Here is a 144,179-nt window from a genome sequence, read left to right on the forward strand (position 1 = left end):
TCTCTCTCTGTCTCTCCCCCCTTCCACTCTCTCTTAAAAAAAAAAATCAATGGAAAAAATATCCTCTACTAGTATGAGGGATAATAATAATAATAATAATAATAATAATAATATTGTATTGTAAACTTGAAAGTTGCTAAGAGAATAGATGTTAAATGTTCTCACCACAAAAGAAATGGTAATTATGTGATGTGATGCAGGTGTTAGCTAACACTATAATAGTAATAATTTTTCAATATATAAGTGTACTGAATCAACACATAATACACCTTAAACTTGCACAGTGTAAAATGTCAACTGTATCTCAACAAAGTTGAGGGGAAGAAAATGTTTCCTGTTCATTTACTCGTGCCCTTCTACTCCATTAGAATGTGATATTACTCTGCCACTTCATTTTTACAATAAAAAGCAGCTGTAAACAGCAGAGTTCTGCAGGTCTTCTCTCTCACATTACCTTTAGATCACAAGAAAAGTGTTGAAGAATGTTTTCCAATGTCTGTGGAAAAGACTGTGGCATATGAACATCCACCAGCATCTCATATCCATGCAGAGATCACAATCAATCAGGGTGTTGTTTCCCACTACGACCTACATGGGGTTTCATAATCCTCAACAGAGAGCTTCAGAAGTTACACTACTCAATCAGAGTTGATATGTGAAATGTAACCTATTCTCTGTACTTGACCTACAGAAATGTTCTATAAGAGACCAGAAATAAAGTTATAACAAGAATCTCAAGTGTTGATGGCACCACCCATGAGGACTAGTCTTAGAATGTTATTGCAATCAAAGAACTGTAGTCCATAAGCAAATAATAATTTTAAAATAACTCAATTTCTTTACTAGTATTCTCAAATACCATGAGGGGGAATATTGACCTCAGGAATAATTTATTTAAAATTTTCATTTTTCTCTCCCCTCCAATTCCTTCATAGACAACGTCTTCCACGGCTCACTTGTCAAACTCCTCAAAATATTTGTCACCCAGCCCTAAAAAAGGCCCATCTCACCTTTCTTGTCCCAATTTCCTCCAGTTTTACATTGCCACAATGATAAAAGCCAGTCTAGAATGATAACGAATGATTAAGTACTGAAAAGGTAAAATCAGTATAATCTTTAACAGCCAGGGGGAGAAAAAATTGTGAATTCTCACACTTTAGAAACTTTTGGATAGATCTAGCCCAGTGGTTCTCAACCTGTGGGTCGCGACCCCTTTGGCAGTGGAACGACCCTTTCACAGGGGTCACCTAAGACCATCCTGCATATCAGATACTTACATTACAATTCATAACAGTAACAACATTACGGTTATGAAGTAGCAACGAAAATAATTTTATGATTGGGGCACAACATGAGGAGCTGTATTTAAAGGGCCAGAAGGCTGAGAACCACTGATCTAGCCTATGATTTCAGGGCAGCACGTCACCCTTCCTCTATTTTGAGAATCAACATTTTTCACTATTAGTGCTAGAGTTCACAAAAAGGGTCCCAAAAGCCAAATCTAAAAGCAGCTTTGGCACAGGAATGGCATTTTTGGAACTAATGCTCAGAATTCCCCCACAGAACCTGTGTGGGGAAAAAAACCACTTCAGATGATGAGAGCTTATTTCTACCTTTTATAGCTACTTCTTTCTCTCATTTCTTCCCCATGTAATAAAAAACGTGGAAGGAGAGAAGGAGGGGAGCTGCTATGAAAGTCAGCCTTGATTTCATTCATTAAAGGCAACAAAAATTAGAGAGTAAAAATTACCGGTATAGCTTTCACTTCATCTCAAGACAGAAAGGCTCTGAGCAATAAAAGATCCAAGAAAAACAAGGAAAGGGGCTGGCAGAAAATAAACCCATAGCCATCATGTCCCTAACTTTAAAGGAATCTCCGTCTTTCCACAGATATACAGGGGTTTTCTTTAGCTTTGGGTCATAAAAAATTTTATACTGGCATCCAATTTTATTTGAATTCTAATACATACAGCACAGCTTTGAACCCCAGGAAAACATCTCCTTCACAGGGATCCTTTCTCTCATTCTGGACACCAACCAACCATATTCTGGCTCTGTGAGGGATGAGTGAGGCTGAAAAACTCATACAAGGTCAGAAGAAAATCCTTAGATGAGAGAGCAACATTTGAGACAGGAAGACAATATACAGAGATTCTAAAGTCTACCAAACCTACCAGAAAGAGACATGTATTTGAATTAGCAATATGCCCAACACATCTCTCCCCACCCATGGCTGTAGCTCTCATGGCCACACTCCAGCACTTAGTGAAAACTCCAGGCTCCCCATTATCTTCTATCCTGAATCAGCTTGCTGTTTTGGTATCTAAAGTTTTCATTCCATTATTTCATATATGTGTTAGGAGTTTGCACCATGAGATGAGGTCAGAATTTTACTCCATAACACTGAATATTTTAAAAAGTTAAATTTATAAATCTCTTTATCAGATGGCTATGTTGGTAATGGGAAACTCATTATCAGTCAAGCTGAAGGAAGCTCCTTCCCTTTCTCATGCTCAATGACTTGGGCAGTTCAGAATATTTGGTGAAGGGCTCTTCACATCCACTCTAGTTCCCAATGATATGCCCATTAGACATATCTGCAGTGTCCCTTGAGTGCAGATGGCACTGCAGCTTCCTGTGAAACTTGAGCACAGGATGTTTGCTGGCAGGTGGATCCTAGACTCACAGTGTCCAGACTCATAAATAATCTAAAAACTGCCTCCCCATCAGTTTCCCCCCAGGGTGATAGAAGACAGTGGGTTGCTGCTCTCCATAGTGGTAATTATCAAAGCACTCCAAAAGGTATAAAAAATACCTTCCAAGGTTCCCCTTCACCTGTCAAAATCTGGTCTCATTCCCCAACCTACATATTTCTCCAGGATGTGTGATAAAAAGAGGTAGAAGAGGTATGAGAAAAGATGCTGCCATTTTCCTTTTCCTTCTTTTCAGGAATAGTGGAAAAATGGAAATAGCACCAAGAAAGGAGATTAAGCTCCAAGATTGCCTTGTAAGTATTAATTGAGGAAAATGGCATTACTTCAGCATCAAATTTTATATTAGATGCTATGGGAGAAGGGGGGAAAGGGAAAGAAAAGATTGCTGGCTAATTTCAATATTGCTCCTGATAAGGAAGCATTAGACTATACTCAAAACAAAAGACCTTAAGAGTATTACATAAAGGTGTTCATCTAAACGTAGCCATTAGATCAAGATTCCAGACCTTCCTAAATGACAAAAACAGATATCAAAAAAAGGTAGAAGGAGATAAAGCAAACAAACTGAATAAGCTGATAGTGAAATACTATTTATGTACATACACATCCCATCACATCACATAAATACAATTGATACAACTGAGGTCAAACCTCTCAACACATCAATAAATGTAAATGGGTTGAACACACCAATAATACTTTCCGATTGGTTAACAAAGCAAAATTCAACCCATCCAAGACACACACCCAAATCAAAGAGATTAGGAAAGGTTAAAAGGAAACTGATGGACATATAATCAAAATTTCTATTAGAAGACACACAGAAAGAAAAAGCCCATTTGTAAGAGTAGTAATAATATTGTTATCGGAGTAGTAATACTGCATCAAAATCCACATGAGTAAAACTATAAAGTAACTGAAGGACACTAAAGTTGTCTTAAACAAATAAAAATATTTTCATATTCTTGGCTAGGAAGAATCAACATCATAAAGCTTTCAATCCTCCCAAAGTTAATTTTTATACTTAATGGGCTCAAGTTAAATGCCATCAGGTTTTTATTTTCCTAAAGATAAAGTTGATTATTAAGCTCACTTGGGAAAACTATGAAAAATAAGAGAAATAAGTTTGATGTAAAAACATTTTTAAACCCAAAAATTTTTTAAATGCTTTATTGGTGCAAGAATAAACAGAGAGATGGGGCAGGAGGCAGGGGCAGACTAGAAGAGGTTAATGGGGGGAAAAAGGAGACAGTTGTAATACTTTCAACAATAAAGATTAAATAAAGAATAGACAGAAAGATAAATGAAACAAATAAGCCAGAGATAAACCTAATCACATATGGAAATTTAGCATTTAATGATTTAATTTATATAATTGAAATTTTTCATTAATTCAGAGTCAGCATCTCAAATGAGCTGGGAAAGGATGGATGTCTTAATAAGTGATATTGGAATAACTGGTGAGTCATATGGAAAACATAAAATTAGATCCATTCCTCACTCCATACACCAAAATTAATTCGCAATGGGTCTGACATTTAAGTACAGGAATAATACTATACAAGAAATAAAAGAAAACATCAACGCATTTCTCTAAACTTGGACGTAAGAAACACTTTCCTATGACTCAAAATCCAGAATAAGTAAGGGGAAACTTCGATAAAGTGGACCCGGTAGACTGAGGTCCAGAGAGTCTTTCCAAATGAAGAGGACTGCTAAACTACTGAGGCTGTTCATGCCCTTGAGTGGGGGTTAAAGGCCTCTAGAGTGCAAATGAAATTGAATTCTCTCCTAGGGAAACTGGGGATGAGGATCAGAAAAGGTTATGTAAATCAGAGAAATAAGGAAATGTGACTTTTCTTGCACTTCAAATTTGCACATGAAAATTCATACCAACCTTAATAAATAATAACTATAAACCAAAAAAACAAAGATTACTCTTTCTTGGTGCCTTCTATGTGTATCTTCTAACCCTTACAATCATTCCACCAGGAAAGCGTCATTACTCCTCTTCTGCCACACTCCCAGTTTGCAGCTGGGAACATTGACACTCCAGTTAACTTTCCTAAGGTCTTAGCAAATAAACTATAAAGCCACTTAACTAGTAGCACTAAGCACAGTGCTAGACACCTTGCCGGTACTAGTATATTTATCTGTTTAATTAATTGGAATGTTGAAGAATCTCTGACTCAGAGAGTTCTGAACGAATTATTAGTTGGTCTGATTTACTATGGATCACTTAAGTGACTCACATAATTAGCATATATGATTTAGAAATCTACCATGTACAAGACACTATAATCTAAGGACTGTAAAATAAGACAGATACTGTCCTCACCAAGCAAAGGTCTATCAGGAGATAAAAACACACAAACAAGTATAAGGATGTAAAACAAACTAGAATTGCAAAGCACTTATTTGGAAATGTAAAGGAGGAAAAGATCACTTCTGCCCTGGGACATGAAAGAGAACCCCCTGTGACAGAGAGGTAGTTTTAGGCTCCCAATGCCAGTGAGAACCACCCAAATCTTACCCTTACTTTGATGAGGGTGCAAAAGCAATTATCTTGTGTATTTGAGTATCACTAACTGGCCTAATTCAAAACAACCCTACCTTCTTTTCTGTCAGCAGCAGATTTTTTGCCTGAATTATATGGATAACTGCACCAATTCTAGCCTTTATTAGATAGCCCATGTGAATCTCATTTGTTCCAAAAAGATAGAAGTACTGAACCTCCAATTTGCCCTCTATGGACAGGTAGCATGCTGCATTGATCCCCAAGAAAACCTAAAATTATGTTAGATTACTTATGTATAAATATGCAATTACCTACATGACTGCCTGTCCCTTTACTTCTCCTTTTTCTGCAAAATGCACCCCATAGGGCTAAGATAGGATCAGAGCCTGAAGTCAAGTCCCTATTACATGACTCCCCATCACAGCAGGTGATTGGACCCAGCCTTGAATATTTAGGCTTTTCTCAACCTTCTGGCCCTTTAAATACAGTTCCTCATGTTGTGACCCAACCATAAAATTATTTTCGTTGCTACTTCATAACTGTAATGTTGCTACTGTTATGAATTGTAATGTAAATATCTGATATGCAGGATGGTCTTAGGCGACCCCTGTGAAAGGGTCGTTCGACCACCAAAGGGGTTGCGACCCACAGGTTGAGAACCACTGTAAACAACAGAATTGGGGCACAGTTTGAGTTTCTTTTAACTCAAATTGGGAAGATGGACACTTGGGCACTATGAATGCCTTATTTTGGCGTGAACTTATGAGAACAGATAACTGATTGGGAAAGAGAAATAAACAGACATAAAGAAACAGCCAGAAACACAAATCTATGTAACCCAAGAGAGAGAGAATTATCAATTACCAACAGGGTAACTGCCTTGGCTCCTGGTGACTATTCTAGCCCCTGGGTCTAGTCCCTAAAATTCTTTTTTTTTAATTGTTGACACTATTACAGATGTCCTCATTATCCCCCCCCCCCACTTTTACCCACCTTCACCTAGCCCTCACCACTCCTCCCCTGACCTTCAATACCTGAGATTCTTATAATAAACTCTCCTCTATTTGATTATGTTAGTTGGAATGCTTCTTCAACCAAAAAAGCACTGATATTCACCTGGAGCCAGAAGAAAAAAAATGTTAACAATAGACTGAGTATGGGAGAAGTCACTTTGCTCCATTTGGCAAGGCAAAACACAGCAATCCCACAGAAAGGCAACCGTACATGCTATGTCATGTTCCAGCCCTGGACAACAAGCCCTGTGTGCTTTTGTGGGTGACTGTGGCAGCCTGTGTCCCAGCTGGGGCTGGGAAGGCACTGTGCCTTTCACACCCTCATGACCACAGCGATTTGACAGCAGAGGCTAATGAAGCCCACAGCTGGGGCGGGGATGCTTTTGCCTGCTTCAGCAATGGAGAAAGTCCGACGGGCTTATTCTCGCAGGTACTGGGGAAAGTACACAGGAGGAAGCTAGTTTTCCAGGTCAAAATCAGGGGTCACTTTCAAAAGCACAATGTGCACAGTAGGCAGGAGACGAGGAGCTGTGAGCAAAAGCCTCTAAACACCAGTCTCCCCGTGAGATTTTATCTCTACTGAGATCCAACTTTCCTCTCTTTCCTTTGCTTCTACTTCCATTACATGGCCCTCTAACTTTCTCTTTTCTGAATTTTTTTGGCTGTTGGTCATGGGTATTTGTCTTCTCTCTTCTAGCAGATGTTAAACACTCTGAAGGTAGGATCCAGGTGAAGTTCACTTCTAGGCTTGTCAAAGTGCATAGCACGGAAAGTGTGCCTGATGATGAATGTTTAAGAACATAGGTCTGCCACTTGCGGCCAGTGTGATCTTGAGAAATTTTAACTTCTCTAGGTCTCATTTTCCTTACTTATAAAAGAATGATAATATTCCCTTGCTCTCTGGATTATAGTTAAGTGAAGTTTAAGACATGTAAAGTGTATGAGGTAAGTATATTACAAATGGCAGCTATTAGTAGTAAGTGCTGACCTGAGGAATGATAGAACCTAACTCTGCCCCCTTTTCTCCTGCATATTCTGTTATCATTGTCATATACACTGAGTGGCCAGATTATTATGACCACTTGACATTTGTAGGCAAATTAGCTATAATTTCACACTGAACTTGCTAGAGGGCCAGATCATTATAAATAGGAAAGAGGGTTGTTTACCACAACGGAAGTGATTTTTTTCTGAAAATATGGGTCAACAACACGATTTAACAGCCTTTGAATGTGGGATATATATATACATTAGAGGCCCGTTGCATGAAGAGATTCGTGCAATAGGCCTTCCCTTCCCCTGGCTGCTGGCACCAGTTTTCCTCTGGCACCCGGGACCCAGGCCTTCGCTGCTCTGGCCGGAGCCTTCAGTCTTCACTGCTCTTGCCAGAGCCTTCAGTCTTTGCTCCGCCGCTTTGCACCTATGTATGCAAATTAACCGCCATCTTTGTTGAGTTAATTTGCATACTCTCCTGATTGGCTGGTGACCGTAGCAGAGGAACGGTCAATTTACATGTTTGTCTATCATTAGGCTATATATATATATATGTATATATACACACACACACACACACACACACATATATATGTATACATATACATATATAGACACACACACATACACACACTGAGTGGCCAGATTATTATGACCACCCCATCAGTACTTCATTGGACCACTTTTTGCCTTCAATACTGCGGCGATTCTTCTTGGCATTGACTCCATGAGATGTTGAAAGGTGATGCGAGGAATCTGACACCAGATTCCTGTTGAATAGCACTGTCCAGTTCTGTGAGATTTGATGGTTGTGGAACCAGCTGCCTGATGGCTCTTTTAACTTTGTCTCACAAATGCTCAATTGGATTGAGATCTGGTGATTGTGGGGGCCACCTAAGCAAGGTAAAGTCTCCCTCATGTTCTTAAAACCACTCCTGCACAATACAAGCACCGTGGCATGGAGCATTGTCTTGTTGGAAGAAGCCATCTCCATTGGGATACACCATCAACATGATAGGATGAACTTGATCAGCAACGATACTTAGGTATGTTGTGCTTTTCAGACGTTGTTCCACATGAATTAAAGGGTCCAAATCATGCCAAAAAACATGCCCCAAACCATAACACTGCCCCCAAGAGTTTGAAGGGTTGTACTCATGCATGTGGGGTGCATGCTTTCATGCTGTTTCTGCCAAATTCTCACTCTGCCATCTGCATGATGGAACTGGAAACGTGATTCATCGGACCACATGACTTTTTTCCAATGCTCGATTGTCCAATCCTTGTGTTCCTGTGCAAACTGGAGACGTTTTATCTTGGTAACCGCAGACAACAAAGGTGTTCGAACAGGCCTTCAGCTTCCATAGCCCATATGATGCAGTGTACGGCTAATTTACCTACAAATGTCAAGTGGTCATAATAATCTGGCCACTCACTGTGTAATTTCTATTTTAACTGCAGAAGGCCCCTAGTAGCAATGATGCACCCACTCCACCAGTAGAGGAAGCTAGACTAGATAGAAAGCAATTACACTAGCTAACCATAAATTCAAAGAAAATGATTGAATTATACCTAGTTTTAAAAGGTGCAAATATTATACCTGCTCATGCCAAATTAGAAACAGCTTCCAAGTGCCTGATGCTACCACATTCATCACCATGTCCCAGAAAGATGCTGACTGAAGGTTTTCAAAAGCATTAAGACGCTTGCAATAATTGCATATTCATTAGGCAAATTAGTTCTAGATTATTTTTAAAACCAAAACTTCAAAAAAAAAAAAAAAGACCAACAAAGAATTCAAAGAATTATGTAGGAGTGCTGTTTAGAATATAAAAATGTAGAATACTAGTCATTCTCTCTGAAAGCATTAAATGGTAAAATGGGAGAGAAGGAAAACTAAAAATAAAAAGCCACACAGAGAAAAATAATCTGTTTATATGAAATTTAGCCCTTGGGAAGTATATAGATTTTTTTGCCATCAGTTTGAGTTGGGGGGAAATCTACACAGTGTTTCCAACTCGGAAAATAACAACCACTTACACCATAATATTACATTGGCTGAAGGAGGTCATTAACACAGTGTGACCACTAAAACAAGTACCTGCTGGGATCTTGTTCACCAAAGAGCGCCAATCTGGTACAACAGACCAGGCTCCATTTTTTCAGACTCCATTATTCTCCACCTAAGCAGCTGCTACTTCCCCCAGACGTGTTAACAGGGTGGAGAGTCAGCAAAAGCAAAGTAAAGCCACCAGTGGAGTATGAAGTGGCTTACAGCTTCCTGCCTTAAAGTGCATTACAAAATGGAAAAACACATCCTAGAACACCAGCCCATGACAGCCATGGAGAGGAGTGCCAACGCTGTGTTTGCCACGTGGGAAGGTTAAGTGACGGGCTCCACTCCTAAGGCCACATGTGTACAATATTAACGTGTAAATTAAAGAGCCCAGCAGTAGTTCCTGTTACTTGTCAATACCCACCAAGGTTGATTCATTTCATCATATGCAAATAGATGGCTGCCTTTCACCAGGCAGAAAAATCCAGAGGCCTGTTCCAAAACCAACCCCATCTTCCATGATTATAAGCACAATGCTACATTATAGGACCAGTGAAGGAGGCAGAAATTGAAAAAATGATCCCAGAACTGAATTTGTAATTACAAACTGTAGAGGGTACTCCAAAGAAAAGAGACAGAGCCATGGGGGAAAATAAAGAGCATTATTTGCATTGTGAGAAGGGGACTAGGCAAAGACCAGTATTTATAGCATAGTGGTTAAGAACCCAGGCACTGGTGTTTCAAATATTTAGATTTGAGCCCACCCCTACCCTTTTCCATCTCTGTGACTTTGATTCTAGCTAAGTGATTTCTCTTCCCAAGGTTCAGGTCTCTCATTTGCAAAATGGAAGTAAGAATACCTAGATAGTATCTAAGATGTAATGATGTAATCTGTTACCTCTAGATTTTGGTAAGCACTTACTTACAATTATTGTTTTTATCAGACATGATAGTCGAAATATGTCACATTGGTGTATTGGTTTTCTAAGGTTGTCATATAAATACCACAAACTGGGTGGCTTAAACAACAGAAATTTATTTTCTCACAGCTTGAAGGACTAAAAGTCCAAGATCAAAGTGCTGACAGGGTTGTTTTTCCCTGAGGCCTCTCTCCTAACTTTCAGGCTAGGGCACGAACAGTTACCACGGAGTCTGAGGTTAATGCCAAGATTTAAGGTTATGGTATTAAGAACTGTGGTTGCAAAGAGGCTTCGAAGTCCAAGACCAAAGTTGGGATACAATCCAGGTATGAAGAAAGTTGAACTGTTCATCTTTGATTCCTTCTCTTCCCTCATTCTCTGCATCCAATTAATCATGACGTCTTACTGGTTCCACCTCCAAAATGGTTCCGTCATTCTTTTGCCTCTCTTCATCTTAATCACCACTCTCCTACTTCAGGTCCCCCAACTGATCTCTCTGCTTCCAGTTTGCCCCCCACTTATCCTTTTATCCTACTACAGCTAGTGGTCTTTCTGAAATATAACCCGATCCTACCACTTTTCAGCTTACATGTTTCAGTAGCTTCCCACAGCCATCAAGATGGAATTGGTAGCTCCAAAAAGAATTTCAAATTTTTCCATGGTTTAACTCTTTCCAACCTCATCTCTCCCTTCTGCCTTGTTTTCACTCTTCCATCACTACCTCGAATGTAATACACCAAGTTTTCTCTAGTCTCCAGGTCTTTGCAAATGTCCTGCCTGCTGTCTATAGCACCGGTTCTGTCCCAATGCCTTCAAGTCTTGGCTTGGACATCACTTCTTCTCAGAAGCCTTCTCTGAGATAGGTAATCCTCATCACATCAAAGATCCCCCCGCACCACATTTTTCTACCTTCAACACTGACTACAAAGGCAACTATCCCTTCATTAGTTCACATGTTTCAGGGAGTACTGTGAAATACTGCACTCTTCAAACTTATCAGCACCCCTGTCTAAACAGCTTTTGCCTCAAAATTCTGTAGAACCTCCTCTGGGCTCTTCTGAGGAAAAATCCAAAAGAGCTGCTTTACTTCTCTGGTCACTCTAGTCCCTGATATCCCTGCTCTTGGAAAAGTCCATTGTCATTAGTTTTCTAGGTCAAACAACAGTAAACAGCATGAAGATATATAATTCTGTAAACAAGACAAACACTTCTCTTCTGCCTTTGCTCTTTACCAGCGGATAAAAGTATGTTACAGAGCAAATTAACATCTGAACCCACCCACTTTACCTCCCTCCCATGCTTAGCCTATATAATTGCCTCACCCATACGCCACATACATAAGATCATAAATTCTCTGGAGAAAGGGACCATGACTGAGTTATTCATTTGTGAAATCCACTACCTACACAATGCCCAGTTTTAATGGTGTGTTCAATAAGTAATATTGAATGAATGTTTATAATAAACAAATCAATCATCTGTAAAACTTCACAATAAGACACAGAATATATGAAATATTTCCCCTCATTACCCACCTCCACCATGTGCTGCAGCAAGCAGAACTAGGTGGGCGAGGGGCTTCCCCCACTCCCACCTAGTGGCATCCTCCTAATTTTACTTGTAGAAAAGAACAAGAAATGCTCAACTGAAAGTGAGAAAGCTGTGAAAAGGCAGGATTCATTTAGGGCCAGTTTGGAGAATTATTTCTTAATAACATCTGGAAAGATTAAAAAAATGTACTTGAGGTCTAATTCATGAATTGGGAAATAGAACATCAGCTCAGAACACCAATTACTTGCCCCTTTGTTGCTCCCATTTCTTTGAGGAAATTTAGTGAGCTAACTCCTAGCATACCAATATAATAAAGTACCCAACATTTGGCTAAATTATAGATTAGCTGCAGCAATTACTCAGATTTTAAAAAGAATTTTCCAAATTAAAGAAAAAAGATTGTTTCTTACTTTTAGTGCATTTTGTTCAATGTCCTAGAGTTTTGAAAAATACATCATAATAGGACTGAAATGATCTTGTGGCAGTTTACCCACATTTGGTCTAATTTTCCTGCTTTTCCCAGGTGCTCTATTAAAGCAGGACAAATTGTAACCTTGAAAGGTAAAGACAAAAAGGGTAATAAAATTACTACAGATTTTTTTACAAATTGTCACTCTGACATGGAGATACTGAGAGTCAAGAAAATGGCTAGGTTTACCAGGAAGGAGGTGCTATATCTGATGATTACCATTTCAGTGCTGCTGTTACTTAACAACCTGGCTGTGTTAAAAGGACTGTTTATCTGGGGGTGGACCTACAGAGTCTTCTGACCTCCAAGTCCCCTGTTGGCTTTTAAGAGGAAAATGTAGACGACATGGGGTCAGGTTTGGCTCTGCCATTTGGTGGCTATATGGCCTTAAAAAGCACATTATCAGGTCCAGCCAGCATGGCTCAGTGGTTGAGCATCAACCTATGAACCAGGAGATCATGGTTCGATTCCCGGTCAGGGCACATGCCCGGGTTGCAGGCTCGATTCCCAGGGTGGGGCATGCAGGAGACAGCTGATCAGTGATTCTCTCTCATCACTGATGTTTCTATCACTCTCTCCCTCTCTCCCTTCCTCTCTGAAATCAATAAAAATATATTGAAATAAATAAAAAGCACATTGTCAGGCTTACTTCCCATCAAGACGGCAGTGCACGTAAACATGGTACTTGCCTCCTCCCACAACCACATCAAAAGCATAACTAAACTAAACTATAGAACAGCCATCATTCAGAACTGCCTGAAATCTAGCTAAATGGAAGTCATACAACTAGGGAATTAAAGAAGAAGCCATATTGAGACTGGTAGAAAGTACAAAACTAGAAGTAGGAGTGGAGATGCAGGAACAGGCTGGTCCCACACCCACATGTGGTGGATAAAAATTGAGAGGCATATCAGCTGCAGATATCCCTCTGAGGAGTGAGGGGTCCCATACCAGGCCCCCCAGCCCAGGGTTCCAGTGCCAGGAAGAGAAACCCCTATAACTTCTGGCTATAAAAACGAGCTGGGTTAGAGGCTGATGGAGATGGAGACTGCTGGCAGTTTCTCTCAAAGAGCCTGTTCATGGACAACTTAGATTCACTCCCTCTGAGTTCCAGTGTGAGGCAGTAGCTTGAAAAGCACCAGACACATTCAGAGAAGAACTGAACTGTCCAGCATCAGGGCAAGAGCTGGAGGGAAGCTTTCTCCTAGAGCAGTGTTTCTCAACCTTCCTAATGCCGGGACCCTTTAATACAGTTCCTCATGTTGTGGTGACCCCCAGCCATAAAATCATTTTCGTTGCTACTTCATAACTGTAATTTTGCTACTGTTATGAATCATAATGTAAATATCTGATATGCTGGATGTAATTTCATTGTTACAAATTGAACATAATTAAAGCATAGTGATTAATCACAAAAACAATATGTAATTATATATGTGCTTTCCGATGGTCTTAGGCGACTCCTGTGAAAGGGTCGTTCGACCCCCAAAGGGGTCGCGACCCATAGGTTGAGAACCGCTGTCCTAGATAGAAATGCCGGCGGAGGCCATTGTTCCTTTGATGAGCCCTTCCTCCACAGAGTCAGCGGGTAGGCACCATATCTGAGACTCAATCAACTGGCTCACTTTCTTTGCCCTGCCCCACCCAACTTTTGGCGCACCCAAGCTATTTGCAGTGGCTTTTCCATATGAATGGCCTGCCTTGACACATGCTTCAGATTTTCCTAAAATCTCTCAAACAGGCACCATCTAGCCTCAGGTGCCCCGTGCCTATCACTAAATGACCTCAGGCCCAGCACTACTGGTAGCTGGCATTGGCTTACAACTTGCCTCACCTGGGCACCTCCAAGCCCAGCACAAGTAGCAGCCATCTGCAGGTCACTTTGTAGCTAAAGCCAACAGCCTCAGACAGAACATAGGTGGCAGCTAATCTTGGCCTGTACCTCTTAGGAGGCCCCAGAGCCAGCACACTCAGTGGACAGCCTTTGACTATATTGAAACACCACAACCCAACCACCTCCACAAAGAACAAACTCAGTGGGCACCAGAGCCCTGCTGAAGTAAGTCCTGTTCTGTGGAATGGGCCCCTGCACAAAGGTCAGTGATCAGTGGTTGAAGCCAGTCCTTGCAATTGGTTGGCCTGTGCCGGGAGCCAGTCCATGCTTGCTGTTTCAAGGGACCTGGCATATATGGCATACTGTTCTTAATATGTTTGCTCACCTTCTTGGCACTATGTGTTTTAACCAAGGTCTCTGAGAAAGGTTGTTTCCCCAGGTAGGGATTTTCCCCTGAAGTTAGGGAGGGAATAAAACCCCTTAACTAAGTGCCAGGTGGGTAATTAATCACTTTAACTATGAACAATCATGCTTAAGCTACATAATCTTTACTCCCTGGAATGGAGATAAGAAACGCCCTAACCTTTGTAATAGAGATTGATAGGATTGAATCAACTGGTATAAATACAGTTGTAACAAGACAGAAAGAGACAGAACTCAGGAGACAGAATTCAGAAGACAGCGAGAGACAGAATTTAGAACACAGAACTCAGAAGACAAGACCAAGAGAGACAGAACTCAGAACTTAGAACAGAATCAAGAAGACAGAACCTACACGGAGCCTGGAGACAGAAGAACTTTGCTGGAGAGAACATGCCAGAGGATCCTGGAGAGGGACTGGCCTCGGAGCCTAGAGACAGAGCCTAGCGGGAGAACATGGCAAGGGATCCTGGACTGAACCTGACTACAGAGATTGGCAGGAGAACCTGACTGGAACCTGGACACTGAACCTGACTGGAGAGCCTGGACAGAACCTGGCTGGAGAACCTAGCGAGGAACATGGCTACAGAACCTCGCTGGAGATCCGAAGCAGAACCTCTCTGGAGATCCAGACCAGAACTTGGCTGGAGATCCTGGCTAGAGATCCTGGCTAGGCTGCTGATCAACTGAACGCTGCCTCTGTGTCCTTCCTTCTTCGCCGACTCCGTCTACACCTTTGGGGACCCCTGGACCTGCTGGGTTCGGACCCCAGCAGGCCTGGGGGTAAAATCCCTCCCATTGACATGCCAACAGCAATAAAGGCTCAACTGCAACAGGATGGTGTACACAGCCACACGGGGTGCGAACCTCAAGTACCCAGCTTAGGTGATTGGGGGGCTATTGCACTAGACCACGGGTGGGCAAACTTTTTGACTCGAGGGCCACAATGGGTTCTTAAACTGGACCAGAGGGCCGGAACAAAAGCATGGATGGAGTGTTTGTGTGAACTAATATAAATTCAAAGTAAACATCATTACATAAAAGGGTACGGTCTTTTTTTTTTTTTTTTTTTTAGTTTTATTCATTTCAAACGGGCCGGATCCGGCCCGCGGGCCATAGTTTGCCCACGGCTGCACTAGACCCTGCATGACACCTACTACATTAGGCCACTCTACCAATCCTGGGAGACGTAGCAGCTCTACTTAATACATAGAAATAAACACTGGGAAGCTGCCAAAATGAGGAGACAAAAAAGCATGTGCCAAATGAAAGAATAGAATAAAACTCCAGAAAAAGAACTAGCAAAATGGAAACAAGCCACCTACTAGACACAGAGTTAAAAATCACTGGGTATAAGGATGCTCAATGAACTCTGTGAGAACTTCAACAGCATAAAAAAGGACCAGTCAATGCCCTGGCCAGTGGATCAGTTTGTTGGACTGTTGTCCCATACACCATAAGGTTGTGGGATTGATTCCCGGTCAGGGCACATACCTAGGTTGCAGGTTCAATCCTATCAGGACGTTTACAGGAGGCAACCAATCAATGTTTTTCCCACATATCAACGTTTCTTTCTCTCTCTCCCTCAGTCTCTCTCTCTCAAAATCAATAAAAATATATCCTCGAATAAGGATTTTTTAAAAAGAACCAGTCAGAAATAAACTGAAATAAAGAATAATTTATAGGGAATCAACAGTAGAGTAGATGAATCCAAGAATTAAATTTGCAATTTGGGAGATCAACCAAAGGACTTGTATGCATGCATATAAGCATAACCAATGGACATAAGACACCGGGGGATATGGGAGGCTAGGGGACTGTCTAGGGCAGGGGGGAAAAATGGACACATATGTAATACCCTTTGTAATACTTTAAGCAATAAAAAATAAAAATTTGCAATTTGGAATATAAGGAAGCAAACAGACTCATAGATACAGAGAACATTTTGATGGTTCCCAGATGAAGGGTGGTTTAGGAGGTGGGTGAAAAAGGTGAAGGGATTAAGAAGTACTAATTGGTTGTTACCAAATAGTCATGGGCATATAAAGTACAGCACAGGGAATATAGTTAATAATATTCTAATAAATATGTATGGTGTCAGATGGGTATGAGATTTATTGGGATGATCCCTTAGAAAGTTATATAATATCAAATCACTGGGGTGTCCCCCTGAAACTAGCATAATAATGTATGTCAACTGTAACTGAACAATTAAAAAAATATTTTTTTAAATCAAAGTCAAATTGAGACACATTCTACAAAACTAGCCTCGACCCTTCAAAAATAATAACATCATAAAAGTCAAGATAAGGCCAGGGAACTACTCTAAATTAAAGAGAACTAAAGAGACATAACAACTAAATACAATGCATAATTCTGGACCAGATGCTGAATCATAAAAAATAATGCCATAAAGGATAAAATTCATTGACTGACAAAACTGTCTTTCTTTTGTTTATTGATGTGTTACCTTTTCAGATTTTCTCCTCCCAGTAGAAACTCTCCATCATGTCTTTTGAATGGATGGATGAATAGATGAATGAATGAGTGGGATCAGCCCTGCCAATCCAATTATTTTCCATAAACTACAAATATTTTCCCAACTTTGTGCTAGATACTTTAAATCAATTATCATTTAGTTCTCTTCAAATAAATAAATTCAGTGAAGTAGACACTATCGGTGTTGTTTTACAGATTAATAATCTAAGAATCTCACCAATGTGCCTAACTCCATTGGGAATTAGGGGGAAAAACCAAGATTTGAACCAGGGCAGTCTTTTTTCTTTCATTGCATGGTGCAGTCTTCAGGAAAGCAGGCACATTCACATTCTTCCCCTCTGATCGGAGGCCTCTTATTAGCATCCTGAAATCATACTGGTAAGGACTTGACAACGTTTCATTTTCTGCTATTGCTTATATTTGACACAATGCCTTCAACTGCTGTGGGTGATGGGCAGGCTTTTAACCCGGTGAATCAATACCTGATCCCTGTCCACCTCCATTACTGAAGTGACATGTGGCAGCCTCAGAGACATCTCAGATCTTTAAGGCATCTTGTTTGTTGTCCTTGAGGCCCATTTTTGCAATTTTTCCCAATACTAGCTTGTCCTTTTGATAGGAGATGAAACCCTCAGTAATCATTTAGGGCATGACTTGCGTCAGCAGTAATGGTGGCTGTATTTTTGTCCTTGCTCCAAAAAAGAAAAAAGCAAACGTTAAAATGTTCTAAGGAAGTTTTTGGCAAATATTTATTAAGCCACCTATTGGGTTCCAGGTACTGCTTTCAAGGAGCTTGCAGCCCAATAAGATAAATAAATAATTAAATTAATGCCATCAGAAGGAAGTATAGGAGACCATGGAAAAGTGGAGAAATCAATAAAGGCTTCCCAGAAGAAATGACACCTCTGCTAATACCTGAAGGATAGATGAGAGCTATCCAGATAAAAGGGTGGAAGGTATAAGTGCCCTTAGCAGAAGGAACTGTATATTCAATGGCCTGAAGGTGACAGAGCATGGCCCATGGAAGAATTTAAGGAACTTCCAAGTGCCTAGAGCATATGGTACAAGCTTGGGACAGCAAGGCATGCAGCTATAAAATCAAACAGGGCCCAAGGGTTTAGGGAAGCCAATATTAATTTTCCATCAGATGATCTCCAGGTTAGTTCGAATGATAGCGAGACAATGCAGGTAGACTAGGACTGGGACTGCTTCAGTCAGGGTCTCATCAGGAAACAGGAACTGCACCAATCATTTTAATAAAGATAATTTCATGTAAAGCATTATTAACCAATAGTCAATAATACTGCAGTAACTACGTATGGTGCCAGGTAGGTACCAAAATTATCAGGGTCATCACTTTGTAAATTATATAAATGTCTAGCCACTAGGCTGTGCACCTGAAACTAATATAAAATAATACTGAACGTCAACTGTAATTTAAAATAGATAAAATAAAATGAGAAATTTCAAAAAAGAATTATTAACCAGATGTTAGAAAACTGAAAAGACCACACTGAGGGATCACCAATGTAGTAGCTGCAGGAAGCAGCCATCACTTCAAGGGCTGGAGAAGCAATGACATAAAGTTGCTACCATTAAAATATATAAGCTTAGCAGAGGGGCACTGCAGAACTCCAGCCCAAATATCTGAGGAGAGTATGCTGCCTGGTTGGTGCTGATTTCTCAGGTCAGTGGGTCCAGCAGACTTCCAGGGAGAGGCTAGCTGGTTGGTTCCAGTTTATCTACCACTCTCAGAACCTGCCTCAATGAGGGCAACATGAAGCAGGTTCTGAGAGTGGAATATAAATAAACTGGAACCAAATGCTGCTACTACAAGCAAGTGTCACAGTCAAGGTGAAGAACCATTGCTGGGTTCCATAAACAGTTGGGCTCCTCCAGCTTCACAGCTTCTTGGCTCCCCTTCCCCACTGGCAGAGCCCACCATGGAGCCAGGTGAAAAATGTGGTTAGAAGAGGCCCAGCCTCAGTATCACAAAGCTGAGGAAGAAAGGTGAGCTTGCAGCTGAGAGGCAACAGTTTATCGAAGGTCTGCATGCTTCTGTCTCCTTGCATACCTCCTTGACAGCCAGGAGATAAGGACAAACTCCCTGGGAAGCAACGCATTTAAGCTCAAGGGAGAGAGGAGCAGAGGAGGAGATGAAGCACATTCTGGGAGGCTGAAAAATGAGGAAGGAAGCTGACCATTGGAAGGATCTCGGCAGCCCTACCTCAGCCCACTGCAAGGGCTTTGCTTAATAAGGGTCAGCCACATAGTACAATGGACCGTTTATTCCTGGGCCCTTCCATCTCACTTGTAACACCGTGATACTGGGACTGGGACTGCAGAGCCCCTTGTGAAAGTCTTATCCTTCCCAAACAATTGCTTTGTGGTAAAGCTGGAATTCTTTAATATCCATCCACTTTACTTCCAGTTTCCCTCTGAGGATCCTCCTTTCCTCTCACCATAGTGTTAAGGGTGAAGTTCCAATTCAGCTTAGCAGTGGAGCACATGACACAGGCCAGAGCCAATCGGAATGTCACAATCCCCCAAGAGCACCATGATTGGTTCAGGATGTTCAGATGACCCAATCAAACCACTGAGACTGGAAAAGAGACACTTTCCTGCCATTAGAAACTTAAGTCTAGAGTTAAAGAGTGTGGGAGCTGCTGCAGGTACATATCACCCCCAGGTGGACAGCTAATTTGAATATGGGAATACTAAATCAAAATGCAGAGCACGGAACCCAGAAATGGGTCCTGGTAACATCATCTGATTCCTTAGCTGTAACTGAAATCAAATCTACTCTCAGGGCTTTTCAGTTAGGTAAATTACTAAATTTCTTTTTTAAGCTATCTGAAGAAAAGTTTTCTTTCTCTTTCCACACAGACAAACACACAAGAAATTCCAATACAAAAAGATATGATGTGCATCTGTCTCCCCTCTTTCTTTCCATTTGCAAAATAACCTTTTCCTGCCCTCCTTTTGAAGCACAGTACCAGCAGGAAAATGGCTTCATACAACAAAAAATACCACTATTAAACAAAATGAAAATCAGTTAACTTCACTAGTAAACAAAAAATGCAAATTATAATGAAAATGATCTCATCTTGATTAAATTGTCCCATTTAAAACAACTTTTAAATGACAATAACCAACTCTAACTACATTAGGGTATTATGCGCTAGTACTGCACATAACTGTGTAAAATGGTACAGCTATTTTGGAAATTACATTGCAATATATACTAATGGTCTAAAACGGTTCATAACCTTTGACCCAGTAATCATAAAGAAAATAATTACATAGACCATTCCCTATTTTGCTTGACCCTCCTAGTCTGACTCTAGTTCATCAATGTCCTCTTTAAAAACTAATTACTAAAGCTATATACCATACTCTACATTTTCAGGACCCTGAAAAATATTTCTATGTATACTAATGAAACTTGGTTTTAACTTTTTATTTTAGAATTCATAATAATCTTGTAAAATCCCTTTACATGTAACTGGTACTTAAATCCTGCATTGTAAGTGAGTCCTCTGAATGTTTATACTCCAGTTCCTTGAAGTAAAGTACTAGCTCTCATCTTTATAACCATCCAACATTTCAGTCAACAAACATGTAGTACATATCTACTATGAAGTGGAAACTGTGCAGTAGCTAGTGCAGGGCCATGCACAGTTGATGATGAATAAAGAGGCTATGATGAATGTCTTCCTGGGAATATTTGCACTTAAAGGAATACGAAATAAAGCCAAGGCCAACCCCAAATGAATCAATCCTAACGGGAATTCCAGGATTTCAGATAAAAAATTATCTGAAACCCCTAGTTTTTCCCACTGCCTTCAAATCTTACCACAAAGATAGTCAATGGTTGCATGCATTCAATTGTCCCTTTCCTCAGCTCAAGGATGACCAGCATATGGGCTGTCTATTCAGGACCTCAGGCTCCTCAGACTCCAACAATTTTTGGTGACTGAAGTTCCTTGAATACTACCCACAGTTTTATAACTCTGTGCCTTTGAACATTTTCTTCTCCCTGTCTAGGATACCCTTCCCCATTTTGGCCACCTGATGAATGCCTCCATTAAGGACCAACACAAGCAAACCCTCCTCTGGGCTGCTTGCTCTAACCCTCACCTTTCCTAACCCATATTAATGCTGTTCCTTGCACTTATACTTCCTAACAATATTTCATGGTCTCCAATTGCTTATTTACCTGGCTAATGTTTCCCTAATACCATGAACTCCTTGGGGTTCTCATTCATCTTTGTATTTCAGCACGTCGAGCAGTGCAGATACACAGTATGCTCAATAAATGCTTATTGAATAGATTAATGAATAAGTTTTAAACTGATTCTGCTGAATATTTTTGCGTGTCCAGTTGAGGGGACAGAAAAATGTTTACACATATTTTTGTCCAAATAGTTCTGCAAGCCTATATGTACACATATGCTGAGACACCTCTGGCTTCAGGTGCCATCATCCGATGTGTTTGAGAATATTAGCAAAGGGAATTTTTTACCAGCTAGAGACCTTCTCCCAGAATCACACCTTCTATCAATCACAAGAGATTAGGCTGACACTTCAAGAGGTAAACATGTTCAGTGTTTTCACCTAAAGGATGACATTTTGTCTAATGATGTTCATTTTGCACCATAAACACTTTACATTACAAAAACAATCAAAGTAAATGCCTGTCAGGTCAACAATTACAAATAGCAAAGAAGAGATAGATTAATTCCTGCAACAGTGAGTTTGAATTATCCAGAAGGTAAGTATTTAAAACACAATTTGACATAGATTAATTAGCTCTGTGTCTTCATAAGGTAGTATCTTTTCTTTGACTTGAAATACACTTCAATTTGCTTGTAGTGTCAAGTATACAGACTTGGGTTACTTTACTTGCTCCATCTTCACCTACATTTTCATTCTGAATTTGCCATTATGCTTTATTTATAGCCCTTCCCATGGTCATAACGTCTCTGAAAGGCGCACCGCCCGCCTCTCCGGGCGGTGCGGGGGGAGGAGTCTGACCGCCTGGCTCTGAAATCCCTCCGCGCCCGCCGTAGGGCCTGGCCTCCCCGGAGCAGTCGAGTCTCCGGACCGGCTGCGCGGTGGCCGGCGGCGGGCCGAGGGGTGGGGGCCTGGCGGCGTCCGACCACGGGGGAGGTCATGGGGGCGGAAGGCCTCACCGCCTCACTCTTTCCTCCCTTCCCCCGTGGTCGGCTCCCCGCTTGCCCGCGCTGAGGCCGAGGGTCCATGCGGCCCTCGGGGCCCAGTCGGGGGGGACCGGGGCCTGCGTGGGCCGACCGCCGGGCCCCATGTGGGGGGCCATCCTGCCTTGTGGCGAGTTCGAGCGGCAGCAGCAGGAGCCAGACAAGGACTGCGCCCTCCATCTTGCCTTGGGGTCTCCATCTTGGGACAGGACCATGTGCACCCTCCATCTTGCCTTGGGTCCTCCATTTTGGGATGGGGCCACGTGCTTCCTCACGGGAAGAGGCCGCTGCTAGCCACACCCAGGATTTCTCTGAATTAACCAATGGTGATCAAGGGAAGTGCACGCCATCACTATGACCACATCCTGTACCGACTCGCGCCTGGCCAATCAGCCGGGCCCACAGTGCCCTCTCCTGCCCCCACTCCACCCCCCTTTAAAGCCCCCTGTCCCATCAGGCCTCGCTCTCTCGGCCGCTGGACTTTCCGCTGTGTCGGTGGGTCTGGTGAACGGGGAGCGCAGGCCGGCTTGCATAATAAAGGACTCTTTGCTTTTGCATCGGACTGACTGGCTCCCTGGGGGTCTTGGGAACTTTGAAATCTGGGCACAACATTTTGGGGGCTCGCCCGGGGTTCCCAGGACCATCGAGGGACCCGCAATCCGGAGAGTCTGACTGACCGCGGCAGGGGTAGGTGTGTTGTTTGTTTTGTTTGTTGTGTGTTTTGTTCAGTGTGAGCTCATTTCTGGAATCTGTAATTGCCTGAGAGGGTCTAGGTGGACGCACCCCAAAAGACCACAGGCGGGGGGGGGAGTTGGAAGACGTTCCGCCCCCCCAGGAGGGATGGATATGCCCCTCAGAGGGATGGATATGCCCCTCGCGGAAAGCAGGTCGCTCCTGCTAGCTAGTTTGGTATAAGGCCATTGTCTAGCGTTCGGGTTTGGCTTCCATGGAATTGGAAGCCTGTTTTGGTTCTGCTTCCATGGCGTTGGAAGACTGTATTTTCGGGCCCGTTTGTTGTTTGTGTTTGTGTCTTTTTGGTTTTATTTTGTGGACTCACTGGACGGACATTATGGGACAGACTCAAACTACCCCTTTAAGCATTATGGTCGATCATTTCAGAGAGGTAAGGGAAAGAGCCAGGGACCTCAGTGCAGAGGTTCGGAAAGACCGGTGGCAGACTTTTTGTTCCAGGGAGTGGCCAACTTTGGACGTTGGGTGGCCGCCGGAGGGGACTTTTGACCTCCCCACCATCCGCCGAGTCAGGGATGTCGTCTCCCGACTTAGGGGGGGACGTCCTGGTCAGCTTTCTTACATTGTTACTTGGCAGGACCTCGTGGAAGACCCGCCATCTTGGCTCAGGCCCTTCCTACCTCCACATCCTCCCGGGCCGAAGCCCATTCTTGCTTTGCAGAGAACGGAAAAGGAGGAGAAAAGGAAGACTCTCACCCAGCCTTCGGCCCCTCCCCTCCCTATCCTGCAGGGGGGGACTGAAGAAGAACTAATCTTTCCTCCCCCATATAGCCCATGGAGGGACGATCCTTCCACGCCGGGAGTGGCTGGGGGCGGAGTTCCGGGAGTGGCTGGGGGCGGAGTTCTGGGAGTGGCTGGGGGCGGAGTTCCGGGAGTGGCTGGGGGCGGAGTTCTGGGAGTGGCTGGGGGCGGGGTTCCAGGAGTGGCCTCGGTAGGAGGCCCGCCTCTCACCCGGCAAAGGGCTCAGCGGGAACTGTCTGCTGCAGCACCTGACTCCACTATCAAGACCCTGCCCTTACGGGCCGCTGGACCCCCGGATGCGGATGGCAACCAACCGTATCATTATTGGCCTTTTTCAACATCCGATCTCTATAACTGGAAGGCACAAAACCCCAAGTTTTCTGAGAAACCAGGGGGACTTATTGACTTGCTAGATTCTGTTCTTTTCACCCATCAGCCCACATGGGACGACTGTCAGCAGCTTTTACAGGTTCTGTTCACGACGGAAGAGAGAGAAAGGATCCTCAATGAGGCCCGGAAAGTGGTTCCAGGCGTGGATGGAAACCCAACTGCCAACCAGGTCCAGATAGATGTCTCTTTTCCCTTAACTAGGCCTGAATGGGATTTCAACACGGCAGAAGGTAAGGAGAGGCTTTCGGTCTATCGTCAGACCCTAATGAGAGGTCTCAGAATGGCTGCTAGAAAGCCAACTAATTTGGCCAAGGTGGGGAATGTTCAGCAGGAAAGGGATGAGTCTCCAGCTGCCTTTTTAGAACGGATCATGGAGGCTTACCGTACCTACACCCCCATGAATCCAGAAGCTCCTGAAAACAAGGCAGCTGTGATCATAAGCTTTGTAAACCAGTCGGCCGCGGATATTAAAAGGAAACTACAAAAAGTAGATAGGTTGGGAGAGAAGAGTTTACAGGATTTACTGGCAGTGGCAGAGAAGGTGTACAATAACCGAGAGTCTCCAGAAGACAGGCAAGCTCGCGTCGTGGCTGCCTCTAGCAGTAGGCAAGCTCGGGACCTGGCTAGGGTCCTGCTGGCTACGACCATGGACTTCCCCAAGGAGCGAGACCGTCGCTTCCGACAGCCTGCAAGCAATAAAGGAAGAGGTAAGCAGACCACCCAAGAGGGGAGGCGGGGGCTACGGAAGAATCAATGTAAGTTTTGCATGGACATAGGGCACTGGGCTCGAGAGTGTCCGAAGAAGGCCGGTGAGAAGGGAGACAGGACTGACCGAGTCAAGGTCTTAGAGCTGGGTGAACTGAGTGATTAGGGGAGTCAGGGTTCGGACCCCCTCCCCGAGCCCAGGATAACTCTCAGAGTGGAGGGGACTCCTGTTAACTTCCTTGTTGACACCGGGGCACAACATTCGGTCCTCCGTACCCCGCAAGGAAAACTGGCGAATAAAAAGTCCTGGGTGCAAGGAGCAACTGGTATGAGCCAGTATTCATGGACTACCCGAAGGACAGTAGATTTAGGAACAGGCCAGGTATCCCACTCTTTCATGGTAATACCGGAATGCCCCTACCCACTATTAGGACGGGACCTACTGACCAAAATTGGAGCTCAAATAACTTTCAGACAAGGGGGGCCTCAGGTCACCGATGAGGAGGGCCGCCCCATTCAGGTCCTGACCATGAGGCTAGAGGATGAATATCGCCTCTACCAGAAGACTTCCCTGGTGGAGGGCAGTATGGACAAATGGCTACAAGAATTCCCAACAGCATGGGCAGAGACAGGAGGGGTGGGGCTGGCCGCCCACAGGGCCCCAGTCCTAGTAGAACTAAAACCAGGAGAAGGTCCGGTAAGAATCAAGCAGTACCCTATGCCTCAGGAGGCACGGAAGGGGATTCAGCCTCATATCAGGAGACTGAAGAGCTTGGGGGTGTTAGTTCCCTGCCAGTCTGCATGGAACACTCCCCTACTGCCGGTTAAAAAGCCCCAGACAAACGACTACAGGCCAGTACAGGACCTCCGAGAAGTAAATAAAAGAGTTATGGACATACACCCAACAGTCCCAAACCCGTACACTCTCTTGAGCTCCTTGGCACCCTCTAAAGTCTGGTACACGGTATTAGATCTGAAAGATGCCTTCTTCAGTCTACCCCTAGCACCTCAAAGTCAGTCCCTGTTCGCCTTTGAGTGGCATGACCCAGAGGAGGGCTTCAGTGGACAGCTGACTTGGACACGCCTACCCCAGGGGTTCAAAAACTCGCCCACCATCTTCGACGAGGCGCTGCACGAGGACCTGGGTGAGTACAGAAGGGAACACCCCAACCTCACCCTCCTCCAGTACGTAGATGACATCTTGATTGCTGCAGACACAGCCAAGGACTGTGAGCGGGGGACCCGAGATCTATTGGCCACCCTGGGGGCCTTAGGGTACCGGGCATCCGCGAGGAAGGCTCAGTTATGTCGAGAAAGGGTGAGTTACCTGGGATACATCCTGGAGGGCGGGCAGCGGCGGTTATCGGATGCCAGGAAAGAGACTGTTTTGAAAATCCCTACTCCCACCTCCCGAAGAGAAGTAAGGGAATTCCTAGGATCGGCCGGCTACTGCCGCCTCTGGATACCGGGTTTTGCCGAAATCGCCAGGCCCCTATATGAAGCTACCAAAGAGGGAAAGGCGTTTGACTGGACTGAGAAAGATGAAGCTGCCTTTAGGCAGTTAAAGAAGGCCCTTCTAGGTGCCCCAGCCCTGGGCCTGCCAGATATTACAAAGCCCTTTCACCTCTTTGTGGATGAACACAAAGGGATAGCGAAAGGGGTCTTGACTCAAGCTTTAGGCCCCTGGAGCCGCCCAGTGGCTTATTTGTCCAAGAAGTTAGATCCTGTAGCTGCCGGCTGGCCACCATGCCTGAGAATTATCGCGGCAACAGCGCTCTTAGTCAAAGACGCCGACAAACTGACCCTGGGGCAGGAAATCTGGATTACAACCCCACATGCCATTGAGGGAGTCCTGAAGCAGCCTCCTGACAGATGGATGAGTAACGCTCGTATAACCCATTACCAGAGCCTCCTACTCAACCCTCCAAGAGTACGGTTCCACCCCAGTGCGGCCCTCAATCCCGCTACTTTGCTGCCCGACCCTGACTTAGATGCCCCACTACACGACTGTGCGGGAATCCTAGAGCAGGTGCATGGACTCCGGAAGGACTTGACCGACCAGCCCCTCCCTGATGCAGAGGCCACCTGGTTCACGGATGGGAGCAGCTTCGTGCGGGACGGGTGCAGGTACGCGGGTGCAGCGGTGGTCACTGAAACGGACACTGTGTGGGCGGAGGCCCTGCCCTCCGGGACGTCAGCCCAGCGAGCAGAACTCATCGCCCTTACTAAGGCACTGACGCTGGGGGCTGGAAAGCGGCTTAACGTTTACACAGACAGCCGTTATGCATTTGCTACAGCTCATGTCCACGGAGCAATCTATCAGGAGAGAGGGCTGCTGACGGCAGAGGGACGGACAATAAAAAATAAGCAAGAGATTCTCGATCTGCTTGCAGCCTTATGGCTTCCTGCCAAGTTAGCCATAATCCACTGCCAAGGGCACCAGAAAGCTGATGACCCGGTAGCAAGAGGTAACCAAAAGGCTGACCAGGCTGCGAAGGCAGTAGCCCTTACCTCGGTCCCTACCATGGCCTTACAACTCCCAGACCCAGGGGACCCAGTCTTACCAGACCAGCCCAAGTACTCCCAGGAAGAATTGCAACGCATCAGAAAGCTCCCCAGAGCCCATGAAATAAAGGGATGGTGGCATACACCAGAAGGGGAACTCATACTACCAGACCGGCTCGGGGACACGGTATTAGAACATATGCACCGGTCTACTCACCTGGGGACCCGGAAAATGAAGGACTTAATTCGACATGCTGGGATCAAGATTCACCAGCAGGATACCAAGATAGATCAGGTTGTATCTGCCTGCAAGACCTGTCAACTCACAAACACAAGAGCTGGATCAAATGAAAGAGGGACCAGGCTCAGAGGCACCAAACCGGGAGCACAATGGGAAGTCGACTTCACTGAAATTAAACCAGGGAAGTATGGTTATAAATATCTTTTAGTATTTGTAGATACCTTCTCTGGCTGGGTAGAGGCATACCCAACCAAGCATGAAACAGCTCAGACGGTGGCCAAGAAGCTGCTCGAAGACATCTTACCCAGAAGGCACATGAGGACATTTGACCACGCCTCCGCGCCATCTACGAAGCCAGCCCAACCCCAACTCCTCATCAGCACAGACCAGGAGATTGGGTCTACGTCAGAAGGCACCGCCGGGAGACCCTAGAACCACGTTGGAAAGGTCCCTACACTGTGGTGCTGACCACCCCCACCGCTCTCAAGGTAGATGGCATCGCGACCTGGGTCCACCACACTCACGTGCGGTCAGCGGATCCATCCATGACCCGGAAAGACTTCATCACCAAATGGAGCATCGATCGAGATCAATGCAACCCGCTCAAGCTCAAGCTACGGCGTGCTCGACCTGCCTGATGCCGGTAACATGGCTCGCGATCACTCCTGTCACCAGGAGCCCCCACAATACTGTGTAATACACGTAGATAATGCCTGCATCTTCATGGACAAGGCTCCAAAGAGACAAGGACAATTTATGGGGTCACATGTTTAGTAGCAGAAGATTCGGCTGCCTAAAGCAGCCATGATGTTTCATTGTATTGATATGTTATATTAACCTTTGATTCTTTTGCAGGTTTCGAATGTATGTTGGCTGTCCTGGAAGGGAGCTGTGTGGGGTGGCCCCCAAAAGTAAAGGGTGTCTAGCTGGCAAGGGGGCAGGTGCCCAACTGGGCAGGAAAGGGTGCCCATCAGGTTTTGGACTCTGTTGAGAGACAGCTAACAGCTGGCAGCCTATATACTGCCTTGCAGGCCTGAGTCACCATGCCCATGTCAGGGGTAGTAAAGCTAAAAAAAAAAAAAAAAAAAAAAAAAGAAGCCTGTTTAGAATAGAAGGTTAGGGGGATAGTTATGCATAGGAAGAAGGTTTTATGCCAACAGTTACTGTTTTGTTTTAAATCTATGAAAAGGAAGTAGCAAGGAAAGTCAGAAAATCTTAGAGTAGATCAGTATGTTCTTCTCCTTATGTAATTCCTCCAGAATCTGGCGATATGTGAAGGGATTTATTCCCTCCTGAGAAGGCACTTAAGCATTCTGTATTGCCAAAAGGATCCCAATTGTCTACAGCTGTTGTCTGAGCTCTCCGTTCAAGCTGGGTTTATGAAAAGCTGGTACCGTGGATCTGTCTCTTGCCCAGTGGCGTAAGCTGGGGCCTCTCTGTAGACGAAACCTGGACTCCCCAAGAGATGTGATCAATGCCGGGACCCCGCCAGCAGGCGAGGGGAACCCAAGGCAGTTGCTGGGCATGGAGGCCAGAGGGACATAGGCTATCAAGGAGACAGAACTGAACCTCACATCACCCTACTTGGCCCAGAGATAGCTGGTAGTCAACGACGGGTAAGATCTCACAGGGTGGGACGACCTAAGACAGGCACAGCTGGGGGCCAGTAGGAGAAAACTTGGGGTGCAACAAAGGTGGGGCACAGATCCTCACCCCCCCCAATGGTGCACGGGCTTGAACACTCGCCCCTTCTGAGGAAGGTCTCCTGTCCCCGTGGCTGCTTCTTGCTTCCCATGCCCAGCCCAGACCAGGAACCAAATAACAGAAGAGACTTGGTCCAGCTGAAAATGGTGCCCAGAAAAACGGAGGCTTAGTTCAACAGACTCTAAATTTAAACCTAGCCTAACAAACAGGAATGCTTGAGCCTCTTCAAGGCAAATAATACTAAATCTTGATTTGTTTTTTTATGATAACCATGGAGGAATTCTAAGAAGAAAGATCCTATTTCAATAGAAGTTATTAAATCTAAAATGGTTTCTTTCACTTCCACCGGACCATTTGTTAGCCTTATAGGGATAGTTCAGTTGATAGTTTTGGTGGAATAGAATTGCAGCCCGTCTCATGATTGAGCCGGAAGTTCCAAGACAAGGGGGGAATGAAAGGCGCACCGCCCGCCTCTCCGGGCGGTGCGGGGGGAGGAGTCTGACCGCCTGGCTCTGAAATCCCTCCGCGCCCGCCGTAGGGCCTGGCCTCCCCGGAGCGGTCGAGTCTCCGGACCGGCTGCGCGGTGGCCGGCGGCGGGCCGAGGGGTGGGGGCCTGGCGGCGTCCGACCACGGGGGAGGTCATGGGGGCGGAAGGCCTCACCGCCTCACTCTTTCCTCCCTTCCCCCGTGGTCGGCTCCCCGCTTGCCCGCGCTGAGGCCGAGGGTCCATGCGGCCCTCGGGGCCCAGTCGGGGGGGACCGGGGCCTGCGTGGGCCGACCGCCGGGCCCCATGTGGGGGGCCATCCTGCCTTGTGGCGAGTTCGAGCGGCAGCAGCAGGAGCCAGACAAGGACTGCGCCCTCCATCTTGCCTTGGGGTCTCCATCTTGGGACAGGACCATGTGCACCCTCCATCTTGCCTTGGGTCCTCCATTTTGGGATGGGGCCACGTGCTTCCTCACGGGAAGAGGCCGCTGCTAGCCACACCCAGGATTTCTCTGAATTAACCAATGGTGATCAAGGGAAGTGCACGCCATCACTATGACCACATCCTGTACCGACTCGCGCCTGGCCAATCAGCCGGGCCCACAGTGCCCTCTCCTGCCCCCACTCCACCCCCCTTTAAAACCCCCTGTCCCATCAGGCCTCGCTCTCTCGGCCGCTGGACTTTCCGCTGTGTCGGTGGGTCTGGTGAACGGGGAGCGCAGGCCGGCTTGCATAATAAAGGACTCTTTGCTTTTGCATCGGACTGACTGGCTCCCTGGGGGTCTTGGGAACTTTGAAATCTGGGCACAACAGTCTCCATTTAGGAACACATTTTCACTGTACATGGTTGGTTACCAAGTGGATTTTCAGCAAAGCAACCATTTAATAATAAGAAGAGGAAATACAGGTAAACCTCACTTAAAGAAATCCAGGAAGCAGCTGCCTAGTACTCCAAAGGTATGAAACAAACAAACAAAAATGTCCACTTTTCACATTTTTTCCTCACAAACTCCTTAAATTAGATGATTTTGTTGACCTTCATATACCAGTTCAAGAAACTTAACCTAAGGAAGACAATATATAATTATGCAAAGTTACTTTCATATTGCTTTATTGTAGAATTATTTATAATAGCAAAAAAGGGAATGAAAAAGAGAATTCCTAACAATTCTTCAAAAATAGAAAACTTAGAGTATTCAAGTATTGTAACACTACACAGCTATTAGAAATAACATTGGAAAATATATAATAGTTGGGGAAATGTTAAGAGGGAAGAAAAAAGCAAGTCACAGGCAATATTTGGAGACATCAAAAATAGTGATTAAGAACATGGATTCTGTAGCTAAACTGCCTTGGTTCAACTCCCAGACTACCGCTCACTAGAGGTATGACTTCAGGCAAGTTACTTAAGCTCCTGGTGTCTCAGTATCATCATCTGTAAAAGGAGGCAAGATTAAGGCCTAGATCATAAGGTTGTTGTGAAATTAAGTCAATAGAAATAAATATAATGAAAACACTTAGAACAGAGCCTGAAACATAGTAAGTGCAACATAAAATTGGCTCTTAGTAACATTTACAGCATGTTCCTGCTTTTAAACACAATGTGTGAAAATATTACATGCATAAGAAAAAAATTTGGAAGAACATGCCCCAAAGTATTAGCAATGGTTATGTCAATGCAAGTAAGGGTAATTCTTAGTTTTTTTCTTATGCTTAATATTTTCTTACTCTTCTGGAATAAAGATGTAGCATTTTTGTAATTTTAAAAGTTGATTAATTTTTAATGAAATTGCATTTTCTTATATGCTTTTGCTCTTAAAACATTTTATCAATAAAATACCATTTTTAAAAACAAGTATAGCATATTACAATATAATGTAATGTACAGCTGCAGATTTTACTTAAAATTAAGCACAAATCCACTGTTGTTGAAGATTTGGAAGTCTATGGTATACAGTAAGGTATACTGTAGTTTTGCTTTGTTTTTTGTTTGGTTTGGTTTTAATGTTTTATTTCCTGGGATCAACTATCCCTGCATGGCATTCAGAAATGTCATTCATTTATTTACTCACAAATGTTTAAGTGCCTAACTATGTGAACAGAATACATGAAAACCCTTGACCTCATGTAGTTTATATTCTAGTGGGAAAAACAAAAGAAAAAATATTAATTATGCAAAATTAATTATGCAGCATGCTAGAAGATGATAATTGGGTCTGAAAAATGAAGTAGAGTGGCAGGGGTTGGGCAGAGGGGAAGGAAGAAGAACAGGCTATAGTTTTTAAAAGGGCATTCATCCTAAGCTTCACTGAACAGGCCGAACCGATGAAAAGTCCTTTGCAAAATACAGACAAATATTCATTCTATCATTCCACAAAGAGTTAATGAGCACACTGTATATGCCACGTGCTGGGCTGAATGCTAAGAATGCAGTAGTGTCCAAGCAGTTAAGGTTCCTGCCATACTTGACAAAGTATAAAATCTTAAGGTCACAATATAATCTGACCCTTTACAGGAAAAGTTTCCTGGCCCCTGCTCTTAATCATTATCATTTCAGAAAAACTAATTTGAGGATTTGGGGAAAAACACAACTGCAGTCTAAATTGCATTTAGATAAGAAAAGCCTCTTGTGTGTAGTTGTGCCTACTTAGTTTAAATCTACAGTGAGTTGGGAAATGCAGACTTTGCCTTTAAGGTTTAATGCAGTTAATGCTTGAGAAGAATTACAAAAAGTCATTCTGTGACATTTGAAGCCGTTTTGATTTCAGCTGCCTGACACTCCAAAATAAAATAACTAAAAATGTGCAGCCTACTTACTTCGAAGTTCACATGAGACCTGTGATTTTCCTGATGCCCCTCAAATACCCAAAAAAAATCACTTTAGAGATGTGATTTGCAAAGCAGTGAAAATATAAATTCTTTGAAAGCTCCATCATATAGTATTTATATGCTTTTGCTCTTAAAATATTTTTATACATGCTTTTATATAGATCTTAAAATATAACAGTGATCATAAGTCTTCAGAAATTGGAATAGGTTTCAATTCCAATTCACAAAATCTCATATATTCACTCATTCAACAATTTTTTATTGAGGACCTATTATATGCCAGACATTGGTATTAATTACAGAACAGTTACTTCTCAAGTGTCAGTAGCCTAACTGGTATTACATATCCCTCCCCCACTATGTTTTCATTCTTAAATAAGATGAAAAAACACATACATCCCTATTATCTTGAAGTGTACAATCTGCTGAAAAGAAAGAACACAAATAAACACAGTAACAAAAATTATATCATTACAATTGTGCAGACTGTATGAAGAACAGGGTTCTAGGAAACAGAGTAACAGGGCAACCTCATTCCCATTGGAAAGTGGCATCTCAGTTGGGACCCAGAGGAGGAGCTGGGTGAAGCCAAGTGCATTTGCAGGAAGAGTACCCTTGCCCCATGCCACAACATTCATACACTGAGATGCTAAGGACTGGGGTGAACTGGAACCAAGACATAACATGCAACATATGTAAATTAGATATGGGTAGTTTTATTACCCTTCTAAATACATACAGACACATATACACACACACCAACTTACAAATGGGCCAACTGAGGCTAGAAGAACTGCTAATTCATCCATTTGCCAAGTAAATGGCAAATCTGGGGATCAAAGTCAGGCTAGCTCAGTGGCCAGAGCACTTCCTTCCGCATCGTGTCCATCTCTTCCCTGCTGGTCGACACTAGTGAAACCAGGAAGCCCCACTTCTTTGCTCCCATTTCAGGTCATGTGACACTGGGCTAGTCTCAGGAAACACTAATTTCAGAGCTATATGATTTTGCTTTAAATTTTCCAAATTCAGGGAGAAGAAATGTCAAAAGCTGCACTTTAAACTAAGCTCAGTTCCTTACTCTCCAGCATTCTGGCAACCCACTCACCCCACCCTCCATAACACAGTTACTTCACAAATTTCTTTTCTGGGGAAAAAACAAAAAAACACATCACCATCAATTCTTTGGACATTTGGAGGTTTCAGAAAGAGGTTCTAGTGTTTTGTGAAATGCAATCTCCACTTCACCTGGCTTCCTGGTCTGGTGGGGTTGCTCACTTCCTGAGGGCATAAGTTCTGCAAACCTCTGAAAACTCCCAAGCAGAAAGCCATGTCCCTTTTATGGCAAATGCAGATATGGATACACACAGCCACACATCTATTTGTGGTCATTTAATTCCCACTTGACAGCTAGTGAAAAATGACTAGAGTATAGTTGATGAGACCTTCACAAGTCTAACAACTATTCAGATGATATTTCTAAAGAGTGACTGGAACCCAGAGGATTTTCTGATCATCAACTTTTCCTTTCTTCTAGACATTAACCTATAATGATTCTAGAACCAAGAGACTGGGATTCAAATCTCAAATCCTCCACATATTGGCTGTGTGACCTTGGGAATTTAGTAATCTGAATCTCAATTTACGAATACCATGTGCTCAAAATTTAATTTACTTTCCTTTGATTGATATTCTGCTGGTTTTCACCAGTAGGGCAGTACTAGTTTATAAAATATTAACTATATCTTTAGTTTTAATAAATAGCCACAGCCTTGAGCTCTTCAAGAAATCCCTCCCCAGTATCCTAGGATCTCTCCATAATCCAGCAACAAAAGGGTTTTTCACTGGCACATCTGGGACCTCTACAACCCTACAGCTGGTATCAGTTCTGATTGGCTGATGCCCAAGACAGTCAAAGTACCCAACAGTACGTGTAGCTTGCTCCCCACCATAGGTTCTTCCAGGGATCCCCAAGGGATAGCCATGCTTCCTCCATGCAGTCCTCCAGATGCTGGGGTTCCCGGGCTATCCTGACACCCATATATGACAGCCAATCCACTCTGCTCCCATATGCAGATATTTGTTCCACCTGCCAGAGTGTGTCCTGATCTGGCAGAAATGGGTGTGTGGGGGGGTGCCTTTTGGCAGCACTGATATTACCCATGTGAACAAGCCTTCCATGCCCATCTGAACCACAGAGCTATGACTGCCCATCTAGGGCCAACATTCCCTAGAACAGTGATGGCGAACCTTTTGAGCTCAGCGTGTCAGCATTTTGAAAAACCCTAACTTAACTCTGGTGCCGTGTCACATATAGAAATTTTTTGATATCTGCAACCATAGTAAAACAAAGACTTATATTTTTGATATTTATTTTATATATTTAAATGCCATTTAACAAAGAAAAACCAACCAAAAAAATGAGTTCGCGTGTCACCTCTGACACGCGTGTCATAGGTTCGCCATCACTGCCCTAGAATCATCTCTATGAAGTGGCCACATTGCAGCCACCATGAGCCAAGCTCTGAGGGGACCAGAGACTGCAGATAGTCAGGCCAGGAGCCACTGCAGACTCAGGCCTATAGCTGAAGATTCCAACTCTACAGCTAGAACTCCTATAAAGTATTTTATAAGACTATGTAAATACTTTGTAATCCTGTATGATTACTATGACTCCAGTTTCACAGATAAAGAAATTGAGGAACAATGACGCTATTTAAACTGTGAGTGGCAGAGTCCATATCTAAAGCCAGATACCTCAGGGACAGAGGGTGTGTGCTTCCCCTTCACCATGCACCACCTCCCATTTGAACTGAGGTGTAGACTGAACCTAATTAAAAATGACATTCTAGTAAATGATTTTCATGGTTTAGTTGATTGGAGATAATATGTCCATATGAAAATTGTAGGGAACATTATAAAATCTAGAAAAAAATTAATATAATTGCTTAGGTCAGCAGAAACTGAAAGAGATCTCAGGATCATAATCAGTATGATTGACTTTAAAAGAAATTCTCTACTTTTTAAGACTGCAAGTCACCTAATTGAACAGAAAGGTGAACAGAATTGTATGCAATTCCCTGTATCAAACCACATAGTCATTTAGCATGTGACAGAATACATCGAAAGATCACACCAAAAATGTCTAAAAATCAACAAAGGATCTGTAAATCATTATCATTCTAATGAACTATGTACACTACAACTTTTATCCCTTGATAAATAGTTCTAAAAGTTTAGTTCAGAGATTAAGAAGACATCTTTAATTTATGTATAGCTTGATTTATACATTAACTTGTATTGCTATAATGCTTCTTCAGAATTGTTTTAAATGCCATCCCTGCATTCGCTTACAAAAAGGATGTTTTGTAAATGTATATGAGAGTGAGCTAGCATATTTATGGGAATCTGAAGATAGCACTCAAGCACCACTGCCTTGCACAAAACGGCCCTCCTAATCTGGAAGTCGCACAAACCATACCTTGTCTATGGCTGAGGGTAGAGCCATACCTTGAGAAAAAGAATTATCTGGGTAAATGTTTAAAAACTATAATAGACGTAGTTCACCTTTTCTTCCTTTTTTTTAAATGGGGGAGGGGTGCTCCCAGCATCCCTCCGTGGGAAATCTACTCTCCCTTATTTTATGTGATCCTGACAGAATGCATGAGGATGCTTTAAATTAAGAGAGAAAACAACAAAAAACCTGACAACCATCCTTGCTTCATAAAACTGATAACCAGCCTCGCATCATAAGACAACAATAGTAATTGTGAGACAACAATTTAACATAATCAGAAGCTAAAGAGAAAGCAATTCAAGGACATCAGGTCCCCTATTCTTCAAAGAGCTAAGCAACCTTTCCTGGAAGCAATCCCACCCAAGCAGACAACCATTCATGTCTCATGTGTCTCACTGGCTGGAAGTGAGCCACCAAGTATTCACATTGGGAAAGGAATTGTCTTTATGATGCAGATTCATGCAAACAGTCCTACATGCTAAAGCGTCCCTAATGAAACTTCACCAGCCAAAAGTCAGAAAAGATACCACTTGGGCCCGAGTTCCACATTCACTAGAAAAACTCATAAAGGTAGACCACATGGAGGAAAGGGAGCCTTTTAACAGATTGATATATAATTATTTCCCTTTCTACCAAAAGACAGCAAATACTGTCAAATAAAGCAATCAGTCATCTTTAAACCCTGCAAAAATGTACACTAGCCATACAAACAGGAAGTTGGATCCAAATTGAGAGCTAAATTTGCCATTCCATTATTGGTCTGTGCAACATACTGGCCACCAAGTTACAAGTGTGTTAAACCTTTAGAAGAAGCTGGTCAAATTGCCAAGTAAACACAATCTATTCAGAGCAGACAATTAGTGATACTACTGGTATCTGAGGGGTATTTTTTAAAATATATTTTTATTGATTTCAGAAAGGAAGGGAGGGAGAGAGATAAAAAACATCGATTATGAGAGATAATCATTGATTGGCTTCCTCCTGCACGCCCCCTACTGGGGATCAAGCCTGGAACCTGACATGTGCCCCTGAGTGGAATAAGACCAGGGACCCTTCAGTCCGCAGGCCAACGCTCTATCCACTGAGCTAAACCAGCTAGGGCTCCAGAGGGGTACTTTTAAAGGTTCATGTGGTGGGCTTTCAATGAAACTTACTGATTCAGCAGCTCAAACATTTTTGCCAAAGACCCCTAGTGTCTCATCTTTCTGCCTGTTAGCTCTGCCTTGCATAGGGTTGGCTTCATCATCAGACTCCATATGGTGGACATGACCCACACATATTCAACAGCTCAAGTTTTACTCTTAGGACAAAATGTCTGCCTCAGTTTCAGGCCCCACATCCTTATCCTAAATGATATATGGAGGGGAAAAAAGGCAGTTTCAATAGCACATAACCAAGTTCTGGGATCTTTCATTATCCTGAAATAAGTAATTTCACTAAATTCAAATTAGTAAGTGAAACCAGGGGAAAGAATACACAGGTTGGCATGGGTCAATCATAGTCTATCTTTTGAACTACGTGTGGGATCAGTCCCATCCCCAAACTACATGGAAAGGGGTATGTTCAGGGTACAGTCAGAGGGAGAAGGGGAGAGAAAAGCAATGGTTATTAGAGTGACACACAACAAATTCCCACTGCACCTGTCCTCCACACCTGAGTTCCTCTCTACATACAGGATTGATTCCAGCAAGCCTCCAGTTCCAGGGCTCTTTCAGAGCTACATTTTACAAAACCACATGGCTCATTTTTTTTTTCAATATATTGCATTGATTTCCTACAGAGAGGAAGGGAGAGGGACAGAGAGTCAGAAACATCAATGAGAGAGAAACATTGATCAGCTGCCTCCTGCACACCCCCACTGGGGATGTGCCTGCAACCCAGGCACACGCCCCTGACCGGAATCAAACCTGAGACCCTCCAGTCCACAGGCCGACGCTCCATCCACTGAGCCAAACCAGTCAGGGCCACATGGCTCATTTTACTCATTCAACTTAAAAGACAAAATTCATAAAATGGTGACATATTTTATTCCACAAGTGCCCCAGAATCATAGTCACAGTACCTGTGGCATCCTCCTGGGTTGGATCAGTTGCAGGTTTTGTGGCTACAGCTCTCACTGATAAGACATCATGTCAAAGCAATGTCTGGATTCATGCTCACTGGGCTGTAACCATTGCTAATGGAGCTTGGGCATTAGTTGCTGGCATTAAACACAAAGATGTGAGACAAAAAAAACTGGCTAAGCAATGAGATGCCAGCCCAGAGTGGCAGGTGGATCATTTTCACTCAATTTCCCTCTGTTGATGGATCAAAGTACTCTGAGCACAGTAGTCAACCAGAAGAAAATTTCAAAACCTGCATCTGTCCATCCATCTCCCAGCTGTAGCCTGGAGACAGAGTAAAAGACAGAGAGGGAATTCCCAGCTTTCAACAAAATATCAAGCAACAAGATGAAAAATGAGCAAACTATGATCTGCAGCCCAAATAGGACGTTACTATTGTAACATCCCAAGTCCACATCAGGCCATGAGCAGCAGTCCGGTGTACTCAAAATACACCTGGAGTTGGGATATGTAGACTTATGTTTGACCAATTACTTTGCTACTTGGATAATTCACTTAGTTGTCTCTAAGACTCAATTTCCTTCTCTGAAAAAATGGGAGCAATACAGTGAAGTAATTAATGAAGTATCTGCATAATTCACAATTAACCCTTTTAACTGTCCCCAGTGTATAAAGGACCCATTTTGGAAATGATTCCCTAAAAGCCATGTTCTATACTGGTTATAAATGATTGGACTAAGAGTAAAATCTGGCCAATACTGGGCCAATTATATTTCTCTTCACGATAATATTAGAATTGGGCCTGACAGGCAACAATCAGTCCATCGGGCTCCTTCAGAGTGGTGGGACCAGTAATAGTTAGCAACAAAAATCCACCACTTGTACTTACCAACAGAGAAAGACAATCTATGTGAAAAGATTAAAGAGCTGGCACACAAAAACACACAAATCCCATAACCTTAAATCAATCCTCCCCAACTCCCTTTTCTTATTTAAGACACTTAAGTTGGTTTCTATTACTTAGAGGCAAAGAATTTCCATGAACTCCTAATGTCTAACTCATCAAGTGGCTATGAAAATTAAATGAGATAGTAATGCTTTGTAAATGAAAAGTACTATAAAAACTGATGATAATAAATGTTATGACTGACAAGACAATAGCTCTGGACAAAACAAATGTAGTGTGTTTTTTAATTAAAAACTAAAATCAATCAATCAATAAATGGATGGATAAATAAATAAATAAATTTTAGATAGATACTAAAATTATTTTGGAGAGAAGTATTTTCTTGACATGGAAAGATGTCTAAGATATATCATTAAGCAGATGTTCAGGTTACCAAAATAGAAATTGTTAATACCAGGGTCAGCAAACCTTTGGGTAAAGGGCCAGGTAGTAAATATTTTTAGCACTGGGGGCCAAACATCTCTGTCACAACTACTCTACTAAAGTATCAAGAAAGCAGCCATATATAATATGTAAATAAATGGATGTATTTGTGTTCCAATTAGACTTTATTTATGGACACTGCAATGCAAATTTCATATACATTTTACATGTCACAAAATAATATTCTTCCTTTTATTTTTTCAACCATTAAAATATTAAGTGTAAAATATATTCTTCACTGTAGCTGTACATACATGCACAAATTTTAAATTACTTCAAAATATTCGTAAAATTTATCTTAAGGTAGTGGGTTTCAAGGAAATTCATTTTCTTCTTTTTGATCAGCCATATTTTCTATTTTTCTAGCATAGGCACATATTACTTATGAAATTATTTTTCATTAACTTTTTTAAGTAGAGTGGAGCCATGAAATGTAGTTCAAAGATAAAGAAGGCTGGGAAGTGGCAGAGCTGGAATGTGCAAGCCCTCCTGAGGTCCCCAGGAGCATCAGTATTCTTCCTGGGTGCTAAGCTGGATGAGAGTCTCACTGTGGACCATAACTACACCACTAGCACAAAGCAGGGAATCCTGTCCAAAATCATCTTCCCAGATCAGCAGAGCCACCTTACTAAGTACATGAGCTTCAGCTATCCCAGCCTCCAGTTCCACATTCTATCCTATATAACAAAAGGGTAATATGTAAATCAACCAAACAGCAGAACTACCAGAAAGCCTGCAGCCCCTCGCCCCAGCCAGCTACACCCCACCAGTGCACGAATTCATGCACTGGGCCTCTAGTGTTATAATAAGAACTCCAAAGTATGAAATCATGGTGTTTTCCAGAAGAAACAAAAATTAGTAAATTTAACTTCTTCATTTTGGACCCAGATGATGAATGAGTAGTTGGTTTTCCTTCATAGAAGGGAGCTCAAAAGACCATCCACCCAAACTTTCACCAGGATCCAAATGCCTCCACACAGCAACCCTTCCCAGTTCTCAGCTAGCCTCTGCCAACATGAACATCATGTGCAATGCAAGTCAGCATCTGTGGTTCACCGCCTATGTGGCAGGCACTATACTATACCAGGTGCTATTGAAAAGATGTGCTCCCTCCGCCAATAGCTGCAGGTCACATTCTCAATGTTAGTACTGTTAGTGTTTAACATAACTAAAATAAAAATAGCAATAATAATAATGTCGCTATGCTCCTGGCACCCACTGTCTCATTTTAAGTCTTCACTTTACCTGTGATACGTAATAACCACAGTTTAGGAAACGATGTTCAGAAAGGTAAAGTGACTCACCCAAGATTACCCAGCCAGCAATTGGCAAACCCCTGGGAGTCAATCACAGGTCTGACTCCAAAGTGACTGAGCATCCATGTCCTAGGGCCTTACCATAGAAGTGAACATTCAGGAACCTGTCAGAAATGCAGTGCTTCAGCCCCACTCCCAGACCTGACGATTCTGAATCTGCATTTTGACACAATCCCCAGGTGAGTCCTGTGCCCAGTAAAGTCACTGTCCTGAGACTAATTCTTCCAATTCAAAGGAATGAGAGGAAAGAAACAAGATTAAGTTCCTGGCCAGAAACTGTACCCTATAATCATTCTTTTTCTTTTAATCACACGATGACATTGTTTTCATACCCACTATGTTAATATACAGGTGAGGAACCTGAGGTTTGAGGAAGTTAAATAACTTGCCCAAGATTGACAGCTACTAAGAGGCAGGGCCAGGATTTAACTCTAATGACCCCTTCTTATCTTTCCTGTCTGGGACTAAAGAGAGTTGGAGGACCACTAGCCAATTTGGAAAAGGACTCTGTTAACTTTGGGATTTGAATTTACTAGTAATGTTGAAAAGAGATTAATTTCTATAAGTCTTAAACTGATAATAAGCCACATTAGGGGACAGTAGATATAGAATCCTTCATTGTATCCACCAGAAATGGGATTGTTTTTTTACTTGTGTTAAAGTAGAATGTGTGATTTACTTACAAGGTTTATCCAAAAGGTGCTGAAAAAGCAGCGGTTGGGATTGGCAAATTCCTCATCTCTAATAAAAGTGGAAACAGAAATTAATCTCAGGGCAACTACTAAGCCACTGCCTTAGAGAAACAGGAGGCTCTGAATAACACAGAAATGTTGGATCTTTTCAGAACAAAGAAAGACCAAACAGTTATTCAAATCAAGGCAGAAAAAAAAAAAAAAAAAGACTTGCAGGATGGTTTAGGTCTAGTGTTGCCCCTGATTTGAATGATAAAGGATATCCAAAACTGCATGGAAGGAGTAGAAAAGGCTGCCACAGGCAAGCAAGAGACAGAGCCCAAGAGAATGCTATATAGTGTATAGTATACACCCTCACCTCTCCTCCCCACCACACATACATACACACATCCTGCCTTTCCTTTTGCCTGTTTTGTGCAAGGCTGCATTCCTTTCACCTCAAAAGGTGTCTGGCCATAATAAATACTCAAAAAACAGTTGGTGATTTCAGCAAGTTGCTTAACTTCTCTGAGCCCTAGTTTCTTCATTTATAAAAAGGTTTTTTGAGTTTGGTTAGGTTATTTTTAAGGTCCCTTCCAACTCTAATGTAATTTTATTTCATCATTTTAATTACTGTCCAATTTTATTTTTTTCTTTGTATTTTTATTTGTTCTCATTTCTTTACAATAAGCATGTATTTTTGTAGGAAGAAAAGGTTTATTTTCAAAGACATATAAATTAAGTTCAACTTTTAAAAAATCCTCCCAAATATTCCCTGCATTTGCATTGCTTTTAACAAAAGCTAGAAAAGATGTTTTCTACGTTCTTGCCTGGGGAGAACAGAATTAAAGCCATGCTGTAGGGAGAGCTGGAGCCTTCAAAGCAAGTAATGCTTAATCTGTTCTATTTCTGAAGCACAAAATAAAACCAAACAAAAAAGAAAAATAAGCCACCGCTTCGCCAGTGCCAAGTTTCCTCATGCATAAATAGAGATCCATCCAGAAAAACAGCCTTCTCAGTCGGGTGGGACAAATCCTGTGTGCTTTTGTGGAAAATTCCCCCAGCAAACTAGCATCAAGGACACTGTCTACAGCTGCCTCCAAGTATGACCAGAAAACTGCACAAAGGTTGTGAGATGCCATGAGCTCTGCTGGGGCAAAAGCCTGAATGAGAAAGCTGCTCTACCCATGATCCCATGGAGTAAACGTCGCAGACAGTTCTTGAGCTGATCGCAAGGCCATCCTGAGCAAAACTGGTGTGAGAAACATCTGATTTTAGACCTCTCATCTCTTTTTCTTTGTGTCTTTTTCCTGGTCCATGGATGTCCGCCTCCCCCACCCCACCCCAATCTTACCCATTGTGAATCTTAGTAGTGCTTGGTTCTGTTTCTTCATGGGCCTAATCCTCTCTCCTCCTCCTTAATATCTCACTTAGGAAGGAACCCTAGTTACAATCATTCCAAAAGATTAATAACTAGAGGCCCAGTGCATGAAATTCATGCACAGATAGGGTCCCTAGGCCTGGCCGGCGATCAGAGCTAATCTGTGGGGTGACTGGCGGGGCAATGGGGGGTGTGGGACCTGGCAGCACCCACCCTCCCTCTAGGTGAGCCCACCAAGTCCCATGAATTTCAATACCATATCTGTATTGAGGACTTCTCCCAGAAATCCACACTCAGATAATCAAGTCTTTATTTATCATGTCTTCTTGGCTATCTAATGGAAATCTTTACTTTAATGTAATCAAAACAGTAGTTTTTTTAGGCCCCAGAAAGTCTTCAGTATTCTTCAGAGTACATAGTATCACCACTCATCTGGTGACTCGTCACAATCGAGTTTTCTTTAGCTCTTTTATTTTATTTACTAGCAGCCCACTGCATGAAGAGATTCATGCAATAGGCCTTCCCTTCCCCTGGCTGCCGGCACCGGTTTTCCTTGGGCACCCGGGACCCAGACCTTCACTCTGGCCGGAGCCTTCAGTCATCGCTGCTCTGGCCAGAGCCTTCAGTCGTTGCTCTGCCACTTTGGCCTCCGTATGCAAATTAACTGCCATCTTTGTTGGGTTAATTTGCATACTCTCCTGATTAGCTGGTGAGCATAGCAGAGGGACAGTCAATTTACATGTTTGTCTATTATTAGGTAAGATGCCCCACAATCAATTCAATGTCAGGTGCAGGTAAGTTTATGTTCAAAAGAACCCCAACAACCATTTCTCTCCTCCACTGCTCCAACCCAACACAAGCCATTATCGTTTCTTGCCTAGACTATTGCTATACCCCACCTGATTTCCCTGATTCCAGTCTCCCTAAAATCGATTTCCCACAGAATAGCCAGTGGCATGTTTTTTGAAACATAGGTCATTCAAGTCACTCTCCTACTTAAAATCACCCAATGCTTCCAATCCCACTTGGAATAAAATCTAAATAAACTCCTTGCCCTAGCTTACAAAGCCTCACACAACGCCTGCCTTCTTCTCTGACCTCACTTCACCCACCGTCCCAGCCACACACTGGCCTTTTTTCTGCACTTCATACCCACTAAGCTGGTCTCTGCGTTAGAGCCTTCATGTGTGCTATTTACTCTTCTGCAATGTACCTCCCTAAGATCTTCTCATGGATGGCTTCCTCTTGTCATTTAGGTCTCAACAGATAAGCTGTTACCTACACAGAGAAGTCATTCTTGACCATCAATCTAATGTAGTCTCCAGGTTAGATATCATCACATCATTGTACTTTAATTATCTGCATAGCACTTAACATTGATATTTTCATTTATTTGTTGGTTTAAGTCTAAGATTTGTGTTATAATGCAAAATCCAAGAGCTTCCTCATTGTTCACCATAGTCAACCATTGTCTATCCAGTGCCTAGAACAGGGCTAGCACACAGTGGGCTCTCAATAAATATCTATTGAGTGGACGTATGGATGAATAACCAAGGCAATAAAACAAAAATGTTTATAATGAAAGAAGAGAAAACCATGAGGGGCCCAGCCTGAGGGTCCTCAGATCCTCTTTCTTATCTCCAAGGACAAGTCTAGATTTCTTCTTCTTTATATATATTTCTTTTAATTTTATATTAATATAACACTAAAGACATTTTGAAAACATGAACAACCCACAATACCATAATCATAAGCAAAGCAGTTCTTTCCACTGATACATATTTCCCTTGAGTTTTTATTCGTAAGCAGATATACTTTTAACAAAATCACAAACAAAAAATATATACTATTTTACTGGGTTGCTTTTTGTACTTATTATTATACTAGGGGCCCGGTGCACGAAATTCATGCACTGGGTGTGGGGCAGGGGGGAGTGTCCCTCAGCCCAGCCTGCCCCCTCTCACATACTGGGAACCCTCAGGCGTTGACCCCCATCAACCTCCAATCGCAGGATCAGCCCCTTGCCCAAGCCTGACGCCTCTAACAGAGGCGTCAGCCCTGGGCAGGGGACCCTCATTTCCCCCCATCACTGGTTCTGCCCCCAGCCCAGGCCTGATGCCTCTGGCCTAGGCGTCCGGCCCGGGCAGCGGGGACCCGCAGTGGCAGCGGGGGGCGCCGCGATCACACGGGCTCTGCCCCTGCCCCTGCAGGATGCCTCTGGCTGAGGCGTTCGGCCCAGGCAGCGGGGACCCACAGCTGCAGCAGCCCCGCGATCGTGGGCTCCACTTTAGGCCCAGGCAAGGGACCCCTAGCTCCTGGGACTGCCAGCTTCGACCGTGCCCAGCTCCCATCGCTGGCTCCACCCCTACTTCCTGCTATCACTGGCCAGGGTGGAAAAGGCGCCTGATTCTCCGATCATGGCTGGGGGGCAGGGCAAAGGCGGCCCCAGAGCCGCCTTTGCCCTGCCCCCCAGTTCTTAGCTCCCCCCTGGGTTTCCGATCACTGTCAGTGGCAGGGGGCTTCTTCCTGCTTTCCCTTTCGCCTCCCTGCATTGTGCCTACATATGCAAATTAACCGCCATCTTGTTGGCAGTTAACTGCCAATCTTAGTTGGCAGTTAATTTGCATATAGCCCTGATTAGCCAATGAAAAGGGTATCGTCCTACGCCAATTACCATTTTTCTCTTTTATTAGTGTAGATCATAAACATTTTCTATGTTACTGCAGATCTGAATATTTCTATAATATTAATGATACCTAGCACTTATTGGGAGTTTGCTATTTGCCAAGCATTGTTCAAAGCACTGGTGTAATCTTGTTTTATTTGCACAATAACTTTTTAAGGTAGATACTATTATTATTTCCATATTTTAGATTCTCCTATTAGACAAGGCACTTGCACGTGCATACTATATCTATCAACAAGTTTCAGGATGAGATTGTTGATAATATTAACTGGCTACAACTCATATATACATCAATAATTGAATGCTTCAATAAACTATGATGCATCTCGTCTATGTCTATTGTACTACCATTAAAAATAATTACACAGAAATATATAAGATGATATGAAAGAAATATTAAGAGAAAAAATAATCAGAATATTTTTATGCTCCCATTAATACTTATTTTAAAAAGTCATGTGCAGCTAAGTAAAAGACTATATATTATTTTATTTCATTTACATGAAATATACAAACTACACAAATCCACAGTGACAGAAAGTATATTACTGGTTGCCAGAAGCTGGAGGGAGAAATGGAGAGTGACTACTAGCAGGTATGGGGTTTCTCTTGGAAGTAATAAAGGAGTTCTAGAAGTAGATAGTGGTGATAGTTGCACAACTGTGATAGTAGCATAACTAAAAACCACTTAATTGTACACTTTAGAAAGGTGAATTTTATGGTATGTGAATTGTATTTCAGTGAAGAATACATTTTTAAAGTAACTGAAGAAAAAGTTATATACATATATACATATACATACATATATTTACATATACATATACATACACACACACACACACACACACACTCTAGAGGCCTGTTGCACCAATTCGTGCACTGGTGGGGTCCCTCAGCCAGGCCTGCGCCCTCTCACAATCTGGGACCTCTTGGGGGATGTTGGAGAGCCGGTTTCAGCCCGATCCTTGCAGGCCAGGCCGAGGGACCCCACCGATGCACGAATTAGTGCACCGGGCCTCTAGTATGCATATAAGATCTTTGGTTAATCTCTTCCCGCCCTCCTCCCTCCTCCCTTCCCTCTGAGTTCCATCAGTCTGTTCCATGTTTCCATACCTGTGGTTTCCACTCCTGCATTGAGCATCTGCCCCGTGGTGGTCGGTGCACATCATAGCTACCTGCAGGTCACTTAGGCTTTTATATATAGAGATGATAAAAGGATGCCCAGAAAACAAGAAGTGGAGATAGATATACAAAATAAGATAAAAGGAGAGGGGGTTTTCTATATAGTTCTACATCATTTGAATCATATGCTTTGAATAATTTACAATTAGAATGTTTTAATTTATCACTTCTTTAATTTAAAATAATAAATTGTATAACCAAAATAATGGCAACAAGATTTTTAAAATTCAAATCAAGTAAGTAAAAGAGATATTTATGCTTGATTTTTGTTAGCTCACCGAAGTATTAAAACCAACAGATACTATACAAATGAAAAAATTTCAGGGTAATGTGTCTCTTAGTTCATTTGGTTTTCAAAGGCTGAATCCTTTCTCCTCTGTGGTACAAAGAAATACTTTTTTGGATTCATAATGGGTTTTAACTTAATACTGTATTAAATATATATTGCCAGCTTCCAAATAATTGCACAGTAAGGTTAAGCATAATTAAAGTTCACAGAAAGCAAAGAATAAATCTAGCCTGGCTGGTGTGGCCCAGTGGTTGAGCATCAACCTATGAACCAGGAGGTCACAGTTCAATTCCTGGTCAGGGCACATTCCTGGGTTGTGGTCTCATCCCCAATAGGGGGTGTGCAGGAGGCAACCAATCAATGATTCTCTCTCATCATTGTTTTTATCTCCCTTTCCGTCCTCTCTGAAATCAATAAAAATATATTTTTTTATTTAAAAAGAATAAATCTAACACTGCTATATTTTCTTATTTTTATTTTACCAGAAAGTGCAAAATAAAATGCTCAAAATGCAACAGTGAAAAAGGGGAGGCAATAATTATAGGTGATTTATGATAATCACTTAGAAAAAACAATATAATATAGAAACAAACTATTAGAAAAAGTAGAACTTAGCAGTGTTGCTGATACAGGATTGGCCTACAAAAATCAATAGTATTTCTCAACATCAGCAATAACCAATTAGAAAAATATAGTAAACAGTAAGATACACAACAACAAAAATAAAATATTTAGGAATTAAGCAATAAAACTGAAGACCTCTCTAAAAGATAATTCTTAAAAATCTAATAAAGGACAGCAAAGATAATCAAGTGGAAATTATAACAATTTTTATGTAAATGTTTCTATCTCTAAATTCCCAATTTCACCTTGAACACCTTTGAAAATGTCATCATATTTACTCTAAACTTTACATGGGAGAACAAAGGTTGATGCATAGCTAAGTCAACTTTAAAACAGAAAACTAAAAAGCTAGTCATCAGATATTCAGACACACTATGAAGGCATAATAATAGAGAAATAGACCAATACAACAGAATCAACACTTTAGAAACACAATCATGTGTACATAAATACGAATAAATAAGAAAATTTTGATTGTTTAAGAAAGGGTATTAAGAAAAAAAAAAACTTGATCACTACATGGAGGAAAATAAAACTAAATCCCTTTATAAAACTATATAAAAAGGAGCACTGGCCACACTGGCCCACTTGGTTGGAGCGCCTTGGGTTCCGCAGATCCCGGCCGGGCAAGGGCGCGAGCAACACACCCATGTTTCTCCCTCTCCCTCCCTCTCTCTGAGATTGAGATATATATATGTATGTATATCTCAGAGGCCCGATGCACGAAATTCGTGCAAGAGGCTTGCCTTGGCCCTCGAAGTCCTGGTTTCACCCGGAAGGTCCTCCGGAAGGTCGCTCGGCTGTCTGGTCTAATTAGCATATTATGCTTTTATTATTATAGATACGAAGACTCAATAGGTTTAAGGTATAAAGGCAAGAGCAATAGAAAATTAACTGAAGAAAATATCTTGGACTTCATTTTTAAAAACTACATTTAAATAAAAGCATATGGGGGAGGGATGCTTGGGTTACATCCCATTTAAGGATTTCTGCTTCTGGAGGCGCTGAGGATAATGGCGGCACCTAAATCAAAATCGCTTGACGATTTTTCCAGGCAAACTACACAGATGAACCAGAAGCACAAATAAAGCCGGAGAAAACCCACTCCTTCGGCGTAACTACAAGACCAAGGACTCCCCACTGCAGGCCCTGAGGGGGAGGAACCCAGGCGAGCGGGACAGGGCAAGAGGGGCTGCGCTGGCGACTGGCCGTCCCCTGGGGGCCGCGAGGGACCACAGAGGCCAAGGGCTCGTGCGCAGGCTGAATAAGCGAAGGAACTTACCTGCGAGGCTCGCCGTGGGTCCCGCCAGCCAGCCGCGCGGTCTCCGCCGTCCAGACCGCCAACGTCTCGGCAGCTGACACGGAGGCCTGGCCCGACCTGCCCGGGTCCCTCACGTGGGCGTCCAGCCGCTCGACGCCTCGCCCTCTCAAGGCTGCGCCTCAAAATGGCTCCGGCCGCAGGAAGCCGGAACAGCCGGAGGCCGGAACCACCTTCCAGGGCCAGGGGCGGGGGAGGGCCTCCAACAGCCCGCATCCTTCTGACAGTCCACAGGTGGTCCTCTCCATGACCTCCTCCCACACACGTGTAGTGGCCTAAGATTGAATTAAATCATCTCCAGAAAGACAAAGTCCACTCATTGTGGCAAAACGCACTAACAGAAATGACTGCAGGGAGGAGACTTAAAGGTGTGATAGACACCGATAGATGGTACAGATATCCATTAAAGTAACTGCACAGCCGTAACCGGTTTGGCTCAGTGATAGAGCATTGGCCTGCGGACTGAAAGGTCCCAGCTTCGAGTCCAGTCAAGGGCATGTACCTTGGTTGTGGGCACATCCCCAGTAGGCGGTGTGCAGGAGGCAGCTGATCAATATTTCTCTCTCATCCATGTTTCTAACTCTCTATTCCTCTCTGTAAAAAAAATGAATAAAATACATTTTTTTTAAACTGCACAGACAAGGAAACTTGAATTCAATACTTGTAGCCCTCCCCAATTGTTAATGTGATTTACAAAAGAAAGACTCCAAAACAGTCTATTTCTACACAAACTTGGAAAGAAAACTGAAACATAAATTTGAAACATTTAAACTGGTAAAAATTCTCCCACATCATCCCCCAAACACCAACATAGAAAAAACTGTAGCACAATACTCCAAACGAAATACAGTTTTTTTCAAGCAAGCATGTGGGAATATAAAGAAAAATAAGTTGAATCAGATGGTGAAAATCTAAGGAGCAGACATAAACATAAAACAGAAATAAAATAAGAGTCGATTTAAAGGGATAGAAAGAAAAGTCATCTCAGAAATTGTTATAAGTTGCCCTAGGAAGATGATATTTGAATGGACATTTAATTAAAAGAAATAAAGAAAAGTAGATAAACAACCAAAATAATAAAAATAAGATAAAAATGTAAAAGAGAGTCAAAAAGAAAGTAACTTAAATGGAAGATAAGCAAAGGAGATCCAAGTACACATAATAGTACTTCCTAATTAATGAAAGCATTATAATAAAACTATTCCCTGGAAATATAATCCATTAAAATATTCAGGAAATCATAGAAAACCTAAATCCACGAACTAAATGGGCCCAGTAAGTACTTCGGAAGATATACCCAGAATGATCAACCCACAGATATATCCTAGTAAAACTGTTAGACTTAAAGGTTAAAAAACAAAAAACAATAACAACCACAAAAAAACTTAGGTCACCAGGCAGGCAAAAAGACTAAAATTTTTAAATAGCAAGAAAATTCAACTGTTATCAACAGCGACATACAAATCAAGACAAGAAGCAAGCAGCGTTTACAAGAAACACATAAAGCAAAAATGTGAACCAAGGATTTTATATCCACTTAATACAATAGGTGGATATAAAATCCTTCAATATCAAGGCCATACATTTAAAAAATAACATAAAAAGCCATTTACATATATAAGAACCTGGAGAATACTCTATTCATGAAGAATCTACTAAAGGATGAACTTCACCCAACCAAGTTATGACTGAGGGGATTTAGGCAATTTAATATAGTTAATGTTAGATTTAAGACTAAAAAATGAAAACGAAAGTAGTAGACTAATATAAAATGCCATATGTTCTGACAAAGTAAATATAATAGGAATAAAAAGTGGAAGAGAAGGGAGAGGGAATGTAGAAAGGAGAATAAATTCATTGATGTTACAGAGAAGTAGTTCTCACATTTTTTGACCTTTGAAATCCTTTGCACTTCTAAAATTTTTAGAACCTCAAAACATTTTTGTTTATTGAGTTGTGTCAACATTTTCCATAGTAGAAATTAAAACTGAGAAGTTATTTATTTACTTAAGTAAAATAATAATAAACCTATTACATAGTAACATAAAAAACCATTTTTATAAAAAATTATATTTTTCCAAAAATATATAGTGAAAAGAGTAGCATCATTTTTATATTTTTGCAAACCCCTTTAAGTTCTGGTTTAATAGAAGACAGCTGGGTTTTCATAGGTGTTTCACACATTTCAGTAGACATCATAGAGATAACATCATTAACACATGTGGCCTCTGGAAACATTCACGTGCATTTATGAGAAAGTGAAAGTGGGAAAGTAGAATAATGTCTTAGTATTATTATGAAAATAGTTTTGACCTCACAGACCCCCTGAAAGGGTTTCAGGGGCCTCCAGTGGACATCATTTTGAGAACGTCTGCTGTACAGACAAAAAGGAAAAGTCAAAGGATACATTAGAAACTGACAAATCACTTAAGGAAGGTTAACTAAGAAAACAGTGCAGAGGGGCATTTTAAAAGGTAAGTAACAAAGGTAAATACCTAATACCAAAGGAATTTTAAAAATTGAAGAGCAAAGCAAACACATCATGTAGAGAAAACATAGAAAATATACTAAAATTATAGATTTATTATAACGGACTTACTAGCCAGCACTCAACCTGTGATCCACCTGACTTGAAGCACCTGCGGTCTCAAGGCTCCTTCCAAACTTGTTTACATTTCCCAGATATTACCCAATCACCTTGTATTTTTACAGGTAGAAAAACTACAATTAGTCTAACCAGTTCTAGCTCTGTCATCATAGTAGTCAAGATCACAGCAAGAAATAGAATAATCAAACAGGGTAATTTGAAAGGAACTGAGCAAAGGACTGTTCACAAGATATATTTCACACACACTCAGAAACACATCAAGCGCGTCAAAATGGAGGTTACTCCACCTCAGGCAAAGGGTAAATAAGGTCGCATGACGACATGCCATGGTGTACATAACAGTTTGTGGTCAGGAAATATAAATGAAGAGATATCTAGGTGGTTTTACATGACACAGCATCACTATAAAATTTCATTTCAGGTTTGATAAATATGTGGCCGTGCAATAATTCTGGTTCAGCCACTTCCTAGCTGCGTGCTCTTGGACAAGTCACTTACCTACTGTGAGCCTTTGAGTCCTTATCTGTTAAGATACCTCCTGTCATCTTCACAGGATTGCTTTAGGAATTAAATGAAATCATAAATATGAAAGTGCTTAGTAAATAAGCTAAGACATCCTCTACAGATATGATAGATTACAGTTATATGTGAAAGAGGTGAAGTGGATGAGCAGCACAACCAACCATGTCAATAAGACAAAAACAGTTTTACCAGGGCTCCCTCTGAAGTAAGTAGAATCTGAGCTCATCAGAAAAATGCTGGGTTTGTTTAAAACTTTGCTGATGTTACAGGCTTGTCACCTGGGACCTCTCATCATTGTCTCTGACATCTGGGAAATGCAAATCCAGTATCGTTTTAAAATAAAACAAGAGGATAAATTAAAGTCCAGGCAGGTTCCTTTGCAATTACATTCTAACGCTGCAACTGGTTCTTGGTGAAATGGTTTCATTAAATTCAACTGTTCAATTCCCTCTTGCAATGTACAGTATTTAACCATTACTTTATAGTGAGGACACAGATTTCTTACAAAAACAAAATCCCCCAAAAATCTCAAGCACTTTGCCCTTTTCTTTCGTTGGTTTCTTTTTTAATATATTTTTATTGATTTCAGAGAGGAAGGGAGAGGGGAGAGATAGAAACATCAGTGATGAGAGAGATTCATTGATCGGCTGCCTTCTGCACACTCCCCACTGGGGATCCAGCTTGCAGCCCGGGCATGTGCCCTTGACTGGAATCAAACCCAGGACCCTTCAGTCCGCAAGCCGATGCTTTATCCCCTGAGCCAAACCAGCTAGGGCCCTTTTGGGTTTTTTTAAACAAATTTTTACCAGGTTCTTTAAAGTGTAAACAGCATAGTGATGAGTGGGCTGCCCAGACCTGTTTTTTGAGAAAAGCGGTTTTGTTTGAATGTATGAATTGGGAAGGCAGATTAGAGGTGAAGTGAATTGTGAAAAGGATTGTCTTCATTTTATCTCTCTCCTACTCTTGAGCAAATATTTGATAGCCCTACAACTATTGAAGAAATTACACTTGTAGTTTAAAATCTCCCTCAAGTAGAAATCCAGGCCTAGATGGTTTCATTGGAAAATTGTACCAAATATTTAAAGAATTAGCATTAATTCAACACAATCTCTTCCAGAGATTGTTGAGTGTTTACTATGTGCCACGCACCGTTCCAACTGTTTTTCCATGACTCGAACTCTTTCAAATAACCTTATAAAATAGGCCCTATTATACTCCCTCCCATAGGAGGAAAAAGAAGCCCAGAGACCTAAGTACATCTAGGGCATAGCACAACCAGGACCCCAGTGCAGGCTCCTGGGTTATATTGTAATCAGACACTCAAATTTCTTATATTTTAATCTAAACCCAATGCCAAATTTATTGTCAAATTTCATTTTGGTGAAGGGGAATTCAGAACTGACCAGGACATGCTATTTCAACTAAGAAGTTGGGATAAGACCATAGTTGGCATTCTCAATAGAAATATATATGTTTTATAAATAACAATAAAGGTTATTCCTACTGGCAACTGCCATACAATTTCCATCTAGATGGCAAGTATCACATGATCTCATTCATATGTGGAATCTAATGAAAAAAAAACTGATGAACAAAATATATCCAAAGATATAGAAGCATGGAACAGACTGCTGAATCTCAGAGGGAAGGCGAGAATGGTGGGAAGAGATTAACCAAAAAATTTGTATGCATGTATGCATAACCCACGGACACAGACAATATGGTGGTGAAGGCCTAGGGCAGGGGATGGGGACGGGCCAGAAGGGATCAATGGGGGGGGGGGGGACATATATAATACTTTCAACAATAAAGATTTTTTTAAAAAATAAAAATCTATCAGAAAAGAGGCTTGTTATTGGAAAAGGTAAGAGCTTCACTATAGTAGAACCAGCTACACCACTATAATTGCCAAAATCAAGAAGCAAAATACTGCTTCACTAATTTTTTCCTTGCGGCTGTTATTTTACCCCACCAAGACCAATTACACCCCCTCCCATTGGTTTTAGCAAGCACCCTGGATTAAACACTGTAGAGAAAGTGGCAGACTATAAGTATATCTGAACTGCCTCCATTTAGGGAAAATGGTATGTTAAAAATACTGTATTGACAAATAACATTGTCCTGACTAGTGTTTTCTCTAAACACAAAAGAAAACACGACTGCTCCTCCCCCAAAAAAGTACAGAGAAAGATAATTTAAAATGTCATATTCAATATATGCTCTTTATACTTATATGCTTTCTTCTCTACAACTAAAAACTTAGATTAACTCAGTCTTCAAAATAAGCCATGAGGCCCCCTGATGGCAAAGCTTGCCCAAGTTTACTGGCTATTTGCCCCGTTTTGTATTAAGAGATACTGGCAGGCCACGGCCATGCTGCTGGGATGTAAGGCTGACTCCAAGGCTGGGAATCCTGGGAGTTCCAGGGATTGGAGGTGGTCTACATCAGGGCTTCTCTAACTTTCCCAGAGGGGGACCTGGCTCCCACAGAGCCCCGAGCGCCTGGGGACATCCTAATTGCCAAGTGCTTGTCTTGAGCGTATCTAATTGCTCTCCTCGGATATTCCCATTCTATTGAACCTAATATAATGCCTGCTAGGCACCAGGCAGCATCCTAAGCAGTGATCCAAGCAAAATGTCTCTTAAGTCTCACTTTTTTCCAAAACTATGAATCTATTCCCATTTTATATTCTACAAAGTTACATGTTGGTTTTGATGTAAAAATAATGTTTTCCCACAAATCTTTGAGAGAAAAAAAATGAATATCTTAAAAGGAGCATTTGCCCATCTATCTTGTGGCTTCACACATAACCTCACTGAGATGATTGTACATCCTCCAGGTACCAATACCCTGTTTTGAGATTACAGGTAGTAACACCCCCACCCCCACCCACCCACCCAGGAAGAGGTTTCACAGGCAGATGGCTGAGGGGGTGGAGGGTGTAAATAAATGTCCGGCTAATGCTTTGCTCTTCCTCCATTTTTCTCTGCAAAATCCTTGCCTGTAATAAGGCCCCAAAACATTGTTAGCATTTATTTTTTCCAGGAAGAAATGGTCCTCATAGTACTTGACAGAACAATTAACACCCAAGGAAACAAGTGACAACACTAACTTTTTGACTTCACACTTACAAAGAGACAACTTTCTATACTGGAATAGTTCCGATTGTGTTCTGATGTATAATTTAATCCAATTTAAAACTGTAATGTAAAAAGCATAGTCACCTAAGTGTCTCAGATGTGACTCTAAGTTTTCCAAGGGCTTTGGATCCAATCGCCAAGATACCAGCAGAAAAGCTGCATTGAACTTCTCTGTTCTGGCTGTGGATATGTTCAGAAAAAATGGGGCGGAACATGAACTGAGGGGCTCTCAACCTCCATGCAATAGCCTCCAAGTCTCTGATATGTCATTTCAGACAATAAAGATGCCTTTATAGTCACCCTTACCAGTTAATCAGTGACAGATATGACTTTGGTAGGTTTTTTTCCCCTTTCTTTCTCCCCATCCTTGCCCCATACCCTGTTTCCATTTACAATAACTATACTCTGGGGTAATTCGTTCATCCATCCAATTCTTTCTGGTTGCTATTTGTAAACCTCCTGTCCTGGGACCAGGGGAATTTTTTGTTTTTGTTTTTGGACTGATTGACAAGAGTGACTTGGGTTTTGATGAGACTGCTAACACACACAAATAACAGAGGAGCTTCGTTCCAGAAAATAATTTCCCCTCAACATCTCAAGAAACAGGCAATGCAGTCATTTCAAAGTTTGAACAATGGATGGACTTTTGAATTGAGGGAGACGCCGAAACCCAAAATGGGAAAACAAAAACATGCAACTGGGCGGTTTAGCATTTTCTCATTTGTCATCGGATCTCAAAGTTCATCCTGGCACCAACACAGAGGATTAATGATTTCATCAGCAGCCTAAACAGATGGCAGGCACGAAATGGCTCTAACCTTCCCCGATAATGCTGGAGAATAGCTCCATGGAGTTTAATTTAACAGGATGGTGGCAGTTATTTCCTCTCTGTCGCCTGCTGCACAGCATGCCTGTCCAGAGCTCAGAGACCTACATCTTAAGGTCCAGTAGTACAGTGACTCAGGTTAACCCTTGCAGACAAGCAAGGGTCTTGAGTTACTATGGGATCCTTTTCCTGAATGGAATTCTGTTCTAATAAACACTACTCAAACTATTGATCATAAAGCTCATCAGGGCTGCCCATGGTGGGGGACTTCTAACATCTTTCTTCTATTAGCATTGAAGAGACACTGAAGTACTTTTGTTGCTATTGTTGTTCATCCTCACCAGAAAATGTTTTCCATTGCTTTTCAGAGAGTGGAAGGGAGGGATGGAGGAACGGAGGGAAGGAGGGTGAGAGGGAGAGAAACATCCATGTGAGAGAGAAAAACATCTTGATGTGAGACAAACACATCTACTGGTTGCCTCCTGCACGTGCCCTGATCAGGGGCAGGGAGTGAACCCACAACTCAGGTATGTTGACCAGGAATGGAACCTGAGACCCTGAGGTGTGCAGGCTGACGCTCTAGCCACTTAGGCACACCAGCCAGGTTTGGAGCACGTTTTTTCTTGGATAGTGAATGACATTTTTCTGAAAGGCTAGAGGCAAAACGTCAGAGAGGTCTTATATTGCACACTCCTGCCTCCAGCTAGCTTCTTAAGGGAGAACAGACATGACTTCTGAAGTTGGTCGGCATCACTGCTCATGTCTTCAAGATCATCTAGGGAACTTTGTGCAACCCTGAGGCAGGGCTGCAACCTAGAATCTCTGGGGGTAGGACCTGAGCATCAGTATTTTTTAAAGCTCCCCTGGGATCCCCAGCAGGTGCCAATGGGCAGTCAGGTATGCAAGAAATGCTGCATTTTACATTTAAATTCTTCATTTTAACTTTCTATAAATTGTCTCAATAAGTTAACTTAATTTCTATTCGGAATCCCACTGCACCAGGTTTGTCATTCTCAGACTGCTACCTCTTTATCTACTTCAATCTCGCCAAGGCCCGTGTTAAGATTCTGGGGTTTGCAGTGTTAACTCAAAACAGTGAGCAGGCCCTGCCCAGACATCAGGGAAACACATGCTGACACAGCAGCCCTGAGTCCCGGGATGTCCTGAGACCAGGCTGTGACAGCCAGGACAGTCTGAAAGGAAAAGATGTTTATGCCTGGATATCCGGTGTCCTGCAATCATTGTGCACTGAGAAGCTGTTCTGTGGCTAGATGAGGTAGTCTCATGCAGGCCAGCTCCACCCTTCTGTATATAAGGTGGGGCCTAAGGAGAACAGGCTATCTGCTGCAAGGTATGATGGGCCCCTCACTAATTCAGACGTTATCACCTACAACTATGCAATCTGCAGGTGAGGCTCTGGGGCCACCAAGCTACACATTTTTGTGCCGATCTTTCCACTGTGCATCCTGTGCTGATGTTTTCCTGCATCTGTTAAATAAGCAATAATTGTCTGATTTACCCAAGAAGTGACAGAGCCTGGACTTACCATCAACTGGTGCCTACCATTGCCATCTGTCAGTATGATGCTGGTGCAAACCTTCTGGAAACCCACTGGATCAAGACTAAAAAGACAAATCCTGCCTTTCTCTTGCACACAGTAGGTGCTCAATAGTGCTGGTTAAACTAAGGACTTTACTCCTAAGGCACCCTGGCTCTAACAAAAGGAAGGTATCCATATGGCGTGGACAAGGCATCCTGCAACAAGGCACAGAAACCCAAATACATCAAGGAAAAGGGGGACCTATGACAGGATGAAAGCAAATCCCACAGAAACAAAGTACAGAAAGCACAACTGAGCTCAAAGGTCAACAGCGGCTGCGCTGTCTCTTCCTCCATCTTTGGGGAACCTGACTTCGTGCTGCTGTGTCTGTGCTGTGCTTCTTTCCTCTGCAGACCCTAGTCCTTTGCTCCTTTAGTACATGGCCCACTGGAGTCACCCAATACAAGTGACCTCCGCTTATTTCTGGGAGAAACTTTAAAGGATCACCTTAGGGGAAGGGGACCCTAACATACAGTTGGTATGACACCCTCATCCGGGGACACTGACCAGAAACAGGGTCATTAGGACAAATGATAAGCACAAGCTCTGCTGAGTGATGTAATACCCCACGAAATGAGAATTCACACATAAATACGACTTGTAACACCTTTATTTCAGAATGACTGCAGGATCGAATTTCATAGGTAGACAACTGATTGATAGCTCCAATCACAACCATACTGAACCAAAAACACTTAATTATCCTTCACAAAAACTTGGCCTGAGAAATGTTCATTTGGATACTAATCTATTTAAGTTTCACATCATAGAACTGTACATATAAAAATACCAGCACGATTGGGGGAGGGAGTAGATTAAAAATCAAGAGAAACCAGTTGTAGCAATTCTCACTCATGTTGCGGTCACAGGTCTGACATCGGCAGCTGAGGATCAGGAAGTGAGTTAGAAGAAGGTAGTGGAATCACTAAAATAATGTCGCTAAATCAGTGCAGCAACGTTCATTCATGGAACTGCCAGAAACGCCTCTCGAAGCCTCCTTCGGAGCCTGTCTACCACTACCTGGCATGCAGTATGCAGTTCCATGGTTCCCCACTCCCACAGCACATGAGAGGAAAGTTCCTAGAGGCAGGCGGAGTATTGGCAGAGAGAAATGACAAATAACAGTGAGAGAAAAGAAAAACTATAAAATCCGCAGAACTCGGAGCAGGACCATTAGGGGCTTTAACAAAGCTAAACAGGACCTGAAAGAATCCAGAACACAAATAATGACCCTGAAAAGATTTCATCATCTTCAGTAGATTCTGGTTTGCCAAAGCAAGGAAGTGTATACTAACTTAAGAAATGGCTGCAATAAAGCCCCAAAGACAAGCAACTTTAAGGACAACCTTAAGTTGTCTAGACCATGCACCCCACCACGTCTGATAAATGAGATCTTACTACACATATGCTACTTATATAAAACAAATATAGCACCGTGGGTTTTTTTATCCATATATAACTGAAACCATAAAAGCCTCTTCATGGCAAAAGCACCTCAGTCATGTAGAGATAGCTTAAGTCAGCTTCTCTCTGCATAAGAACTTTATATTGTGTCCTGAGTGACCCAATGTAATGACTACCAGGCCCAACAGTTGCAAACCCTTCTTAAATGGTAAAAGATGCAGAGGCCACAAACACCTCTGCTAAAGCAGGGTTTCTCCACTGTCCTGGGGAACTTGTTTTAAAACACAGACACCGCCCCCCACCCCACCCCTGACCCCCGGCCCTACTGAAACAGCATGAATCCGAATCACAGGGGAGGCCCTGGACATGCAGATGTTCGCACCCCCCACCCCCACAAGGGTCCAAAGATTTCTGGGACAAGTGGGAGCCTAGGACTCACTGGAGTAAATCATCACCTTGAAGGGGAAGACTGACCAGGTCTGTGAATTAACCTTGTCCCACCCATGGTCCTCATGTGCCCAATAAGGCTGCCTTCTGTGTCCTGACATTTCTTACGCTAGACTACGGATTAAAAAAATAAAATTAAATGTGGGCTTCTAAATGTTTCGTCACAGGTAAAGGATTCTGACATGTAATAAAAATGAACTCTAACAAGCCCTCATTAATTTTGTTAAAAACATAAGATTTCTTAAGCCATAGATGTGAGGCCTGAGCAATGGATGCCCATAGGAGACAAGGGGAGTGAGGGAAAGTGGCTGATACCAGTCCAGAGAGTTCTGGGGAAATGGGGGGGAAATGGGAGGGAAATGCATCTACTAAAAGCAGGCTTAGAGCAGTGGCAGAAGGCAGCTTACATCCAGAATAGGGAGATGCAAATCTATTCAACGTTGGCTGGGATGTTTAGGCTGATCCTTTACACTCTTGAAGCGAGGCTGGAAACGACTAGCAAACATGTTTTGTTTGGCCAGCGCAGCGTTTTAAACAATTCTGAGTTTGTCACCAACATGTAAAAATCAGAGTTCTTTTTTTTCTTTCTTAAGTCTCTCTTTATCTGGAAGATTGGAAATTGGAAGAACGAGCCAAAGCAGCCACGTGGCAACACTGTGCTGGAGCCGGGCAGCTGCTGATTACCTTGCTCCAGGCACATGCTCGCTGGGTCTCCGCAGTGGCCGCCAGCCTGCTTCACTCATCAGATCACCTGCCAGACCTGTTGCAGGCATTTGCACTGGCCACCCCAGCTTCAAGGAAGTCAGGCAAAAACTCGGCTTCTCTGTGCTTCACTATTTCCATTTCTTACTACAAAGAATCTTTCCTACTTCAGAGGTGTTAAGAAAGAAATCAGATGTCTGCAAATCATCGTAGTGTTCTCATCCTTAGCTGCTCATTGGAATCACCTAGAGAGCTTCTAAAAACACTGATGCTTGGGTTCTGCCCAGAGATTCTGATTTATTGGTCTGGGGTGTAATCAGGGTGTCAGGACTGCACAAGGCTCCCCCGGTGATCCTAATGGACAGCCAAGGTTGAGAACTCCTGCCTTCAAAGGATGCAAGATGTTGAGTCTAGGGTTAACTTTATTTCAATGTCAATCTTCAAATACAAATTTCTTGCCTCTCACCTCTGTGATAATTCACATCACCTCTTATTTTTGGAAGTGGGCAATTATTCCGAAGGCCTACAAAATGCCATTTACAAAATGGAAAAGGAGGTCAAAGTGTGTTCTGGTTTCTACCACTCATTTTCCTTCCAACACAAGTAGAGAATAAAACACTGAGGAAACGAGAAGAAATTATCCCGAGACAAAACTTAGGCAGCACAAATAGTTCAAATACAATAAGATGAGGCTCACAGTGGCAGGCTTGTATAAAAAGAACACAATTGCTTTGAAATTCATCAGTGCACTAAGTAGGAAGTATTTCAAATATTAAAAAAATAAAACAATTTCCCCACAACTTTCCACTAATGGCCCAGTTTTTATGTTAAGATGAATTGCAAATTTTTGCCTCTCTTCAAGCGTTTGGTTGGTAGTATCCATTTATAATTTGGCTTCCAATCATGGAAAATGCAAACTACTGTCATCTAATTTTCAAACAGTAATAGTACTTTACATTACATTTGAAAAGTACATTTTCTAAATAGTTTCACATAATAAGAATGGCTTCTATTTAATAGACTTCTCCTATGTACCAGGAATGCTAGGCACTTAATATATACGTGACACAAATTGGTCCAACAACCTCACAAAATTAATTCTATCATCCCATTTTACAAATTTTTAAAAATTGGGCTTCATAAGGGTTTAAAACTATGTTCTAGTGAGCTAGCGGGTGGTAGCGCTTGGAATCAAACCAAGGTTTGTCTCTCTGACTCCCAAACCCGTGCTTTTCACACTAAATACCTTGTTTAATCATCACAACCCACAGGTAGTAAGATCTGTGTCCGATTATCCCCACTTGCCTAGTGAAAACAGAGAGGTTATGTCTGCTCCACATCTCAGAATGGACTAGTAGGAGCCAAGATTATGCACATATAACCTCCCCATTCTCCATCCGATGTTTTTTCAGCGAAACAAACCACAGCTCACATTTTACATTATAAAAGCGATAATGATGGCAATTGTGTAGTACTTATGGGTCTAAATCCAATGCTCCCGATTTCTGAGAATCTTCATCATAACTATAGATGTGCCTTCACTTCACCTCAGGTCTGGCACATTCCTATCTGTTCCAGGCCACCTGTGAGTCAGGTATCAGGTTCCATTCCTTTACTTGTCCCAGAATCCTCTCATGAATCCTATGGGCAATGATGCAGATCACATAAAGGCACAAACACCAGTGTCCAAGCCTGTCCCTGGCTACCCAAACCCATCACCAGGCAATCAGCAGGGTACCCTCAAGAAGGGCAACATCATCTTCTATGGGTTTTCCCTTTATTTGTAAAATCGTGAAGAGTCTATGCCATAAAAATCCAGCTGGGAGGACTTATCTCCATGAGTGCCACTACTGAGGCTGGCTCCCAGGGAGGTGTGTCATTTCAGGTCCCGGCAGGAAAGTCTCTTCTTCAAGCTGCCGATACCGCATCCTTAAACCTGCATTTCGAAAACTGAGTCTTGGAGATGTTGTGTCCGAGAAGTGATTCTCGAGCAGAAGTAGACACAACACAGCTCCCCTGCAAGAGAAAGCAAACAGGCTTTATCACCTCATAAACATGTCTCACCAATCAATACTTACTTGCCCTCTTTTCTGAAGCAACTAAAACACGAGTCACTTGAGTTCTATTACTACGGGTAATTTTCGAAGAAATTGCATTTCTGCCTCCTAATGATCTTGGAACAGAGCAAGCACCTCATTTTATTAAGTCCAACCACCTAAAGGAGCTAGTTCAAAGATATAGCTGAAACTGAGGTCTTAATCATTCCGATGTGAAAGAATTCTGCTGTGTTATTGAACCTCAGCATGCCCGCTCTCCCAACTGCCAGAGGCAAGAACAAACACATGTCAGGGCTATTTGTTTTATTCAAAAATGACAGGAAATCAAAAATCTATCCAATGGACGTGTCAGCAGCAGCAGCACAAGCATATTGGTTAGTGAGATTTATGAACCTCCAGTTTGGCTCTTGAGAAAAATCACCTGCTAAGCTTTTTAACTGTCCAACGCCCACTTGAACATACGGGCCAGAGGGTGCTGGGGAGTATCTTTAGGGCTAGGTACCACACACAATGTAGTCATATTCTATGTGAATGTAAATTATGAATAACATTTTTGACAGAGAAAGACAAATACCGTATGATTTACTTATATACAGAATCCAAGAACAAAATAAATGAACAAACAGAACAGAAACAGGCTTGTAAATTGTGCAAATTTGAAATGTGGTATCATATAGAAATATTGGGAGAACCAAGATGGCGGCATAGGTTAACGCCGGAGTTTGCTGCTTTGAACAACTACTTCAAAAGTAAAACTAAAAGACGGAAGGGACATCACCCAGAACCACAGGAACGCTGGCTGAGTGGAAGTCCTACAACTAGGAGGAAAGAGAAACGCATACGGACACTCAGAGGAGGCGCAGTGCTGAAGTCAAATTCTGAGTGTGCGGAGCGGGCTGGCGGCGGAGGGCGCGGTTGTTGTTTTCAATTGGGAGGGAGTCGCAGACTCTGAGCTCCAGATACAGGCGAGTCTTTAGGGACCCAGACTCAAAGGGGAGAAGCGGGACTGTCTGGCTTCGGTCAGAGTGAGTGCAGCTTTCTCTCCCAGCTTTGCAGCAGGTGCTGGGACTCAGAGAGGCAGAGCCCCTGGGGACAGGACTGAGAGCCGCCATAACTGCTCTCTCCGGCCCACACTGTTGATCCTGTGCGACCCGCCCCGCCCAAGCCCTGCACAGAGGCATTTGCCAGATAGCCTCAGGCAAAGGCTAGATTAGCACCTCCCTAGAGGACAGAAGTTCTCTCACTGCTGACACAGCTGATTCTCATAACCACTTGGCCTGGAGGTCAAACCCTCCCTGGGATTAGCTACAACAATCAAGGTTTAACTATAAGACTTCGAACAAAGACCACTAGGGGGTGCACCAAGGAAGCATAACAAAATGCGGAGACAAAGAAACAGGACAAAATTGTCAAAGGAAGATATAGAGTTCAGAACCACACTTTTAAGGTCTCTCAAGAACTGTTTAGAAGCCGCCAATAAACTTAATGAGATCTACAAGAAAACTAATGAGACCCTCAATGTTATATTGGGGAACCAACTAGAAATTAAGCATACACGGACTGAAATAACGAATATTATACAGACTCCCGACAGCAGGCCAGAGGAGCGCAAGAATCAAGTCAATGATTTGAAATGCGAGGAAGCAAAAAACACCCAACGGGAAAAACAAAATGAAAAAAGAATCCAAAAATGCGAGGATAGTGTAAGGAGCCTCTGGGACAGCTTCAAGCGTAACAACATCAGAATTATAGGGGTGCCAGAAGATGAGAGAGAGCAAGATATTGAAAACCTAGTTGAAGAAATAATGACAGAAAACTTCCCCCACCTGGTGAAAGAAATGGACTTACAGGTCCAAGAAGCGCGGAGAACCCCAAACAAAAGGAATCCAAAGAGGACCACACCAAGACACATCATAATTAAAATGCCAAGAGCAAAAGACAAAGAGAGAATCTTAAAAGCAGCAAGAGAAAGAAACCCAGTTACCTACAAGGGAATACCCATACGACTGTCAGCTGATTTCTCAACAGAAACTTTGCAGGCCAGAAGGGAATGGCAAGAAATATTCAAAGTGATGAATACCAAGAACCTACAACCAAGATTACTTTATCCAGCAAAGCTATCATTCAGAATTGAAGGTCAGATAAAGAGCTTCACAGATAAGGAAAAGCTAAAGGAGTTCATCACCACCAAACCAGGTTTATATGAAATGCTGAAAGGTATCCTTTAAGAAGAGGAAGAGGAAGAAAAAGGTAAAGATACAAATTATGAACAACAAATATGCATCTATCAACAAGTGAATCTAAGAATCAAGTGAATAAATAATCTGATGAACAGAATGAACTGGTGATTATAATAGAATCAGGGACATAGAAAGGGAATGGACTGACTATTCTTGGGGGGGAAAGGGGTGTGGGAGATTCGGGAAGAGACTGGACAAAAATCGTGCACCTATGGATGAGGACAGTGGGTGGGGAGTGAGGGCGGAAGGTGGGGCAGGAACTGGGAGGAGGGGAGTTATGGGGGGGAAAAGAGGAACAAATGTAATAATCTGAACAATAAAGATTTAATTTAAAAAAAAAGAAATATTAAATAATATCTCACCATGCAGAAATATAAAAATAATGTCTCCTTACATATATTTGTGCAAACCCCACAGAATGTTTTTACTGGCAAATGGAGCACACGGCCACAGCACCTACCACGGCCACATCACAGTGCCACATTACCTGCCACACGGATGCCTATATACCTATGCCACCAGGCATGTGCCTTGGAACTTCATGAGCAATTTTAATGATTGCTGCAGCCGGTATGTTAACTTCATTGTTTTGTTCACTTTAATGCTTTTTATGTCTTAGAATAACATCACCCAAGTGGTGATGTCGGAGCTAATGTAAAGAACATAAACTGTCACATTATTAACTTTGGAATAGAGGGAAGATGTGATCAAATGCTACATTTAAAAAAAGGGCAAACCACCCCACAAGGTGACCTGATGCTAATTTAGGAGAGGGCATGCTCTAACCCAGGGGACAGAAACATTTTCTTAAAAGACCAGATAGAAAATATTTTAGGCTTTGTAGTGTGTAAGATGTCTGTCAGAGCAATTCTCTCTGCAGTTGTAGTGAGAACACAGCCGGGAACATAGCTGCATGCCAATAAAACTTTATTTGCAAAAGCAGACAGCAGGCTGCATTTGGCCTCTGGGTCGATCCCTGCTCTATAACTACAGAACTCATTCCTCACACCTTTTCTCTTAATGTGGCATTTTACTGCTCATAAAATCAGTAGTTCTCCCATTTAAACCATTCTCACGCTTTCTATAAGCTAATTTTGAAAAAAAAAAAAAAGGAAGAGTTCCATTAAAACAACCACATTTCAAGTTTGCAAAACCTTTGTAAAAATAGTCAAGAAAATGGGGTTAAAAACAGTAAACAATAAGCAGCCAACAACATTGCAGCACAGCAGACCCTCAAAATGTCCTATCTCATGCTTTTGGTGATACTTACATAACTGTATATATATCTGTCAAAACTCACCAAACTGTGCACTCAAAATTGGTCAACTTAGTTTTACAGAGATAATATCTCAATGAAGCTGATTTTGAAAAAAAGCTTAAAGCCTAGCAATAGTCTCTAACTTGTAGTAACTGTGAATGTAATTGTGGATTTCTGTGGGAAGGTTATAATATCTCTTACTTTACATTTACTCCTCTGAGAATCATGGATAATGAGAGTCTGAATTATGTAAATCCTTCAGGAACTCCACGTCATTAAGTGCATTAAATCTTAACTGTCCTGCACTGAACTCTTGGTATCCAGACCTCAACCACTTCCCTTAAGAGAGGAAAATAAGTTACTTTTCAGAAGCACTACAAAGTCCTGAGTTCACACTTAGCTCTCAAAACAAATTTAAGACAACAGGTAATGCTTGCTTAATTTCCTCATTTGCACTAGCAACACTCGAAATCAGTGGTCGCCAACCTTTCAGACCTCACAGACCACCAGTTGGTGACTGCTGCTTTAAATAAAAAACACAAGTTGGTGTGAGTCTTGTCTCCTTTCTTTTCCGTTGTCTTGGCTCCCGTGTGGAGCCGGTCAACATTCAAGCAGGAAAAAAGGCAAGAGGCTGAGATACTGGTAAAGCCACACAGTCATTTCTCTGGTGAATCTAAAATCGATGGAATACATGACAACAGTGTCGAATTCCAGCTAATAGCGTTCTCAGAGCCCCTTCAATCTGTCTCCATTCAGAGATGCAAACTCATTCAAGCAATGGTTCTCACACCGTGGTCCCTGGCGCAGCAGCAGCAGCAGCAGCAGCACTGCCTGGAAACGTTAAAAACAACTTCTCAGGTTCCACCCAGACCTACTGAATCAGAAACTCGGGGGGTGGGACCCATCGAGCCATGTTTCAAAAAATCCTCCAGATGATTCTGATATTCACTCAAGTTTCAAAACCACCAATTTAAAGTTTGAAAACCAAGATATACTCGTCCCTCATTCTCTTATTTAGCACGGAGCTGACGCCTCATCCCACTCTCCTGGGTAGGACAAAATCTGTGCCTGAGCACACAAACACTGGAGGGGCTTAGTGAGCTTCACAAGAACGTGAGCCTGGGAACGCAGGGAGACGATCTTCTTACAACTTTCCAAAGAACAGAGTGGATATGGGAGCACACAATACTCCGATTCTATTCCAACATTTTTTGAGCACCTGCCGTGCACCATGCCTGTGCTACAGGAAATGATCTTGTTTCCCCTTCCCGGGAATCAATAAATCTATTAATATGTGTTAAGTATACATGAAGTCAAGCCTGCAAACAAGCAGAAACACTTTATAATTCTCAAATTCCCATGCAGAGGTGTGACCAGTATGCTCTGAATGCTGAGCTACTTGCACATAAATGCTCCTTTCGCTTCTTCCTTGGTTAATTCCCCCTCAGGCTTTATCGTATGGAATGCCAGGTTGCTCATACAAAACCATGTGTACCACAGTTTTAAGCCAACATAAGGAAATTAGAGATAATTTTGAAATACCCAAGACAATGTTTGCACTGCTTAAAGGTCTTACCTTCTATCAGATGTTAAAAATCCAAGTCCAATAAATGTCATAAGATGCAAATCCACTATACTCATTTATTTTAGGCTTTGAGTCTCTCTTAAATAACTTTTTTATTCCCTTTCCACTATGAAGCCATTCTCCTTGATGTAGACAATAAAAAATCAAGGGAAAAAAAATGTAAGTAATTCTGAAATCCCCCTGCTATCTGTTAACCCTACATTATTTGCCCTAAACTAGAAGGGGCATGTGCTCCTGCAAAAGTGCTCTTTCTTCCATCCTGTGTCTGTGACAGACATTGCTAATCAATCAACACACCCTGACCTAGAGCTTGAGAATTATCTTCAAGGCCTCAGAGTCCTTCTCCATAGCATTTCAGGCAGCCATCCCCAATTGATGACTGATAAAATATATTTATTTCACTGGCCAGTCAAGATATCCCTTTCAGAAACTCTAAATCCCTTCTTTCCTTGTTCTCAGAACAATAAAATTAAAGCTTCCATTTATGCTGAGCTCCAGTCTCTACAAACCTATGCCACCTTGACAGTGATAATCATGTTGGATTGCGCTGAGCAGTTTAAACAATTTGAGTGCAGTTATAACCCAGCACGTAGTACAAAAGTGCTCTGAAAATCAAGAACCAAGTAAGTAAAGATACAGAACAGATAATGAAACACCTGTGAGACCATCCCCTGTGCATACAACCAGGAAATGTACAGCATGAATAGCCCAAGGAGGCAGATGCATAACACCAGGCTTATTAAGCATGAACACACGGCCTGAGTAACCAATTCTGGTTAGGCTTTTGGTACTCACTGATGGTTCTTTACTCGGCTGAGGGGGCACCACACTGCTCCTTTAGCAGCGTCTCCATTATTCTAATTCCCTGTAGAGAGAAGAAAGAAAAATCAAAACGCCACATTTCACAGACAAGAGCTTTTACAGTGATCACAACCCTCCCCTTCAAGGAATCCAAGTCATGGCCCTATATTCATTTCCGAAAAGTAGGCTCACAGTCACGCTGTACATTTTTCTAATCTGCTCATCAATTTCACATTTATTATCTCCCTGTGTGCTCAGAACTACTCAGGGAAGTAGGGAGTTTAGGATCTCCATTTTAAACATAAGAAGACAGTCCAGAGAAGTTAACTTCTTTTTAAAAAATATATATTTTATTGATTTTTTACAAAGAGGAAGGAAGAGGGATAGAGAGTTAGAAACATCGATGAAAGGGAAACATCCATCAGCTGCCTCTTGCACACCCCCTACTGGGGATGTGCCCGCAACCAAGGTACATCCCCTTGACCAGAATCGAACCCGGGACCCCCCCAGTCCGCAGCCCGACGCTCCATCCACCGAGCCAAACCGGTTAGGGCGAGAAGTTAACTTCTTAAAAGCGACCCAGCTACTACATGGCATTGGCAGAGCTGGAATAATAATGGCAACTGTTAATATTAATTGAATATTCACAAAGGTTCTACATTCACTGCTAAGGTTTTATGTGCATTATCCTGGGTTGTGGGTGCTGAGTACACTGAGGACATCCGCTCAGGGACTCAGGCACCTCCCTACCCTCTGCCAGCACTGTCGGCTGCTGATGGCACACAGCCACCCTCTCAGCCAAAGGGCTGCCTTCCCCGAGATCATGTCCCCTCTCCAGGGGCAGCCCACATGCAATGACTGGTGGATACAGGGGTCTAAAGGCCTGGCCCCCTTCCCTCAATTTGGAACAACTCTGAGGAGCATCCCATCTCCAGCTCCCCATGGGATCAGCTGAGACCTTCACTGCAACTGTGTCACAGTTCAATGTCACCTGCAGCCTAATCCTGCTTTCCTCACAAGTTGTCCCTAAGGTCCTCTTCGATAACCCCCTGCACCCAGATCTCCATCTCTCAGTGTGTCCTGACAGCTGACCTAGGACACCTTGTTTAATACACACAAAACTCTGAACAAGTACCATTCTTACCCATCTTACTGGTGAGGCAACAGAAACTCCAAGAGGTTTAAGTAATTTGCCCAAAGTTACACAGCTATTAAGTAATACAGCAGGAAAGAACACAGGCATTCTCCTGTGTTTCAGGGGCCACCTCCTAACCTTCTCACCATGCTCACTCCACTACTGTACATTTCAACTGCCCACCCACCTCGGCCAGTCAAGTCCCCTGGAGGAAACAGGAAAGAAGATAGTCCCTCTTTCTTCCTTCAAGAACAAGTTCTGAAGACCAGAAGATAAATCGTCAGATGGGAAGACAGGATTATGATGTAATTGTGGGCTAGGGCAGTGGTTCTCAACCTTCTGGCCCTTTAAATACAGTTCCTCATGTTGTGACCCAACCATAAAATTATTTTCGTTGCTACTTCATAACTGTAATGTTGCTACTGTTATGAATCGTAATGTAAATATCTGATATGCAGGATGGTCTTGGGCGACCCCTGTGAAAGGGTTGTTCGACCACCAAAGGGGTCGCGACCCACAGGTTGAGAACCGCTGGGCTAGGGTCTAAAGGAAGTCAAAGCTGGATCCAGGGACATGGAACACAGTTCTCAGGGACCGGAAAATTGTTTAGAGAGAATACTAATGATCAAAGCTAATTTAAAATACAGATTCCTGCCCAGCTGGTATGGCTCAGTGAATTGAGCATCGTCCCATGCACCAAGAGATCACAGTTTGATTCCCAGTCAGGGCACATGCCTGGGTTGCAGGCTCAATCCCCAGCAGGGGGCATGCAGGAGGCACCCGATCGATGTTTCTATCTCTCTCTAACAAATTAATAAAAACATATTTAAAATACAGGTTCCCAACCCTTCACAAGATGCCTTTGATTTAATGGGAATGTGAGTAACAAGTGCCCTGATGATTCTCAGAGAGACTACAAGAGAAAAGAAGTGGCTTCCTATTGGGGGTTTATTCTGAGCCATGGGAGAGGGATGCATCTCCAGAGAAGACAACAAAACATCATATTTAGTACCAAAATACATTCAACAAAATGTAATATTTCTGTAAACATTTCAGAAGATCCTCCAGATTCTGGCTGACCAGCACCACAAATATTATCACTTGGAAGGAAGAAGCATTAATTAAAAGGTCTGGGCAGAACACTAAGGAGCATAGTGTTGGGTAAACAAAGCAGCAAACTGTAGGTCCGGTGCACTGTCCTCAGTCAGGACACCCGGGTCGCTGTCTGCCAATTATTCTCCTGGGCTAGTCACCTTTCCCAAGAAGTAACTTAAACCAGTGGTTGGCAAACCGCAGCTCGCGAGCCACATGCGGCTCTTTGGCCCCTTGAGTGTGGCTCTTCCACAAAATACCACGTGCGGTGTGCATGTACAGTGCGATTGAAACTTCGTGGCCCATGCGCAGAAGTTGGTATTTTGTGGAAGAGCCACACTCAAGGGGCCAAAGAGCCGCATGTGGCTCGCGAGCTGCAGTTTGCCAACCACTGACTTAAACCAATAGAGCTCAGGGAATAGCAAGTCTGACTAGTTAGTACTATCCACACCCAGTTGCTCACAGGAATTCCTAAGAACCCACAAAGACAAATACTGATGCCCAAGTCCTACCCAGACTGACTCAGCCACAACTTCCAGTGTTGGAGCCTGGAATCTGCAGATTTATAACACACCTCACGTGGTTCTAAAATACAACGTGTCCATTTACTAGAATTTATAAATGGCAGCTTAATATCACTTCCAAGATCCCTTTCAACTCTGCCGGTCTGGAAATTGACGAAATTCATGTCTGAAGATACAGTATATACAACAATCTTATACTTTAGAGTTACTCTCCTTTTAAAGGATTAGATGGGAAAGGAGAGGGATGGGGCAGGTGGTGAAATAACCTCTGGAATGAAATTTAATCTCAGACCTGAATTGTTCTCCTTTCTTCTCTCATTCATTTAAGAGATCCAGCCAGCAAATATGTATTGTGCACCTACTATGTGCACTGACAATAAATGGTGAACAAACAAGACAAAGTCCCTGTATCATCTAGTCTAGCAGATTTTCTTCCCCATTTTCCTTTGTTGTTGTTGTTTCAACAAACCCCTGGACAATAACTGAATGTCTTCCTTCTATTTTCAAGAAGATGAGAAACAGCCACGTTAATTCTGCTTCAAGCTTCTTTTTGCAGAGTGGGCGCCTAAATCAACACATTATGTCTTTAAAACCAGAAAAGCACACTCCTTCCTTAGGAAGCAAGCTCTGTGAACTCTCCCCATCCGTCTAAATTAGGAACCCACCACTTACAGAGAGGAACACTAATTGACATAAGTGAAGACTTTGAGGTTTGCCTGGGGAATTGAAAGACGTTATTTATTGAATCAATTATGTTCACAGTGCGACAGTTGATTTTTATTCCCCTTTCCCCCCCTCTCTCATACCACTTTAATCTTTTTAAGCAGAACAGCTTGAAATAGAAGGTGGAAAATGGGGGGGGGGAGGGAGAGAGAGAGAGAGAGAGAGAGAGAGAGAGAGAGAGAGAGAGAGAGAGAGAGAGAAATGAGAGACCTATAAAGTAATTTTTTTAAAAAAGAAAAGAAAAAGCCCTACGAGTGAGGCCAAACCACTATTTAGTACCTCTGTTTGGTAAAGGAAAGACCAAATCAAAGCCCAATCAATACAGTCCTTTCAAATAAAGTTCCAACGCTTAAACTCAACCCCCAGGAGATGGGGCTTAAAGGGACTAAATTTTCACCACTTATCACATGATGATGCCTGAAATGCAGAACAAACATTAAGTGGATCCACCTTTGCAGACTTGGCTTAAAAGCTTTTTGGGCAGACAAACCATGAATCCGCTTCATTTTATTATGTGATAAAGAAAAGGCATAGGGAGGGTCCATCTTATTCAAGTTGTATGCTCTAGAGAGGAAAAATGCCTGGTACATAGAAGGCATGCAGTAATTGTCTACTGGATGAATGAATCTATCAGTCAACCCATCAATCATCAGCTTACAGGTCTACTGCATTAGATAATGAAGTGCTCAGAGACAGGGAAGAGAAGTGACTTACATTTCTATCCTTTCTGTCTAGTGCAGAATCTGGCACACAATAGGTGCTCAAAGCTGGTAGATTGTGAAACTAATCAATGGACTACTTTTGAATGCCAAGCTGATAAATTTGAAATTGGGAATTACAGTGCCTCTGTCCAGTAGTTACCATTCTTAAAAGTGTGGTTGAAAAGCTCAGGATATGAAGGAAAGAATAAAGGATAAAAGATAAAAATAAAGGAATGATGTGGAAACACTAACAGTGAGATGGGACTTAAAATGAGCCTGAAGAATCCGGGTTAGTCAGGAGCTTAGAAAGCGGGTCGTTTCAGATGCTGAAGTTTACATGATAAGACCACTCACCTTTTGATAAAAAGCTTTGCAACAAGTTTACTTTAAAAACCTCACTTCCCTTTTGATTCTATTTTTTTTCTTTATTGTGAAAAGTATTACAGATGTCCTCTTTGTTTGTTTTTCCCATTGACCCCCCTCCACCCACACCCATCATTCTAATATTTTTATTAAGTTGGCTTACATAAAATTGTCTTCAAATATTTTCATTTATATATGAATAAAAGGTAGAATAAGAATATGCCACCACCCTGCTTCAACATTCTAATAGTATCCATTGCTTTTATAATAAAATCCACACTCTATCCATTGCTTTTATAATAAAATCCACATGGCTATCAGGCTCTCAATGACTGGCTTCCAGCCCACCTCAGCTACAGCTCCCTCCATTCTCCCCTCACCACTGGACATTCACAGGCCTGCTTTCTCTTCATAGGACATGCTCAGTTCCTTCCTTCTGTTTATTTGTTTTTTATTGCCCCTTTACCCTCTTCTACCTCCCCACCCTCCTTTCCCTCTGGTAATCACTATACTGTGGTTGTCTGTCTACCACTTAGATCCTTTCTTGTTTACTCACTGTTCCCTTTGTTTCCAGCAGGAACATAACCAGACCGTCAGTGGCTTGCTAGCTCCTGGCAATATTCAGACTTCAACTCACCTCCTCAGAGACTCCCCTACGAACCAAGCTAAGTCAGCTGTCTTTATTACTGTCTTTACAGCATTTGTCACTATAAATAATTGTCCTGCTTTTAAAACATTTTGTACTGTCTGTCCCCCCTCCCCCAATAGAATGTAAGCTCCCTGAGATGGAGAGAGACCTAGAGGGAGGGATCTGCATCCAGTTTTTACAGGAAAAGGTGAGAGAAACACTACTCAGATTCTCCAGGAAGAGACCTTTTGCCTCAATAAAGCACCTTTTAATCTAATGCTGTCCAGCTCTTTTTAAGACTTCCTCATCTATGAAACAGTACTAATAATTAAAATTCACTGGCACGTACTGGCAAGCTCTGTGCTGAGCACTTTACCTGCACTGGCTTACTTTAACCTCCTGTCTGCCTTAGAGGATTATTATCTTTCTTTTTTTTTTTTTTTATGGGAACAGAGGCTCAGAGAAATCAAACATCCAGACAAAAATCACGTAATCACTAAGAAGCAAAGTTTTGCTTCCACCCGAGGCTATCAGGATTGAGAGTCCAGGATCCAGGATCTTCCAACACTGGGGGGTGGAGTTCTCAATGGAATTATGGATGTGAAAATGCCTATCATAATGGTGAGTACATAGCAAGAGCTATTCCTCCCTTCCCTATTGACTATGTTCAAAAAACCTGATATATAAATCAGATTTTAGTCCTCCTGCATGATTCTGAATATGTGAATCAATATTTAATCACATCTACAAATTATTTTAAATACAATACTTTTCAAGTAGGAATATCCTGACAGAATGTATGACTTCAATATAATTTTCCCAAACTGGCTAATAAACTCTTGAGTAAGATTCATTTTTATTTTGATAAGGAACCTAAAATCTTTAGGTGTAACTGCAGAACATTAAACTAATACAATAATTTAGATGCCTTTGCTTCACATTATAAAGCTTCCTCTCTCTTTGTGAATATTTAATCTCAATTTGTAATGGAAAAGAATATATCACCAAATAATAAAATCTAAAAATTGGAGATGACGTTATGTTATTTTAGTCCAGATAGAAAATTCTTAGCAAAGGATCAAAAGTGGCCCATCTGGTTTGTAGAGTTCTCCTGGCATCAAATATCAGAATGAAAGATTACAAAGCCATTTCCATAATGCCAATTTTCACATAAACCCTGACCTGACATGAACAGTTTAGTGGCTAAGAGTCATGTAGATATTGGCGTGTTTCTATTTTATAAGGTTACTTTCCCCTACCCCCAATTTTTAATATTTAAAAACGTGACCTGTCTATAATTTCACTGTTCTTGACTTGAACTTTGTGCAAAATATGGCTTTTTCACCACTACTCAAGGCCAGCCTCCCACCCGGTGCCACATCCCACCCATGGCATGTCATTAATCATCTCTTACCTGCTTAGAAACCTCTGTTGATGGGAAGCTTTCTACTCCATATCCCACCTACATCACCCCAAACTATAAGACAATCTTCCTTACATCGAAGCAGGACTACCTCAGTGCCTGGCACCAAATGGGCCCAGGACCAACTCTTGGACTGGCAAACTAAAGAACAAGGTACCTATCAGTTCCCTTTATCAGCCATTTTTTCACTATTCATCAGATTTAATTAAGCTCAGTCATAATGATGCCATTGTAGTAACCGGGTTATTATTTAACAGGAAAGGAGTGAAAGGGGAGACCAGATAATATAGGCATGCCATTGATACAGCTTTATTTTGAAAAGGCTGCATTCAACATTTTTGAAGTCTGTTACCTGCTGATCGATAAAGGCTGGGACTGGAGAGGCTATTTAGACTCATGCCCAGCAAGGTCTGAGTGACCTGGGAAGGTGCTTGCCCTTCAATCACACCTGCAAGGGAGTCAGTGGCCAGGATGGGCATGGCCACTGCAAGAGCTCAAAATCTAAATATATAAACTTGCAAAGAAAAGGCTCTCTCCCAGCACCAGGCCCTCTGGGGACTCTGGCAGCAGGGGGCTGCACTCTCCTGTGCCCCATGGGGCGCTGCCCTATTGAGCTGCACACATGGGCTGACAGACATTAACCTGGCCTGAATGCTGAACCACACCCCGTTGCAACATGGAACTGAAGCTCTGGACACTGGCCCTGTTTCTGACTCTGCTGAACTCCCAGCTGCCCCACACCCCAGACTGGGTTGAGGGTAATGGGACATTGGAACCTGAGAAATACAACTCCGCGCAAATAAAACGTTTTTTCCACATCCCATCCTCCTGTGAGAGTCTTAGAAAATTCATTCTCTAAGGTCCTCATTTCCACTCATATCTCGAAAATCTGGTCCAGTAATTCCTGTGGCATCAATAATTTCCCCTATTCTGAGAGGTAAAATGAACTGTCTCTAACAGAATAAATAAATCTAATATCCAGATTAAATAGATGCCCAGATAATGCTCCTTTTGTCTTTTATCTCTACCCTCCTCCTTCTCCCAAATTCATTAATTTCTGTCAGTGATCCTCTTCACATGGAGGGCCAGTTCCACTGTATCTTCAAATCGGGTGTTTGAACAAAGCAAAATATAATTTTCCAAAACTCTGTTTTAGTCAAAAACCCATCCCACCAAATCTCAACAATATTGGGGTTAATGATAAGTTATCACGGGCTTACTACATGCCAGAGGTTTAGCCTACATTATCTCATGTAATCCTCTCAACAGTCCTATGAGATAAGACACTTTTACTTCTCACCATTTCCAAGAAAGAAACTGGGCCTCAGATATAACTTGCTCAAGGTCACAGAGCTAGTAAGTGGCCAAACTGGAATTTAAACTGGATTTCTCCAACTCTTTCCACAGGGAGCACTTGCCTCACTAAAGTTGTTTCTGTGCCTGTAAAGTGGGTGGAGAGAAGAGGATAAACACACATCCTTAGCAGGATGGCTCTGAGGATTCGATGAGGCAACATAAAGCTACTGACACATGACAGGCTTTGGTTAACCATGACTTCCTCTTCTCCCAGTAGCCTGAAATGTGGCTACTGACTTCTGTATGGACCTAGATCTGCCTAGGGGCCCCTCACAATGGGACTCTCACCATAAGGCACCCCCTCTCAGTTGGCGATCGCTGACTTAAAGGAAATGTCAGCCCCTGCTTGTTCATGTCACCTTGTGCTTGTCCATATTTCACAAAGCATATCTGACCTGTTCTTTGCATCACCTCTAAGGGCCACTAATACCTCTGTTTGACAACCCTGAGCCCAGCCGGGTAAATAGGCTTTCTCTGGGTCACAGGGGTCATCAGCAACAGAGATAGTTGCTAACTAAACAGGAAGCATCACTGGTGAATCCCAGGATCACATCCTTTGTGTTGCCTGGTCCCAGATCCTCTTACTCGGATTAATGACACCCACATGGACAATGTTCTAAATCTACCAGCTGCTTGAATGTTAAACAACTGAATAAAATTCTTCCCTTCGATAAAAACTCCAAGGCTTATAAAAAAAATACATTCACACATCCTTCACTTGTGGACCTGCGAAGGTGAGCTTCCTTTTCAATACCCAGCGTGGCAGCAATTCTGCTGTTGCTCTGAGACTGAGGCCAGGTCCTTCGGTGGTTCACACCTTGTTTGGAATTTGCCCAGCAAGTTCAGGCTCCCTGGGAAATAACCTATAAGACTACAGTGTAAAGACATTTGCTGCTGGGAAAAAAAAGGGGGGTGGGGGGGATGCTTAGTCATCAAGCCTCAGGCTAAGGCTCTGAAGGCCTGGTGTGAATCTGGTGCCAGCACTCCCCACCTGCATGACCTTGGGCAAGTCAACTCACCTCCCTCTATAGAATGCTTGAATGTTAAACAATTGAATAAAATTCTTCTCTTCGATAAAAACTCCAAGGCTTATAAAAAATTACTTACCCAGATAATTGTGGAGCAGATTAGAGCAGGTAATGCATGTCATGTACTAAGGATGTTGTCTGAGGCATAGAACACGCTCAGTAAACATTACTTGTTATTGTTACCTTTCCTACTACCCCAATGGATAAAGCATTTCTCTGCTTTTAAGACAAATATTAAGATAATAAAATGAAAACACGAAGGTCCACCATTTTTGGAAAATAATACATTATATACATTTGCTCACTAATTCAATATTTATTGATCACTGACTATGTGCTACATATTGAGGATCAGCTGGTGGGCCCCACACAGAAACTCATCCTTCAATGAGGGAGGTAAAGGACACATTCAAAGAATGTTGAAAATAGATACCTACTGAGAAGAGTACTTCAGGGAACCTTTTCTAAGGGAATGATACAAAATCTGAAAGTACTTATAAAGATAATTTATATGGTCTCACTTATAATAGTAAAAGCTGGAAATAACTTCAATGTGCAATACTAAAGGAACGGTCAAATCAATTATTATAAAACTACTTGATGAAATATTATGCAGTCATTAAAATGCTGGCTTTGAAGTTTGTGTAGTTACTATGAAAGGCATTTGTAATAAAATATTACTTGAAAAATGCAGGCCATGAAATTGTGCTTTTACTGTAATTCTGAGGGGTTAAAATCTGCATATGAAAGCCTAGAAGGAAATATTCCAATTTGAGTCATAATGGAAAGGTAATTATCATTTATGGAGTATTTGTTGTGTGCCAAGGTATTTTAAGCACTTCTTTACACTATTTCCTTTAATTCTCTATTATTCACATTTCACCTACAAAGATGTTAAGTTTGTATGTACCCTAGGAGGGATAGCATAGAGATTTAAACTAAGGTTGGATTGACTCCACTAAATATATGTCAATGTCATAATGGGAAAAATAAATTTGTGCTTATAACTTCCTTGCATTTTTCATTTTAAATAACAACTGATCGCTGAATGTGTGCCAAGTCCTGCCCTAAGTGTTTTTTGCATATAACTCATTTACTCTTCACAAGTACTCCCTTGTAGTAGCTCCAATGCTGTCCTCATTTTACAGATGAGAAGAGTGAGACTCAGACGTTACATGGCTTGACTCACATCACAGAGCTGATCCGTACAGAGTATTCTGCTGGTTTCAAAGAGAACTAGGGCAAAAGAATACACCCGGCTCTCTGGGAAATATAATTTTCAACCATTATGTGCAGGTAGTACCTAGTCAAAAACATTTTAAATAAATTTTTAACATTATGTTTAAAGACTGAAAGAATCTTTGGCGGGGGTTAGGGGAGGGGTGCAGCAGTTTTTTAGTTAAGAAATATTTTGAACATATCAAGAAGTGCAGAGAATAGGAAAACCAATGGGCTTGAACAAGTTCTAATGTCTTTACAAGTAACAAAGGCTACATCCCCACCAAAGACCACTGATCGAGAAAAACATTAGCCTTTCAGTTCTTCTTAAACTGGGTGTCTGTGTGAAAGGAGTTAACTCCCCAAAAGCCACCATTTTTTTCTACTAAGGAAATTCAGAGAAAAATAGGAAAATGGATTAGCTAGAACCTAAGGAAGAATGCTAGGTGAGGAATAAAGGGTCAAATCCTAGGTAGTAAAAAGGATTTTTAAAAAGATGAAACTGACAAAGAAATACCACTCCAGCAAACTGGGTTCATGAGACACAGGGCTGCTTTCTCTTTAACAGGCAGACTCCCAACCTCCTCCCCATCACCTTCCCGGAGCCTCAAGTCCCACAAAAAGTGGGCACAACCAATGAGGTTCTTCAGCAAGAGATGAAATTCCACAATAGAGTGGGGAAACAGAATCAGAAGTCACAGAAAGAAGCAGGGAGACTGGTCAAGGGGAACAGCTGGACACCTCGGAGAGCTATAAGAGCATTTAATCCGCATGCCGCAGGGCTTACCACACAACTGAACTTTAACTGGTGGGTGTACCTTTAAGAAATGAAATTGCCTTTGCCATTCAAGTTGCTCTTCCCAGAATTCTGCATTAACCCCTGATCGGAGATGCCTTAATGACATTTTCCTAGCCTTGTTGGTCAAACTAAGAGCCTTAATTTAGCACAAAGAGCCTAGCTCTATCCAAGCACAATCCTACAACAGATTTGATCCACAAAACATTTGTGCCTCCAATGTACTTAATCCACGCAATCTGCAGATGCAGCCTCTATTTTTCTGGTATTTCAATGCAGCCTGTGCAGAGCTATTTCAGTTTTCAATTCTGAGTCTGCCAGAGGTGTATATGCGCTACCTGTAGATTTATGGTGGCCACAAATTCCTAGTTTCTCATCGTCTTTGAATTTAGCACAACAGAGGGTGAGAACAAGCTCAGAAAAGTAATAGACTGGTTGGAAATTCTACCCAGAATTGAGGGGAGAACATGGCCCCCAAACTTCCAAAGATACCCCATTAGTTATAAGAACAGAGGAGCAATAGGAAAGCAAGTATCACAATTAAGTATTATGGAGACAAGGACATTTTCTCTATGTTGTGACACGTGTCTACTTCAAAGTCATATGTACACCTGTGCTTATGAAGACGAGTCATGCATTTGTCTTATCTCCCCACCCAAGCTTCTTGGAGGAAAGGATTATGTCCTCTAGATCGAGGAGACAAAGTGTACAACAGTTAAGGGGGTCGGCTCTGAGGCCAACCACCTGGAATTCCAGCTTTGTCACTTGTTAGCAGCCAATAAGTAGGCACGTGTCACCACACAGAATAGGATTTTAAATGAAATTGTTACAACCTTACCATATGCTAACCACCCCCTCATACTAACAAGTATTTTATAAAAGTATATATTTTTTTTAAATATTTTATTGCCACCTTAAGCCTTGACCATCTACTTGTTACATGAATTATCTCTGAAACTCTTGGGTCCATACTTAGCTTAAACTCCTGAATTTTTGTGCAGGATTAAAGACTATTTGTTAGACAAATTTTTAAAATTTTGGTATTTACACATTGGGGAAAAAGAGGGCAGGCTGAAAAAAAATCATACAATGTCAGAATTGAAAATGATCTCCTAGTTTTACAAAAAATGATAGTGAAGTTCAGAGCAACTAGTCCATTAGCGTGTCACCAAGGTAGGGCCAGAGCCGTGATCCCCTGATTCCTGACTCTCTTGCTCCTCACTGCACTGTGTGGAGACATGATGTCCTGTCAATACCCAAATAATGACACCGTGCTCAGGAAACCAGTTCTGTCATTTCGAGTAAGAGCTTAACTTCCCAGGTTTCATCTGGTTTCATAGGAGGCAAAGTCCCCGCATTTTACTTGGCTGATTTAAGGGATTCCAGAAAGCTTTACCACTGAGCAGTCCATTACAACACCCATGAATTCAAATGAGCCATTGGGGGATTTTGGATTCCTAAGTCTCATAGTCAAGCTAAAGGCATGGATTTAAATTCAGTGGGAGGAACAGAATACTCAGTTTTACCAAGATGTTTTCACTGCAAAGGCTACATTTCTTGGGACTAAAACTCTAGAGGTAACAGCAGGATGAGCTGAGAGGATTGGGGGGGGGGGGGCGGGGCGGGGTGTAGAATATGTAAAAAAAGGACAGGTACTATTATTTAACTGATCTACAAATAAATTGTTAAAAATCAGAATTCTTGGTAATATCCTCACAGCACCTAATGAATAAATATCAAGTAAATCAATCTATTTGGGCACTCAAGAGTGGGATTAAAAAGTATTATGCACAGAGGTAAATAGAGAGCTGGGAAATCCACCCGCTGGACCTGGAGGGACAGAGCATACTTCATCCATTTTTTCAAGTAGTTCAAGCAATGGAGAGAGTCTTGGAAGAATTCATATAACCAGGAAGGAAATAAGTCTCCAGTATAAAATTGGCAGAATCCTCCACTGGTGTTTTTATGTCAGATTGTGACTTTGATTTATTCTTTCAAGTGAGTTTTATTTGCTCTTTTCCTTTATCTTGGACTTGTGGGGTGTTGAAATATCCACTCTTTTTTAGGATTGTGACAACCATGAACATGTATGGACTAGACATTCAATTCTCAGCAAGGACCTGAGAAGCTCAGGACAACTAGCCCAAGGTAACACAGTGAAAAAGCTTGGAGCCTGGCCAGCATGGCTCAGTGGCTGTGTTGACCCATGGACCAGGAGCTCACAGTTTGATTCCTGGTCAGACCACATGCCCGGGATGTGAGCTCGATCCCCAATGTGGACATGCAGGAGGCAGCTGATCAATGATTCTTTCTCATCATTGATGTTTCTATCTCTCTCTTCCTCTCTGAAATATATATAAAATCGTTTGGAGGAGAACTGGGGTCAAATAACTACTTAATGACAGAAGCATTAACTTTTCATGTCAATGGAGTAGAAATCAGTAGACTGAAGCTAACCATTTCATTTCTTCTTCACAGCAATCCTGTGAGGGTAAAATAGCCCTGATTTCCTGACAACAAATGGGAATTCTAAGAGGGCAAGTCATTCATTCAAGTCATATAGCAAGAAAACTGATAGTACCCACAGTAAGCTCCCAGTGGAAGCTATAAATTGGCAGAATTCTTTTGAGAAGAAACTCTGGTGACATGTATCAAAGATCTTAAAAATGTGTTTTAATCTAGGAAGCTACCAGAAATATACACAAGTATTTATAGTCACAGATTTATCATATTATTTATAATAGTAAAAAACATAGACATCAACAATAGGAACTGTTATGACAATGGAATATTATGAAGGTATCAAAAAGTATGTTTTCAAGGAACATGTAATGAACAGGACAATGTGCACAATATGTCCATAAATGACAAAGTCGGGCTAAATGAACAGAATGATCCAACTTTGTTATTAAAAAAAATGTACATATACATACATATGAAAATATACATAGACACATGGAAGGTTATACCAAAATGTTAAAATGTGAATACACTGAGTATTATAGCTGTGGATTTTAAAAAATTATTTTAAAAAAATTTTTTAAAAGAAACAATGTAAACTTGACGTATACTGATACTATCTAAATTGTTTGTATCAGTACTAATAAGGCTCTTATAAAAATATACTTTTTATCAGAGAACTCTAAATGCTAATAATCACTAGAGTTCTTCTATGCACCAGGCATGTTTCATACATGTATCCTCACTTAATCCTTAAAATAACCCTGTGAAGTAGGACTTTATCACTCCATTTTACAGATGAGAAAATTGAAAGTCCTTGATAGGAAGTGTAATACCTGGGATATGTGAAAACCAGATCATGGACCAAAGGGACCAGCTCTAAAATTTCACATTTAATCTTTATGTTAAATACACAATCAAAACCTTGTTTCATACTAAATAATCTTTCTAAAGGTAGAACATACTAGGCTTTTAGTTCAGGAGTTGGTATGTGAGTATCAGGATGTCTATAATTGGCTTCAAAACATTTCAGCACATGCAGTATAACGTTATGCTTCATGTGTTAGTTCAAGTTTACAGCAGTTAGTCAGTTGCCCTGATGCAGGCTACACACTTCACGGGTTGGCTCTGAGCATTCTAATGAACCACCTCACTCTCAAGAAACTTCAGTTAACTTTATCCATGACAACACCAGAGATTCTGATAATTAGCATAAGGAATGTTAAAACTGTGAAATTTCACTGGTAAAATGAGAGGCTTGCTAACCAGCATAATGAATGTTAGAAATGGACTCTCATTAATTTAATTAGTGTGACTTAAGATATGGGGATTAGCTCTAAATTCTAGAGACACACCCATCCTTGCAAAATCAGACTGTAAGACTCTAGCAAGCCCTTCACCCTCGAACTTCAGGCATGCCACCTATAATGCCACATGTCTAAATGGTCCTGGGGCCAGCCACTGGGTCAGAAGATTCTGGCTGCCTGATGCTATCTGTAAAACAGCCTCTGAATCTTGTCTTTGGAATACTGTCAGCTCTAGCTTCAGAGAACAGTTCATGCGGTTCATGGTCAGAGTACCCAAAAGGGCAGAGACTTAACAGAACTTACACAACAGATAAGCTATTTCATGCCAACTTGGAAAAAAAATGATTAATGAAATGTCTGTGTGTGTTGCAGCTGACCCTCATCAACCTCAAATGATCATCAATTCGCAATATGGACCAAAAAGAACTGAACACTTGTGTATACAACTCAGTATACACAATTGGCTCAGGTCAGCATGGCAGGCAGTTCTGACATAGTGCCCAGTGATCCCTGCCTCCTCATACTTATGCCCTTGTATAGACATATACATATATATACAAGTATGTGCAGGCTCAGGGAGTTACCTGACACTACTAAAATAGATTTTTGTAAGGCTCAAATAAGCACACGCCCCAAGGAAGCATGTTCAAATCTCTTCAGCTATAGCCTGTCTAGACCAGACCTTCTTCAAAGGCGAAGTTCCTATTGTTTGACTTGCCTGCATTGCTTCAGTGACAAATATTTCTCCTGCTGTTGCATTCAATCTTTCTCTGCTTCATCCTCCCGATCAACACAATAAGAATAATGACGGAACTAATAATGGGGCTTTGCCAGGAGAGTGGCTGAAATAACAAATGATTTTATCACACGTTGAAAATGCATTTCCCAAACTTCAAAAAAAAAAGAAAGAAAGAAAGAAACAAGCCTCTATGCGAGTGCATAGTGAGAGGTGTGCATTTTCCAGGGTTTGTAGCCGGCTCTAATTACTCAGACAAGGGGGTGAAAAATGACACTTCATGACGAGGTTAACCCCCAGGATATATCGTTTTTAAAGTTTCTAAAATTTTTTCAATTACAGTTGATATCCAATATTATTTTGTATTAGTTTCGGGTGTACAGCACAGTGGTCAGACAATCATATACTACAAAGTGCTCCCCGATATTTCCAGTACCCAGCTGACACCATACATAGCGATTACAATATTATTGACTATATTTCCTACACTATACTTTACTATTTTGTAACTACCAATCTGTACTTCTCAATCTCTTCACCTTTTTCATGCAGTTCCCCAACCTACCTTCCTCTGGCAGCCATCAGTCTGTTCTCTGTATCTAACCCATGGTATCTCTTGAGCCATTCCCAGAAAAGTAAAACATGGGACTTGCAAGAACCACACAGAGTTCACCTAAAAGTTTTGACTTTGGTTTGGAATTTTTTGGGGGGGGGTTAGGAGGGTGGAGGGTGAATGTTTTGTTTTGAGTTGGAAAAATGGAGGCCAAAACTCCAAAAGATAGTTATACCCAGCGCAGCATAAAGTATGCTTTCTCAATGGGGAGATATCGAAACAAGGTGACAATCTGTTTGTGTAAATGAAAAATATCTAACACTTTTTGTGTATAAAGCAAAGACATCATACAGCATATAAGGAGATAATCAATATATCTACGGTATTAAAAGTTCATGGGGGAGGGGAATTAGGAAAAAAATGTCTTTGAAGGCTCCTAGGAAGAGGTCTAAGAAATGCCTTCCCAAAACTGAGAAGCACCTACAGAGCCATGCCTGCCCCAGGAAATGTCTTGATCTCCGTCCGAGGATCCCTGAGGTCAGACTTGATTCTGGCCTAGTTCCTCCCCTCCCGGCTTCCCAGTCATTGGCCGTTCCCCTGAGCTGCAGAAATGTGTGTGAAGCCTTCCAGGTGTCCCAGACTGCCACCTTACCTATTCCCCTTCACATCTCCTCCCTTCCCCTGATCTGCTGGAATGTGCTTGCTTATCTCAGGGCATATTAAAATGCACATTTGGCACCCAGAGTGCTACTTGTGTGGCACTTTTTCAACACTTCTGGCCCATCTTCTGTTGGCCATCCTGGGTTAAAACTGTCCACCAGAAGATGAAATCAGAGAGAGAGATTCTGTGATGAGTCAGGAGAAAGACAAATGCCTCTGAGACTGGGGAAAGGCGCTGTCGGGCACACTCAGAAGTGTCAGCAGCCAGGAGTGGAGTATGTAAAGCACTCTCTTCTGTACAGCCTTGAGAAAAATACGCAGTCATGGTACGTCCCATTGCTGGCATGGGCAAAGATAGATGGCTATCCTGGAAACAAACTTTCAAGAAGTTGCTCAAAAAAAATTTAAATACAGAATTACCATATAACCCAGCAAAAGAACTGAACACAGAGATGTAAACAGATGTCTATATGCTGTGTTCACAGCAGCATTATTCACAACAGCCAAAAGGTGGAAGCAACCCAAGCGTCCGTTGATGGATGAGCAGATCAGCAAAATGGGGTATATACACACACATAGAATATTATTCAGACGTGAAAAGAAAGGAAATTCTGGCACGTGGTACGACATGGATCAACCTTGAAAACATGAGGCTAATGAAATAAGCCAGACACAGAAGGACAAATATTGTAGGATTCTACTTTTGTGAAGTACCTGGAGTAGGCAAATTCATAGAGACAAAAAGTAGAATGGTGGCTCTGGCCAGTGGCTCAGTTGATTGGAGTATCATACTGTACACCCAAAGGCTGCAGGTTCAATTTCAGGTTCAATCCCCACTCAGGGCTGTGTATAGGAAGCAACTGATTGGTGTTTCTCTCTCACATTGATCTCTCTCTCTCTCTAAAATCAACAAAAAGACAAATCCTTGTGTGACAATTAAAATAAAATAGAATGATGGTTGCCAGGAGCTTGGAGGAGAAAGGAATGGGGAGTTATTATTTAACTAGAGGTCCAGTGCACAAAAATTCATACACTCCGGGGGGGCGGTGGAGGGGGTGGTCCCTGAGCCCAGCCTGTGCCCTCTTGCAGACCAAGAGCCCTCGGGGGATGTCCGACTGGTGACTCTGGCCTCCCTCTGTGGGAGGTGACCCGCGGGCTGATCACGGGACAGCGCTGGCCAGTGAGTGACCTGCCCCACTATCACCCCCTCCCCCTGATCGCCCCTCTGACACCCCCAGTCGCCACTGCTCCCCGCCATCACTGTCCCCTCCCTTTGCCTGCTGGTACCCGCCTTGGTGCCGCCCACTCCCCAGCCCCCGCCCCCGGACTTGTCGTTCTGCAGTTTGGTAAATTTGCATATTAGGCTTTTATTATATAGCATGGGTACAGAGTTCTGCTTAGAATAATGAAAAAGCTCTGGAGATGGATGGTGATGATGGTTACACAACACTGAATATACTTTGTGACACTAGACTGTACACTTAGAAATGATTAAGATGGTGAATTTTATATCATGTATATTTTACCATAATAAAAAAATTAATATACATTTTAATCTTTCTTAATATAAAGATATTTTCAAAACAAGAAGCATAACACATCCGTAATCCATGGAAAATCAGAAAAAGGATATGTCATTATAGTAAAAATGCCAGAAATGCCAGCTAAACACACCCTCAACAGCATTTAGGCCTCTGGAGTCTGGGGGCTCTGAACAAAAGGAAGTCACTCTGTAGCCAAACAAGGGCCCTTGCAAGTAACATCATCATGGCCCTCACTCCTCTGGTCAATTGTAAGTTCTTCCACGGTGACTGAGCTCCTTGCTTCTGTGGGCCCTACCCCCATCCTTAATGGACACCGCACATCTCCTCACACATCTTGCCTCACACAAGCAGCTGGAATGCAGAGCCCACGGATATGGCATAGACATTACATCCCACCTTTACCACCACTCAACAGTCGTGGTGTAGTCGCCAAGAGCACACTCTGGAGTCAGACAACCTTATGCCTGCCTCGGCTGACACCCAAAGTGTTTGTGAAACTGGACTTCTGAGTTTAAAATCTATTGTGTGTGCACATGAATTTGAGGAGTAAAAGCAAAGCAAGACAAAACATGTAATCATAAAAATAAAGTATGAAAAAGAAGCGAGTGAGTAGGATTCTTTTTAACTTGCAAGAACAAAAAGAATACCTTATGTATATTTGACCCATGTTCTTCAATACTGAAACTTTTCAAGCATGACTTTCACACCTCTCTGTGAGAATGAGTTAAAATTCCCACATGTGGACAACTAAACAGAGGATCAGAGGGGTGAAGCAACATGAGCTACATCACAAAGACAGTGGGCTTTGCTGGGCTGGGAGTTCAGAACTGCTTCCATTTGTTGACCTGAGTACGAAGAGGCAATCCCCATTCTCCTACCCACATATTCATACTCCAAGAGCACAGTGAGGACTGAATCATGCATGAAAGTCAGCATCAGTGTCAGGAAGGCCCCTGAATGGCAGGTCACCTGAGGAGGGAGAAGAGAAAAGCAACCAACAAGCCCCCAGAGGCACAGAAACACAAGTGACCTTGGCTTAGGGGTCTGTGTCCAGGGCTGGCTTTTACCTTACAAACAGAGATATGAACACTCTGAGTGTCTAGCTTTGCTCTTTCTGGGGGGAAAAAAAGATATCAGATCCCACCTTTACCACCACTCAACAGCCTTAGGGATAAAGTTCTACAGTGAAAATAAAGTCACCTGAAATATTCATGGTAACCTCCGCAGAAGCCACTTATGCAGGCTCAACTGTGAAGGCTTTATCGGGAAATCAGGCTGACACCGGAAAATATCACCACTTGAATAAAAGGTAAAAGACACTCAGGCATGAGTGGCTCCTACACTTGAAAAGCTATCTAATTAAACGAGGCTTCTTAAAAAAAAAAAAAAAACTTGGAAAAGGCAAAAGCTGGCAGAAAAGAATATAGTCATACTTCTGAGCATAATGAGTGAGATTACAGAGGAATCACTTGGCTTCCTCACTTTAAAATTGGTGTCCCCTGATTATTTCCAGACAGTAGTCACCGGAAACCAACTGGAACTACTCATTTCCATGGAAATGTACAGGGCGCTGTCCGTGGTACTACGTGTTGGAGGGAATTGGAACTAAGGTTAATAAAATCCCCCTCTGCTATCAAGAGCATAAAACGTACTGTGAGGCCAGAAACCTGTGGGACTGCAGGTATTCCCCACTCCTCTAAAGCCTACACTTTGGCACTTCTGATAAAGTGGCAAAGGGTAAGACTTATTGATAAAAGATGGGGATTTGAGTCCAGACTCCACCCCCTGCTAGACCTATGATCTTAAGGAGATCCATTTAGCCCACACGTAACACAGTGCTTAGCACAAAGCAGGTATTCAATATGTACTTGTAAAAGGAAGGAAGGCAGGCAAGCAGCCATGCACATATTGGGTGCACTTATCTCTTCAAGACATTGCTCATCAATAAAATGAAAATAATAACGCCTACTTTATGTATCTCACAGGATCAAAATGTACAACCACTGTCTGCCTAAATAATTACTAGGTTCAGAATGATGGACAGATCAAATACAGACCCATTTGGATTAATCAAACAATATTTATTTATCCAAAGCAAGGATTGGCAAACTATAGTCCATGATAGTCCACAAGCTAAATCCAGCCCATTACCTGTGTTTGTAGGGTTCACAAGATAAGAACGGTCTTTACAAATAAACATTTACAACCAATTTGATAGTAGGAAAAACTAATTTTTTATTCCAGATCAGCTAAATGTTATCTCCCCGCCAAAATATAATATATATATACACACACACACACACACACACACACACACATACACACACATATATATATATATATATAATTCCATTCTTGTAATAATTATATTCTTAGTAGACCTATATTACCAAAAAAAGTATACTCCATTGCTGTTATTATATTTTTAATAAAATGTTTGTAAATTGGTTTCTCTCTTGTTATAAAATTCCTACAAAATAGCTCAATTTTTCCTCTTAGCCCACAAAGTCTAACTTCATCTGACTTTTTACAGAAAAAGCTTGCCATTCCTGACCTAAACAACATACAAGAAATCAACTCAAGCAGGGACATGACACCAAAATTATTTTTTTCATCAGACTTATTATTTTTAAGAGTGTAATTCTGTGGAACATGTGGCTTTTTTGCAAATGCATATTTTGCAATACAGCAGAAAAACCCGCAATAATTTCTGAATGAGTATTGGTCAGACCTTCCAGAAGCTCAACTACCCTCTTCATACCCAGGTTGAAACAGGCTGGGCCAGTCTGGACACGTGCTAATCTGGGCCAGGATGTCTAGGGATACAGCTCAGCACCAAACACTCACTCATCCCTCTCAGTCTTCCAGACTAACACATCATGGTTCAGGCTCATTCTTGAACCTAGGCTTGCAAACTAAACACAAAGGTGCATTGTCCAGAATATCTCTGGGGGTCATAACAATAGTCCTTAGACCAGCCAGTAAACCTGCCTACTAGGTAACATATGCACAAGTCCTGAGTAAATCCTGGGAATAAGTGATTATGCTCATAATTACAATTAAAAACAACAATAATAATATCATAAATAACACACTATAAATAAAATAAATATTAAATAATTCAAACCACTGCAGAACACCTGCAATAGGCATATGAAGATGCATAAGAGTTAGACTTTGCCCTAGGCAAGAACACAGGATATGTGAATCTCATGTGATACACCATATTGGACTAAAGACTAAATTGCTCTACTTAAAACAGGGTACATTAGAACCTTAAACGCCAAGTTGGCCTCTGAATCACCTTCCTGAAGCTTAAGCTCCCCAGTTATGGAGTCTGAAAACCACAGTAATGAACAGCCAGGAGCTCTGGATTTCTATGTCTTCTTCATCCCTAATATCAGGACAAAATTACAGCTTTCTCAAAGGTTTGTAAGGAATAAATAAGATAAGTAAAAATTCTCTTTTACAGTGAGTAGCACACAGTAAGCACTCAATAAATATTAGTTATTATCTTTTTAATTAAATAGCTGTCATCATATTGTATATACAATAAATATAATTATTCTTTCTGATTATTTCTCTTAATTAGACTGCAAGTATTCTCCATATCATCACATACTCTTCATTGGTATATTTTTAATTTAATGGGGAACAAATAGTATTTTAGTTTTCCTTTGATTTGTGTTTAGATAATAACTAGAGGCCCAGTGCACGGATTTGTGCACTGGTGGGGTCCCTCGGCCTGGCCTGTGGGCATCGGGCTGAAACCAGCTCTCCGACATCCCCTGAGGGGTCCCGGATTGCGAGAGGGTGCAGGGCGGGCCAAGGGACCCCACTGGTGCATGATTGGGGCCAGGGAGGGAATGTGGGAGGGCTCCAAGGTGTGTCCAGCCCATTTTGCCCAATCCCACTCAGCCAGACTCCAGCAGCAAGCTAAACTACCGGTCAGAGTGTCTGTCCCTGGTGGTTAGTGCTCATCATAGTGACTGGTTGAACTGTCAAATGGTTGGACACTTATAGCATACTAGGCTTTTGTTATATAGGATTAGTGAGGGTGATTATTTTGGCATATATTTGTTTATGAACTGTATTTTGTTCTTCATATGTATGTATATGGAGCTTTATTCAAGAGTCCAATGGGAATATTTATGGTTTCTAAAAATTATTAATGTCGGTTCCAAATGGAAACAGGCTTACCTTTTGGGCTCCCTGTCTTAAGAATGTGCTGGCAAAAGTTTCCAAAATGCAGTTGAGAAAGCCAGCCCCTGTGATTGAAATCCTGCCTCTTTGAACGAACTCTGTCCTGCAAAAAACAAAAATATAATCTTTGATGTCATTCTACATTCAGATATTTAAACCACAGGGATTTCCAAAGCCTAATTACCACTTATAATCACCACAAAATTATATCCATAGTAATTCAATAATTGCCTGTTACAACAAAAGGTTTCATTAGAGACTTACAAATTATATAACAGAAGCAATGGTCTTATTCAAACTAGAGAATACTTGTTTCAAGTTGCTAGGAGAGTAGATTTTAAAAGTTCTCAGCACACACAAAAAAAAGTAAACTATGGGAGGTGATGGAACCTTAACTAACCTCATTGCCATAATCACTTTGCATTATGCACATATATCAAATCATTACATTGTACATCTTAAACTTAATGTTATATGTCAGCTGCATCTCAATAAGGTGGGAAGACGTGAAAATGTATGGGTGCATTATTCTAACAACTGCAGAACACAGGATTTGTAGTCACGCCTAGTCAATAATTCCATGATAGGATAGTCAATCTTTAAAAAGTTGCTCTACTTGACCCACAATAAATAAATTTAACTAATTCTAAATTATTAATTCTAAATAGTAGAATAATTTCATGCTATAAAATGGCTTTTTAAAATTGAGTCTGAGACAATGATCAGCTGTGCGACCTAGAGTAAATTACTTATTCTCTTACCTCAGTTTCCTCATGAGTAAATTGGGAACAATCCTAGTCTCTTCCAACTACTATGAGAAGTAGATAAGCTCATGCACATAACGGGAACATGAACAGCTGCTGACTTGCAATGAGCATTCATTAAACGTTAGCCCCATTACTAAAGAGAAACAGACAGACGGGAAAGTCCGAAGCCTGGAATGACTTCTTACCCTATTTAAATTCTACCAATATTAATTATCTCCAATTCATAAAGCAGAGATGTGGATCACACTTCACAATGATGTCAGAAGGATGGCAGAATGGAAAGCCGCAGGCCCTCGCTCCTCCTTGGAGACACTGACTGAACAACAATAGAAGGATCCAATTGCCTTTGTAAAAGTTCCACAAACCAGTGAAGAGGTTCCAGCACCTGCCCTGTGATTGCCAAGCCACGCAGAACTGCATCAGAGTGAATAAGAAAGTTGGTTGCATTTACCTACCATGGCCCCCATCCACCCAGCACAGCGCACACCATCAGGAGAAAACTCCCAACTCCTGGCTGCTCCACTGGGAGAAAGAAAGAAGAACAAAAGGTACGCCCAACACTGGTTTTACATGGCGGCTGCCCAAGAACTTTTTTCTGTCCCACCTATTGAGAAGGCTGAAGGGGAAGGCAGTCCCCTTACGTTTGGGACGCTGGGAGGCTGCTAGGAACAAAGGCAGGCATGACGGCTTATTACAGCACCACAATCTGCAGACAGACACCAGCGAGTGAGTGTCCCATCAGCCAATGCAGGCAGAGCATTCACCACAGGAAAACCACTAGGACTCAGGCAGAAGAAACAGGGCTAAGGACTCGCTACTTTTCTGAAAGGCCCCAAGAGTTAGTTGAGTTTTTTTGATTGTAAAGAAATCGAATTCTCCCCGTAGGAATGACTGGAGATGATGGACACAGGAGCTGGCAGGAGATGAGGCTAGAAAGACAACTGGGGACCACACTGCAAATGGTCTGCTCAGGCTGAGGAGGTAAAACTTTATCCTGGAGGCAACAAGGACTTCTCCTCTGAGGCTACCAAGTAATAGGTACAGAGGAACAGTTACCGGTGCATCACTGACTAAAAGGCTTGTCACTACTTATGCTTTTGGACAATCTCCTCTCCCCCATTTTCAGCATAGTGCTTACCTCAATGAGTTCAAGGAGCATTTGTTTAATGACTGAATGAATGAATTTAAATTTTTTATAATCAAAAAGAGTCTACAAAGGAAGTAATTTCCCTACCTTCTTAGATTTCTATGGAAAGGAGATAGGAACCATGTCCTTCTGTGTGTGTGTGTGTGTGTGTGTGTGTGTGCGCGCGCGCGCGCAGGCCTGCATATATAAGCACATTTACTGACACTAATAAAAATGTTCAGAGAAAATTATGGATCCAAAAAGCTGTGATTTTGGTAACAATAGTTATCTAACTTAATTAATTAGACCTTTTCCCCAATCCCAATAGTTATCTAATAATTAATTAGACCTTCTCTCCAATCCTCTTATATTAGTAGACTCTACATTTAGATCATACACACAGAGAACAAAGCCTTCAGAACACTCTGTCTCCTCTCTCTTTGACTTTGATTCTCTCTCTCTCTCTCTCTCTCTCTCTCACACACACACACACACACACACACACACACACACACACACACGAGTTATTCTAGCCAATCCAATATAAATGGTCTAGGCAAATAGTTATAAGCTAGGCGAAGCAGCTTCCACCTCTTAGATTTAAGCCTATTTAAAATGATTTGCTCATGTGACACTAATCTTTCCTGTCTTTATTCCTGATTAGTCAGAGTAGAATTTAACAGTGATTTTAATATTTAAAAATGAAATGTTAAGCAGTCTTACCCTCTTGGGATAGATGCACTCTTCAGTCCTCAAGGCAATTATAGGTGAGGGATTAATAAAAGTGTCTCACATCATATTCTAAGCGATATTTCTTTTCACCTATTTTAGAAGTGCGTGCTCAGAAAAGCATGCTCAGGGTTTTCCCACATATGGGACAATAACAGGACAGTGAAGCGGGGTCCTGCCCTTGCCATCAACGAGTTTATTCCATTATATTTCAAGATTGCCAGAGAAGAAAACGTTGCACTTTCCCTAAATAACTCACTGACAAAGCACATCAGATACTGTATTTGCTTCTTACTACACAGAGCTAACCTAAATCCCTCATGTTAGAGAAACCTCTATGTAAGTTCCTGTGCAGGTTGCACAACAATATACAGTTTAATTTCAGCCCTTTTTGAGGCAGGAGGAGGAAGAAGAGGAGGAGGAGGAGGAGGAGGAGGAGGAGGAGGAGGAGGAGGAGGAGGAGGAGGAGGGATGAATAGATTGATGAATGCACGAACAAATGGACAGCTAGGCCCTGATGATCATTTTTATATAAAAATTATTCTTTAAAAAATAAAATAAAATAATTCTTTAAAGGCTATGTGCTACCAAGAACCATTTTCAACACAGGAGTATGCTAACTTCTGGTTTATCCTTCACTTAAAGTCTCATTAATCACCTGAGGGCTTCCCTTTTCCCACACTATGCACCCTTAGCTCTTTGTGCCTTTTGCCCTAAGACTTTCTCCCACGCCCAAGCTTGCCCTGTTCTGTTTCCTTAAAGAGACATGGGAGATTCTAGTTTTCTTATACCTGTCTTTTATCTTGCAAGCCTAAAGAAAGGACTGCATCTCCTTTATGATATAATATACCTAGGTCACACCAACTCTTCAAAAAAATGCATAGTAACAGTGTATATTTTCTATCAGACATTATATTACCTTCTAAGGTTGTTACTCTAAAATTTGTTCTATCTCTTACTGAGAAAACTATGGTAACGAGAAGCTAAAGAACTTGCCCAAGGTCATATAACTTGATGTCATGCACATTTATTTTCTACTGAAACTTCAAAACTCCAGTCCTGCTCATACCTCAGTTAATGACACAAGCATACTCCTAGTCTACGACCTTAGAAATCTCAGCAACATGTTATATGGTTCTTTTTCCAATCAATCCATGCAATCAATTGACAGGTTGTGTTTGTTTTCTTTCTAACATCTCTCAACAGTCAATGTCATTCTCTCCCTTGTGACTGCTAATGGCTGAGTTTCAACAAATGGACAACTAAAATATTAACAAGAAAATTTATGGGTGAATTATAGGCATTATTTACTTTGTTCTTCTTACTAATTTTCTATAATAAATATGTATTATTTGCCAATCACCAAAAATATTAATAACTAGAGGCCCGGCATACGAAATTCGTACACAGGTACAGTCCCTAGACCTGGCCTGCGGTCATGGCCATCTTCCCTGGCTGCCCACAGCCGGCCCCACTCCCCACCACCACTCACCCCCGGTTCCCTGTTCGCTATCAGGTGATCGATGCCTGATGGCTGGGGGAAGGGACCGAAAGGTTGGCTGTTCCCACCATCTCACCGGCTCCACCCCTGCCACAGGTCACCCTCTATGTGTGGTGTGACTGGCGGGACAGGGGCCTTGGCCTGGTGCTACCTGCATCCCCTGCCACCCACCCCCAGTTCCTCATCCACCATCAGGAGATCAGAGCCTGCCGGCCAGGGAAAGAGACCAAGAGGTGATCATCAGTGTGCCTCACAGTGACTAGTCCAGTGGTCATTCTGCTGTTAGGGTCAATTTGCATATTACCCTTTTATTATATAGAATAAGACCCTGATTATCATTTTTATATAAATAAAAATTATTCTTTAAAGGCTCTGTGCTACCAAGAACCATTTTCCACACAGGACTATGCGAACTTCTGGCTTATTCTTCAGTTAAAGTCTCATTAATTACCTGATGGCTTTCTCTCCCCAGAACCCCCATACTGCCTCCCAATGGGGTCCCTGTCTCCATTAGGAACTCTACCACCCACACTGCTCAGAGTCAGTGTCCTACACACACACTGATGTCATCCCTGGCTGTTTACTAAGGCAGAGAATAAAGCCCATGTCCTCAGCTGAGACTAATATTATTGCATGTAGCTATTGTTTATTCATTCTCATTGCTGCATAGTGTTCTATTGTTTGAAAATTCTCCAAATTACATATCCACTCTACTGAAGATGGACATTTAGAATGGGCCCAGTTTGGAGCTATTATCAACGGTGCTATAATGAAAATATGCATAATACATCCAGGTATATATGTGCACAAGAGTCTCTAGAGCAGTGGTTCTCAACCTGTGGGTCACGACCCCTTTGGGGGTCAAACGACCCTTTCACAGGGGTTGCCTAAGACCATCAGAAAACACATATATAATTACATATTGTTTTTGTGATTAATCACTATGCTTTAATTATGTTCAATTTGTAACAAAAATACATCCTGCATATCAGATATTTACATTATGATTCATAACAGTAGCAAAATTAGTTATGAAGTAGCAACGAAAATAATTTTATGGTTGGGGGTCACCACAACATGAGGAACTGTATTAAAGGGTCGCGGCATTAGGAAGGCTGAGAACCACTGCTCTAGAGTATCTAGCAATTAAATATCTTGGCCACAGGACAGGCACACTTTCTATTTTAATAGATTTATGCCAAATGTTTTTCTGAATGGTTGTACCTGTATTTTTTCTTCATCACTGCATCAATGCCAACTGCAATGACTAGCATATGGTAGAAAATCAATAATGCATTAGGAACACAAGGATGGAGCAAGAAGAGAGGGTAGGGGAAAAGAAGGGAAGAAGCAAAAGAAGGGGAGAAAGTGATAGTACATCTCAGTACTTATGTCAGGGGAATTGAACCAAATGTCTTAAGAGTCCCACCTGCTGAAGTCAGTAGGGGACAGCCTTCACCTGGCTGAGAGATAAGCCCCACAGTAACCGGACAATTATGTAAAAAGAGGAGGCTCGCCCTAGCCGGCTTGGCCCAGTGGATAGGGCATCAGCCTGCGGACTGAAGGGTCCCAGGTTCGGTTCAGGCCAAGGGCACATGCCTGGGTTGCGGGCTCGATCCCCAGTGTGGGGTGTGCAGGAGGCAGCCAATCAATGATTCTCTCTCATCATTGATGTTTCTCTCTCTCTCTCTCTCTCCCCTTCTCCCTTCCTCTCTGAAATTAATAAAGAAATATATATTTTTTTTTTTAAAAAAGAGGAGGCTCATTCACTCATTCATTTGTATCTGAGTCACTTCTATCGATTGGTTCACAGGTGGACATAATTCAACATAGGACACAATGGAATCACGACAAAGACAGCACAGCTCAAATTTTGAACACCCTTGCGAAAGTGAATGGCAGTTTATACCATCGGTCTCCTACTTTGGGGTCATTTAAAATTCTGGTTCCTTCTGGATTGGGGAAAATAACACAGTTCAGAGGAAATATGTATCAGGAACTAATTCCCAGAGCATGGAATCACCAGCTCCGAATCCTAAATACAGCAGTTTCCAGGAAAACAAGAGCCGTTAGTAAGAGCCTGTCCTTGAGGTATTGACTGGTTAGGTGTGGCAAACTTTGCCTAATTGTTTTCACGATGGAATTTAATCAAAGTGTCCGAGGGGAAATGAAGGTTCCACAGATATTCTTATTGTGGTGACATCTCCTGCAGTCTGTGAACTGGTCTGGTAGGAGGTGTCGGGATATCGGTCCCACCGGTGAATGCCTCGCATCCAGGGCTGGCTTCCAGGATGTGTGATCCACGTGGCCGCACAGGCACAGCTGTCAGAAGGGCTGCCCTCCTATCACTATTTTGAAATTCTTAACCATTTTTGAACAAGGGACTCTGGATTTTCGTTTTGCACTGGGCCCTGGAGATGTAGGTCTGCACAACACTACCAACTGCCATGCCCTGGGGAGTTGTCTGAGGCGCTTAAGAATGCATGTTGCAGTTTAGCAATATCTAATAAAAGCCTCAAATATACGCAAACCCTTGGACACATAACACCTACCTCTAACAATGCTGCCTAAGCAAATAATCTTAGAGGAGGACTTAGGCCGGCCTATAAAGACATTCACCACATCATTATTTATAACAGTAAATCATGTAAATATTGCAAATGCCCCCAAATTAGGATGTTAATAAAGCACACTAAAATATTTTATCCAATAAGTACATGTAATCAGCCACAAATACATCATTTCTTAAAATGGCATATTTAATAAGGAAAGATGGTCCCAAATGTAATCATCAATTCATGTAAAAGTCAGAATACCACATACAGGATGATTTCATGTTTGTAAAAATGAGTAAATAAATTGCTCCAACTACAGTATGCTCCCACAGTGGAATGCTACACAGCAATGGGGAAAGAACAAACTATCGATACATATAAGATGATGCTCATAGACATGATGCTGAGCAAAAGAAAACTGAGACAACAGAGCACAGAGTGTACGGTTCCATCCCTGTGAAGAGCAACCCCAGGCAGAACTAATCCATAAGGATGAAGGTCAAATATGGTTTTCTTTGGGGTCACTGACCAGAAAGAGCACATACCTGAAGAGGGCATGAACATGTTATGTTCTTTTTTCTTATGCGTATTTTGTAAAGGTTCTACTGTGAACATGGAATACACGTGAAAAAAGAGGAAGCATTCTATTTCAATGTAATGAAGAATCCTTAGAGCAAGATTCATCCAGTCTTGACCCATGTGAGGGCTGGAGGGTTTTCCTAACTTCAGACATGAGGCCGCTGAGTCATCCCAGAGCAGAGGGGAGAATCAAACAGAACAAGCTAGGAATGACCACTCCTCAGTTCCTCTCACCGCTACAACCCCCTTGAGGTCAGATGCATATTCAATGCAGCAGCCTCCACCTCCAGCACAGAAAATGCCTCAAAATGCCTCCAGCACAGAGCATTCCAGCCATAAATGCAAACCAGGGAACTGAACTCAGCTTGTCAGTTTTATTTTCCATCTCTTTGCTTAGCTACGAATACTAGTCGTGCTTAGAAAGATGGAGGAGGCAGAGCCTTGAACTAACTAGACTGTCATCGGGTTCTGTCTATTGTCTCATGACCTCTAAGTTGTTCTGCATGGGATCCTTGCCTGGTTAATAAAATACTGTAATTTTTTTTGTTAATCCTCACCAAGGATATTTTTTCTATTGATTGAGTGAAAGGAAGGGAGGGAGGGAGAAAAAGAAACATCGATGCAAGAGAGACACATTGATTGATTGCCTCCTGCACACACCCCAACTGGGGATTAAAACCCCAATCCAGATATGCACCCTGGACCAGGAATTGAACCCATGACCCTTTGGTGTGCAGGCCAACACTCTAACCACTGAGAAACACCAGCCAGGACTAAAATATAATTTTTAATACTGAAACTTTTTATTTACTACAGATGCAAGAAACTTAAAGAAAAAAAGAAAGGGAAGGAAGGAAAGAAGGAAGGGAGGGAGGAAAGAAAGGAAGGAAGGTTAAAATGGCATCTGCTCCATAGGAAAACATAACACATTTTGGCATGAATCCAACTCAAGCCTCCCTTCTTCATCCTTACTCCCACTGATAATTCCTCTCTTGCATAAATTCAAGAGGACCCTAATCTGAGTTTTGCTGCTTTCTAACAGGGTGTTTCTGCTGAAAAGTGTTCACTGTTTGCCGGAGAGCCAGATGATCAGCTGCTCATGCTTTATGAGATTGGCAGGAATGTTGCACAGAAGGGAGCTCCAAAAGGGCTGCCAGCTAGATGCTTGCTCACCCCTGGGCCCACAGGGTACACACAGGTGATCAGGGGCTTTCAAACTGAGCTGCTCAACAGATTTACCTGGAGGACTTTTTTTCTTTTATCCTCACTTGAGGATAAAATATATATGTTGATTTCAGAGAGGGAGGGAGAGGGAGAGAGAGATAGAAACATCAATGATGAGAGAGAATCATTGATTGGCTGCCTCCTTCACAGCCCCCACTGGGGATCGAGCCCGCAATCCGGGCATGTGCTCTTGACTGGAATCGAACCTGGGACCCTTTAGTCTGAAGGCTGACGCTCTATCTACTGAGCCAAACTGGCTAGGGCTGGAGGACTTTTTTAAGACAGTGATCTCCAGGAGTCAGCCCAAGCCCCCAGGACTAGAATTATCTCCAGGCTTACCCTCCTCCCTGAGCCCTGCATTAATACACAACTCAAAAAAAAAAAAAAAAAAAGGGTAGGAGGATGAAAAAATATCCAGAGGCATTCACTAAAATATTTCAAAAGCTCTTACTTGGAAATGGCACAGAATGCTCTCTTGGCTGAACATCATTGTTTCCAGTTCAATCATCACCAGCCTTTGCAATAAAACAGCTTACTCCATTTTTCAAAGTTAGTACTTTAAGGAATCACCCCACTCTGAACACAGCATTTATATTCACCATTAGTTCCAACAACAACTTTCATTTATCTAGTGCCTATACCCTCCAAGTGAGGAAGGCACATCTCCATTTATTATCTTATTAAACCTTTACATCACTCTGTGAGGGAGCTCGGCCAGCTTTATCCCTTTTGCCCAGAGTCAAACAGCATGCCAGCATCCAAGCAGCAACACCATCACTAGGTCTCCATATGAATGGTTCCAGATTCCCTCTACATCGAATTTCCTACCAAATCCAATTGGACTTTCCCCAATTGCACTTGCCCCACCTGTTGGTTCCACCCCTTTTCACGTTCCCTCCCTTCGTGCACACTTCAGCCCATTATCTGTAACTCCTTGAGCAGATGGTCATTCGTCAATCATTCAACAAATGGCCACGTAGCCTGCTCTATGAGCCGAGTACAGAGCTAGGTACACACTGAAGGTACAGGTACAGCAGAATGGGAATAGAGACCTGGTACATGAGCACAAACATAAAAGGCAAGCAAGTATCTTTTGGAAAGCAGTCTTACTGAGCCAAAAAGAAGGCTCCTGCCCAGATGTCATATTTACATGGAAAAGGCCTGGAAATCCAGGTCGATGTGAGCACAGGGAGTCATGTTTTAGGACAAATACAGTGATATTTACTCAGGCTATTAGATAATTATACCCTCAAGCTCTTTATCACCAGGATTAGAGATTAGAAATAATACTCAAGTAAAGTTAACAGAGCCAGAATATTTTCATGTCGCAGTGAAAGCAGGTTTGGCAGTCAACTAAAAAGACCAGTGCTAAACACATGGACATTAACAAAGTGTCCAATTTACTCCTCCTGGAAACAAATAAAAGACTTCAGAGTAAGAAAAAAAATAGATACACAAAGAAAAATGCCCAAAATTAGCCCCTTTAAACACGCACATTATACTATTTGTGATTCACCAGATGAAAATTCGAAACTTGGGATGTTTTAATCCAGGAGTTGAAAAACAAAAATTTCTAAATGTTACCTACCTTATTTGTTAGAATAAAGACTATTCATATGAGTAACTTCAATTATAAGGGAAATTCACTGAACTAAGAACAGTTGCTCATCCCATTCATTTAATCTGTGTGTAAGGTTTGACTTTGGCTTGTTTCTTTCACTGTATTTCAGGAGAAATGTCTTTTTGATATTTTACAAAAATTGAATCAACATATCAGGTGTGATTAATACATACTCTACTAGGCTGAGCACTTTGAAATCTCAGAAATCAGATCTGTAAGCGACAATGGATAAGCAGAAATTCTTAAGACATGGGAAGGTGAAGACATTGGCATTAGAATGCCCAATGCTGAATATGGAAGAGTGGTCCTGGTACTCAAAAGCAAAACCCCCAGCTCCACAACATCATAAACAGAGTGAGTCTCCACTGACGGTGACAGCTTCAACCTTGCTTCAAGATAAGAGAAACCTTATTACTTATCACAAAAACCCAAACAGCTACGGTGAAAGAGCAACACCCAAGAAAATGCTTTTATAAGATGGTTATCTTTTAGAATTGCATTACTTGGGTAAGGTAAATGTCCATTATTAAAGACAGATCAAATGCATATCCATTATATTCCCACATAGTCCATTAAAAACTAATAAAAGAATAAGAAACTAACAAATATATTTCAAAGAAGGAAAGCAAACCCCAGATCATAAGAAATGAATAAGCTTATTTCAGAATGTAAGTTTTCAGAGGGCAGAAACCACGACTTTGCCTTCTGAGAAATTAAAACAATGTACTCCATTCTCCACCAGCAAAAGCAAATGCCTGTGTCCTGTTCCACATATTAAATAAAGCACATTCCTACAAGAGCTGGCTGTCAATTTTTTATTTTTTTATTTCTACTCTCCAACTTGGGACAAGCGTCCAAGTGAAAGCCGTGCGTTGGCCCAACATCTCTGACTCCGGAAACAGGTAGCTCCTCAGAGCTCCGTGCATGATGCCCCTGGGTCTATAGCAGCCACAGTCACGGCACGGACCAGGAAGAAACCAGAACACAAGGGATTTGGTCCCTGCTAAACGCTTGCATTCACTCTGGATGCTGTCCCTCCAGTGCTCAAATCTCACGCTGAATCTAAAATGGAAGGGTCCCTCCCCACCATGCCTCTTGGATTGAGGAGCTCTTATCCCGGAGATGGTGCGCTGAAGAAACTCAAAGTCACAACACACAGCATCTTCCTGCAGCCTAATGGAAACAATTATAAACGCTGTTTCTACAGTAAGATAATACATGCTAAAGGTGAGACTCGAGTGGATTTTTAAGATTCTGATAACAGCAACAATAAAGGTAGTAATACTAGACAGTAACATTTATTGACTACTCTCATTTGACTGTCACAGCAACCCTTGGAGGTAGGGATATCATCCCCTTCATACTGATGAGGAAACTGAGGCTTAGAGAAGTGGAGTAAATTGTGCAAAGGCATATAATTGTAGTTCAGAGGTGGGATTCTACCCAAGAACTAGCCAGTTACTGTGGCATCGGATGAGAACCTGTAGAAGTCTAGAGGAGCTGGGTGGGCTGTGGGAATAAAGCAGGCTGCAGACTGTTAGACAACTGAGCCAGGTATAGAAAGACAAGAGACCATGAGGCTGCCTTTGTTCCTGCTAGCTTTCCAGTTCCTGGCTCCTATCCGATGGGAGGCCCCTCATGGATAGAGAGATCCCTGTATTCATTCGCATTGGTAAGTTTCTATTGCTTCCAAAGCATGACAAAAACAATGGGCACCAAGGTGAAGAGGGAAAAGGTACGTAGTACCTCCTCCTCGCTAGTATACTCCAATCATTTTTATCCAGGTGCTCCTCCCTTCCATTGCAATCCTTTTGTTTCAGGATATCCCTTCCATTGATTTTCAGAGGGAGGAGGAGGAGGGGAGGGGAGGGGGAGGGGAAGGGGGAGAAGGAGGAGGAGAGAGAGAGAGAGAGACAGAAAGGAAGGAAGGAAGGAAGGAAGGAAGGAAGGAAGGAAGGAAGGAAGGAAGGAAGGAAGGAAGGAAGGAAGGAAGGAAGAAAGAAAGAAAGAAAGAAAGAAAGAAAGAAAGAAAGAAAGAAAGAAAGAAAGAAAGAAAGAAAGAAAGAAAGAAAGAAAGAAAGAAAGAAAGAAAGAAAGGAAGAAAGAAGAAACATCAATTGGTTGCCCCCACATATGCCCCGACCAGGGCCAAGGAGCGAACCTGCAACCGAGGTGCATGCCCCCTTGGCTGGGAATCAAACCCCATGACCCTTCAGTCCACAGGCCAACACTCTAATCACTGAGCCAAACCAGCCAGGGCAAGAATAAATTTTATTATATGTAAATAATATCTCAATAAACCTGAGAATTAAAATTTCTCCTTTATAGAAACATTCACATATGGCATTTATGAGGATCATATGCCTTACCAATACTGCAGTACTGTTTATAATAAAGAAAACTGGAAACCACCAGAACATCTGTCAAAAAGGAGAAAGCTAAATAGAATACAGTGTAATCATGAGGTGGAAGTTGATACAATAGTTCAAAGGAATATGGCATATATATACGTATATATTTATATGTTATGGATAAAGTTTAGAAATATTCTAATTAAGCAAAAAAGATAAGGGCACAATGGTTCACACAGAATGAAAGCATGTATGTAAAAGCAGATATATGAGACAATACTATGCAGGCTTTGTGAGTACACAGGTAGGTACCTAAAGGGATCTCTTCAAAGTCTAGAAAAATACTCAGCTCAGTGATGACACTCATTGCCTCTGGAGAAGGCCAAGACACCAGGATTGAACAGGGTGGCCAGAAAGGAGGTGAGCTCTGCCATTTTCCCTCCATAGGGAAATCTACTCATTAATTACCTATGTGATTAACAATTAATGTGTCATTTATGTGAGAAGTAAACAGAGGTTATAAGTATGAAATCATAGGTGCTTTTTATTAAATTTATTGGGGTGACATTGGTTAATAAGATCATATAGGTTGTAAGTGTACATTATAGCTTTTTAATACATGTGTTCATTTGTGCATTCCTGCACCCAACCTACATGTACACACACACACACACACACACAAACACATGCAAACACACACAGAGGTGATCTTACCAATTTGGATTTTCCATACTTTCTTGGAAGACAGACTCTTCCTTCATGGATGCATACTGTGTCCACGTAAGGCAGTGACTCTGGATAGCCATGCTTCTTTTCTGGGGATTGAGCCATGATTCCTCTTCTAACTGGATATTGGGTATCTTTAAAATGCTCACCTGTTCAACAGAGGGAGGACAGCTTTCTCAATTTCGGAAGAGCAGGCTACGTAAAGACTGCACCCAGAGGTGCTCTCAGTCTTGGATAATTAAGAGGAGAAATGATCCTAATATGTGGCTGTAAGTCCTTGATAATCAAACATACTATGACCTTACTAAATGCTGGTGAGGATGTGCAAATGGCCCGGGATTTATGCAGGCCGTTCAGTCCTTGGCCTGATTTCCCTAACTGCTAAGCACTAAGCAAATTCTCACCCTCCTCCGCGTCTCCTCTAGGGCTGGTTATGGCCTTCTTAAATTGACGGACTCTAACTGGGCCCACTATGGGCTTACGTGCAGGACGATATCAGGTAAAATATTTTCTTCATTTTAAACTCTGTCTATACCTAGAAATGTATGCTTTCCTAGGTGGAGGAGACATGGAAAACTGCAAAGGCAAAACTGTACAAGTTAGAGGTGTCCTTAAATTATTTAAGAATTGAGATACAACACAAAGTTGAATGCCTTTTTAAATAATAGATTCAAAGCATGTATATAGGTCAAAGGCAGGAAGGGCACGCACTTGGCGGAAAAAGCCAGTAAGAATTTGCTGCACAAATTGCAACACATTTTACCACCTGGAAAATAAAAGAAAGCTCATTTTCATTGTCATATCACCCTCTTTCCACTAAAGAATGTGACAGAAGTGATAGAAGCCGCCATTTTTCCTGCAGATGGCAGAGCTATGTCATTTCCAAGCTCGCGGGCAGGGGCCCAGCTGGGCTCCACGTCACACGCCGAATCACTTCCGGGCTGAAACCACCATCTGAGACGCTTCTGAAACTGTGAATCAGGATGCTCTCCTCGTATTTCCTAATGATTCTAAAAAGGCTCTTGTCGCTAATTTCTCTACAGTTGGAGCAATGTGATTTAAATTTCCACTTACCTTTTTTTCCAACAATCACCAGTGTGCTGAAGGATTTCAAGGAGAGAAAACAATTTGCTATCATGAAGATTTCATCATCAACACCATCACTTTACAGAAACATACACAAAAAGGCTTACGGAGAGCACCGAGAGTATCTGCTCCCTGAAATAACAATCCTCCCTGAGAGTGAAACAGAACTGAAGCTTTTACCTCTCCCACTAAAGATCTGACAACATATCTACCGTCTGCCCACCTGTGATCACTCTTACTTAAGAGTCACAGCTAACCATGGACAGATAAGGAAAGATGGTCACTTGATGTCAAATGTCCAAGGTATCTTTAAAATAAGTGCAGACCAGCTCTATGTCCACTAAGAGTCATCCACAAAAGAGAAAAACACAGAACTAGACAGGAAAAAAACTATCTCCAGGGGCATCTGCCAAAACTGAGGCTGGCCCTGGCTGGTTTGGCTCGGTTGGTTGGGTGTCATCCCATGCACTGAAAGGTGGCTGGTGAGATTCCAGGTTGGGGCACATGCCTAGGTTGCAGTCTCGATTTCCTGTAGGGAGCGTGCACGAGGCAGCCAGTCAATGTTTTGCTCTCATGTTGGTGTTTCTCTCTCCCTCCCTCTTCCTTGCTTTCTCTATGAAACCAATAAAAAATGTTTTTTTAAGCATTATTTCTCATGCCTGACCTCAGACTGGTTTCTAAGGCAGTGAAAATGGCTCCAGGCAGCAAGCCCTCAGGGGTTCATGAAAAGGAGGAGGTAAAAACTGAGGCTGGATATAACAGACCTTTCTTCTCTGAAGGGCTATGAGGCAAGAGAACTGGAAAAGTTCTAACGCTCCTTTCCATCAGAAAACGCTCTTTCCATGACTATTAGAAAATTACCCAATGTTATACCAAAGCTGCTAACATTTTGAAATGAATTTACCTTCCTTAAAATTTCTGGAACCACATTCCGACAGATTGCAATCCTCTTTCTATAGATGATCCCTGTTGACACATCTAGAAACAGAAAAATTTTACACTCAAAAGAATATTTAAGGAAATGTATGCTTGTCTTATGATCAATAAAACTTTGAATGTCGATCTCCATTTCCTATATGTAAAATTTAAAAAACAAACAAAACATTTAACTCAAAACTTAGGGTCTCTGACCACTTTTCTGGGCCAAATCATTCCAAATATGTACACTTATCTGTGATCAAGGAATATGTGTAAATAGCTACTTACAAGTGCACATTCTAAAGAGTCATGGATAAAAGATCACAAATTGTTCACTGCTGTGAACTATCAATGTCAACACTCCAATGACAATGGCCAGTGAGCCTCCTGCTCAACTCCAACAAAGAGAATAGTTTAACAACAACAAAAAAATGGAGAATCTGATTCTACCATCTTCTGCACCAAACATGTTTTCAAGCCCAGATTTCTGGCTACAAAATTTAAACTTATAATTAATTTTATTTGGCATACCTTTCTCTCAAAGGGGAGCAGACTCCCCGAGACTGGAACTACCGTTTTAGAAGGAAGTTTCCAGAACACCAGGAATGTAAAAAAAAAAAAAAAGAAAGAAAGAAAGAAATGAAATGAAAAGAAAGAATGAAACCACTTAATAAATGTGAGTTCAGAAAAAGTTAGAGAAAAAGATAAACTTAGCAGCATTGTCGTTTGCGCTGTGAATTCTGTGACTAGGCCACACTCCTAGGAGGTTTCTCACGGCTCTGGCTACAGGAGCCTGAACCTTGGTGCAAACAAGCTTCTGACGGGAAGCTGTTGACAGGGTAAGAGACTGATTTGTCTTCTCTGCCAATCAGCACTCCTCCTGCCATCTCATCCAATGTTTGCAGCACACATACTGAAATGGATTAGCCACTCCTACAGGCAAAGATGCCCTGGTCGATGGTGGAAATTATAATTAATGTTCCTTTGCCACTCTGGAATATGCTCATTGTTCTCTCATTTGATCTTCACAACAACCTAAAAGCAGGTCTATTATTTTCCCATTGAATGATGAAGAGCCTGAGCCTCCAAGAAGTTAGGTTATAGTAACAAAATCAGGACTTGAAATCAGGACTTGCCAAATAACAAGTTTCTCCCACACGGAGTGCTGGTACCTGAGAAAATGTGGGTTTTTTAATATTTTTATAAAAGTTGTGGAAGTGCAGAAAATAACCTCACAAGCAAAAGACTGTTTTCTGTTCACCGAGGACAGAGGCCTCAGCGTCATGTAATGAAAAGTACCATCATACGTCTACTCCAAAGACTCTGGAACATGTCACATTGGGGGCAGAGTGTCTCCAAAGGTTTAGTGATGGATTGTGCCCATCATTATAGTTCCCTGCAGTGCCCAAGTCTCAAGTTCAAATACTGAGAGAGAAAACGCTTCCACAGGAGATATGAGGGACAGAGAAAAGACTCTTACACTCTAGTCCAGGGTCAGTAAACATTTCCTGTAAAGGGCCAGGTGGTTTCAGATTTTGTGAGCCTTACAGTCTCTGTTGCAAAAACTCAAACTCTGCTGTTGTCACCAGGAAGCAGCCATAGTTAAAATATAAACAAACAGGCATGGCTGAGTACCAATAAAACTTTATTGACAACAACAGGCCACACAAGCATAATATATCATCACTTGCTCTTGTCAATACTGAAACACAGTAAGTACAGTTATGGCACCATAATCGATCACTTTACAGTCACATCTCACACACATGCTTTAACCATCTGCCATCTCTAAAATGATATATGAATATGTTACAGGATATAATCATGCAAACTTGGACAAGTTATTTCTCTCTCTCTACCTTGGTTTCTTCATTCATTAAACAGAAGTAACTATCGCTTCTCGGCCTTTTGGCTAAGATCAAGTGCAGAAGTAACCATAATACCTATCCCATACATTGTTTTGAAGATTACATGAGTTAATAAAAGAAAATGTGGCTGGCACATATTAAGTGCCCAAAAATGTTAGCTGTTATAATTGTCATCAATGAATTATTAACTGAGAAAGTGGCAAGAGCATAGTAGGCAAGCCTTCTACTGCTAGAAGTGCTCAGTGCTCTCTTCTCTCAGTCACCTCAAATACAGAATTACACCTGTTTAAAACGTAACAGGCTATACATACACCACAAACAAACACACATCTTTACAAAAATCAGGATCAATGAAGTGACGTAAATTCAGAGACCTTACCTCTTTTTTCCTCCACAGTGTTTACCGCGATGACATTTTTATCCATGGGGTTGGGATACTAAAAGAAAGCACATAGAGAAGAATTAGCATTCATCTTTCACCAAGGTGAACTCTTCCGTAGTAACCACAGTTATGCGTGGGAACAGTAAATATTCTCCAAGCAATGTCTAAGGCCCGTTTTCAATCAAGGGCCTTCATTTTACTACTTCAGCCCAGGTAAGTGAGAGGCTAAAAACAGCTGTGCCTGAATGAACTCTAGGAGGAAGCTTTCTTAGACCCAACCTAGCCCTGGGTGCAGAGGAGGAGGTTAGGTTAAGCTAATCAATAATTAATACTAGCAATATTGAAACAGCCTTAAATCAAGTGTTCTTTGTGCCAGCCACGGTGCTAAAGGCTTTACCAGCACAGTCCTGTTTCAATCCCCTAGCAGCCTCTTTGTTGTGACTTGGTTCTGTGATATCATTATCCCAACTTTCAGAAATGGAAACTGAATAAAGGTCAAAGAGCTTAGGGTCACCAGCTAGTGCATGGAGAGCCAGGGAATTCAACCAGGCCTAACACGGAGTGAATTCCTTCACTACTGTCCTATACCATTGCCTGGTAGCTGGATTAGCATCACAGGAACATAATCCTAGGAGTGGTCTATGCCAGGTCCTCAATAAACAGTTTACTGATGGACTACATTCCCCTGAAGGACAGTTTGGATATAATAAGGCTGCTAGTAGCTACCATTTTTGTCCTAGGCAGTGGATATATTTTCAGTTTAATTCTCAAACCTATCCCATGACATACATGCTGTTTTTCCCCTTCCACAAGTAAGAATCAAGACTTGGATAAAGTAAATAATTTTCTCAAAATCAGCCTGCTAATGAGCACCAAGACTGTAATGTACCCACAGACGCTCTGTTGCCTTCAATGTCCACGTCCACTTAACCTACACTCAAATCAGTTACTCAAATCCAACCCTTTCCATTGCTAAGACGAAAAAGGAGAGACTTAGAGAGCGAAGTGACTTCCTCAAAGCCACAGGACAGGTTGGCGGCTGACTCAGGCCTGCTGAGCAGCCCTTGGACTCTTTTCTCAGAGGTTTACTGCTTTATCATGTGACCAAATCTGAAAAGAAAAGTACAGGAAGTCTTATCCAAGACATCATAAGGGGGAGGCGAGAGCAGCAAAGAGGCTGGAGGGCAAAAGAAGAGGGTCCTCCACCCAGCAAACTTGGACTATACGTCTTCTGAACCTCAGGAAAGAGTAGGCAAAACGCAGTGAGTGTGGGTCTCCCCCACCATGCACAGCTGGGTGCGTGTGTGCTTGTGAGTGTGCGTGTGTGCGTGTGCGTGTGTGTGTGTGTGTGTGTGTGTGTGTGTGTAAGAGGCTCATTGACTGATTTTGACTTTATCGAAAAGGTCCTTCACCTTCAGACATTCTTTAAGATACCTGCGGCCCCAAAGGACACTGGATTAGAACAGAGGCTGAGAGAGCGGGAACATGGTCTGTCCCGGCCACTCCTGCATCTCTACCACCTGCACAGTGTCTGGCGTCAGTGGACACTCAATAAATATTCGCTGAATGAAGGAATGATTTGGCAGATAAACCTGACTGACCTCAGCAATCAGTTTGAACACTACAGCTTACTTCTTGTGTGGGAACCAATCTGAGAAAAGCAATCCTAGTCCTCAGCAGCCTCACACCTCGTCATGCCCGGTGCCACAGACTGTCATTCACACTTCCATCCTGGCAACTATAATCCTGATAACTAATCAAAAATGACTCAGTTATTCATTCTTTCATTAATTTTTGCTCTGGGAAGAAAATGCTCAAAATTGTGATGACTGCTTTCTCAAAATTTAGCCTTCAGTTTGGGTTTAGCTGTTCTGTTCCTCATTCAGGGGCCTCACTCACCTACACAACCCCCGTGAAGCAAAGGCAATATCTGAGATACACAGATACCCTGAATTGTGTGTGTGTGTGTGTATGTGTGTGTGCTAGAACTTTCACACTAATGTAAAGTGAGAGTACTTCCTTTACTACAGTCCTAGTTTGCTCATTTTTTACTCATCAGTACATCCTGACCAAATATTGTACATACAATGTAAGTTGTAGGAAGATTACTGAACTAAATTATGAAAGAGATTGCACATGTAATCACTAGAGAAGGGCAGTGATCAAAGTTTTCAGTCCTTATTACTTCACTTAGTTATCAGGGAAATTCCTAAAGAGTATAATAAACTCAGAAACATCACACTTTTACATAATTCTTATATTTGTTTATTAAGTCAAAGGGTTTCAGTTTAAATAATAGTGAAAACTGTATTTATTCTTCATTCAAACGTTTTTTAAGTAACTGCCATGCCAGGCATTGTTCCAGACACTGAGAATATAGTAATAAAATAAACAAAATTGTAGCCACTTAGAGAGTTCACATGTTAGTTGGGAGAACAAAGGAGATATATATATATATATATATATGGAAAATAAGTCAGACTAAGGAATAAGAGGGGAATAAAAATTGTGGAGAGAAGCCACTGTAAAATAGATAAGTGGTCACCCATTAGATATGCTTGTGAATAACAAAAGTAAAATGGAAGTTTTATTAACCAAACACAAAAGATCCTGAACTATTCATTCCAGTAAAATCATCTGCAAGAGTCGAGTCATTTTCCTATGCAACTACTTTTGGAGTTGGATAGTCATGAGCCTCACGTTTCCAGACGAGAATGGGAAAAAAATCAGAGGTTTGTTTACAACAGCTAAATACCATGACATAAAAGGCAAGTGTTTGAACTTGTTTAAAAGTAAGGATTTATTGTGCTGAGGCTCCCCCTACCTGGCATTACTTGAAATGATCTGACATCATCTTGTGGTAACTTGACTATTCATGATTTAATTCACAGAAATGTATCTGAAGTCAGATAAGGGGATGAGAGAGGGAAAGCTGCTCAGAGAGGCGACAGTGGAATGGATCGAGCTAGGTCAGCAGCAGCCCACTGAAGACTTACTGAGCATCGACTGTGGCACTGCAGGGTGCTGCATTAGAGACTCCTATATGTACTATCTCATTTAGTCACCTCCAAAACAGTAAACCTATTAACAAGTGTCAAGATAAGGAGTTTTCATGTTAAAAGCACAATGGGATGGTATAAAACCTGCACACAGCAAGGCCAGGCTTGGATTTTCCAGTCCCCCCTCCACACTAGGAACTCTCATGAAAGCACAGTGGTCTGATGACCCAGATCTCTTCCAAAAATCCTGCCACCCTTGGACTTGGCTCAGGGGATCACAAACTGCAGTGGCATAAGAATTACTGCACGGGCCTGTGCACCTTCGCCACGCATGCCATATTTTCTGGGTGACTTAAGAGATTTTTGAAGGTCTATTTAACTTCATTTTGAACTTAGGATTTTCACTTTCTTCACAGAATGCATAAACTAACTCCTTTCCCCAAGATACTGATCTATTGCAAATAATCACCATATGCATTACATGTATGTAACATCTAACAAGAGTAAAGTGTAGACTCTCCCACATTGGCATAAAAACCTTGCTTTCATTTATTTTTTACATATTAAAAGGTAAGAGGCCAAAAACTTGCAAAATACTGGGTAAAAGCAAAATATACATGAAAACAAACACACAGCTATGAAAGTGAGTGGCCAAGAAATTGAGTCCATCTAATTACAGGAAAAAAACTCAATACACATGTGAGAGGAGCTTCATGAAGATATAGTATTTACCTTTCCTATTTATAGGAGGAAAAAAATAGCCTATCTAATAAAGATGGAATATGCAAATTGACTGTAACTCTGCGACAAAGATGGTGGCACCCACAGCCAATAAGGAGTGAATATGCAAATTAATGCGACAAGGCAAGAGGCGGAAGGCAGCTCCAGCTGGAGCGAAGTCAGTGCTGGCAGCCAGGGGAAGGAAGGCCTATTCTTGCACCAATCTTCATGCATCCGGCCTCTAGTGCATATATATATATAAGCTTTCATAAAGCCTCCCCTTAAAATAGTAAGGAGTTAGTAAAGTATCAACTTTCCTAAAACCTCAGAAGTCAATACACTCCTCACCCCACTCCACCTCCCAAAAAAGTCAATGACCTCAAAAGGAGTCATTGTTTACCAACTTCCAAATGGCCTGATCCAAGAGAGCACAGGAAGCAGCTGACCTGACAGATAAGTATGATCAGTTCTGCAAAGACAACTAAAATAAAAAATCTGATATATTAACCTCCCTGTTAAGCACTAAAGGAATCCTTGCTACCTAGGCTGCTGAAAAGAGATTTGGTGTATAGCTACCCAAAGAAATCACTATGGGCTAGGCCAAATTCCCTTTACAAGCTACATGCAATAGTCTACCTTAAAGGAAAAGCAAAGTTAATTTTATACCAATATCAATGGGGTCATTGATTAATCAAAATTTCAATGATAAAATAACTAACAGTGGTGAAGTGAATAGATATTTTGAATGGCTGTTCACTGGCCTTTCAGGCCAGTAGGATGATGAAGTAGAAAGAAGAAAGGACCAGGAGCTAAGACATGCAGACCACGGTGCTGCCATCTGAGAAGCCAGGGTAGGGGACCACCAGATGACCCTCAAAGGCCCTCTGGCTGGGAAGTTATCATGCTACACAAAGGCCAATCACCGTCACATTTCCCTCATTCATTCAAAACTGTCCTAATAATTGGGAATGACATAAAGAAGTTCTTTGAAAGAAATAGTTTATAATTGGGATACAAAGGAAAATCCTCTTATCTCAACATGTAATGCATTTATAAACCCAATGCATTAAAGATACAATCGAAGTCTCCAAAATTACTGACCAGTACTCTTCACAGCGCCATGGTTTGAAAGACTAATGAACTCTCCCACGTCAGAGGAGACTAAGACACGAAAACTAAATGCAGTGTGGGGTCCTGGATTGGGTCCTGGAAAAACAATATTAGTGGACAACGGCCAAAGTCTGAATAAGGTCTGTAGATTAGTTAACATTGTAGCAATGTTATTACCATGGTTTTAAAAATTATACATGGTTTGGGGAAGCTGGGTAAAGAGCGTATTGGAATTCTTTGCTGTTTTTGCGACATTTAGTAAGTTAAATTATTTCTAAATTTAAAATTAAGAAATAAATAACAAAATTAATGAAGTCACAAAGTGTTGAAACAGAATGAGTTTTAGAAACCAAGAGACCTCAGTTTGAAGCCCATCTGTGGGAGTCTTGGGCAAATTACTTTAATCTCAGTCTGACTTCATTTCTTCATCTGTAAAATTAGACAAAAATACCTACCTCCAAGAGTAGTTATATGAATTAAAGAAAATAATTTTATACAAAGTATAGCATCTGGCACCATGCAGGTCCTCAATGAACAGTAGCTGGTTTTGCTACTAAAGAATGAATCAACATTTTTTGACACTTAGTTTCAAGGCTTCAAAAGATCAACCGAAGGACTTGTATGCATGCATATAAGCATAACCAATGGACACAAGACACTGAGGGGTAGGGGAGCCCGGGGGGGGGGGGGGAGGGGGGGGGGATGTCAAGGGGGAAAAAAAGGAGACATATGTAATACTCTTTGTAATACTTTTTAAGCAATAAAACAAAATTTTTTTAAAAAAAGGCTTCAGTCTTTATCTTGCAATTTACTGTGGTGTGGCATTAAGTATATTACTGGTATCCATCTGTAATCCAAATATAGTTAAATGATGGTTTAAAACTATGGGAAGATATTTTTTCCTTTCCCAGACTAGTAAAACCTCACAAGCTATGCTTTAGCAATTCAGAATTTGTGTAAGATACAAGTCTTCCCTGACACGCCCCTCCCCCACTAGAATTAGCGAAAGCACCACATTGGAGAAGTAAGAGTAGTAGAGAGAAGATTTACTTTATTAAAAAGGCATCAAACTCTAAATAGTCTAAAAGTTCTCTCAGATTTATAAGTAAACTACAAACCTTGCCTCACACTGTATGCCTGTGCTATGTCCCTGAGAAAACACTTATCACAGAAAATCAATATAGTTCCCTCTGTCCCCCTTCACGGTGAGCCCCTTGAGGCCAGGGCCATGTTTTAGTTACCTCCTCATCTCCCAGGGCACACACTTTTATGGGTGTCTATTAGTAAACATATAATGAATGGTTAACTACTAGTACTTGGATAGTTTAAAATCTCCTGTCTTTTGTGCACTGATTAAGCCAAAGCCTCCCTGAGATAAGTTACCAAGTGTACTTTAATGTTCTATAAATGACATTTTAAAAATAAGTCATGATTCAAATATGCAACTTTATTCATGCTCACTCTATCCTTTATTACTCCAAGTTAGTAAAGATGTCTACAGATTACTTCTCTAGGCTTTTAATTTTTAGATTCATGAAATAGTGTGATAAATTAATAGTAGTAGTAGTAGTAGCAGCAGCATTACTCTCATAACGTATAACAAGTACTTGTAAAGAACCTACTGTGCGCCAACATTAAGCTATGCATAGGTATGTGCATTATCCAATTTATTTCCCCCAATTCCAGATGATAGCTTTTTGTTCTTCTGATTTTGCAAACTGAGGCATAGAAAAATGAACTGACTTGCCTAAGCTCACACAACTACAAGCACCCTGGACCCCTATCTGATGTCTAAGCCCATGCTCCTCATGTCTGTACCATTCTCCTCCACATCGTGCCTAATCTTCTAGTAGAATTGAGGATAAGAAGGTAAAACGGAACAAACACTATTACAGTGTGAGCCAAAAGAATAACAACCATTATGTTAAACAGGCCTTATCATTTGTCACATCATTTATTCTGGAAATGTGGATTCACCCCAAATATTTCAGGAGCTCTGCAAAGGGAGACGTTCCAGATAAGTAAGTGTCAGATTTGCAAGGGGAAAGAGATAGGATCAGAAATGGAAACGTTATTAATTACCCAATCAACTTTCTACTCTAAATGGAAATAGCATTCATAAATCCCCTTTATGAGTTTAAGGGAAAACACTCAAAAGCATTTTGTTTAGCACATCAGACTGCTGGCTAGAATAAATAAAACTGTTGAAGCAAAGAAATTATTTTAATCTGTCCATTTTATTACAGTCAACAAAGTAAGGGCATGTTACTAAATCCCACACTGACTTGGTATGAAATTATATAAGGCTAAATCCCAGAAGAGTGTTTCATTCATTCATTCATTCAATAAGGATTTGTTGAGTACCTACTATGTTCCAGGATCTCTTTGGGTACTTGGGATACATCAGGAAGAAATGACAGAATCCCTGCCCATGAAGCTTACCCTCTATTCACTCTTTTGCCTGTAGCATAGAAAGAAAATCAACCGCTCAACTCTATGGTAAGAAAAACTGTAACTTCTGCAGCCTCGTTTGAGGATCAACAAGAAAATCCAGTCAAATGACTTTAAATTTCTGGTGTACAAAATTTAAGAAGTCTTTGAATCCAGCTCATGAAAGGTAAGCCCATTAAACAGACCCATGTGGGCTACCAGAGATGAGTGAGCTTCTGGACTGCTACGTTCCTCTATGCAACTTTGGGTTCACTTGTCATGCAAGGACAGAACACAATATACACTGTCAAGTGCACTGACACTATAGTTCATGGACAGCACAGCTTAGCATTGGATGAATAAACCATTTCGGGTTTCAGAATATTCCTCCACGAAGAGTTCGTTGAGAAACACCATACACATTTCATGAACAAAGAGTGCTGTGCTGTTTGTTTTCAAGGTGCCACTTAGCTTTGAAAGCATGTAGCTAATATTTTGCCTGTGGTAGCCAACAGGCAGGTGTAAGAGCAAACATTTCTCAGGCTTTAAAAATAGTAGTATATAATAACTTGGAAGGCAAGTCCTAACATACCAAAAGCCACAGATCAGGAGACTCTATTTAAAATAGAACCTCCTTGGCGCTGAAGAGGCCTCAAACATACCATTGTGCAAAATCAGATCCAAGGCTTCCCAGAGATCCTCATGTGATTGTCCCTTCTGCCAAGTGCTTTCCTTTGAAAACACTATAAGACGACTAAAAAGGAAGTGTATTATGCCAAAAAAAAAATCATTCAGACAACTTTTAGGCTTATAAAAAGCTTATGCTTGTCAAACTGCTACGCATTTGGTCTTCTCACAATCCTGGGAGATAGGTGGGTACCTGGCGTTCACAGATGAGAAATTAAGATGGTAGGGCCACCTTAGATGGCCGTGCATGGAGCTCCCTGCACAAGGGCTGCCTGCACTAGGGCTGCAGCCACCTGGAGGAAGGAGCACCCTTTTGTAATTTGCATAAACAGACCCTTTACTTTCCTCTGGCCCTGTTTACTGTGAGCTTGTGGGATAAGAACCCTAGGTGATGCCTCTTTCTAATTTGCACAAGGGCACAGCCTAGGCTGGTGGAACTGTTTCCCAAAGCCACCTGAAAACTGCTTTTTTATTTTTTAATTTATTGATTTCAGAGAGGAGAGAGGGGGAGACAGATAGAAACATCAATGATGAGAGAGAATCATTGATCGGCTGCCTCCTGCACACCCCCTACTGGGGATTGAGCCCGTAACCTGGGCATGTGCCCTTTGCCGGAATCCAACCTGGGACCTTTAGGGACCCTTTAGTCCACAGGCCAACGCTCTATCCACTGAGCCAAACCGACTAGGGCTAAAAACTGCTTTTAACAGGGACAGCATAATGACTGAGTCCAGGTCTACTGACTTCCGGTTCATGGCTTTGTGGTAGGCATTTGGACAGACATGAGCAGAGCAAGGACGATGGGCCAGGAATAGAAGGTCACCAGGGCAGAAAACAAGGACCTCGCCCCCCCCCCCTCCCCTGGGTAAACTTTCCTTCCCAGGATATTGCTGGTCATGTGGGTTAGACCCCCTGACTTTTCATATCGCTGGTCATGAGGTTCAGACCTTCCCCTGACCTTTCCTCCCCTGACATGTCGCTAGTCATGAGGGTTAGACCCCCTGAGAGGGAGGATGAACAAGGAGGCCAGAGAACAACCCTTAAGCATTAAGCCCCCAGGACAATGAGGTTCTGACCTGCATCAAAGACATCTAGGCTTTAGTTGTGCTTGGGATCCAGGCCCAGAAAAGCAGCAAAACCAGACAAGCACACCACAGCTGACCTCAGGACCAGCAGCACTGACTAATGATCCCTGCCCTGGCGCCAACCAATCAGTGGGACCACAACCCTGAAAGGACACACCTGGAAAGCTGCTGTTAAGATCCTCCCCTGGGCTGAGACCGGTTTGGCTCAGTGGATGGAGCGTCGGCCTGCGGACTGAAGGGTCCCAGGTTCGATTCCGGTCAAGGGCATGTACCTGGGTTGCGGGCACATCCCCAGTGGGAGATGTGCAGGAGGCGGCTGATTAATGTTTCTCTCTCATCGATGTTTCTGACTCTCTATCTCTCTCCCTTCTTCTCTGTAGGAAATCAATGGAATATATTTAAAAAAAAAAGATCCTCCCCTGGGACGACACCCCCCCTAAAATCCGACCCTTAAAACCCCTTAGGACGGAGGACTTTTCCCCTCCCCATCTTCCTCCTCTGCCCCCACACCCTCAGCAACATTACCTTTACCCTTCTCTCTAAGATCCACGGGCCCCTTCTTTTGCCTCCGTAACTTGTTTCCTGAGCCCATTTCTTCTCCCACTCACTTCTACCTCTGTGACTTTCTTCATAAACTTCCTCTTATGGTTTGAGTCTTGGCTCTGAATTCTTTCCTAGCCAGAACTCAAGTACTGAGGTGGCTGAACCAAGGTCCAGTCTGACCCCACTGGTCTAACCCCACTGGTCTAACCCTACTGGTCTAACCCCTGGTGTCATTCTCGCCACCGCCAACAGCTTTAAATAACATAAGATGAAGATTCTCACAGCCATTGGATTTACCAATGTCTCAGAACTAGTCACAGAGCCCCTCCCAGGGATCCGTGAAGATTGCTTTTGAATAGAAACAATGGAAGTGTCATGTTGTCCGTAGTGTTGACACTGCTCCATCACTAGGCCTTTTCTGAAAATGTTCTCCTTCCCTTTCGCTGCCCCTACCTTCCAAAATGTCCTCCTCGGTCTTCATTTACTATGTGCCAGGCAGTTTGATAAGTATTTTATAAGAATTCTTCTAGCTCCTAACTGAATGCAGCTATATAGGTGACCTCAGGTTACAACACATGGCACAAAAAACCTCTCAGCTGATCCCAGTCAACCAGAGAATCGTGAGAATCCTATCATTGGTGTAAGCTTCTGAATAACAGGGGTGATTTGTTACACTGCAGCAGGTAACTGAAACACTGTATTTTCTCACCCTATCACACAGCCAAGCCATACCCTTAGAGCAGGCACCAAAGGTCCACCCAGATGAATAAACCCCAGAGAAGACTGTGGACAACAGGAAACTGAGATTAGATAGAGAGCATAGCAGAGTTGATTCAGAAACATTTTACTACCTCAGTACAATCAGTTCTCTGTGTCCAACCAACCATGGATTGAAAACAGTTGGGGGGCGGGGGGCGGAATCCCAGGACGTTCCAATAAGCAAAACTTGAATTTGCCACGCAATGAGCACTACATTGAATCCACACAAATGAAGTTATGTATAGGCACACCTTACTGTAACCTATATACAAACACAGGTTATGGGCAAATGCTACGCCATCTTACGTATGAGACTTGAACATCCTCGGATTTTGGTATCTGAGGGGGGACGGGGGTCCTGAAACCAATCCCAAGGGATACTGAGGGACGACTATAATCATCTGTGTTCTTAGTGGGTACAAGCAGCACAGGCTGGTGATCAGGGTTGTGGGTTTTGGATTCAGAAATGTTGAAATCCTGGCTCTCCCACCTGCTAGCTCTGGGCACTTGGAAGAGGTGCTTAAATTTCTCCAAACCACAATTTTTCCAGACTGTGAAATGGAAGTCAATCATAATTACTTCCTGAAGCTGCTGGGAGAAGTAAGCATGGTAATGCATGAAAGCCCGTCCTCCCCTCTCCCTTCTTGCCTAGGAAATTCCTACTCGCGCTTCACCCACTATTTCACAAGTGCCACTCTTTCTAGGAAGCCTTTCCTAATGGCCACCAGGATTCCACAGGCTTCCCTGCTATATTCAGTCACAGCACCATGAACTTGCCCTGTATCAATACGCATCAGAATTGAAACTGTGTTCATTGTGTTAATCATTTATTAACGTCACTCTCACCCAGGAGAAACCACCAGCTCCGCAGAGCCTAGCACACAGAGGAAAGTATTTCTAAACACGTGTTCAATGAAAATAAAGAGAAAAAAACAACACATTTAGCCCAGAATCTTGACAAGCGCCAAGTGCTTCAGATGAGAGCTCAGCACTGTGCTATGTGCTTCTTCAAGAGTACGCACAGCCGAGGGTGAAAGTATGTGCAGAAGTAACTACCCAATACTGTAGACAATGGTCACAGTGCCCCTCCAGTTCTGACAAGGCAGAGATCACCTCCTGACAGGACAATCCAGAAAGGCTTTCCAAGGAGCCGTGGCATTAGAGAATCCACCCTCCCGAGTGCCAATCCTAACAAAAAAGGGTGTTTGCTACTTCTCTTTTGGACCCAGAAGCCTGGCCTAAGGCAAAGACTACATCAGGTCACTAATTCGGGCTTCATTCATCATTCCTCAGATTTTTTTTATTGAGCACCTAGTAGGTGCCATGAACAAGCTGGCATCTCCCCCCACCTCCCCAAACAGGCCTCCATGGTGACATCATGTTCACCAGCATCCTACTCACTTCTTTGTGACCTGGGCCCCCAACTTCATAATCTCCTCTAATGAAAGTCAGGTCTTATCACGAAAAAAATTACCACCTTCCTCCCCCAGCATCTCCCTTAGGTGTGCTCCCACGCAGCATATGGAGCGCACTGCCTGGCGGCTGCTGCACCTTGGTGAGATCTTGCTTAAGAATGTGAAAGCTGGAGGGACACCTGGAAGGTCTCTGATACAACGATCAGCTGAGACGCAGATAGGAGGCCTGCAGAGAAGATGACCTTTGACCAAGGTCATCAAGTGAATTAATCAAAGGTAAAGCCAGACTAGAGTCCAGGGCCCCACCCCCAGGCCTGGGTGCTTTTGATTTTTCAAAGAAATTTCCCATCATCCTATTGCCAGGAACCTCGGTCCTCCTCGGAGGAGCCCTTGGCATAAAGAGGGCCACTGAGTACTGAGGCCAGGGTGCTCCGATACAGGAGTACAAACAGCAGCTTTTTAGAGGCACCGGTCACTGGGATAAGCACTTTACAGGAATTATCTCACCTGATTCCTCACAACCAACCGTGGGAGCTGATCCAATTGTTTCCCCCATTTCACAGATGACGAAACCACTATTGTCCCCATTTCACAGATTACGAAACTAAGGCACGGGGAGCGTAAGCCATCTGCCCCAAGGCCCACAGCTGTTGGAATAAAAGAGAAGGTGGGCAGGCGATGGAAAGAATGCGGAGAAGACTTAAGAGGATGGCTTCAGTGACCCCCCACTCGCTTTTAAGGGGTCCTTGATGTTCTAGAAAGACGACAAGTCCTACCCAACATCCACGGGGCCCCGGAACCTGGGTTTCCAGTAACCCTCCCCACGAGCCTCTCCCTCCGCTGCAGCAGAGAGTGAACGTGAGGCCGCGCACGGAGCCTCCCCGCGGCCGGAGGGGGGAGCCTTCGAGGAAACCTCCACCCTCGCCCAGCACAGCGCGGAGGCAGCACCGCAGCGGCAGGGGAGACGGTGGGTGCGGACTCTGGCGTGGGGAGCGGAGGGGGGACGAGAGGGAACACGGGGGATAAAGAGGACAAGAGGGAGAAGAGCGGCCAGGGGGGATGGGGACGCGGGGACGGGAGGGGGAGGGACAGCTGCAGAAGCGGGCGCCGGGGCGCAGACAGCTGGCGGCGGAGAAGGCGCGGGAGAACGGGAGCCCCAGACCGGAGCCGGGCGGGTACCTTTCGGAGGAAGCTGGCGACCACCTGCTCGAAGGGGTACTTGTACACCTGGTGCACCTCCACTGTGACCCCCATCCCCGCGCGCCCCCGCGGCCGCCACGCCTCCGCGAGCGCAGGGCCACGCGAGCTCCACCGGACTGCAGGCCGCCACACGAGGGCGACCCAAGGGGCGTGGGTTTTTCCCTCCTCTTTCAAACTTTGAAACTTTATTGTCCGCTCGGAGAAACAGACAAGCGGTCACGTCCCCGCCCTCTTCCGCCAACGTCCTCTGTCGGCGGCGGAGTGGGGGAGGCGCACCCCGCCTCTGGGGCCCCGCCGTCTCCGCCCGGAGGCGCCTGGAGCGGCCGGGACACCCCCTCCCCCGCGGGGCCTGCGGACCGCAGTTTCCAGGAGCTGCCCGCCAGGCCTTGGAGCCTCGGACTTTGGGACTTGTGCCTTTGTGTCATCACTTGGTCTGGAGCCACAGGGTAAGCCGTAAACCGCTGATGGCGGCCCTGAAAAAGGAATAAACACCGTGAACAGGCATTCTCCGCGCCTAGGAGCTGTGATATCACCCTCCTTGTTAGTATGGTGGGTTAGACAGGGCCCGGGCAGCTGCCTTCCAGGCTTGACTTTGGGTCTCAAGTGTAGAAGCTGGCTCCAAAAATTCCTTTGCTTCTTAAAGATTAAACACCACAGAGAAAACAACAAGGAGTTAGAAAAAGAATTGTGCGTGTTCTTCATTCGGACCGTGCACGTTGGTGAGAAAGAGCAGGTGATCCATTCATTCAATAAGTTCTTCACCATACTACTTACTGAAGACCTACTATGCACCAAGCACTGTGGTAGCACTGGATTCAGCGGTAAATAAAGCACAGTCAGTAGGAGTGGTAAGCCCGGTGACTTAACCAATTAACCAAATGGGAAAATAAACAGGATAATGGATTAAAGTTGCAGGAGTGGTAGGTAGTAAATGATGTTAGCTAGAATGAATAAGGAAGGTCTGTGAGGCGATGGCTTTTACACGTATAATTGTATCATCTCACTTGCCCCTGACACATGGTCACACTGGTCGCAAAAGCCTAGCCTTGGATAAAGCCAGCTGTCCAGTCACTGCTTCATCCAAGCTGCTGAACAAGGGAGATATACATCCACTGCTATCAGGCCTCTTTTTTGTTTTGTTAATCCTCACCAGAGTATCTTGTTTCCATTGCTTTTCAGAGAGAGTGCAAAGGAGGGAAGGAGGGGGAGAGAGGAGAGAGAGAGATGTGAGAGAGACACATCAACTAGTTGCCTCCTGCACGTCCCCCCACCACCACCACCAGGACCACCACCAGGGGCGACCAGGGTGGGAAGGGAACCACAACCCAGGTATGCAACCTTGACAGAAATCGAACTAGAGACCCTAGGGTGTGCAGGCTGATACTCTAACCACTTAGCCACTCCAGCCAGGACTATCAGGCCTCTTTTGAATTCATAACTACTAACGTAATGTACCCGCAAATCACACAAGGACGCCTCAAGAAGTCGAATTAAAGAGTCACATTTATTGCAAATCCGGGACTATGAGGGGGCATTTCGCTCTCCCAGATCTCATAGTGTCCGCCCCAGCCCCAACACCAGATTTATATAGGCAAAGATCACAAAGGTATTGATTACATCCCAAGGTTTGGAATGAGGAACCTGGTTGCAAAAAAGCAGTTTACAGAAGCAGAAGCAGCATGTTATCTAAATTATAGTTTTGGGTCCCCGGATCACTGAATTGACAGAAACACATTATCTAGAGCCCTCAGGTCTGGAATGAGGAACCTGGTTTGCAAAAAAGCAGTTTACAGAAGCAGACTTAAGCATGTTATCTCAATTACTGTTTTTGGGTCTCCGGAACACTGAGTCAATGGGACACGTTAACTGGAGCCCTCTGACCTTGGGGTAATTGTGCTGTCCTTCCCAGGTAAAGGAAACTGCTTTCTAAGACCAGTATGATCACAACCAATGGGATTTCACATTACAATCAAAAGGGTATTTAATTGAATGGGGTGATTTATTTAATTCAGAAAATTAAAATATCTTTTCTATTATTTTAGCAAGAAAATAAGTATAGAAACCAAACAGCAGGGTTAGAGTTAAACTACAGTTTCTACCTGAGATGATTGCTACCATACTTCACTAACCTCAAGGGGCCTTTAATGATGCCAGATGAAAACGCTACATTTCTCTAATCCAGTGGTTCTCAACCTTCCTAATGCTGCGACCCTTTAATACAATTCCTCATGTTGTGGTAACCCCCAACCATAAAATTATTTTCGTTGCTACTTCATAACTGTAATTTTGCTACTGTTATGAATCGTAATGTAAATATCTGATATGCAGGATGTATTTTCACAGGTTGAGAACCGGATTAGATTAGAGTCTAATCCATTTAGTGTGCCACACTCCTCCCACTCTAACCTCCACCACTTCCCTCCCAGCCTTATTCTGGGGTGCTTTACCTGGCTTCCTTTTTCACTTAGTAAATAGGAAACCTCTCTTTTCCGCATCTACCCACCCACCTGTCCAAATGCCCCGCCTTCTCTCCTGTTTTCTGGATGAACTATGGGCACTGACCTGAGGGCCAGTCTCTCCACTTGTCCACTGAATCCAGCGATGAGTTGTCAAATGGTTAACAAACAGCTTATGACTTCTGTGGTGTAAATGCTCCCACTGTGGCCAATGTCAGACTACCACAGTGATGTCACTAAGTGTGGCATTGGGGGAGCAAGCACAGGAGTGCACCATTGTGTGGCATTTCCACCATGCACGCACGACAGACAGAACCACAGGAACATAGATGACGGTAAATGTAGTGACATAATTAGGAAGGGATGGGTTTTGAATACCTATCACCTTTTAAAATATAGTTTATCTAATTATACATTTATAAAATTTAGTAATAGCTGTACTTAACCAGCAGACAGGGTTCAGAACACAGACCTCTAAAGTATGGCATCTTGGCATACTGAATATTTTAAGCTGATGGAGTTTGAGAAAGCAGCAGCAACAGAAAGCTCTCACTGACCTTCCCTTCTCCCCTGAAGCAGGTCATGAATCCGGGGTGTGGGAAGTGCCCTCCCTATAGCTGGAGGAAAGGAGCACACTTGTCTCCAGGATGGAGGGTTCGTGGGAAGAATTTGAACAAACAGGACTTGCCAAGTTTCCCCAGTTTACTACATTTACCTCATACTCTTTGTTCTATCCTATTGCTACGCGACGGTCCACTTTTCATCAAACCTGGCATAAAACACCATTTTTACACGTCTGTCTTTCTTTATGAAGGCTCCCTGTCATATAAAACTTATGGGAAGTAAATGAACATGCTTTTCTCCTGTTTATATGTCTTCGTCAGTTTAATTTTCAGACGCAGCCAGGAACCCTAAAAGGGACCAGAGAATTTTTTTTCTCCCCTGCATAGCAACACAGCATCACTGAAAGTTCCTTGTCCTCTTTCTTTCTTTCTTTCTTTCTTTCTTTCTTTTTTAAATATATTTTATTGATTTTTACAGAGAGGAAGGGAGAGGGACAGAGAGTTAGAAACATCAATGAGAGAGTAACATCGATCAGCTGCCTCCTGCACGCCCCCTACTGGGGATGTGCCTGCAACCAAAGTACATGCGCTTGACCAGAATCAAACCTGGGACCCTTCAGTCCGCAGGCAGACGCTCTATCCACTGAGCAAAACCAGTTAGGGCCCTTGTCCTCTTTCTTATTCAAGGACATCTTTCCAGTAATATCTCCCCCTCTTTCTTGCATCATCAGTTTTGCCTCTACTAGATCATTCCAAACAGCACACAAGTAAGTATACCATGATTTCTTCCATCTTAAAAACATCCACTCTTGCCAGAACCGGTTTGGCTCAGTGGATAGAGCGTCAGCCTGCGGACTCAAGGGTCCCAGGTTCGATTCCGGTCAAGGGCATGTACCTGGGTTGCGGGCACATCCCCAGTGGGGGGCGTTCAGGAGGCAGCTGATCGATGTTTCTCTCTCATCGATGTTTCTGGCTCTCTATCCCTCTCCCTTCCTCTCTGTGAAAAATCAATAAAATATATTTAAAAACAAAAATCCACTCTTAACCGCCTATCTTCCTCCAGCTCTATTCCAGTTCTCTGCTCCATTTTGGCACCTCAGAAAACTTGCCTCTAACCCAGGGGTGAGTAAACTTTTTGACTCGAGGGCCACAATGGGTTCTTAAACTGGACCGGAGGGCCGGATCAAAAGCATGGATGGAGTGTTTGTGTGAACTAATATAAATTCAAAGTAAACATCATTACATAATAGGGTACGGTCTTTTTTTTTATTTTAGTTTTATTCATTTCAAACGGGCCGGATCCAGCCCGCGGGCCGTAGTTTGCCCACGGCTGCTCTAACCTCTCAAACTTGTGAAGTTTGGGCCCCTGCCACTCCACTGAAACTACTGTTGTCAACGTCACCAATTGCTAAATCCAATACAGTCATACACCACTAGAAGACAGGGACATGTTCTCAGAAATGCATCCTTAAGCAATTTTGTTGTGCAAACGTTGTAGAGTTCACGTACACCACCCTAAATGGGATAACCTACTACATACCTGGACTATATGGCACAGCCTCTTGCTCTCTGGTTACAATCAGTACAAAACAACACAAGATTAAAATCAAGCACAAGAAAAATGATGCAATCAAGAGACGTGGTAAACATGAGATGCACAAGGCTACTGCCGGAATTACACAGGATACTGTTGTACAGCAAACTTATTTTATATAGCTAGAAAGAGTACACTCTAAAATAAGAATAAAAAGTATAGTCAATACAGAAACCAGTAACAGTCGATTATTATCATTGTCAAATATTATGTGCTGTACATAATTGTATGTTATGCTTTTATAGGACTGGCAGTATAATAGATTTGTTTACATGAGCATCACCACAAACATGTGAGTAATGCGTTGTGCTAAGACGTTATGATGGCAAAGAATCACTAGGCAATAGGAATTTTTCAGCTCAATTATAATCTATGGGACCATCACTGTAAATGCGATCCACTGTTGACAGAAATATTGTTAATGGGTGCATGGCTGTAATTAATTCTTAAACCCCACCTTTCTAAACCTATGGGCAGTATTTCTTTGAAATACTGGATGAGGAGGGGGTGGAGCTTTAGGGGCCAAAGCCATTACATGTTTAATGTCTGTATAAAGCATTTCTACTATATCACCAACCCCTCCATATGGTGGGGCGGGGGGGGGGGGGGTGGAGGGAGTCTCCTGAGGAAACTGCGTGGGCTCATACAGGAGAGAGAATTCACTCGCATGAGTTTAAGGGGTCCCGTTCCTGACTGCTACTCTCAGTGTTGGACACTGAGTGTGAAAAAGAAGCCCCCTGCCAGGAGGGCCCTGGGCCCCTGCTCCACTGTCACCACTGATTTCTTCCAGAATGGGAAGCTGCTAGCCAACTCCTAATTAACTGGCCACAAAATGCCAAGGTTGTGTCCTGCGAGATTAAAGGACCTAGCACCTGCTGGCTGTACTTGAGCTGGCTGGCTGAGCGACTTTTGTAAGGACAAATGCCACTTACTCATTCCAAGGACATCAGGGCACTCTGAAGGTGGAAATGTATTGCACTTAAAAGGTTGTCCCTGTTTTATAAGGACACCAATCATACTGAATTAAGCCCCTCTCAGTTCTAGTCTCTGAATCCCACAAGTTGCCCTACTTCCTGCATCTCCTTCTTGAATTTTCTGAGCTCCTCCAGGTCCTTCCATTAATTCCCCTTTTGTGCTTAACTTGAGTTGAGTTTTTTTATCACTTTCTACTGAGACTCCTAGCTAATATGATGTGGAAGAAAAATTTAGTTGTTATGAGTTCTTGTGCCAGAGGAAAAAGAAAAAGAACCATTTACTGCCAGGTCTTTTTCCATTTCCAATCAACCCTGCTCCTGAGACCTTTGAAATTTGAGTTGCCTTTCACATTTATATTTTTGACTCTGTGTTTTTTCTCTTTTTACCTTGATTGCTTAGAAAGAATTTTATTCATTTTGTTTGCTTGGTAAAATTGCATCATCTAAGGCCAATTCATCTCACAATATTAATATAAAAGGGGAAATTTTCTTTGTAATAGCAGTAGCAATTAATACATGCATTTTAAAATAATCTATTTATACTTCCTATCTGGGAAGACCAATGTTAAAAGACTGATCTCACACCAGACTGAAGACCAGAAATGAGTGAGGGGCAATTGTGGCCATAATACAAAGACTAATAATAATGAAACCAAAGGCACACAGAGAGAATTTCAAATGACATGTAACTTAGAAAGGTAAGGGGTATCATATTCAGCCTCAATGTGCATAAGTTTGCCAAGTCTTTTCCCGTCCCACATTATTTTTCTAAGGGAAGAAGGTGGAAGCAGAAAGATAATGGAAGGTTGGGATGCGTCCAGGGGAAGCAAGGAGAAGAGAAGGAAAAGGGGAGGAGGCACTATGAAGGCACGAGGGCAAAGGAAGGGGAAGTTGAAGTACAAATAACAAACAACAGAACTTATTAACTTTGCCTAAAATAGTTATTACATTATTTTTTTCAAAGGACACTCTGATGAGATTGGACAGAAATGAGAACCTTTCAGTCAATGGCATACCACCCAAGAATAATGATAGACATCAAATATTAAGTCCATTCCCAACTCCAAAGGGATTGCTCTCCAAAGGGCTTTATATATTCAATCTTAGCAACAATCTGAAGAAGTATCATTTCTTTTAGATTGAGTTCTCCAGAAACAGACTTTGAGACAAGAAGTTATGTACAGAACTGGAGATGATTTAGGGACATATACCCATAAGGAAATGAAGAATGAAGGATTGGGCAAAGAGATCATCTGTCTGTCACAAAATTTGGTCCCAGTTGAGCCCAGCCAATCCTAGGAAGCTCTAGTGCTGGGTAACTCCCATTAAGGTGAGGGGATTGGGTAAGGCAATTCCCTTGTAGTGGAGGTCACTCCCAGTAACTTTTGCTACAGAGAGCACAGGCCCTGAAGAGGGAATCTGGGTGGAGCACTACCACATCCATCGCCATGATTATCTACAGTTTACAGGCGAAAAACTAAAGCTTCCAAAGACAATAGAATCCAGTCTCTCCAGATTTGTATCTGCAAAGGTATAAACTAACAGGTACAAAGTCACTGGAAGAAAACTGAAATGATTTGAAGGCAGAACACATAAGAGTGTCCAGACTAAAGGCACCTATGTTTCTACAGAAAGAATAAGCCCATCAAAAGAGGTATTGATGACTTATGAACGCAGGAGAAAATAAAATTCAAGAGGTAAACACAGATACTGGAGAAATTATCCCATAAGCAATGTAGGACTTTGAATAAGTCTTTCCTCCTTGGGAAAAAAATATTGTTTTCCCAAAATGGTCACATCAAGAGTAACCTCAATGGTCAGCAAACTGCGGCTCGGCAAACTGTGGCTCACGAGCCACAGCGGCTCTTTGGCCCCTTGAGTGTGGCTCTTCCACAAAATACCGACTTCTGCGCATGGGCCACGAAGTTTCAATCGCACTGTACATGTGCGCCCGCACATGGTATTTTGTGGAAGAGCCACACTCAAGGGGCCAAAGAGCCGCAATTTGCCGACCACGGACCTAGGTCATCAAGCAACTGCCTGATTTCTATCTTTGCTCAGGAAGCAGGATGATCTTACCAATAAGAGCATTTCTAAGTGTTGTGGTAGTGACATGGCAAGGTATAAAGAGGTTCTTAGTTTTGCTTTTAGCTTCCCAATTGCTCAAGTGATAATATTATGTAGTGGTTGTGTGTACTTGGTTACCCCAAATCTATCCCTAAGACATTGACCCTCCCTTAGAGATGAGCTAAAACAGATGCTGAGCATGCAGGTCAAAGGGTTAATTCGAGGGATGTAACAAATATACCTATGTCACACGCATCCTAACATTATCCTTACGTGAGACCAGGCATAACAGACTTGATTTTTGTTATAGTTATTATTACCATTGTGATATATATGGTGACTAGGCCAATCTAGTTTCTGCATGAAAAAAAAACAAACAGTCCAGTGATGCTCTCAGACTCTCCCTGGGATAACCGATTAAACAATTAAAGGATGGGGAGATCATCCTTAGTCCTCCCAAAATGCTAATTAGTCCATCAACAGCTGCTTCCCTAACCTCAGAGTTAGAATAAAGAGGAAGCTTAAATTCCAATTTCTGTGGGCGCAAATCTTAAGACTGACTCATCTGCCACAACATATGATACAACCAGCCAAAAGATGCCCCAAGACCTGGGAATGAACGGACGAATATCACAGCTTATAATTACTTAGTGATGGGTACCAAGAGAGAAGACCATTAAACAAGGAAAAACTGGTTGTGCTAGTTCCTGGGACAAGCATTTCTAGGACTCTGGAAGCTTAAGAAAGGTGAATAAATAATTCTTTGTTCGGTCTATTTACTATCCATTCTTTCCATTAGTATGTACTAAGCATCTTCTCTGTAGCTGGCACAGAATGTATTAGAACAGAAAGAAAAGGAAGATGTGGTTCCCCCTTCAAAGGGTAGACTGGGAATTGTTGGCTGTTTACCCCACTCCCAGCTTCAGAGGTGGGCCTGATGGGTCTAGGAGTGATCTTCATTGCCAGTGATTGGCAATAGAATGGGCATCTGACCCTAGTCTGGACATGAAGAGAGGTTAACTGGGTCCTTCTGTTAATTAGCTCCTCCTCCCCTGGATCTGAACAAGGAAGCGTCTCTATATCCAGCTAGCAGACGTCCTGTGGGTAGGCAGCCTTGGTTTGACACCATCCCTGCGATGACAGGACCCAACAGATGGGAAAATCTGGGCCTTCGGTGAACACTGTGGGGACCCTGACCAACCACCCCCAAATACCACAGTATTTTCATTGCCCTGTACATGAGCTAACAAACCCACTTTGTAGTTCAAGTCAGTTTGAGTTGGATTCTGTTCCTTTCAAGCTAGAGAATCCTGACTGGAAAAGAGCTAACAGTCTAAATTTAGCTCCCCTGAAAGGCAGTCTCTAAAATCAAGCCACAGGATGAAATACTCTGCTGAAACGAGATTGCAAATTTCTTAAAGATGAGACTGGGTTTAATATTTCTTTGTATCTCTTCCACCCCACAGACACTAAATGCTGAATCTCTCATACATTCAGATAAGATAATATATAAAGAAGTTCTCTGGTGGAGAATACTGCCGTTCAGATAAAATAATAAAGGAAATAAGGCACTAATACAAGCTCTTCATAATAATACGTAACATTTATTGGGCACTTACTATGTGCCAGGCGCTGTTCCCTGTGTGAGTACGTTGAATAATTTGCATGCGTTGACTTGTTTGAGCCTCACCACAATCGCCAGTTCCTGTTATTAATCCGCGGTTTACAGGGGCAGAAGCCGAGGCACCACGTGTTTGCTCAGATAGGTATAAGGAAGTTTTCCTGTTTAAGATGAAAATTCTCAGTAGTTAAATAACTAATGACGAATGAAACTAAAACCAAGTCTCCATGCTTCAACCAGTAGGACTTAACTAAGCCAGCTCATAACAGGACTGTACTTCATCTAGACAGGATGAGGGAGTGAACAATATAGATTTGCTTAGTTTTTTCACTAACACTTTAATATGCTCTGTTGATTTATAGATTCTTGGAAACTTGTTTTTTTTTCCGTTTTCCTGCAGTGTAAAGGTTATTGTAGAAGCATTTGATAAAGCATGCTACTAGTCCAATCTGTTATCTGCACCGTCTTATTATAAAAGGTATCTACTTGTTAACCTAGACATACCAGGCCATGTATCTTTAAGCCCAAAAACAAAAAACAAAATTCTGCTCCATATCTTTATCTGAAAACCATTAAATATCCAAAGTGCAGTATTTGCTGTAACTTCTTTCAATACATTTTTTTGGGGGGAAGCCCACCATATGCTAGGCAGTTTCTAGATACTAAGGAAACATCAATAAACAAAACAGATATAGTTACTGCCCTCAAGGAGCTCACCTTCTTGTGAGGGAAATGGATATTAACCAAAGCAGCACACAGATGGATACAAAAGTACATGTTTTGCCTTGAAAGAAAAGGAGAGGGACTGCTTAGAGATGATAAAAGAAGTGTCTAATTCAGTTTGTGTCTATGTCAAAGGAAGCCCTCCTAAGGAAGGGACATGAAACGTGAGATCTAAGGAAAAGAGCAGTCAATCTCTTTTGTTATTTTCCTACCCAGCATCCATTACCATTCTTCTATAACAGTGGTTCTCAACCTTCCTAATGCCGCGACTCTTTAATACAGTTCCTCATGTTGTGGTGACCCCCAACCATAAAATTATTTCTTTGCTACTTCATAACTGTAATTTTGCTACTGTTATGAATCCTAATGTAAATATCTGATATGCAGGATGTATTTTCATTGTTACAAATTGAACATAATTAAAGCACAGTGATTAATCACAAAAACAATTATATATGTGTTTTCTGATGGTCTTAGGAGACCCCTGTGAAAGGGTCGCAACCCACAGTTTGAGAACCGCTGTTCTGTAACCACAGCCCAAGCCTTCTGGAGAGGATCTGCACATCCTTCCCAAACTCACTGCAGTGAACTTTGAAGACATTCCTGCCACCCCTCACTGCTAAGGTGGGCCCAAGACCTAGGCTAAGGCAATCAGTGTATCCTACCTCCCTGGCCAGCAGTACTTTCAGTTGGGTCAGAGATGAGCACATAACATCTGTTAGGACAGTCAGAGCAGCAAGGCTCTGGGCTTTGGTTTGTGCTATCTTATTCACTGCACTAAGTGTTGTGGAGCTATGCCCTTGAAATTAAAGGAGGGGGATGACCTATAACCGAGAGATAACTAGATAAAGGAATTGATCGCCTTGACATCATTGGAGCTCTAATCTAAGCAGCACCTGACTGTATCCACCCATGAACTGTTCAGCTAGGAGTCACAGCACATTCCTTTCTGGCTAAAGCCAGTGCGGGTGGTAGTCATTAGTGTTAGTCTTTTTTTTTTCTTTTTTTTTCTGGTTCTGCTCCTCTGGACATATGGTAGGACTGTATTTTTTTATTTATTTATTTTTTATTGCTTAAAGTATTACAAAGAGTATTACATATGTCTCCTTTCCCCCCCCCCCCCCTTGACATTCCCCCGGCCTCCCCTAACCCCCAGTGTCTTGTGTCCATTGGTTATGCTTATATGCATGCATACAAGTCCTTCCATTGATCTCTTACCGCCCACCCCAACCCTCCCCGGCCTTCCCGCTATAGTTTGACAGTCTGTTCAATGCTGCTCTGCCTCTGTATCTATTTTTGTTCATCAGTTTAAAATGGTCTTTATTATCCATAAATGAGTGAGATCATGTGGTATTTTTCTTTCATTGACTGGCTTATTTCACTTAGCGTAATGCTCTCCAGTTCCATCCATGCTGTTGCAAATGGTAAGAGTTCCTTCTTTTTTACCGCAGCATAGTATTCCATTGTGTAGATGTACCACAGTTTTCTAATCCATTCATCTGCTGATGGGCACTTAGGCTGTTTCCAAATCTCAGTTATGGTAAATTGTGCTGCTATGAACATAGGGATGCATATATCCTTTCTGATTGGTGTTTCTGGTTTCTTGGGATAAATTCCTAGAAGTGGGATCACTGGGTCAAATGGGAGTTCCATTTTTTTTTTTTTTTTTTTTTTAGGAACCTTCATACTGTCTTCCATAGTAGCTTAGTTCTAGCAGCTTTGCCTGAGGTTCTTAATAGTCGCTGCCCGAATTCACTTCTTTATATGCTCCTGAATTACAGAACCTGAGGCATGTTTTCTATGTACCAGATTAAAACAATTTTGTAATTACAAAAAAACAAAGGGGGCCCCTTTGCCCCTTTGCCCCTTTGCCCCTATCCTGGAGCTGATCCTGGAGCTCCTGGTGCTGAGCAGATCCTGGAGCTGCTGGTGCTGGAGCAGTTCCTGACCATCCTGCCCCGGGAGCTGCAGGCCTGGGTATAGGAGCACTGTCCAGAGAGTGCTGAAGAGGCTGTCCCTCTCCTGGAAGACCTGGAGCAAGAACTGGATGAACCAGGACAGCAGCTTTCACCTCCTCCAAGTGAACAGAAACAGGCATGGGAGAAGATGTCCTCTTCAGGAGTAGAATTTTTTAAAAGATGACAATTGATATGTTAACAGATGGGATAAAATAGAATCATATGCAATGCTCAAATGAAACCAGAAAAAGAAGGAAAAAAGAGAGGTGAATAGAGAAAAAAGGGCAAGTCAACAAATAGAAAAGAATTACAAACAGGGTAGATAGTAATCCAAAGATATCAACCAATTTAAATACAAATGGTTTAAGTACACCAATGATAAGTGAGAGATAAGTGTTCATTAAAAGCAAGAATCATTGTGTGCTGTCTATAAGAAACCCACTTTAAGTACATTCCTAGAAGCGGGATCCCTGGGTCAAATGGCAGTTCCATATTTAATCTGTTGAGGAAACTCCATACTGTTTTCCATTGTGGCTGCACCAGTCTGCATGCCCACCAGCAGTGTACTGGGGTTGCCTTTTCTCCACATCCTCACCAGAATGTCATTTGTTGATAGTAACCATTTTGGAAGGTGTGGGGTGAAATACCTCATTGTCATTTTAATTTATTTTTTTGCCCATTTAAAAAAATTGGATTGTTTGTCTTCCTTTTGTTAAGTTGTATGAATTCTTTATATATTTTGGAAATTAACCCCTTATCAGTATCATTGTTCTCCCATACAGTGAAGTCTCTTTTCATTTTGTTGATGGTTTCCTTTTCTGTGCAGCTTTTTTTTTTTTAATATATTTTATTGATTTTTTTTACAGAGAGGAAGGGAGAGAGATAGAGAGTTAGAAACATCGATGAGAGAGAAACATCAATCAGCTGCCTCCTGCACATCCCCTACCAGGGATGTGCCCGCAACCCAGGTACATGCCCCTGACCAGAATCGAACCCGGGACCCTTCGGTCCGCAGGCCGACGCTCTATCCACTGAGCCAAACCGGTTTCGGCTCTGTGCAGCTTTTTATTATAATGTAGTCCCATTTGTTTATCTTGCCCTAGAAGATGTATCTGTAAACACCAATCAGAAAGAATATATGCACTCCTATGTTCATAGCAGTGCTATTTACAATAACTAAAATCTGGGAACAGCCCAAGTGCCCATCAGTAGATGAGTGGTTAAAAAAGCTGTGGTACATTTACACCATGGAATACTATGCATTTGTAAAAAATAAGAATCTCTTACTCTTTGAGATAGCATGGAGGGACCTGGATAGTATTATGCTAAGTGAAATAAGCTATTCAGAGAAAGACAAGTATCACATGATCTCACTTATATGTGGAATCTAATGAGCAAAATAAACTGATAAAATGGATCCAGAGACACAGAAGCATGGAACAGACTGACAAATCTCAGAGGAAAGATAGGGGTGGGTGTTGTGGGAAGAGATTAAGCAAAGAATTTACATGCATGTATGCATAATCCATTGACATAGACAATAGTGTGGTAAAGGCCTGGGAGGGGATGGGAGTGGATGGATGGGGTAAATGGGGGGATAAAAAAGGGACGTCTGTAATATTTTCAACAATAAAGATAAATTAAAATAAAAGTAAAGTGATGGAAAAAGATATACCATGCTAACACTTATCAAAATAAAGTGGGCAGAGCTACATTAATTTCAGACAAAGGGGCTACAGAAAAAGAAAATTATCAGGAGTAAATTGGGGCACTACAAAAAAGATAATGGGGTCGATTCCCAGGAATACATAACAATCCAACATATAGGTGCCTAACACAGCATCAAAATAAGGGATGGTAAAAGCATTCTCACATGGCAGAAAGAGGCATCCTTCTCATCAGAACCAGTTTGTTGAAAGTGCAGCACAATCAAGATATGGGGATAAAGCAACTACATTTCTTCCTCTTGTTCCTACAAACCTTCTCTATGGAAATAGGTCTTCTTCCCTTGTCCTCTGTCACTTTTGACATCTCTAAAGAGTAAATAATATGTCCATACAAGGAAATAATAAAAGCTCTGAAATTTAAAGATGTTTAGAGGCTTCCAGGCCTGACCTTCTGCATCTGAGAAGCCTGCAGTGGGACAAGGACTCAGCCAACTTTTCTCCCTGCCCGTGTGTGGTTTCTGACATCTCCATGGTTGGAGATGAAAAGACAGAAGGATGGAAACAGAAGGCTCTCTCTCTCTCTTGACTGGCACTGAATGTACATGTACATGTCTAGGGCTGTAGGAGGGGTTTTGTGAATGTGATGGTTAATTTTATGTCTCAACTTGGCTAGGTCACTGTCCCCAGATATTTGGTCAAATAGTCTGGATGTTGCTGTGAATGTAATTTTTAATGAGATCAACATTTAAGTCCATACACCTTGAGTAAAGCAGATTAACCTCCATTCAATTAGTTCCAAACATTAAGAGAAAAAAGACTGGCATGGCCCCAAGGAAGAGGGAATTCTGCCTCCAGACTGTCTTCAGACTCAAGCTGCAACATAAACTTTTTTCTGGGTCTTCATCCTGCCAGCCTACCCTAAAAATTTTGGATTTGCCAGCTTCCACAATCACATAAGCCAATTTCTTCAACTGCATATATATGTACATATTCATTCTCTCTCTCTCTCTCTCTCTCTCTCTCTCTCTCTCTCTCTCTCTCTCTCTCCTAAAAAGGGCTAATTCAAATGTAACCCTGATATTTTGGGGGGTAGCAATTGGAATCCATGCCAGCAAGCTAACCTATAATTAAGTCATTACCTCTTTCCCAGAAACTGGTCTTGCAGAACCTGTTACAAAGGCCATAAAACTGTGAACAGTTCACTGCCCCTGGAGGGAGGGTTATTAATGCTGGCGCCAGGCCAAACCATCAGATATGGCCTGGAGACCCTCAACACTTGGGGGCCTTCTTGTAAGGCCCGTGGAAAGGACCAGAAGCATAATCCATATTTGTGGGACAAAAGACCACAGGGAGATATAAAAGAAGCCCCCTGCATGTTTCAGTACTCAGATTTGGAAAGCTATTCCCTGGGTCCGCTGGCATAATTAAACAGTGTCCCTCCATTTCTTTAAAGCATCGCTTGGTTTTCTTTGGTCTTCTGCAACATCTCTACTTTTTCTGTTGTTCCAGAGAACTTTGCCTAATACAGTGGGATTTGCTGACATGGGCCCTTTGTGAGGATCCCCCACCTCTGGTTCACTGGCAAGGGTGATACATGTCTGCAGGGCCCCTTAAATCAGCCCTCTCAGTTGCTGCTTTTCAGTGTCCCTGTCTGAGCATCACCCTGGATAAAGTTCCTTTAAGAAAAATAACTCTAAGTTTGTTTGGTTGATACCCAGCTAGCTCTCCCCCCAAAAGACACACATACACACACACACACACACACACACACACACACACACACACACACACCAGATTAACAGGAAAAGTCCACATGGACAGGATAAAACACTAACAATATCACAATTTATACTTCGCTGTTACAGTCTGCTGCAGGCAGAATCTCATCCTTTATTTTTCTCAGGCCTGTGTCCCCCAAGCTGTTGGGGACAAATACGAAGTCATCAGAAAAATCCCCTTGGAGCACCATCTCTCTCACACAGACCTCAGGAGAGGTGACACATCCATAACATACTGATTCTTCTACATAAACCATGTCCCAACCTTTAACTCCTGCATCTGTCTCCACACTCTTTTATAGCCTGGAAGTTGATGGCTACAGACTCTCTCATCTAAGACCCCCTTTGCAAATCAGCTTCAGTCAGTCTACCCTTCACAGTATTTGGCACTTTGTCCCAAGGCTTCAGAAAAAAAGAAGAAAAAAATGGAAAAGTACAAACACAGATGGCTCTAGGTCAGTGATGGTGAACCTTTTGAGCTCGGCGTGTCAGCATTTTGAAAAACCCTAACTTAACCCTGGTCCCGTGTCACATATAGAAATTTTTTTATATTTGCAACCATAAATATATTTCATATATTTAAATGCCATTTAACAAAGAAAAATCAACCAAAAAAAATGAGTTCGCATGTCACCTCTGACACGTGTCATAGGTTCGCCATCACTGCTCTAGGTATTGATTTTCTTTCCATTCCTGACTTGGTCTTGGCCCTTTTCTCTCTCTCAAATCTCAATCAATCATGCTGCTGCCTCTGCCATGCCATTGCCACCATTGCATTGGGTAACTCCTACTTTTGTTTTAGGTCTCAGTTTACGTGTTATTCCACCAGAAAACTATCTCTAAACCTCCTACTGGTCTCCCCACTAATAGTAACTTAGTTTCCCCCGGTAAGTACTCATAAGCATCCTTCTCCAATTGTATGTTTAACTGTTTGTCATCTTAATTGACATATGTATAGCTTAAGGACAGACTTCACATGTATCTAGTTCAAAGTTGTGTACTCAGAGCCTAGCACAATGACAAAGTGTATAGGCACCCAACAAACATGTATTAATTAACCATTTGATTTATGCTTGGCACTCATTATTGGGAAAAATGAAATCATGTGAAATTTGGTCACATGAAAAAGGATCTAATAGTATTTGAGATAAATAGGAATTGGGCTGTGCTTTAAGACAGTAGAATTCTTCATGGTTGCTGAAAATAATATGTTAAAGATGATTTTATATGTAACCAACCAGGGAGTAAAGAACTCTGGCATACAGAGCTCTGATGATTCTGTGTATGTATGTAGAAGCGTGTTAATGTAGAAAGTTAAGAGAAATATTGTTTAAGGGAAATTTTAACTGCAATGCTTTTATGAGCATATTTCTCTACAGGAAGATGTACAAAATTATACCACAACTATAAGCTTCTAGGAAGTGTAAGACATTCATTTATAAGATGTACATTGGACCTGCCAAGTATTAAACAAGATAAAGATCCCCACCCACCAGATGTGCTGAGACTGTAGGACATGGATGTGGATGGCAAGCTTTTAAAACTGCCAGAGAGTGTCCAGACAGCAGAGAAGTTCCATCCCTGGGTCTGGGGGTGGAGGGCAAGAACAGGCACTCTCAATGCTCCCACACTCCTTGAGGTAACAGCCCCATAAAAGGGAAATTCCGTGGAGCGTTTTAGAGAAATCTGCCTTCTTTTACCTTCCAGGGAGGGTGACTGAATAAGTATTCCTAGATACCTGGGAAATGATCAAATATGCACATTGGGGTCTATACATATGCTTGTGTGAGCATGTGTAGCAGACATGCGTGTATGTGTGAGGTATGCAGGTTAAAAAAACAAACAAACAAGAAAATAAATGAAGGTGCCAGGTAAACATAAAAATCCATGCCCTAGATCCTAAGATTACAAAAGATATTCATCATTTGATTTGGTTCTAGGTGCTATAATTGCAGCTATGCTCTGTGTTTGGGTTACTTACAGAGAAATTCTTGAATCTCAGAAAATGATGCTTTCCTTTTTGTTTTCCTTTTCATCTTTCTAGCACCTGCATCAACAGAGTCACTTCTGGATTCCACACTGAAGTTCACATAAGAAAAACATTCTGAAAATACTTCTTCATCTTTATCTCTGCACAGTAGCTCAGTTTTGAGTCCCTTTTTATGTGTGACAGTCTATAGCGGAGCTCTTCTGTGAAATTTCACATTGATCCCAACATTACAACTTATCTGACACTTTACACTTTTATCTTCTTGAAGGAAGAATACACTGTCACCAAATAAACTTGTTAATAAAGTGACTGCTAGTTTATCTCCTGCATGGTATCTATGGGTTAAATCTTTCTATCTTACCCATAGGCAGGAAAATTCATTCTACATTTCATAAACCAAAGAAGAGTGAGAACAAAACAGATATTCTAAAATAACACCTAACAATTCTTTTTTTAATATATTCTTATTTATTTCAGACAGGAAGTGAGAGGGGAAAAGAGAGAAAAACATCAATGATAAGAGAACCATTGATTGATTGGCTGCCTCCTGCACCCCCCCACATACACACTGGGGATCAAACCCACAATCGAGGCATGTGCCCCAATTGGAATTGAACTGTGACCTCCTGGTTCATTGATCATTGAACTGTGACCTCCTGGTTCATTGACCAACGCTCAACCACTGAGCCACGACAGCCAGGCTGCATCTGACTATTCTTAAAGACGGGTTCTCTACTGCATTTTAGGTTGTATCCCTATATGCTATAGAAAATATGTAGACAATTTCCAAAATGTTATCTATCCTCTGATTCACATCCCACCCCCCAAAATATAGGAAGAGGACAACTTGAAGATTATAAACACTGTTTGGGTGAAGAAAACACCACTTGAATTTTAAAGTACATTTCCTTAATGCTAATTTTGACCATAAAAAAAAGATAAGGGAGAATTATATCAGTCAAGATAGACTAGGTTATGGTGCTATTAATCTCAAGCCTCAAATGGCTTAAAATAGTATATTCATTTTCTATTGCTACTGTAGCAAATTACTACAAACTTAGTGGCTTAAAATAACACAGTTTTATTATCTTAGAGTTCAGAGGTGTGCAATGGGTTTCACTGGGCTGAACTCCTTCTGGAGGCTCAAGGGGAAAATCTACTTCCTTCCCTTTTCCAGTTTCTAGACGCCACCTGAATCCCTTGGCCTCACCCTATAGCTTCTAAGCCAACAATCACACCATTCCAACCTTTGCTCCATTAACATTTCAAGGACCCTTGCGAATACAAAAGGCCAACCCAGATAATCCAAGATAATATGTAACCCAGTCTCAAGGTCCTTAACTTGACCGTATCTGCAAAATCTCTTTAGCTACATAGAGTAACAGGTTCCAGGAATTAGGACATGGACATCTTTGGGAAGACATTATTCTGTCTACCAAAAACAGCTCCTATTTGTTTCCTGCTCATGCCACATGCAGGGCTCATGGTAATCAGTCAGCCAACCAAGCTTCAGAGCACCAACTCTCTTGAGCAACACCAGCTACAACGGAGGGGGGGGGGGGGGACGGGGACTCTCAAAAGCAATCAAATGCTTGGTCCTCAAGTCATACAAATCGTTTTGTTTACAATTCTTTGCTCGAAACCAATCACATTGTCTCACATGATTTCAAAGTGTCACCCCACCATGTGAAAGGAGGCAGAACCTGAAATACTCGATGAATGGGATTCCTATCACAGACCTCGTCTCATACCCAAATCCGCTGATCACCCACATTACCCATGCAAATTGTATTTTTTCTGCATCAAGAGAAACTGTGCTTGTCATTAGTGCTCTTCACTATTCAAATTACCATTTAGATGCCTGTCATGATCAGACTAATTCAGGGCCACACGTAGAAAGGAAATTTAAAAGATGTTCTAGATATCTTCTACATGATAATGAGGAAACCCTAAGGGAGGTGGACAGTAGTAGTGCATAACCCAATAAGACTAAGGTGTTTGAACAAAAATGCCCTTATTGCATGCCTATTATAAACGGTCTTGTAATCATGATATTCAATATCAAAACAATTTTAGTAGATTGATATTATCATTCTGAGGTGCTGGAAAAGTCTTATTTCTGGCTCTGAATGTTTGTTTCTTGGGTTTTCACTTTTTGGTTATTAAGCCACATGTATTTTATTCATTTTTCTGTGTGTAACAGTTTACAATAAATGAAGAAAAGTTATTAAACTCAAAGATAGTACATTCTATGCATAGCCTATATTATTTCAATTTAGGGAACTCAAATTATAATCTTTCCAAAGTCAAGCTATCTTTCAGAAAAGCTATCTTCTACACAGTCAGTTGCATAGAGAAGTTAGTAGCATTCTGATGCATTTGTACTGCTGACGACCAAGTCCGATCAGAAATGATGGACTTTCATTTATCCTCAGCTGATGTCGCCAGAAGCAAAATATTTGAATGCTGTGCTTGGAGTAGCCAATGACATGGCAGCAGTTACTACTGCCCCCACTCAGCTCTTGATTCTCTTCAGGAGAAGAGATGTCTTATCATCACTCTTCCCAAATCAGGTGATTATATCTAAAAGAGCGTCCTGACCAGTTTGGCTCAGTGGATGGAGTGTCGGCCTGCGGACTCGGGTCCCAGGTTCAATTCTGGTCAGGGGCATGTGCCTTGGTTGCGGGCACATCCCTAGTGGGGAGTGTGCAGGAGGCAGCTGATCGATGTTTCTCTCTCATCGATGTTTCTGACTCTCTGTAAAAAATCAATAAAATATATTTTTTTTTAAAAAAGAGGTACATTTATGAGATCTCCTCTGCCATTTAGCAAATCTGCCGATTAAAGCTGCAGGTGTGAATTCCCACATGGGCACTGTGTCTTAGCTGGACACATGACAGAAATACTTGATAAAGAATGACTCGAGGTGTAAGAGCAAATTGCATTGGAGAGCAGATTGATATTTTATTTCATAAGTTCAGGCTACTGACTCCACTTTCAGTGTTGTAAACTGAGACTCAGAAAGGGTTGCTAGGTGGCCTAAGGTCTCACATCCAGTGAAGAGAGAAGATGAGTCTGGATTCCTGTCGCCCAACACCCTGACGGATGTTTTTCCTTTCATGCTACCTGTACTCCCTGCACCCAAATTTGGAGGCTCTCGTGCTCATTACTGCCTTTATTTTTCCCTGTTGTTTTAAACCATACGCTTTAGAGTTTATCCCACTTATATCACCATTTGAATTACACAGAGTTGGTTCTTTCAGGGGTCAGAGTCCTCAATGGAAGTGAAAAAAAAAAAAACATTTTCAGAAGGAAATGGATATAAAATGTTAAGTGTTAGCATAAACTACTAGCTTATTGCTTAGAATAAATGTGTTTTATTCTAAGAGTAGTGAGGGTGTTTTGTTTTGTTTTGTTTTGTTTTTTTAAGATAAATTATGGTTTAGTTGCTTGCTCTGTGGCAAATACTTGTTAAAACAAATTTTAGGAAGAAATTTCATATGACCTGAAACACTTAATGTCAATGTTCATTCTTATACAAATTAACATCACAGGCTTTATATCCACAGAAAAGAGGATTTATAATGAAAAATGCAATAGCACTGTCACTCTGGCAGAAGTGACAAATCTGTTATAATTGAAGTCATAGTGCTTCATTAATTCAAATGCAAAAATAGCAGATGAGTAGGCAACATGAAAGGAAATGAACTGCATGTAAGTAAAGCCATTATCAAATCTATTTTATGAATTCCCTCAATAATAATAATCTAACCATAATGTATCTGTTCTTTTGTTGTTGTTGTGTTTTATTTTCTATTTTCTTTTTCCTCCAATACTATTTATGCTCCCGATACCCTCTTCTTCCATCTCCACCCACCCCCCTCCCCTGTATCTGTTCTTTATCTCATATAGCCCAAACAGATTTTATTACCCGGAGTATTTCATCTGAAGATTCCTTCTGATCATCTGAAGATTCCCTCTAATAGTACACACTTTAGTTGAAGTTATATCTTCCAAAAAAACCTACATATTCCTTAACCGCAGGACGTTGGGAGGTTGCTCATCAGCGATGGCAGAGTTGGAATGTGCATTGGAGGTTGAGGAGACCAGCCACAGTGCGAACCCAGCTGTGTGTGGTGTGACCAGGAGGATGGTCCTGACAAGGTCGTTTTCTCCAGGCTTCCTATTGATCGGAGAGAGCCATTCACCACCCTTACCATGATTTCATCTCCTGCTTAGTTAGAGAGAGTTTCTACTATGGGCAGCCAAGAGCTCTGTCTGGTAAGCCAGAAATAATAAAAGGGCAAAAAGTGCAGGCTTTCCAGTTGTCAGCCATTTAACAGTGTGATTTAAGAGGTAAACTCAGGGCGGTTGTTCCTAAGCTTTGGGCCATGAAGACCTGGGATGATTATAAGTCTATTCCATTTATGGTGTTTTTGAATCTAAGCACCCATCACATATTTTCAGGAGACCAGAAAAAGAGCATGTGTGTCGCATTATAAACCCCTCTTTCAGGTGAAGATGCTGAATTGTTTAATAAAATATCAATTTATTTAAAGAGTTACGGAATAGGAAGCTTTCATCATTCTGTATTTTCTCAAGCAAGACAGAAGAACTACTGTCACTTGGAAGTCTAATAAACTAATTCATCTTTTCAAAGAACAGTATACTCAAAAAGGGCTGCAACACTTAGCGATCTTTTCTTTTTCACATGGAAAGAGTTATTATCAGGTTATTTTCAACCTAAATGTTCTAAATAATCCATGAAACCAATGAACACCTTCTCAATCAGCACAGCGACATGCACTCCTGAATACTAGCAAGCAATGGCAGACAGCTCAGTGACAGACGGGACAAAGACCTGTGTGAGATAAACATGAAAACCAGTTCACTGTTACTGACATTACGAAGTTGCAACTTGAAGCAACTGCAGCAGTCACCCAGGTGTTTTTAATATTAGCCTTAATAAAAAAATAACCAAATTAAAATATATAAAAACCATGGTCAAAGATAGAAAATGACACAGAATTGACCTGAAAAGGCAGACACAGGCCGATAGCAATATTCACTCTATTATAATGCTCTTCTAGGATGTGTAAATACATTTTAGAAAGAACTACCATAAAGAAACCTAAATCACATTGTAGCTGTACATACATATATTTTATTTAGATATATTTTATTATTTTGCTATACATTTAAATGAACAGATTAGTATCTATTTACATTTCATTGGATATCAGAGTTCATATAATTTCTAATAAAGAAAATACTTTGGATATTAATAAAGTGAAGCATCTGAAATAAAATAAAAACAGATTTTGTGCTCTACACTAAGTAGACAAATTATGTGAATATTTCCCCCTTGAGCTTTGAATGAGGCTTTCCTTACATTTTTAAGACATTTAAATCCCATTCTTGTTTCCTTTAAGGATTTTACTTACATGTATTACACATATCTCATGGGTCCATTCTTTAATTATCTATAACATGAAACTAACTGTATCTGCTTTATTTATTGGAAAACTCACAGACCCTTCAAAAGAATGTGCAAAATTTCTGATTCATGACTTGAGTTGTTGTTTCTTTTTTCGTTTTATTTTTCTTTTAGTATTATTAATATCACTAAAGGATGAATTCAGATCTTCAGTCTATCATTTTGGTTTGCAGGGTAAACTTATAAAATATTCCCTGTGTTAGAACATCCTAGGTAATGAATAGCTAAAGATAAATATAATTAAAAGTAATCATTGAATAGTTTTATTTCTAGCATAAGA

The 144,179-nt window shown here is 42.0% G+C and overlaps 1 protein-coding gene and 1 long non-coding RNA gene across 3 annotated transcripts; both read right to left on the reverse strand.

The window, feature by feature from the left end:
- Window positions 1-58,281: 58,281 nt before the first annotated feature.
- Window positions 58,282-121,135, reverse strand: PRELID2 (PRELI domain containing 2). 2 transcript variants are annotated; one of them, XM_059698762.1, is made up of 7 exons: window positions 120,991-121,135; window positions 108,061-108,118; window positions 105,800-105,873; window positions 103,798-103,958; window positions 90,628-90,733; window positions 68,175-68,244; window positions 58,282-62,255 (listed from the first exon to the last, which is right to left on the reverse strand). In XM_059698762.1, exons 1-6 carry the CDS (start codon window positions 121,063-121,065, stop codon window positions 68,185-68,187), a joined length of 534 nt encoding a protein of 177 aa, XP_059554745.1. In that variant the 5' UTR covers window positions 121,066-121,135; the 3' UTR covers window positions 58,282-62,255; window positions 68,175-68,184. The 2 variants fall into 2 exon arrangements, with proteins under 2 accessions (XP_059554745.1, XP_059554746.1); XM_059698763.1 differs by lacking the exons at window positions 58,282-62,255; window positions 68,175-68,244 and adding an exon at window positions 76,922-76,996.
- Window positions 121,136-122,496: 1,361 nt separating this feature from the next.
- Window positions 122,497-123,342, reverse strand: LOC132234339 (uncharacterized). Its single transcript, XR_009452889.1, has 2 exons — window positions 122,779-123,342; window positions 122,497-122,652 (listed from the first exon to the last, which is right to left on the reverse strand). It is a non-coding gene; the product is annotated as an uncharacterized LOC132234339 (long non-coding RNA).
- Between the last annotated feature and the right edge of the window lie 20,837 nt (window positions 123,343-144,179).

The sequence above is a fragment of the Myotis daubentonii genome, chromosome 5 (assembly GCF_963259705.1).
Source record: "Myotis daubentonii chromosome 5, mMyoDau2.1, whole genome shotgun sequence".
Classification (NCBI taxonomy): domain Eukaryota; kingdom Metazoa; phylum Chordata; class Mammalia; order Chiroptera; family Vespertilionidae; genus Myotis; species Myotis daubentonii.

Excerpts from the sequence above, each read along its gene's own strand:
- PRELID2 (XM_059698762.1), bottom strand. The coding sequence starts at position 121,065 with ATGGGGGTCACAGTGGAGGTGCACCAGGTGTACAAGTACCCCTTCGAG. Across the intron at positions 105,874-108,060 it reads CACTGTGGAGGAAAAAAGAG|ATGTGTCAACAGGGATCATC; the intron begins GTAAGGTCTCTG and ends TTCTGTTTCTAG. Across the intron at positions 103,959-105,799 it reads TTCCAGAAATTTTAAGGAAG|GTGAGCATTTTAAAGATACC; the intron begins GTAAATTCATTT and ends TCTGTTGAACAG.